Source organism: Pleurodeles waltl, chromosome 12 (genome assembly GCF_031143425.1).
Source record: "Pleurodeles waltl isolate 20211129_DDA chromosome 12, aPleWal1.hap1.20221129, whole genome shotgun sequence".
Taxonomy (NCBI): domain Eukaryota; kingdom Metazoa; phylum Chordata; class Amphibia; order Caudata; family Salamandridae; genus Pleurodeles; species Pleurodeles waltl.
The window spans coordinates 689,091,818-689,235,996 of NC_090451.1; the positions used below are offsets into that span (position 1 = coordinate 689,091,818).

The following is a 144,179-nucleotide window of genomic DNA, read 5'->3' on the forward strand; positions in this document are numbered from 1 at the left end:
GTAATAGTGACTGAAACAGAAATGTTTCTGTGACTGCCTGTCAGTCATGCGTGGCGAAATCAAGAATCCACATTGGATGGCAGGAGAAACAGCTCTCTAGTTCAATGGTGTGCTTTTATTTTTTAACAGGATTTGCTAATCCTCCATTGATTTACGAATCCACAAATTCACAGTCCAGTCTAAAATTTAAACTCTTTATGCTCAGACCACAACACTTTAAATGCTGATTTCTCAAAAAGTATGGAATGGATTTACATCAAATCAAGCAAATACGCTTCCCTGAAAACAGTTCTAACTACATGCCAAGTTCGGTGTCATTCTGTCACGTTGTTTTTTCTGTATTGGGGAGCGATGAATCAGCGAGAAAATGCGAAATGTTACTTTTTAGGCTCCGGCTTAACGAACCTTCACGAAACCTGCCATGAAGCACCCATAGAGGATCTACTTTTTACTTTAACATTTCGTGCATATTCTACTAACAGCAAAGTAACTAGGAAAACAAAAAATGCATTTTTTTAATAAAAACTCTGACCTAACCATACCTACAACTCCCCAGCTATGGTCTGTAATGCACAGAGCGCGTAGTATAACTTAGGCTACCTCCCATGTCTTGCTCTTGGTAGTCAACTTTTTCCTGTGACATTGGCAGAGCGGTATATGGATCATGGTGGGTGGCATGGGTTATGACATCATTTCAGTGCATTCAAACCCTAACAGGCGAACTTCAGGGTTTTTTGGGTCTGAATTTGCTGAACCCAGTGCTTAATTTGAACTGGTGGTTGCCGGTGGGGGCCACCGGCACTTATTTTTGGGGGCCAGTACTTATGTTCTTGCATCAAGCATTTACTGTGAGCAAAATGCTGTAATGGGATCTAAGGAAGAAGAGAAAGACGGAAAGGTGTCACAAAGGGAAAAAGCAGAAAGCTGCAAGAGTGAGCTGAAGGAGCAGGGAGTGGCTGTAAATAGATTAAAGAGGCCCGAGGTGGTTTTAGGGTTACGCTGCCTTAGTGTTCTGTGCTCGCACATTTAATTGCATCAGTCGTGAGCTCCATAGGAAAGCTTTGAGCACCAGCACGATTTTATCTACAAATGAACCACTGACTGAACCATAAATAACCTTTAACTGTGTTCTTTCAGTTTTCTCTGTTTTTTATAATGCACTTCATTTATCTACGCTATATATATCAATTCAGGGCTGTAGACGGCCTGTAATAGCTTCAGGGCCTGGCCTTAGTCCAGGTCTTGCATCCAATCAACTGCTGGTGATGGCTGAAGAGCCTGACCTTCGGCCGCAGCACAAGCAACTGCTAGTGCATTCTCCTAGGGTACTTTCATAAATATGGCAGTTTTTTGCAGCTGTCACAATTTCCATGAGAATTTTTTTTTTTTTACAAAATGATGTCCATTTTCCCAAATACATCCTGCAGGCACATGGCCACAGTTTTCATGAAAATTAAAATGTAACATTAGCAGTCTTGATATGTTCTCCCATTTATTGTCCTCATGATCCAGGAGTCCTCAAACACTGCTCTCCTTTGCAGAGGACTTTTTTCCACAACACAAGAAATTCGATTTTCAAAAAATCTTAATTTTTCAAGATAATGGAAAAAATATGTACCCTGAATCAGCAAATCACATTTGTCAAAAAATGTGATTGACAGGATTCATGATTTTCCATTGAAGTTATCCAAAGGGCAGCAGACCACCACTAAGTAAAACTTCATTTTGCCACTGAGGATAATGGCTTTCTGGTGGAGATGCTGTCCCTGACTGAGAGGTATGTTCAGTACCTGCAGATGCTCAAACGCATGACCAAGAATTTCAAAGACCTGGTCAAGTTGCGAACGTCACCCTGAGGATTGAAAAGAAATATAAGCCTTCCCCAGATAACTCCTTATGCACCAGGGCCCATAGCCCATCAGAGTCCTTGGTTGTGCACACAGCCAGGAAAAGAGCTTGTGCTCGGGCAACTGTGGATGCTGTCCTGCAGTGTAGGAGAGCAAAAGGTCAAGCAGTTACCAGCACCACCTGACTTATGAGATCTGCAGTGTTTTATTGCCACAATGAGATTTCAGCAGCTACGTTATGTATGGGTGTGTGTGTGTGTGTATGTATGTATATATATATATATATATATATATATATATATATATACACAATTGACAAGTCTTTGCAGTTACCCAGGGAAGCACTTATTTGGAATAACAATAGAAGAAACAAAAGTGACAGAATCCCTTTTGTGGTTGACTATCATCCATCAGCTCCCAACTACAGAAATATAATACAAACAACTTTTCCCTTACTATCTACTTGTGAAAAATTGCAAAAGCTTTTTCCAAAACCGCCAGTCATTGCTTACCGCAGAGCTCCCAATTTACGATCACTTATTGTGAGAGCTAAACTTAAGCAAGCTGTAACAAATGCAAGAGTTCATTGCTGTGATTCCAAAAGGTGCATCACACGTGAATACCTTTTACAAACATCATCAGTAACTAGCTCTGTTACAAAAAGGACCTATGGAATAAGACAGCATCTTACATGTCGCTCTACATGCAATATTTATGTGATTCAGTGCCAACATCAAAGCTGTAAAAAAACAATATGTAGGTCAAACTGTGAATGACCTCCTTACACGATTCAGGAACCACAAATCGGCAATAATTAACAAGAAACTTGACCAGCCTGTAGCCAACCATTTTAACCTTGTAGACCATTTACTATCAGATTTGAAGATCTTCCCTGTGGAACATGTTTTAAAGGAAGAACTACTGGACATCAGAGAGAATTTCTGGATGTACCGTTTAAAATCTCTGCATCCAGATGGACTGAACATCACTGACAGCACCACTTGATTTCTGCGTATCTGAAGAGTTCTCAGGACTGCATTGATTCCACATTCCAATTGGAATCTTCACTCATGGTGCTTTTTGAAAATCCAGCAGTGTTAACTGTGCAGCCACTGAGCAAACCATCTTGCACTACCTGAGGAAGGCGGAAGCTGAAACGTTGTAGTAGAAATATATTTTTGTTCTTTAGTGAGATCATCTGTTTGAGTCACTTCTTTCTTGGATATTACATTTTCTTGTGGCTCATTGTATCCTTTGGGATCCAGATTTTTGCCCTGGCTGGCTGTTGTTTTCTTGTGATCCTGCATCTTCTTTTATATATATATATATATATATATATATATATATATATATGCAAAAGAGTGGTTAGTGAGAGATAATGTGTTCTGGTGTGGAGAGAGAGATAGCACCAGTATATGTTACCCTAGTGGGGGTCAGGTGGTCACAGGATCCCTGCAGGAGCTCTGCATAATTTTGTGTTGCTCTCAGTAGAGTTCCAAACTCTGCTGCACCCCAGGGGTCCACCAAATACCTTACTTTTTTGACACAGATTACCACCATTCTCTTGACAAGGCCTTGACATGAGTAAACATTAGTTGGCAAAAGTCAGAAGGTACAGGCCTTATTCTTTTTACCTACACTCTGACCTTGTCAGGATGGACTACTGACGCTCCCTGCTAAAATGTGTCCAGTGTGTCATGACTGTGCCCCCTCCAGATTTCCACTTAGTGAAGATGTGCACCTTGGTACAAGAGGGGGTAGGGCACTCAAGTATGCCCTCATTTATGAATGTGATCCCAAGACAGTAGGATGATTTATATGGAGTGGGAAGTGAGAATGTTACCTGCCTTCTCATTCCACATGCTGCCCCCTCCTCTGTTTCCCCCTGTGCCCTTACTGGCCCCACCTAATGTTCTCAGGTGTCTCACCAAAAACAGCTTTTTCAAGCTTTGTGGTGCCATTTGACACTTCCTTTCACCAAGTACTGAAGTTAGGGTGCTTCTCCAGTGTCTTTTGTCTAACTACCATAAGTGTTAAACAGTGCTTGTAACACACTCTGGAAACAGGTATACAAATGATACCACTACATATCAATGTTCAGATCAAACAGCCACGCTGTAGTATCTAATTCCCGCTTTAGATCAAATTTATTATTTAAGAACAATATCAACTTCTGCAAGATTTTACTCAAAGAGCAGCATGTCGGAAACATATATATATATAATCATCATAGCCCGATTTACACCCAGGGCACAAATAACAGTTTACTCTGGCTACTTTGTGAAGTTTAAAAGGAGTAATATTGGAAAGGTGAATTGTCAGGAAAAACTACTTTCTGTATCTAACTGCAGAAAAGATGAAAAGGTGTATTCCGTTAGTTTCCTCTTCATACAGCATTGGGCACTTCTATGTTCTCTTCACCCGACCTGGGTTTCTGATCTTTTATCTTGTCCAGGCCCCCAGTGAACTTTGCTACCTGAATTTTTCCATACTACTCAAATATTACATTTTCAGATGTTCAGATGCATAAATTGCTGACATAAATAAATGTTGTAGTTTCTGTAGTTCTACATGGATTTATAGTGTCCTGATCACCACTCCTTATTTTGTTGTAGAGCAGAAACATCGTCTGTGACCCCATTATAGATACCTAACCATGAAAGTATCTTAGCCTTCCTTTACTGGAAGCAAATCTTCTATAATGGTAATGTGCTTCCAGATTATGAAGGCAGACCACAAATGTGGCAAAGGAAGCTCATGGTTAGGCCATACTTAAGTACAAGTATGGATTTGAGGATACTTTAAATATACCTGAATAGTGCACCATATGTGTACAATATCTCTAATTCAACTTACTCTTATTTAACATTTTAGTTGGACACATTTTTTAAGAACTGTTACCAGGAACAAATGAGAAATTATTGTAGACCAATATCGAAATTTAGAATTTAAGCCCAGTAGTAGAGTTGATACTAGGGCATGCTAAGCCTGCTTGCACCAGCCCATGGGATACTTTTTATGGGAATTGGGAGGGATTTTAATAGCCTGTGTCAACATATGTAATGTGGATTCCAGCTTATTGAATATGGAGCCTAGAATATAATTCAGAAGGAGCTGAAATAAGAAACTTAATTTGGGCAACATCCCCATTTTTATGACATTTTAAAAGATAGAGGTTGTCTAAGATCTAACATCTGTTTAACCCTGGAACATTAGAAGCACTAATGAGTTTTAAGCATGTTGTCTGGATCACCCATTATGTTTACCACCAGATATCTCACTTGGTGCTTTACAAAGTTGTTCCAATCTTGGGTTTGATCATCTATACACCAGGTCATAATCTTCATTATATTTGGTTTAAATTCTGTCAAGCCTATCATGATTTATTAATAGGCTGTTGCACTGTTCTTTAGAAATAGCAGATCATCTGGATAAAATTAAGCCTTTATTGGAAGATTAGTAAAAATATGGCATTTCAACAAAAGTAAAGGAGCTGTTTGCAAGAGGTTCAATAAAGGCTGCAGGAAAGTAAAGAAGATGTAAGACATCCTTGATGTGTGCCTCTCCGGAAAAGGAACTTCTTTCCATTAATGAAAATTTTACAGCAAGGATCTCTGTAGAAACCACATACAACATAAATACATTTTGGAAATAAGAACCTTCCTAGCACATGGCAGAGATATTTCTATTGCACCAAATCAAATCCTTTTCGGTGTCTACAGTTAGTGTTAACAGAGTGTGGGAGCGGGAGATGGATCTGGCTATGAGGAGATAAAAGCAGTAATATTTTGCTCCAGACGGTACCCCACCAGGAAGCCTAGCTGATCCAGATTTACTATTCCCCACAAAATGTCATGCATCCGATTGGCTATTACTCTTGCAAAGATCCAAATGTTGTCAGAAATATTGCCAATATGAGGAGCAACATATGAGATATTTCCAAGGTTTACACTTTAGTTGATATTTGTTTCTTGTCATGAAGATGTAGTATTTCAACTATTTGAGTTCTGTGCTTTCCATAACTCCAGTGCAAGACTATCATGTTTTGAGGCTTTCTATCCAGAGTTTTCTTAACTCTTTGTTCAAGTCAATCTTGCTCATCTGATGTGCACAAATGAATTTTTATTTCGGACCAAGAGTGCTGATGTACTGCTTCATCAAAACTCACTGCTGAGCTACAAACATTAGCATTCTATCCTACAGATTCATCATAAATAGAGCTACTGTCCTGTAGGTCCTGTCCAATATGTACGTATGTGTAATCCAGTTCCTATTTTCCCACCCTAGATTTGTTAAGGCAAAATCTAGTGACATTTGTCAGTAAATTTGTACAGTTAATTCTCAGATCACTAATTTCTTAACCCGTTTGGTGTTCACCATTCCATATATTTGTCTTTCTGACTTATGGCATCTATGAGCACAGTTTACTAAGTCTCACCTAACTTTTAAGTACATCATTTTCAGGGGGTGCGTTTTGGCACTGATCAAAGATGGCCACCTTCCAACGGAGCTCCACTGCGGTGGAGAAGGGATGCTGGCCATGGATGGGGCTTTCCACTCCTATCTGCTTCCTAGTGGGGGAGCACACTTTCCTACTCCCACTAGTGTGTCTTTCATGTTACAATTTGATACCACTGATGATATTTTCAACATGGCGGCATGCGCGCTGATGAGGGACGTTGTGCCCACCACTTTAATTTCATTCTTTGTGGAGAAAGCTTGATATATTTTTACCATAATAAACCTAATTGCAGTTACACTACTTTATGCTGGGACTTTCTCCCAGGAAGCATGCACATTTTTTCAGAGATAAAGGAAAGTGCATTTCAACCATATCTTTACACTTGGCAATGGCTGTGTGTTGTCTGCCCATTTAACTTTTATTCATATTGCAAAAGATTTCTGACATTTCTTTTCAGAATTTCTATGCATATCCATTCAACATTTCTGTTGGTCTCATGTTACCGGACATAATTAGTGCAATTTCAGTTGCACCTGTCCTCTTATGGGAAAAATAGGAATTTCAAGCTAATTCCTACTCTTATAACTTTGCCCTAAGAAATCTTAATTTCTTGTCTCCAATTCTACCATCATGAAAAACACATTTCTTGTTCATCAAGACTCTTCCTTGTCAGCTCTTCAAGTCGCTGGTTCTTCCAAACTTGGTTCAAAAAATATATCAACATTTACTCTCCCAACAATTAAAAGACCTAAACAACATCACCTTCTTCAGTTAAGTGTTCTTCCTCCGTCTCCATGGAGCTTACTGTCAATGAAATAAGGTCTCTTAAAACATATATGCAGCAAACAATATATGGTCTCTGGTGGATAACAGAGTCACTGAGGAGGAACAACGGGCTGGGATTCTACAGAATGAGTTTCAGGAAATTAAACTTCTGCAATCTGATGTTGCAAAAAAGCATGCACGAGACAGTGAAAACTGTAATTATTGAAACAATCTTCACATCTTTGGACTTGCAAAAAGGTCTGGAAGGGTCTGATCCCTAAGGTCCTTGTAATGCCAGAATCTACTTCTTTGAACTGTCCCATGCATCTGCCTTGCAAAAGCCAAGGTGTATCATCATTGTCTTTTTAGAATTACTGATTTGCTTAAGGTTAGTAGAGCCACTAGAAGCAAAGGTCATATCTCCTGGTCTAGAAATAATTGATTCTTATCTGAGAATTTGGTTAAACCCTACTGCAGACAGAAGAAAACAAATCTTGGAAATATGTCTAGCTCTTTGTAATCTAAATGCCAAATTTGGACTATTGCAGCCTCGACTTTTTAAAGCGACCTATAAAGACAAGACCATGACATAGGAAGATCCAGGTCTTTTGCAGACATTTTTTAATAGTGTTAAAGAGGAGGAAATAGATAGGTCATTAATTTCTACTTCCTGATTGTCTCCCTAACTACTCTTCAGGGAGTCTTGTTCTATTTTGTGATCACAATGATGCATTGGGCGTTTCTTGTCTTCCATTGTTAAACAGATAATTCTGTTGTATTATTCCTAAATCTTCTTGTTTCCCTTTTGGTTTTCCCCTCTGCTTTGACGATGTGTACACACAGTTGTCAATGTGGTTTGGCCTCCTTTTGCGACTTATCCTGGACTCCAGTCGTGTAATCTTCCTCATGTGATTTCACCACCCTCAACTATTTGTTTCTTATTTAGATATGTCTTTTTTGTTCCTTATGTTGTTCAGTTTCTACCCTTTTTCTTCTATTTCTTTTCTACTCAGACCTTTATCCCTCATTCTTTTACTTTTGATGCATATTCTTTTTTTCTTTTCTTTCTAGTTATGTTTGAGCCTCAATCATTTATGTCACTATTTTTCTTATTTCTATAGATACTAGTACACGTAACAGTTACTTATATATGTCTTTACAAGTAATCTCTTGGAAAGTTAAGGGATGGGTTCACCTAATAAAAGGCAGAGAGTATTGTCTCACATTAATTAAGAGCTCATGTTGTGCTTTTGAAGAGACACACATTGTAGCTATTCATGTTAAAACACTTGCACAAAATCAGGTTGGTAATATTTTGTCTTCACCAGGATCAGGTAAAAGAAATGCTGTTATCATTCTTTGTAATATATCTATGGATACTAAATTAATTTCACAAGATTCTGATACCGAGGGGAAATGGATTCAAGTGATTTTAGAATACTGTTACCTGTTTTTAATATGTTTCCCCCACTAAATGAGGCCAACTCATTTTGTCTATTATTTCAAGCAAATTGATGTCCATTTCAGAAGACTATTTAGATTTGTGGGGGATATTGTAATCTCGTACTAGACCCCTTCATTGACCGAAACTCTAAAGTTACATTTGTCCCTTCTGTTGCGCATAAACAATTCACTTCTGCAATACAACAAAGCAACCAAGATTTTTTTATAGATACTCGGAGGCTCTGTATTCCTTCTTTGAGAGGATATGCCCATTTCTCCCCTATACATTATTCCCAATCCAGGACTGACCACTTGTTCATTTCTAAGTATTTATCGCAACATGTTTTAGGTGCAGATATTGGCACCTTATTGTTCACTGATCACGCTCCTGTTACTTTCGACTTCGATCTTCATCCTGTAACTAAAGGGAACAGGAGATGGCAGTTTAATAATTTTCTTTCATTGACTACAACTTTTAGACAAGGTTTTGAATCTATGCTAAATTATTCTTATCTAATAAATAATTCCCCAGATACTTCTCCCCACCCAGACTATTTGGAACACTTTCAGGGCCACTTCAGGGGTTTTATCATAACTTATGGTTCTATTCTAGTGTTGAATTATAGTGCTAGAAGCCACGAAGAATATTAAGAAACTAGAGCAGTTATATTTTGCTTTCATATCCAAGTCTTGCTCAGATGATTTAGTCAAATGTAAATTTAAATTCAGTAAACTCTCTACAGAGGATGGTGCCTATTACCTACTTAAACTTAGTCCTAAATATTATGGTGGTCAAAAATAAAGCAGGTAAACTTTTAGCCAAATGTATTAAGGTTAAAAAAGATGAAGTTACAATAGAATCCATTTTACATTCTACCCATTGTTAGGTTTTGCCTGCACACCCTTGTGTGCTGCTTACAAAATCTGTTGTTAATAAAAAATAAATAAATAAAAAAAACACTTAAAAGGGGCTCAGGCTCAGCCCCTTAGCTACCTGAACTTACCGTTGGCTTAATCCAATATCACACTGATTTACCTGCGTCTGATTGGCCAGCATGTCGTCGGCACGTATACAGCTTCAATTCCTGTTCTCTTCTTCTCCGTTCTTGCCGTCGGGTTACCTCCGGATCATGTACTCCTTCCGGTCACTTCCCATTGATCACTGCCAGCCTCCTTCTTCTCTGGCTATGACACGAAGGTATTTATTTTTTATTTATTTTGCTTTGCGCTCCGTAGCTGTATGTTGTTTGGTTATGTTGCTGTTTCTTGTCAGTTTCTTTGGTGTCTGGGTTAATCTCTCTCTACCTCTACCTCCAACTATCTCTACCTCCCTGTATCTACCTCTACCTCTACTTACCTCCACTGACCTCTACCTACAGCTACATCTACCTCCACCTACCTACACCTACCTCTACTTGCACCTATCTCTACCCACACCTACATCCACCTACCTACACTGACATCTACTTCCACCAACCTCTACTTCCAACTACCTCTACATACACCTATCTCTACCTACATCTACCTCCGCTTACCTCTACCTACCTTCTACAGACACCTACCTCAACCTCCACCTACCTCTACATAACTCTACCTCCCCCTACCTTCACCTACCTCTTTCTACCTACACCTATATCTACCTCCACTTACCTCTACATCTCCCTATACCTACCTCTAGCTCCACCTACCTCTAGTTCCACCTACCTCTAGTTCCACCTACGTCTATCTCCACCTATGTCTACCTCCACCTACCTCTACTTTCACGTACCTCTACCTCCACGTTCTTCTACCTACACCTACCTTTACCACCTACCTCTACCTCCAATTACCACTACCTCACCTACCTCTACTTCCCTCTACCACCACCTCCCTCGACTTCCACCTCCTTCTACCTCCACCTACCTCTACCTACATCTGCCTACCTCTGACTCTGCCTCCCTCTATCTACACCTCCCTCTACTTCCCTCTATCAACCTACAACTCCCTCTACCTATGTCTACCTGCAACTCACTTTACCTAAAACTACCTCTAGCTACACGTACCTCTAGCTACACCTCCCTCTACCTACACGTACCCTCTACCTACAACTACCTACACGTACCCTCTACCTACACCTACCTACACCTACACGTACCCTCTGCCTACACCTACCTCTACCTACACCTACCTACACCTACCTCCACCTACACGTACCTCTACCTACACCTACCTCCACCTACACGTACCCTCTGCCTACACCTACCTCTACCTACACCTACACGTACCCTCTGCCTACACCTACCTCTGCCTACACCTACACCTACCTCTGCCTACACCTACCCCCACCCCCACCCCACCTTGAAACCTAAAACCTACCAGCAGAGTTTCTCATAACTCTGTGCTCTAAGTGGAGCACGGAGTGGGAAAAACTACGCAAGTGGAGCCGAGTTCACCACCCACCCCTAGTTCTAAGGTAGTAGGATCCAGAGTTTAGAAAACAATAGGTGTGGAGGAAGGAGCACATGTAAGCTGCCCCTGAATAGCCCATCCCATGAGTTCACTGGTCAGGAAATACAGCTGTGAAATATGTGGCACATTTTGCCTCGGTTTTAAGTCATTGTGTTTGATTTCATTTTGTTCTCATCTAGTCTTTCTCCTTTTCATTTTTCTTTATCGTGCTCCTGTTTATAATTTCCCAACGGAGCGATACTATTCATTGTGTTGTTGTTTTTTTTTTGTTTATAGGAAAATAGGTGTATTATGTCCTGCTTCACTGCAGTGCCTATGTGCCCAGTCAGGGGTTACACATGTATTTGAAAAAAACTCAAAGCAGCATATATTTCGGCACCATTCAACTCTGGTTAACTGGCTTGATTCTTGGCAGGGCTCAATTGCCTTTCATTCTTCTAAAACAAGCACCATTGCCTTCAGTAACACTTGTTGAGTTTCTAGTGGGAGCTAACTTACTGGTGATGGTACCCACGTGATACGTCCCCAAAGAACCACGTTGTCACATAATGCATTTCATCACTTGACCTTTTTAGGAGAAAAATGCAATATGTAGATGTAGTTAGTCAACTACTGAAAAGATGGGTTGGCTAATTACATTTCCATTTCTTTATTGCACACATTCACCATCCATGACAGCGAGTCTGGTTGTCGTAAATGCATCAACAAATTCATCTGCCAATACAAATATACATATTTTTGAAGTTCAAAAATGTTCTTTACAAATAACTTAACAAAAAGTTCTTATATAATAATTATAAGACAGGGAGAAGCAGGCAATCAGCAAGCATGTCTGGGAGTGGAGTGCCGGTACAAAGTTCCTGACGTAGGGTTTCAGGCGAGGAGATTTTGTACTTCTCTGCCCCCACCCCCGGATATCACTCCTACAGGTAAGAAACCTTCAGGTACAGCTGGTGGGGTTGTCAGGCCTCCCTTCCATCACTCACCCACATACAGGGGTGCCGGCGAGAAGCTTTGGCTATATGGGCAGGGTTCCCTGTATACCTTTCCAACACATATAGCGGCGAATGTGAGGAGCCTTGGGCCTCTCCACTGGTGACCCCCTATATTACCCTCTCTGATACCCCGGTATAGGAAGCGTGCTATAGTCCTCTATGCGTGTAACCCCCATTCCCACTACATACGAGTTTTCGAGGTATGGGTCCTTGTCCATCTCGTCTGGTGACCACTACTACGTCTCTCCGCCAGACACGATACTCTGGTGCATGTGTCTAGAAAAAGATTTCAGGAGCCATTCATCAGACTTATTTCCTGATTTAGATATTGGCGGATGGGTTACTCTGTCATAACGGTGACTGATATCCCATCTGCCGAAATCTAAATCCCATAGGAAACAATAGGATTTCCACAGATGCGATATCCATCACATTTGTGACTGAGTAACCCGTTCGAGTAACCCGTTCGAGTAACCTGTTCGCCAAACTCTAAATCAGGCCCTTACTCTCTACCTGTCCAGTGACACCCACAGACACCTGGGGCATGTGTGAATCCTGTGGTGCATCCGTGTATGTAAGAAGCACTACTGTCATTGTGCAGGTGAGATTCGAAGCGCCACACATCTACAGCACATCTCTGAGCGCACCTGTGCCGGTGAGAAGAGTCCTAGCAGAGGCGAGACAGAGCAAGGTACCCATCACTGAAGAATCAGTACTTTTTGCCCTTAGATGGCCCCTCCCTCACCCTCTACCCTATGGCAAGGACCACCCCCCGTGTGGTGAGTGAGCCAGAGCATGCTTCGGCCTCCCCTTAGCTGCACACTCTTTCTTTCCTCCTCATCTCTTTTTCCCTTCCAGTAAGGCATGCAGCACAGTTTTAGGTTATATTATCAAGGACAGATGTTCCGAACTGTACAAATATCGCCTCCACAATATCGAATACCCCGGTATCAGCAAGCGAAGCATATATAGGAGGTAAAACTTTCCTGCTGAAACTCAGCATCTGCTTACCTTGATGATATACAGCAGGGCGATAGCTGTGCAGGCCATTATTAAGAATAATGTGGAACCCTCTCTACCCACTGAACACGATAAACAAGCAGAGCCAAAGGGGACTAAAGTTCCTTCAGTAAGTTACAGGATCTTCACCTTGCATCCCCAACCTCCTCTTTTATAAACCAAGACCACAGTGTCACCTGAAGTGCCTGGGGATCTAAAAATCTCTCCAGGATTGATAGCTTCACAGGGATCAAACTGGTCCCTGTATCCTTCTGTTCGACCAGTCATACCCTGTCCGGAGCCTGGGTGCTGGCGTACGCAGCGCCATGCCTTGTACGTGCAACGTCATTGTCATTGCATGTAGAGAGCATCTGAGGTCATTTAAGATTCACCAGGACCAACATGGAAGCCAACACTCTGCTACGGATACTGTGCAGGCTTAGAAATGTATGTGAGCAGAGCAGACGTGGTGCATCTAGTCATTCCAGGCGAAGGTATGGGACCGAGGTGTGGGGACGTGTGTTGAAAAGGGAGAGTGCCACAGGGTCACAGCTTCTCCCTGAGACCCCATGCATGCGTGGCTATTTTTTCTTACATTTGTGCAGATAACGGTTTCACCTGTACAGGCAAGAATGTTCCTGGGACAGCTGTGCAACTGCGAAGCTCTAAATAACACTTGGGCGAGTTCTCTTCAAGGTACGCCTGTGAAGGTAAGGTGGTTTCTGCTGAACCCAGTCAGGTGAGAATCCCTCACCACGAATGAGTAAGAATACACCAGTATCAATCGTGCTGGTGAGAATCCACAGCACACCTATGCCAGTAAAGCAGGTAAGAATCCTCCAGTACAAACTGTCAAGGTGAGAATGCACGCGCATCTGTGCAGGTAAGAATCCCTCAATATACATCAGCAGGTAAGAATCCCCCGGTATAAACTGTGCAGGTGAGAATGCACAGAACACCTGCACAGGTAAGAATCCCTCAATGTGCATGACTAAGTAAGAATCCTACCATTTAAACTGTGCAGGTGAGAATGCCCAGCCCACCTGCACAGGTAAGAACCCTTCAATGCATGAGGAAGTAAGAATCCTACCATTTAAACTGTGCAGGCGAGAATGCACAGCACACCTGCACAGGTAAGAATCCCTCAATACACACGTACAAATAAGAATTTACCGGTTCAGACTGCGTAGATGAGTATGCACAGCAGTCATTTGCAGGTAAGAACCCCTAGTTTACCTCTGCAGTTGAGAATCCTTTATTACATCTGTACAGGTAAGAATCTGTGAGTACACCTCTGCAGGAAGGAAACTGATTCACCATTAAGAATCCATCCGAGTACATCCTGTCAGATGAGAAGCGCCCAGTACATACATGGATGTAAGAATCCACCCCCCCCCCCCCCACCCCAAACTCCATGGGTGGAGGTCAGAATCACCCAGTACCTGTACACTTTATACAGGAACCACACTCTCAGTGTAACCTAAGCAGGCAAGGATGATCCATGGTGCTCTCTACAAAGGTAAGACCCCTCATTTCTAATGTGCATGTAAACAAAATACAGCAACAGACCTTATGCAGGTAAGAATTCCACAGTTAACTTGTGCAGGTAAGAATCACCCTCCCAAATAGCCTACGCTGGTAAGAATGCCCTGTAGTGCACTCTATGCAGGAAAGGATTTATTCAGATAAGCCCTTCCCCTTTGTACACTCCCCACAAGAGTAATCAGTTCACCTGTGCAGGTCAGAATCCCCTATGCTGATAAGAGTCCCCCACAGTACCCTCTATGCAGGTAAGAATTCCCCAGTACAACTTAAGCAAGTAAGACATGAATCTCCCTAGCACACCCCTGCAGGTAGGAATCACCGCCACTACATAGGAATCTTCTGCACTATAAGCAATTGTAAATCACCAGTATACCTCTACAGGTAAGAATCCAGGGTATACCTGTGCAGGTAAGAATTACTGCAGTTAGGAACCCCGCACTGTACACTATATGCAGGTAAGAATCCTGAGTGTGCTTGTGCATGTAATACCCCAGAGCACACCACCTGCAGTTAGGAACCCCGCACTGAACACAATATGCAGGTAAGAATCCTGAACTCACCTGTGCAAGTAGGAATACCCCAGAGTACACTCTATGCAGGTAAGAACCCCTAGTACATCAATACAGGTAGGATTCCACGGTTCACCTTTGCAGTTACAACCTTCCTGCATACCATGTGCTGGTGAGAATCCACAGTACACCTTTGCAGTTACAACCTTCCTGCATACCATGTGCTGGTTAGAATCCACAGATGTACACCTTACGCAGGTAAGATTCTTCTGAACACGCAAGATATGCAAGAATACCAAATACATAAAGTGCAAAGAGGAATCCTTCCCAGGACACCATATACAGGTAAGAACCTCTGTGGATGTAATAACAGTATTACTGCACCTTTAAAGGTGAGCAACCCTACAATATGTTCTGGTACGCCTATAGTACATCACTGCAGGTACAAGCACTGTTGTAGATACTTGCAGGTATATACCATAGGATTGAGGTTAAGATCTTCTTTTTCGCACATTTACGCAGACAAAGGTAATTTTGGTACACCATACAACAATACTTACAACAATAAGATGGACTATGGACACAAACTCACACATTTGTGCATGCCCAATAAAGAAATAATTCCTTCCAACATACCGGTTCAGGAAATATTCTGTTTAGTATTCCAAACCTTTTAATATACATGGACAGCTAAGAATCCCTCTGGCGCAGCTGTACAAGTATCGAAGCCCTCTTGCGGATACACACAGGTAATAGCCCAGTGGTGTACATGTGGTCAGAGCAATCAGGCTGCATACTGTATACAGCCATTACAGTTCTGGAGACATGGAGAGGTAAGTAGCCCTCTGTAACAACTGTGCGTGGGTGTGCAGTTACATAGGCTAATGGTACACCTGTGCAGGTAAGACTACCTCTCGTGCACTTCCATAAGTAAAATACCTCCTGATCCACCTCTGCAGACACCTCTGCGTGCCTTCTGATTGAATTGTGCACCTAGGATACAGTAATAGACACCTATGCAGGTCATAAGCCTTCGAGTACACCTGTACAGGTGCTTAGCATTTTGAAACATCTGTGTAGGTCAGAAGCCGTCTGCCAAACCTCCGCAGTACACCTGTGTGGGATGAAAGTCCTCTGGTACCCTTGCGTACGCTAATAAGGCTGCTCATAAAGCTATTTAGGTAAGATGTCATCTGACACACCTGTGCAAGTACGAAGCCGTTTAATACACCTGTGATGTTATGAAGTGCTCTTGTTGTACTAGTAAGAGGTCCTCTGACACACCGCTGCAGTTAAGAAGCCCTCTGCCACACCTGTGCAGGCAAGATGGCCTCTGGCACACTTGTGCAGGTAGGAAGCCTTTTCATACACCTGTGCAGTAAGACAAACTCTGGCACACCTATACAGGTAGAAAGCCCTCAGGTACACTTATGCTGATAAGAAGCCTTCTGTTACAGCTCTGCACGCACGACATCCGCTGGTACACCTGAAGTACAGGTGTATTGCCTCTAGCACACCTTTGCAGGTGCCTGACTGTTGTGCTTTGCAGGTTAGACAAAGCCACCCAAAGGCCTTTGATCTACTACCTAAAGTGGTTGGCAACATATGGAATTGAGCCTTGCCAAGCCTCCGATAAATACAAAAATATCTTAATAAAAAACATAGCTGATATCAATGCTCATAGAAGGAAACAAGGATGTGGGGCTTAGGTGAGCTACAGAACTTGAGGGAAAGTGGATGGAGCTTAGAGATAAACTTCTGGATCTTCAGATTCTGCACTATTGGTCCAAACTCCACTCACTAATTGTCAATAAAGAGTGACTACCTGCCACTCCTCTTCAACACGGATCCCGCTCACGGGCCATGAGTTCCCAAGAAACCTCATCAAGCATCTCCAGGATCGCTCCATTTGTGTCCTTAGATGTGCTGAGGACCCCAAGGAGCAGCACAGGATGGGTCTCCTGCGGATGCGTTGCCCCTGCTCAGGGTGTGCAAGTCATTCTTGCTTCCCCTCTTTACAGGGTTGAGAGTTTGAGGTCATAGCTCCGGCGGTTCAACTTCTCTGGATTATCTGAAGCCATCATGGAGAAGTCTCTGAAGATATCAAGGTAGGTCTCATCTCCTAAGAGGAGGGAAAAAAACGGAGAAACATAATGAAGGGATGTATCGCTGCACTAAAATCCTACCCTGAAGCATCTCATACTATTCCAGTACTGGGACATACACACTGATCTACCTAAGCATACTCCACAATCCTGGACTGCTGTACCCTATTTTATTTGGGTCTGCAGTGACGCACATACACCATGGCCTATATCACTGGGTTGCAAGTCTGAGTTGACTCACAACCAAAGTCCTGCTTCTCAGGGCATGGGGAAAGATTAAAGTCTGATGACTGTGGACAGAGGCAGAGAAAGGATGTGGGCGTGGGGCATGGTTGGGTTATCTAAGCCCTTGATTCTGTTGCCTCATCTTCACTTCCTGTCCTTCTCGAACACCAGGCCTTGTTTGTTTTACCATTTATCCTAGGTAAGATTTACACAGTTGATTATTACATTTAGTAGGCAAAGGTGGGAAGTTGCTTCTTGTGCACTGCTCAGTGAGCCACAGTTTAATGAATAACATTAGTCTAATGTGTATTTCTTGCTCCTGTTGTTTGAAGCTTCACAGCTGATTGGATTTTCTTGCATTCTGACTCCTAACTTCTTGTTGTGCGTTATCAACATGGAGGTGTCCATGGAAGGCATGTCCTTTCAGCTGACAGCTCAAGCAATCACAACTTTCATTAGAAGCAGAACTGCTGTGTAAGCCAAGTCTGTGGGTGGGCAACAGGTAAATTTGGCTTAGGTTGCCCACTGATGATGAATGTGGTTGGGTTTTGGCCACGATTGGTGACAGAGGCCAAGTCCCTGCATGTTAAACTTTGAGAAAGTCACTTTGTGTGACAGCATGTATGGTGTGAGGATAGTAACACCTCATCCATACTGGAGAATCTAGCCAGCATCGGGCTCAACTAGTCACTTCCCCAACTCACTCAGCAGGACACGTGCTTGACCCCATCTTCTCCGCCAGTGGCAACCTCTCAGTCAGCCATTCCTCCAAACTCCTATGGACCGACCACTTCTTCACCAAACCCAGCCACTACCACCATGCCCTCCACCACCCGCACAGAAGCTGGAACAAGGTCACCGAAATCCACCTCGCCAACACCCTCTGCAACACACCAATACAGACCTCCACGGACGCCACCACATCTGCACACCTTCTCCACCGATGGATCTCAGACTGCGCTAACACTCTGGTCCCCGTCAGGAAACCCTCTGGCAAACAGACCATTGAGAAAGCCAGCTGGTTCTCCCCCACCCTCCAAGAGTCCAGACGCACCTGTAGACGACTCAAGAGAAGATGGAGGCGCAGTGAAACCCTGTCAGACCATGCAGCCCTCAAAACCGCCATCACATCACACCATTGACTCATCAGGGCCACGAAGAAAACTGTCATAAAAGAACAAATCAATGCCAACACACACAACAGGAAAGAACTCTCCACCCTGATCAAATAATTCACCAAACCCAGCACTGACACCACAGCCTCACCCCATCCCAAAACCTCTGTTACAACCTTGCAATCTTCCACAACAAGATCTCCAACATCTATGACAGCTTCACAATTCAGGACCCAACAGCTCCACCCGCAACCACCGCACCCAAAGGTTCTGGATCCCAGCTGACCCTGACCAACTGGACCACCCTCACCACCGACGACACCCTACGGATCATGAAGACCATCCACTCCGGAGCCCCCTCAGATCCCTCTCCCACCACATCTTCAGCCGAGTCAGCGACACCATCACCCCGATTTCTGCTGCACCATCAACTCTTTCACCGAGACCACCGCCTTCCCTGAAAACTGTAAACATGCAGAGATCAACCCCCTGCTAAAGAAACACTCCGTAGACCCGGCGGACCTCCACAACTACAGACCCATCTCTCTGCTCCACTTCCCGGCCAAAGTCATTGAGAAAGCCATCAACGCCCAACTCACTAAATTTATCGAGACCAACCACATCCTCCCAATCTGGCTTCAGAAGCAACCACAACACTGAGACTGCTCTCCTTGCTGCAATAGACAACATCCACAATCTCCTGGACCAAGGTGAAACCGCAGTCCTCACCCTCCTGGACCTCTAAGCCACCTTCAACATCGTCTCCCTCCACAACCTCTGCACAAAACTCCATGATGCCGGCATCCGCAGCAAAGCCCTGGAATAGATCCTCTACTTTCTCACCGGCCGAACCCAGAGAGTCAGGCTCCCACCATTCACATCTGAACCTACAGACATCAGCTGTCCTCCCTGAGCCACATCCTCTTCAATATCTACATGGGCTCGCAAGCAGACATCATCAAAAACCAGGGACTCAACATCATCTCCTACGCTGATGACACTCAGCTGATCCTCTCCCTCACCGACAAACCTGCAGTCGCGAAAACCAACTTCCACAACGGGATGAAGGAAGTCACCACTTGGATGAAAGACAGATGCCTCAAGCTTAACTCCGACAAGACATAAGTCCTCATTTTGGGCACTCCCCCCTCCACCTGGGATGACTCTTGGTGGCCTGCAGCGCTCGGAGCCCCGCCCCCTCCCCGACCGACCACGCATGTAACCTCAGCATCATCCTCGACTCCTTGCTCTCCATTAACCACCTAGTCAATGCTGTTTCATCGTCCTTCTTCCACATACTCTGCCTGCTCCAAAAGATCTTCAATGGATCCCAGTGGAATTCAGATGAACAGTCACCCAGGCACTCGTCAGCAGCAAGCTAGACTACAGCAACGCACTCTACTCAGGCACCACCTAGAAGCTCCAAAATAAGATGCAAAGAATCCAGAACGCCACCGCTAGACTTATCCTGGACATCCATCACGCGCATCAACATCTCCGGGCACCTGAGAGGCCTCCACTGGCTGCTGATCAACAAAAGAATCACCTTCAAGCTCCTCACCAATGCCTACAAGGCCCTCCACAACTTCGGACATGCATACCTCAACTACTGCCTCGCCTTCCACACGCCCACCAGACAACTCCATTCCACTCTCCTGGCCCTAGCCACCATCCCACAGATCTGCAAGACCACAGCCGGAGGAAGATCCTTCTCCTACCTTGCCGCTAAGACCTGGAACTCTCTTCCTCTTCATCATCTCAGGCAATCTGCCTCAATTCAGGAAGGACCTCAAGACCTGGCTCTTCGACTGAACCAGCCACCCAGTGCTTTGACTGAGCTGCAAATTCCCCCCTCTCTCACCACCAACCCAGCGCCTTGAGACCAGAGTGGGTGATTAGCGGCGCTCTATAAGAACCCTGATTGAGTAATGTTCTTACAAAATCAAAGTACAGAACTGGAAGTGTGTAATTTAATATATTTATTACTGTTTGTTACCTACAAATTAAATGAGGCCAAGGCCTTCTTAGGCCACATCAGTTTGTGCCTTAGGGCTTTACTGGACATCAGTTCTTCACAGATTATGCTCTACAGGTGCATCACCATTCACTTTAATGTATCTCACACCCCAGTACCTGTAACACATACATGGAATCAGAACACCAACCTGATTGGCCAAGCTCAACATCTGCTTCCCTCATCTTCGCCAGCCGTAGCCTGTGGGAAGGAACAGAGTTCAACGCCAACAACATAGATATGAATTCTAAATTTTTGTTAAAGCATCAAAATAGGAATTCTCCAGTCCTTCCCAGCCTAAATCACTGACCGGTAAATTCTGCTACCATGATCATCTCAAATTCCCCTGCAAAAAGCACTTATCTCCAGCGTCCCCAAAGCCAAACATAGCAGTTGTTTTTTTAATGTTTCCCAAATCTATGGCTTAGCGTTTCCCACGCCACCCCAACTTTGGCAGATTGGTAACTTATCTTGAATCCACGCTTCCTTCTTCCACAATCAAATATCAAGAAGGACTTCCATACTCAGGCCGAGCAAAGTACATTAACTTAAAGTTTTCCCAATTGTAAATAAGTTGGCATACGCACAGGTACTGTGAGCTGCTGTGCTACTTGAGTCACTTGTGCAGTGCCTGACCGTGGACGTTTTTTTAACATTCCTTGTGGTTGTTTACCATTGTGTCATGCAAATCACTAATGTAATCCTTGTGGATGTTTCCCCACTACATTGTTTTCTTATTTAGATTGAATAAATGTACAAAATTGTCCATTTGGACATCACTCCAATAGTTCAGTTTATCTCTGTGTTAATGTATCACACTGAAGGTACCCATCTCTCAAAACCGCACCATCTCCAATTTCATGTACCCTTCGAGGACTGCGACCAAAATCACAACATCTTCCATTTTATAACACCTTCAAGGGCTGCAACCAAACCCATAACATCCCCCATTGCATACTCTCTACATTGATTGTTCCCCAATCCGCAGCATCTCCAATTTCATACCCACTTTGAGGACTGCTTCCCAAACCATAACATCTCCCATTCCGTATCCCTTTACCTCTGCGTTTTTACAAGTCAGACATTATGGACCTGATTTTTCCAATAGGATGCCACATTTTATGCACCCGATTACTTTGCCACCCTCAGTATGCTCTCAAATTCCCACCAGCGTCATCCAAACTCACAGCGTCACAATGTCAGCATTGGCGTTCTCAATGGCGATCGACAGTGGGTCCTTCCCATCAACGTCCCTGGAGTTTATGTTAGCACCTCGTTTCAGGAAGAGGCACGCCAGCCTGCGGAGAGAAATTAAGAGGCAATGTAAACACAGGACTACACTGGGTTGCAGCGCCTCCTGGACCACATGCCTGTTCATGCAACAAGATGTTCTCTCCACGAGCTGCCTCTCCTTCCAAAGTCTCCCCTTCCACAAGGACAACAGAACACAAAACAAAATCATTTTGGAAGTTTGAAGGTATATTGAACCATCTAATACACAATTATATTTAGAGCTGAGAGCTCATTGGCATTCTCTTTAACATATGGATGATACAATCCACTGAAACAGCAAAATCCACCAACAGAGGAATTTCATGCGTGGAACAGAGCCACTGTGCATTTTCAAAATCTGTTCCACATCACGAAATTCAGCAGAATTCGTGGATTGGCTGTTTTAGAGAAGTTCCCCTGAACATTTGTGATTTTTTAAATTTAATAAACATTCCAAAAATTTTGTGTTTCACATCTTATTTTGAGCACCTCTTCGCTGTGTTTTGGACAGCTCAGATGTTACACTCCGAGAACTGCAGCTTCTTCGCTACCATATTCATTAAACACAAAACTTTAAAAAACTTTTTTAAAATCTTGAGTTAAGAGGCACAAGCTGGATGCTCTCTCTGAGCTTTGGCGGGGTGAAAGGTGGGTCCTGCTGGCAGGAATTGAGATTAGATTCTTTGGGGGACACAGAATTCCATTGGGTGTTTTCAGTTTTTGGATAGGGGTTCCATGCCACGACTATAGTGGCATGTTACTACATATTACCAAATAGCTGCAAGCCAGTGACAGGCCACTTTATCTTATCTACAGAACCTGAGGGCAGCTGAACGCCTCCATACCCTAGACACGCTGCCCAGGATAGTACCATGCTAAGGAAAGCAGTTTTTTTCTTATTCCCTAATCTACCCAGGGTGCCTAAAGACAGTGGTGTGTCTGTTTATCTAACCTATAGCACCCCAAGATAGAAGTACACCACTAGAGCACCCCAGGGTAGTTGTATGCCTCTAGATTGCCCCGGGGTAGAAGCATGCCTTTATATTTACCACTGGTGCCACTAAAACCTGGTGGATCCTGAATCCATACACCACCCAATAAGATCAAGGTAGTTACACGCAGGCGTCTCTTACCCAAAGCACCTACCCACTTTACCACAATGCGGAGGGCTGGGGCATGCATTATTATCTTACCCTGTGTGTCCAAGAATGGTGGCATGGTGAAGAGGGCCTCGCCCGCCACTGTCCGCCTGGTTCACGCTGGCTGTGTTTTGCAGAAGGAATTCACATGCCACCAGGGAGTTCTGCAAAGAGACAGGCATCAGGAGAGAGTGTTAATATTGAAGAATGAAAATATTTTTTTAATGTTTTAAATTGCCTTATGTAATTGGGGCTTCTTACTGTCTCCGAGTTGAAATTGAAATATTCAAAAACAAAAAGAACAGGCGAGTCTGGAGCAATAGAGGCGCGTGCTTCCGAAGCTACGAGAGTAGGACAACATGAGTATGCCATAGCGAAGAGGGAATCAGAGTTACTTAGAGCTCTCTGGTCCTGGATACACCACACCTTGTCTCTGATGGTAACTGCCACCATCAGCCACCTTTGCCGTTACCTGAAGGCGTTTCATTTACTGGCTTTAATGTTCCTTGGCTGACACTAGGCCTCTTGGTCTCCATTAGTGACTAGAAAGCCAAAGCCACTTCAGAAGATGGGCAACTCAAAGCTCTGGGGGTTACTTCTTCAAGGATGACTATGGTTAGCTAGTTGCATTGACAGACTGTGATCTTCAACTCTTCTCTCTTGACCTAGCATCAAACCTCTGCTTCTTTCGCTTTGGGCTCTTCTGATTGGAGTTTAGATGGGAGGTGCATCTCCTCCTCCTCACAGTGCATCGCATCCCACACAAGTTGTGAAACACACTGTTTATCCTCACTAGGGTTTAATCTCTGGACTCAGAATGGTTTTGCAGGATGGTTGGAGGATGTGTACATGACTACTCAAGAAAGGAACCGTGTTCTTCAGAGGTTTTTGGATGTGTCACTAGTATAGTTGTCCTCCCCCTAGAAAATCGCCAACTTCTCGTTTGCCCTGTGTTCAGTGATGCTTCCGATGAAACTAATTACTTAAAGAAAACAACAGCTATGCAGCTTGAGCTGTTCTAGATCTAGTAGTTTATTTTATGTTTTAGTCCTTTTGGTCTTACGCTGAAGTTCTCTTGATACTCCGTAGCACCAATGTTCTGATTTTGATCAAAAATAAATCCTCAGTGCCCATTACTTCCGATCCACGTGGCAGAAAGCAGAATATGAAGATGCTGGTGACAGACTCTGGCACAGCAGAAGTACAGTCGATGCAATCAGTCATACTGATGCCGCCTATGGTTGACACACATAAGTAACATTTTATTTTTTTACTCAGAATATATTTCTGTCCTCATCATGGACGGAAGAACAGTGCACCGCATGTGATACGAGAATACGTTTACGCCGCAACTTAACTATATCGATTTATTGCAGCTGAGTAGAGACTTTGTTGCACGCATGCTCTGGTCAAGTAATTTCTTTTCAGTGAGTATTTTTGAATCAAGTGTTTTCTTGGACTATTCAAGGGTCTGCTCATAGCAGTCTCTGACGTTGCTCACCCTCTCTTTTACGACCTTCTCGTTCTCCATCTGGAGAAGGCTACATCGATCTGACTTCTCACTTCACAAAGGCGAGAAGAGGGTGGTTTGCTGTAAGCAGCATCCTAATTGATCTTCTGTCCCCAGGGTCAGTGAGTCCCTGCAGGCTAAGGAAGACTGCTGATGTTCTTTCTTCATGTGGACACCTGCTGCAATAGCTCCCCATCTACCATACTGGTACCCGGGGGACATGCAGAACATGCCGTGGTTCAAGAGAAAAAAATAAAAGCTCTTGTTCTGAGATAGCACGCTGGTGGGTTACGCTCTCCTGTGCTCCACGTGCGAGGTGTTGTTTCCGTACTCTCCGTGCCTGTCCTTGAGGTACTTCTCACCCTGGAGGGCTTTACTATCCCTCCGCGCTCTCTATTGAACTTCTCAGAGTAATCCTCTCTCACACCTCTAAAGAACTGTGAAAAAATGAAGGTGTGACAAGCTGTGTGAAGTTCTTCAGGAGTCCCAGGGCACCCAGGAGCTGTGATTGGTTCAATCCAGGTCTTTCATCACTGGCGTGCTGGGGCTGAACTACGTGACCTAAAACTAAGCACCAAGTGCACCTCTTTAGCAAAGTTTGGCAGTCCAAGGCTTACTTAGGGAGGTGGGGTGGGGTGGGGCTAAAGGGTCAGAACTCAAACATTTGTGATAATAGCCACTGAACCATTATGCAGTCAACTACTTTGCGTTCTTCTCTTTTTTTTCTAAAAAAAATTACTGTACATAACCAGTAGAAGAGTTGTCTACTACTAATGGGAAACAGCACCTGTTGTAATCTGCGGAACAGTCTTTGGCTGTAATATGCATTTTTAGCTTAGAATGACAAGCAGAGAGAACATGTTTATTTACTGCACTCCTTAGATAGAGAAAAGCTCGAATTTTACTGCATGTTTCTACAAATTCTACTCGACTGAAAGACCGTGCACATGGTGTCACCCAAAACCCCAGGGCCAAAGAGCCTTGCACTGGGTCTCAATCCGTGTTACAAAACGCCCCTCTAGCACATACGTGTGATTGTTATGTATGCAGCTTTCAATGAGAAACATGAGACGGGGCAAGCATGCTCTGCAGATCAATGCAGAAGACATTTAGGGCCAGATTTAGGTAGGTCCGAGATTGCGACTCGGAAGTAGCGAGTCTGTCCGACTCGCAATTTCCGAGTCGCAATCTCGGATGCAGAACGGTGTCTCAGACACCGTCTGCGACTCGCTATGAGGTCGCAAAGACCCCCCTCATCAATAGTAATGAGGTGGGTCGCATTTTGCGACCCCATAGAGAGTCCCTGCACTCACAGGGATGGGGGCCTGCTGAAGTCAGCAGACCTCCATGTCTGTGACTGCTTTTTAAATAAAGCAGTTTTTTTTTCATTTTGCAGCCCGTTTTCCTTAAAGGAAAACGAGTTGCAAAATGAAAAAAATACCGAAACCATTTGGTTTCGTTTTTTCAGAGTAGGCAGTGGTCCATAGGACCACTGCCTGCTCTGAAAAAATATTTTTGTCGACATTCACAAAGGGGAAGGGGTGCCATGGGGACCCCTTCCCTTTTGCGAATGAGTTACCACCAGTGTGACACTGGTGGTAACTGCGAGTTGCTTTGTGACCGCATTCGCGGTCACAAAGCAAGTCTGAATTGCAATGCGAGTCGCAAATAGGAAGGGAACACCCCTTTCTATTTGCGTGTCGCATTCCCAAATTGCGAGTCGGTACCGACTTGCAATTTGGGAATGAGCATCGCGTTAGGCTGTTTGTATGACTCAAACTGCGATTTTCGCAGTTTGCACCATGCAAACGGCTACCTACATCTGGCCCTTACTGTCCTCACACAAGCACCCATGTCTTCATGATTTTTTTCCCGATTGTCCATGCTTCTTTGACTCCTCATGTGGGTCCTGTGTTGCCAGTGGATGACATTTTCCAGGGTAAAAACTGGGATCTCAAGAAGGCGTGGTGCCATCTCTGTAAACAGAATAGACACTGAACTGGGGACTCTTCCTACCCGAAAAAGGCTCCCATGAGTCAAGCACTTTCAGGGGTTTTTAGTCTCTGGATGGGATCCTTGGTGTGCCCTGACCAAGTCGGAGAGCATACTGAAGCTACGTTAATCTCTGAGGATGAGGTGGATATAGTTACCCTGGTGGTCTAGCCTAGTAACCTGGAGAAATACAGACAAAAGCCACACATCAATGTGGTTAAAGCAGAACCACTGAGGGATACAGGTGCAAGTGTTACCATGGTGACTGAAAAACAGAAATCCCCTTTCACTCACGCTGCTCAAACCCCTGTCAGACTTCACTCTGGCACACACCTACCCCTGCAGCGCTGTTTCTAATAATGAGCATCTCTTCTCTGACCAGCGGCAACAGCAGGCAACTCTCACGCCAGCGCTATCCTCCTCCCACTCAGGTATCTCCACTCTACGGCTTCCTTCACTGTGCCTGGTGCAACAAACAGCATGCTCTTCTGTCACCCCCAAACATACCGCGTTGACGGCCTGGATCAGTGGCGTCCGGTTCTCTTCGGCACTGTTCATCCAGTTCACATCCGCTCCATGTGCCACGGCGTCGGCCATGGTGGGAAGGCACTGCAGCGACACTGCGTGGTAGAGGAGCGCACCTGGGTGGAGGTTCCTCAGGTCTTCCACCTCGCGTTCCTCGTCCGGGGTTTCTAGAAAATGCAGACAGTGAGGTATGAAGGAGAGGTAAATGCACCGCAGCTCCCAAAATAAGCCACATCCTGCCCAATTTCCTCTGTTCTACCAATACTCTTAATTCTCTTTATTTCCATGTGCCCTAATTCCTTGGGTGCAGACTCTGGGATCACTTCAAAAGAGGTAACCACCTTTAATACCTACTACGTAAGAATGAATAGTGTAATTTACACGAATAGTCGATATGCTTTAAGTAGCATTAAAGACGCACCTCGTGCAGAACCAGTGGACGAGAGGCTGCTGTTACTGCCAGTGACACTGCTTCCAGGACCTGAGAGAAAGAGACAGAGTGAGACTGGGAGGAGGGAGTGAAGACAAAAAAGCAAGACAGAGGCACAGAAGGTGGTTGGGAGCCAAGGACATCAGAAATGTCAGTGCGCATGAGTATCCGAAGGACTGACAGAACAAAGGCTGCTTTCTTTGAAGGGATTCTGAAAAGTGGGTCATTAGGAAGTGGCAGGGAACGAGAGGAAGAAGAAGATGAAATGAAAAATAAACAAGAAAAAGACTGAACATAGATGGCAGCAGCTGAGAAAACCCAAAGCAGGTGCAATGTTTTATAGAGTGGTATGTCGGGAAGCCGAGGAGTTAACAGGAACGCGTGATGTAGTAAGCGGGAAGGCAAAGGCTAAATTCCATGATGCTTGAAAGAAATAGCTGTGATATGTTCTGCAAAAATATGAATATATTTAAGGACTGGATCATTCCAGAAAGTATATTCAAGAACCCTTTCAGAAAAGATTGGTGTTAGTGGGGGGCAGCCAATGAGGAAGAATTGCTGGGCCTCATCCATACCACACTCCCATGGGAGGCAGGAAAGAGAGAGGATCTCTCTTCTGGAGAGAAGCGGAGCCTGGTTAGTTCCTAATAGATTCAAGGGTAGACTTAAGCTTGGACTGAGCACCAATCTGAGCCAAGGACGGCTCTGGGAACTATCCGTGTTAGTCTTCTTCAACAGTAACGAGGCAGAGAGGATGAAGGAGGGATGTCAGGAGCTGAGCCTGCCAATATGTGTGAAATAAGTAATTGAGAAAAATGTTGTGAGCCACCATTACTGAGCTGCCAGTCTAGGTGAGCAACCCCAGGGTACTGGTTAGGTCCTATTTCTATCCTCAAGGAGTGCAAACTGATTACAACACAGGCCTGACACAAGATGGATGTTTTCAAGTAAGGAATTTAAGTCATAACCCAAGTTTTTTGTGTACCAGAAGGGACTTACAAGGGACTGACCTTCACATGCCCGCATGTGCTTGTTGCTGCCTCACATCATTGTGATACCGCCCCGGAGTACATGTAGGACTGCTCTGGGTGTTTATCTTCAAGGAGAACATTGAGTGTGCGACTGTGGGCCTGGTTTAGTTTGCGGTTATGCCCACAGGGACACAGACTATTTTGAGGCAAAGAAAACTGAAAGTGCGCCGATGTTGGTTATTCCACCAGTGAGACGGAGTAGTTTGAGTAACCACACTCCAGATTTAGAGATATCCATTGCCCCAGTGGATGTTAGCACTGCAAGAACCGCCATCACAGTGGTTCCTGTCAAGGCATTAAAAGTGTCCCATACTGCTCCAGCAACATGACTGAGGCATATGGCACACTTGATTTATTTTTTCATTTTGAAAAAGAATATACCAAAGCAGGAGTTTCTTTTTAAAAATAAAGTAATGTCACCCCCAGCCATAGGATTTTTCTCCTGTGCTGTGGAGGTCATGGAAATGACTTACCGTCACATTTTGGTTGGTGGTAAGTGAAAGTAAAAGCTTGCAATTTGTTTGACCACTAGAAATAAGGCAGGCAGACAAATGGCAAAACCTCAGATGACCCTTACTTCGTCAGTCTGAGGTGTAAGGACAGTGGCGGAGAAGGAGTAGCCTCCACAGCTGACACACTGAAGGGCCACTCAACTCTAAGTGAGGTTGTCAGGCCTTCTGTACAACGGAAAGGGTACTCCGTACCCAAGAGCAGTAGCCCTAGTGTAGTTATATCCTGTTGCGACAGTGACACATTTAAATACACTTCTCCAATACGCCCCCAGCCATCTTAAGAGTTGCATAAATGTTTTCCTGGATCCCATTGTCCAGTACGGAGCCACTAAGAATATCTAATACATAACTTAACATGCATATTTGTGAAGTGCACATTTACCCAGGTTTGGGTTTCTTGGCACTGAAATGACAGATGTCTATTGCTACCCAACTGAATGGTACACATTTTATCAACCTCCGACGGATGAAAGGTTGAGTGGACCCACCGGGATTTAAACCTGTTACCATGAAGTCAAACACAGATCATTGGAATGGATGCCAAAGTCCACTTAACATAACCCACCGGCGTATGGCAATGAGGGAGAAGCGAGAGGTGGGCGTGTGACAGCTGATGGAGGCAGAGAGGAAGGGAGAAAACTGGGAAGAAAGAAATGAGAATGAGAATGAAAGCAGAGGCGAGAGAAAGGTACGAAGGGTGAGAACACAAGAAAGGAAAGAAACAAGAAGGAAACTGAGGGGGAAGAGGAACTGAAGGAGAAAGAAGAGAGGGGAAGGGATCAGACAGGTACTAAAAGGGAGCACAGAAGACACGGCAATCGCTTACATATATAATCAAGACACATGTCCCATTTTTCCTAGGAGGTGCACTCGCTTACGAATCAGCCTCCTGCTTCCACGTCTCAGCATTTCCTGGGAGAAGATACATCGACATACATATCACCCACCCAAGCTTCCTTATAATCATCTGCCCTCATATTCTGTGGGTGATACATTCACTGAAACAATACTCCCTCTTGCCTCTTCTGCTGTTCTGTTCATGTACTGTAGAACAACATGCACCAAGCAATATATTTTATGCTCATCCCAAAGGGCATGCATCCTCCAGTGCAGAGCCTGTAAAACCCCTCCTTGATCTGGACCCTCTCCCAATGTTTTCCTGGGAGAATAGACACACACCTGAAATTCTGGACAAAGATCCTGGTTTGGGTTTCAGAGGTGGCTTTGGTGGTCGATCAGTTGGGCGGGCAATGGGTCTATCCACTGCATTTCCCCGGCTCCTTCTTCGCAGATTTCTCGTTGGCCGTGTCCCTGCCTCTGGAAGCTTGTTAATAAACTGTTTCTGGACATACTTGGCCCGAATCCACAACTCCTTCTCACTCCTGGAGATTGATGGAAAGAAACAGAAGTTTACCGGGGGAGAAAGAGCTAGAAGTTTAAATCTGTTAGTGGATAAGGGAGTTAATTTCCAGGCAAAGTAGGTGACCCTTCAGATCAACATACTCCAACCTCTTTGACTATGCAATCACCACACAATAAATATTGATGGGAAAATGTTAAGAACTGTGAATTTATATTTCAAAATGAAGAAATCTTCAAAATAATTCTTGAAGGCTCCCTCCAGAGAGTCAGTTTGTGTTGAGCAGAACTGCTACAGCCCAGTTGTATCTAACACATTATTTGCTTACTGTAAGTTACGGTTGCCTACTCACGGCTAAAGGCTAGTGTCCTCAGTGAAACTTACAGAACCTGACTGAGCTCTTTCCTTTTAATAGTGTGTTCTTGATATGATTGTATAATCCATAATGTACAAGTTTTTTTTTTTTTAATTAAAATTGCTAAGGCCTTGACTAAATAAGTATTATAATAATGGAAAAAAATAGTTCTTTGACTATACTTGTGAAGTTATGCTGCCAGATTCTAGAGGAAAAAAGTTCAAGCACAAGCTTCTGTGCTCTTAGCGACAAGCATAAGTGTACCAACTAGTTCATGATACTAGTTATGCACTTTTGTACAGCCAGGATAGTGATTACGATAGAAAGCGAGAAGAAAGCTCACCTTGTGGAACTCGGATTGGGCTTCTTGATGGTCATTTCGTCGATTCGAGCCTCATAAATGCGATTGATGGTACTGTTTCCCAGTTCACACATTAACTGTGGCAGGAAAAGAGAAAAGAAAGATAAGCGAGGCAACAAAGGTTAAGGGACAAGAAAAGGGTAGAAAGCAACAAGGAGGCAAAACGAGGGGAAGAGAGGATGTGTTGGCGCATACGTGACAGATGTTTAGCTCTAATCCAAATGGCAGTGTCTGCTGAAACCCTGGTTGTATTCAACATTTTCTGTAAACGACAGATAACTAACATTTTCTGTATACTACAGATTACTGGTTAAGACCTGGGCACCCAACTGCACACAGTAAAACTAATTCTAGATAAGAATCCGTACAAATTCTTCACACCATGTTGCTCTAAACCAAATTTTATTAGAAATGTGTGCATTTCTTTATTGTTTGTCATCTCCTGTCTACTGTACGATTCTGTGCAGAAGGCTCATGCGGTGGTGACCTGTGGGTAGAGACCACAGTAGGTGACTCACAGACTCAACTAAAGACATGAGTAATGGGCACTCTATATGAACCTCAGACTAACTTCCTCTGTTCTGGCATGTGAAAAAGTGCTGTGTTTATTTGCTGTGAGACTGTTTCAATTTTACCCAAACTTTCTTCTCAGAGGAGTCTTTTTCCCTACTACAAAATCTTTGTTGAGGTAACCTGGCAGCTCCCATCCTGTATACATGCATATTACTTACATGTGTTCTTTAGCCTGGTTGTAACCTGCCGTGGCATCAGAGGGTTTTAAGATGTCACTCAGTGCCATATACAAAGACGTGAAATATGCACCCTCTGTTGTTCAATAAACTATGACAACTAGTGGCACCTGTTCATCAAGTGAGGTCATTTATTCATGCAGCAACTTCCCTTTTTTTAGTTGTGACTTATTATTTAAAACAACACTCCAACATGAACTTTAAGCCACCATGCGTAAGAATGTGATGCTGAACATTACCGTACCCGTCTCATTAGTACCTCTCATTACGCATATCTGTGCAGGTATGCAGCTATAATATGCTCAAGCTTGTATGTGTCAATAAAAATGGTTTAGAAAAATCATGCAGCAGCTATGCTCTGCCCTGGTTAGCTAACTCCTTCATCCAATGAGGTTCTCTATCCAAGGGCTAATCCGGCTTGCTGCCAACTGACTTCGATAACCAAGTCTTTCATTCAAGCATTGACCTTAACAGATTTTTCTTAGCTGACCACGGCTGTCATGGAAATCATCCATCGATGCGCTGTTTGTGTAAGTCCCTGCTGAGCTAACCAGATTATCCTATGCTCTGTTCCATCCCACCACTGGCTGTGTACCTCCCTGGATACCCTGGTTATCCTGCAATGATGCTTTCCAAACGTGAGCACAACATCAGGTGCGTAGCTCTGGGGGAGGTTGGGGTGTTACACCACCCTAAAAAATGTAGTCTGTGGCATATAGTGGGGTACGCATGCTTTCAGTCGGTTAATGTGTTGTGTCTGCCAGATGTCACCTGAGATTTTATACATGCCCACACAGGAAAACACACACTATCTCTCTCCTCTATGTTTTGAAGGCCTTCAAAATGTTGATTAGTTTGAAACATGTTGTGTTTTAAGTAACCCTAACAACCCACGCTTCTCTCTCTTTCCACTGCCCTTTAAGCCACCCTCATGACCCGTTTCTTATAAAATGTGTTTTAACAAGATGTCCCGGCGTGATTGTTGAGAAATCTGAAGTTCACACTCCACGAATCATACGGACCAAGCTACCCTGCATATCTGATCTAGTTATTGCTCTGCGGTCGACCATACATGCACCAATGATAGTGGCCCACTTAGTCAAATATCATGTCACCTCACAAAAAGAAAAGCCACACATGCGGGCCATGATAACAAATAGAAAAACCAAGAATGAAACTTTGTGGGATGCGACCACTCCTGTAGGGTCCCCTGTGTGTCCCTACACAAGAGGTAAAACATAAAAGCATGGATCAATCCCAAAATAAAAGAACAACCAGCAATATCAAATCAAATTGGACAATGCCATGTCTTAATTGTGAACACTGCAATATCATCATTCAGGGATCCTTGGCATACATGCAAAGCCCTGTAATGAAAATAAATCTCAGTGTCAATGCTGTATGTGACACAACAGTTTGTGCCAGTTTACTGACAGGACATAAAAACAGCCTTCACTCTAGCTGTCCATAAAATCATGCAACTAGGATTTCAAGTTTTAGAAATGATTCTCCCAGTGAACCTCGAAAGAGTCCAAGCGAAACCCTTCTCTCCACGGGGAATCTTTTGGATCAATCATTTAGATACTATGCAGCCGCAAGGGATCAATGACCAGCAGGAACTAAATGGTTTTCTTTAATTTATACTGCATTCAGCCAATTAATTTGCATGGCTATTAGCAAGTTTAGCACAAAGAAGACAATTCCTGAGCATGAGCTTTACTACACGCGGTCACCGGGTGGGAGAACATTTGATTGTTGATGAACGGATATAATTCTGCCTTGCAAACGTTAATAATAGATTGCCTCGCACCTCTATCTCAACCGGATAAATTCTCCAACTCCTTTTCGCCCACCATCCCCTCCCTGGAGTCCACCTTGCTCCCTCACCCCCTCACCTTACCTTTATCAGCTCTGGCTCCCAAGAATCCAGGGTCAGAGACCGGACTTTAGAAAAGTGCACCCCCAAACTCCTGCAACAGAAAGAGATGAGTATAAGAGGGATGGAGAGTGGGGCAGTGAACACCATGTTCTGGGTCGAGAAAGAGGTCTAATATGCAGCCTAAACGATGGATGCTGACGATGTAGTCACGTTTGCACTAATTGTCATGACCGACTCACAGAAATCTGGTCTTTGATTAAGGTGACAGTGCTTAGTTAAAGACCAAGAGGAGTTTTGACTCGCATAAGAGAAATTATAGTTATTATTACATATATCAATAGTTTTGTAACTTATAGAGTCTCATTTAGGCATATAGTAGTGGAGGCAGAATAACCTCTTGTTTAGATCCACAAAGGGGTGTCTTGCATATTTAGAAGGTGTTGTCAGCCACCATTCCTCAGCCAGCTGTGGATTTTCATAAATAAGTTCACTGACTAGGAATAGTAAAAAATGAAAAATAAAACAGGGTCCTTGGGGACTAACAATTAAAAATACATTTAAAAAAGAAAAGGGTATAACTCATTATAAAAGCAGAAAGGATAAAAGTTGCAAAAAGTAAAGCAGTGAAGTATAAGGGGAAGGATGTAAAGGGCTACTCCACTTTTCATTACTTAAAATAAAATTAAAAACCTAGAATGCTTCCCTGTGCACCAAAAAAATGCCCAGAGGTTAATAAAAACAGATATAAAGAAGCGTTTGCAATGCAATGGGTCTTGCGTTTGCTTGAGTTAAAGCTATAAGCATTGTAAACTCCCAACCTGACTTTTCTTGCCACAAACTGAAAAGTAAAACAATTTCACATAAGTGAGCAGACGGCCGCCATGAGCACAAAGCAAACACACAAAAGGAAACAGAAGTTCGCTTGCAGTGAAAATTATCGGCAAAAGTGCAATTATCCATGTAACCGGCAAAAGTGCAATTATCCATATAACCGGCAAAAGTGCAAATATCCATGTAACAGGGTAGATGTCATGCAAAGCGCTCTACTACTGCCCAGTGAGATCGTGCTGCCTACGAAATAAGGAGAAAAAGTACTGCAGAAACCATACAGAAAAAATTGAGCCTCGTATGTTTTCAGTAGTTGGCTGATGCACTTGAGGCAAGCGCACGGACCAACCAAACTGATGGGTGTGACATGGGTGTGGTTAAAAGCCCACAGAGAGATTACACCAGGGAGAGAGAGCTTTGCGCTCGACCCTAAAAAGGGCTCCAAATAAATTAGTACAAGATTAATTAAAGGAGATTAATGTCAAAGTGCCTACTAACTCTAATAGGTTAACTAACGAAACCCCCAAAATAAGTTCATTATCGATTCAGGCAAGGAGTCGCTGTAAAAAATGGTTCTAGATGTACACAGACTTATTTATCCAGCTCTCCTGGTTTGTTTGCAGCAGTAGTAGCCTAAAGCATTGTGCTTGTGCTGGATTTCTCTAACTCAAGATGGGTCAAAAATGCATTTGCAGTACAATTTTGAAGGTTAAATTCTCGAAAATAAACATGTATGTTCTTTGCCACAAAGTAAGCTCTCCTGCGCTGTTAAGCCTCTCACGAAAACAGAGCACATGTTGGATAAACTGCCCACTTTACAGACGGGCTACCATCGGTCAAGTCAAAGCAAACAGTGAGATGTCAATCAAAAGTACTCTGGGCCATTTCAGCAGAAATAATGCAGCCTGTTTGAAGTGCCACAGTGAGTCGATGAAGCAATAGGAAATGGGTTTGATTTATGTACTGGGAACGCGACTAGTCAAAAGGTAATCCAGCTGGTGATGTAGCACTATAGAGGAATCACAAGGAAAGGCGTTGTCACACAATTTCATAAGACATGTAGGAGATACACTGCTTTTACCAGCAGAAGTCAAGAAGAAATGCCAAGGTGGGATCTAACAATGGTCCCAACCATCAGCAGATTCCGCAGTTCATCAACCAAATATACTGTGGAAATCAATGTCCGAACACGCACAAACAGAGCCGACACCTGGGAGCTAAGTCAAACAGCTGGCCAGACTTCCATATTGTTCTTCTGCCTTTTGCACAGTCAGGGCTAAGGGCATTATTTCCTCTACTCTATGTGCAATCTCACAGTGTGTGATCACAAGTCCTCTTTTGGCCGCAGTCTAGTTTTGGAGATTTTTTAGCCAGCCAATTATCCATGCAAGAAATGGACATGAATGAAGAGGACTGATCTGCCTCCAGATTACGAGATGGGCAGGGGGCATCAGTCTAGCCAAGATTGATGATAATGCTCAGAAGGATGGCTTCTATACAGGAGTTCTGGGTGTTGCTGGGGCAGAAAATGTAAAGCCATTTAAAATTGGACTCAGTCCACCATCTTCTACTCCAAACTGGTTGAACTCCGTCGGGGTTTGCCGATGAAAGCTTAATTCCTTTTAGCAGTGCCCAAAGGTAGCACCAGCGAATAAAGGGTCATTTTGGTCCAGCAAAGTAGATAACTTTGTTACCTTTCAGTGAGAGGGTGATCTCGCCTGAACGAAGAGAGCAATGTTGAGGAGAAGACCAAAAAAATTAAAAATAAGAGACCTCGATGTGTCTAGAGTAATTTTAGAGTCATCTCTGTCAAACAATTTTGTAGGGCAGAGGGTGGGAAAGAAGGAAACCACACTTAATTGGATGAAGGTTGGAGGGGGAGGAATTAAGAGATGCAATCAATTTAGAGCCAGCTTTGACAAAACCGTTTATGATGCTGAAAAATTAAAGAGCAAGAGGAGGACCAAAGTCAAAAGAACCAGGGTCAAAATGGAAATATTTAAGCGATGCACCCATAGGTTTATGATCTAATGTGTAAGAATCTCTTGCTGAGTTGGGGAGCGATATGAAAGGAAGGGAACCAAGTAGAAATTAGGTGCTTTCCAATTGCTTGTGTGAAAGCCTTGCTGGGGACGGATGACCTGGACTAAGGGACTCCAGGTAAAGTGGGAAGGTAATAGGAGCTGCACTTGGCAGGTCCATGGAGCAACTTGACTTGGGAGAGGGGTGTAAGGTGAGAGCTTGTGGTTGGGGTAACAATTAAATAGATTAATGGGTGAGGGAAGCAGATAAGACAGATGCATGCTAGCTCCGATTGGTCTGAGGGGCAAGAGGTAACTGAACTCTGAAATTTGGATAAACAGCACAATGTTCCCTTATCCTCAGAGACATTCATGGAGCATGCCTGTATATCTGATGTACAGTGTGATGCCCAAAGTTGATGTTGACCTTACCTTCGGCCACGCTCTGTGCAGTGGGGATACCATGTATGATGTAGTTCTCGCCTGTTGAACCCTGGACACTGGATGCACAGAATGGTGCCTAATTTGATGCTGTCCTCACCTGTTGATCCCTAAATGCCCTCAACTGTGGAACCCTGAGCACCCACTGCAGAGGACGATGCTCGCAGCACCTGTTGATCCCTGAATGGACAATATTAAGACTAGTGCTGGCCTCACCTGTGGACTCTGAGCACTCTATGCAGAGGGTGATGTTGGCCTCACCTGTGGATCCCCGTGCTAGATGCAGAGGATGAAGCTGGCATCACCTCTGGGTCCCTGAGCGCTCAATGCAGAGGGTGATGCTGGCCTCACCTGTGGACTCTGAGCACTCAATGCAGAGGGTGATGCTGGCCTCACCTGCGGATCCCTGTGCTAGATGCAGAAGATGAAGCTGGCATCACCTGTGGACCCTGAGCACTCAATGCAAATGGTGATGCTGGCCCCACCTGTGGATCCCTGTGCTAGATGCAGGAGATGAAACTGGCCTCACCTGTGGACCCTGAGCACTTAGTGCAGATGGTGATGCTGGCCTCACCTGTGGATTCCTGAACACTCAATGCAGAGGGTGATGCCCAAGTTGATGCTGGCCCATTCTGGCGCTGGCTCCTTGCAGTCGCAGCACTGGGCATTCCCATGGATTCGCTGGATCTGGTCAAGGGCCCTCTTGTCCATACTTTCCCTCGGTGATCCAGAGTCCATGGTTGCTGCTGACATAAATGAAGGTCTCTCTAACCTCTGAAAGACAGCAGCACATTGTTCAACAATGATCCAGCATGTGCCGTGCCCTTGAATTCTATAATTCTTCAGCTCCCTTTATCTCCATGAACCCTAATCATGGCTGACAGCATCTCAATGTCTCACAGCTGGGACTCACCAGTACTGTTACCAGGTCATTGCCATAAAACTCCCTATCACCAGTGTTCCAATTCCACTTCTGCTATTATGAGAGCACTCACATTGAACTCTGAGCTACTTCCACTAGGTAAAACCCAACCATACCATTAGAGGTGCATGTCCATCAGCTCCTGCACGAACTTGCTAGCCCAATGCCACACACACCATTAGAGGCCCACCCCCTTTTAACCCTGCATCACAGCCCTACTAGAACAACCCCATTCATACCATTACCAGATCACCTCCGTCTGAAGCTGGACCATCCCCTACGAGTACAACCAGACTCACTCTATTATCAAAGCACCTCCTTCGAAACCTGGATCTCTCTTTACTTGATGAATCCCAAGGAGTTGCAGGTGTACTGCCACTAAAACATTCACCTCCCTGCTTCCCTAAGTTACTTAAGACATTACCAGCTCAGCTCCATCATACCTTGCACTACCACCTCTCACTTCCAACACTGGACATACACATGGCACTTCCAAAACACCTCAACCCATACACGAAGCACCAGGCGGTATCCAAGTGCTGAGTTCATCTTGCAGCATCCTCTGGTGCACTGAGCTTTAGTCAACTCAGGTATGTGCCCCGCCACTGAACCCTGATCCGCGGATACGCCCATTTCAAGAACAAACACCCACACTTGGCAATATACCGCAATTCTGGCCTGCAGCAACCTTTGATTTTCCATCAGGAATCAGAAAAAGAGCTACACGAGGATTGCATACTTCGCCTGGTGCAATGCCTGCTTTTCCAGCACTAGGACTGGGCCTATCCCCAACAGGCTGTGCCCTTGAACCTCAATGAAGTCATGCAGTGCACCCTGCTGGTCTGTACATAGATTCCCCCACAAAGCTCTCTTGAAACACCAACAATCAAATCGTAGAGCTCACCATGCTAGTGTTGTCCTCCCGGCTCTCGGAGAATGCAGTGGCGATGCTGTTCTGAACGGCGGAGATCCAAGCCTGGTGATACTTCTCAGAATCAGCCTGGAGCAGGCAACTCCTGTCAGGAAAAGGGCCAAGGGTCCGTAAAATGTCAATTAAAGGAATGACTTCAACAACCAAACATGATGTAGCCCAACACAATGAAATGAACCAAAACACAACTCAAGACATCACAAGGTACACCTAGTGGAGCTCAAACCCACCCAGTTACATAAAAGTCTCTGTAACCCAACTGAGTCTAATCTGCACGTCCTAAAACAAATGGCTAAAAATCACAGAATGAACACCAGCACAAATCCACATTAAATTAACCACAGACACATTGCAAATCAATAAACAATGCTGCTAAAACTCAAAAGCCTGATAGGCCTTTGGACACGGAAACATTCTCACATTTTTAGGAACAATATATTCAGGATAATCACATCTAATGCACTATTCACCTGAGCACAGTTCAGTGCTTTACAAACCAATATAACAGAGCCCAACACAATAAAACACAAGTATCTACATGGTCATCACCCACGGATTACACAACTCACACATTCACAACCAGTAATAAATGGACTGCAGAAATCAAAACTACACAACTTACCATAAGGTACCACAAACCTAAGGCATCCAGTCAACAACAGTATACAAATCAAACTTCCACATACCTACCATACAAAACGATCAGATGTTAGCATCCACAATACAGCCACAGAAAGATATAGAAGTCTAAATTATAAAGCAAAACTCAACATGCAACAGTGGAGCAGGCCTCCACTGCCCGTCTCAATATAAGTTTATGGAACACAATCTTTGACACAGGAATACAAAACAGCACACATAATACAACGTAGACTGCCACAATCTAATTCAACACATACAATGTACCACTTGCTTCATTTGGTCTGAAATACAACCCACCCCCACATTCATAGTTTCACTCAACAGAACTGAACACCTGAAATAAAGAGGGGACAATCCACATGTCCTGCCATATGTGCTGCAGGCACCGTGCAGCGACCACCCTCTGCATTTCACCCAGAGATGCTGCAGATTTATGAAATATGATGAACTACTGGGAACTCACTTTGATGGAGAGACAACTTCGAAACAGAATCGACGTTCACAGTCGTGGCAAGGTTTGACAGTGCAAAGCCGGAGGTCCTCCACCACCACAGTCAGGCTATCCTGCGGAGGAACAGAGGCAGCTGTGTCAAAAGTTAGGCAACTCCCCCAGAATAATCAAGAGCGGGGTGATTTGTGTGGAGTTGCGGATACCAGTAGTGACAAAACAAGCCAGTCAATATGGAAGCAAACAATTTACTTTTTGAGCCAAACCCAATGACTATGTGAATCTACAACAGATTCACATGGTAAAAATAACATTTTGGGAACAGCAATACTCTGGCACTTTGAATGCAGTCAGTTACCTACTGCACTCGTTGAGTGTGTTTATCGGGGCACAACCAATACCAACACGCTAAGTACAATAATTTGTAGAGTCATGTCTCTAACTCAACCATCAGAAAGACGGCACAAAAGAAGACCTCAGAAGCAGAGAGTAGGACAGCAATCTGCTCCACCACAGCTGGGCCCAGCAGCCATGTCAATACTTTTTACTCACCTTAAGCTTCTTCTGGTAAACCAACTGATTGTTCTGGATGGAAAACCACCGCCTGTAAAAGACAACATCACTCCATTATCATCATGGAAGAGGGGGCAGTCCCTCATTTATTCATTTAGTGATAGATTTTACTGAATAAAGAGATAAAGGCTTGCAAAACCAAGGAAATTGTTGTAAATCGGTCCTTCGTCAAACAGCAGGAGAAAAGTGGAACAGTGCCAGCAAACATTGAGCAGGGCAGTGGAGAAAAGGCAGAGAGAAGGGTAACGGGGGGACAAACGTTTGACAGAGAAGTTGATGTCCAAAAGAGGGACAGGCAGCAGAGATTTATGAAACAAAGGAGAAACTAACTAGTGAGAGAGGAGGAAGATGGCACAACGACCCTGGCCAGGACAAGAGTACACAGATGAGACAGAGGGAAGACATGCAAACAACACGCAAACATCTACTCGGAAGAATGTTTGCAGAGACAAGAATACGGTGGCGAAGACTGGGACAGACTTGAAGAAGAGGAACAAAATAAAATAAACATATGGCATTCCGTTAACATGCTAAACAATATACTCAAAATGAAACAACTGTCTTTTAATGTCTTCATTTTTTATTGTTTTTTTTATTTGAAAAACAAGTTATCAATAGGAGGGAAAAGGTAAAGTAATTATCCTAAGATACTGCTCTGAGTAAATAAATAGGGAAAGAAAGGAGTGCCAATGCAATACACAGGAACCATCTGTGATTTTGTGCAATAATCCTGAAATGACTGGAAACAGAGGGGCTGGGGCTGAAGTGGCTTAAATGGGACCTCCCCCGATTAAAAAAAGGTAATACAGGAGGACCGACCCACAAAAAACATAAGAAGGTTCAATACCAAAATTGCAAAAAATCTATGTTTACCATTCAGTGTGTTGCAACTGCTATACCTGCTATACTGGCTACTTAAAAAAAAGCCTAAAGAATCAAAAGAGAGGCAGATAAGAACAAAGAGGCAAACTATAAACATATGTCGTCATTTTTTAAAGGGCATATTGCTCATGGTGTTCACGTCTTTTCACCTGCTCCATGTTTTGAAGGCGTTGCTGGCTCTTTTGAAGAGGTACCCTTCCATAACAATGCCATTGGGTGCGTCTGCTCTGAACTCAATCATGGCATCATCGTGGGACAGGTCCTGGATAAGGCAAAGGACAATACATAAGCACAGGTCTGTAAATGCCCAGCATGGGCACATGGTCGTTCTTTAATAATACTGTGGCAGGGTGACAATATAAACTCCTTTCCAATAGCTCCATGTAGAAGGCATAGCATGTCCCTCACTCACTGATTATGGCTTTTCACATTCACAAAATAGACTTTTGATTGGCTGACAATCGCAGATCAGCTCAAAAAATGCACTACCAATTCCCTGTCTGCCACACATCAACCACATTAAAAAGAAGGGTTTTGTAGGCCGCACTACACTGGTGCACTATTTCCAAACATCGTAGCCATTTGAAGAAGGGTACCCATGAAGCCAGTTGCAGCATGATCATTGGTCATGTAACCAATCAATGCATCTGGGTAATAATTGATATCTGTAAGGCTGTATGTACAAATGTGTTAGTTGTATAGTGCAAACCTGCCCAAAAGGCAGTGGAGAGCTTTTTTAGTGTTAAAGATACAGTTAACCAGTGAACGGAAACGTAGCTGAACAAGCCCAGTTTTCTCATTTCTACTTTCTTGCACTTCTTTCCTTACAGTTCGAAGATCCTGGCTGACTGTGCTGAGAGCAACTAAAGATGGTTAGCCAGATATGCAGAGGTGCTGGTCGTGAGGGCTAGTAAATGATGGAGCTCCATTTGAGGGTGGTGTTTTCAGGCCCAGGAGAGCTACTGGGGTTCCATCAGAACAGTAGGGATGTGGTCCTATTTCTACAGTGCCTTGATGAGACATACTGCGGCATGGAGAATGTCCTAAAAGGGAGCCCATGTGGAGTCTGTCATGCCACTGAAAACATGTTGCCAAAATCCAAATTTAACAATACAAGGGTTTGGGCAGCAGTTCTGAAGTTGCTTTCTGGGACTAATAGTTTCACTTTCCTTATTGGAGAGAGCCGGCAGCAGGCACTTTGTTTTCTGGGGCAATTTATTCATTGAGGGTGGATAGGTGTCTGTGGTGAATGCAACTGATTTGGCATTGTGTGAAAGTTGGGGTATGAATCCATCCAAATTTCCCACGTTTAGACTAGCTGTTGCTTGTTGCCTTTAGCAGATGAAAGAAATTCTGGCTTGGTGGGGTTGATCTCCAGATGTGAGCTGGCCATTCAGGTCTGGATGAGGGTAGGCAATGTCTGAGATAGAGGACGTCGGAAGCAGAGAAAGCTTTCTCCTGTAGTTGTGTATCATCAGCACAAATGTGAATTTTGGTGCTGTAGTTGACACTTAGAAAACTCTGTATAGAGGTTGAAGATGACGGGAGACAAGAGGGAACACTGGTGGACTCCTCAGGTGACAGGGATCCTTCTGGGACCTGGAGATGCCCATGTGAATGAACTAATGGCAGCTGTTTAGGTAGAAGGAGAATAAGTTAAAGATATTGCTCATGAATCCCATTAGAGATTTCACAGTGTAGTTGACTGAATTAAGGTCCATCAGTGTCAGGAGGCAGCATCTAGATGTTGTAAGGTGGCTGTCTCCACATTGCAACACAATCTAAAACGAGACAGGTAGCCGTGAAGGAGATGGTTGGGGTTGATGAGATCTTCATTTGAGGAAGCTGTGTATGTCAGTGAGATCTTTGAAGGATGAACACTTTGAGGAGTAATGGGTGTCAGGGGGGAACAGGGTTGGTCCTATTCATTTGTTTTCAGGTCTTCTGTATTTATCCACTAAATAAATGGTTAATGGCCTTGATCTAGTCCAGGGTTCGGCAAAGTCAGTCCTGGAGAACCGGGTCCATGCCAGATTTTTAGCATATCCACATTTAGAAAAATGTAGATTTCTGAAACATCTTTTTTCTAAATCTGGATATGCTAAAAACCTGACCTGGACCCGGCTCTCCAGGACCGACTTTGCAGAACCCTGATCTAGTCTGTCAAGAGTGGGACATGAGCAGTCCGTACGCTGGATGCCATACTCTGTGGTTATAAGAATGTCTAGAATGCAGGAGGATAACCGTTTGAACCATGTCTTTGGGAAAAGAATGCATTAAGCTTGCAGTAGTTGGTTGATGATGTCTACAGCCTGGAGTTATGGTGAATGTGCATTGATTAATCTAACTTGGATCTTTGGTAGTTTGAGGGAGCGTAGTATATGTGCATCAGGTTCAGTCAATGTGTTGTGAGGATGTGCTGTGTTTCTGTTGTGTAAATCTGAGTGGGATTGTTAGGGAGGGCCATGTGGGGTATTGTGCTAGGGAAACATCAGTATGATCACACCAGTCTTAGGAGTGAACACTCACACACAATACTTCAGCACGTCAGAAACACTAAATTGTTCGTTGTGTGACGTAGCGGCTGAGCTAACCCATTATAAATACCTCAGTCATCCTCCACAAATTACAAGTTAGAGTCCCTATTCTACAGTCTATGTACAATCACCAGGAGCATGTATTTTAGGTACGCACTAGTTTATCTTAATTCTATATTATTTTTTTCTCCTTCCCTGTAAATGATTCTAAGCTCAGACTCTTTCCCATTTGTGGAGCTTGTCTAAGGCTCCTTGCAACTTTTTTTATTCTACCTGTATTATTCTAAGTGTATTCTGAAAGTGATCACAATAACCAGGCATGGTAGAGTCATTGAAGGTGGGCCGGACACTCCATAATGGTATACCCATGCAACTAGTACCACAGGAGTTCCAAGGACGGCGAGAATAGGCGATGCTCTAACCGGAGCTTAGATACCAGAGCAGATTGTCGAGCTGTAGGAGGTGATTTTTGAGAACCAGTTAATGTATTCTATGCTGTGAGCCCTCCCAATGTCAAGGAGTATGGTATTCCAGGAAACCTGAACAAAGGGAGTATGTTACCCATTGTGAAGTATGGCACAGGGCATCAAGTTGTAAGGAACAATGTCATGTTAGTGTGTGGATGTGGCTGTGGGAACAAATATTTGTTTTTTGGTACAGCCGTATATGCTTTATTCCAGTGAGCTTGACAATCAAGTAACCACAAAGGATATGTCGCTTGCGTTTTAATTCTTTGTCCCAAATTGAGAGCTTCTCTTGCATTAGGGGAGCACCCAAAACGTAAAACCATTCTGGCTAGCGCCCTCTCAAACCAGGTAATGTGGCGACTGGCATTGGTGGCCGTGTGAGGCTGGTCATGGACAGAGGCCTTTTTACCTGTACCCCTGTGTGGAGACAGCCTGATTGCTCTCTCAAATGGCAGTCATTTCACGGTCTATAACTGGGGTACGTTGCCTTTAATATCAGGAGCTTAGCTTAGTCAGTAAGATTGGGGTGGGTGAGCTTCAGATTTTTCAACACTCATGCTGGCATGTAATGTTAAAATACATTATAAGGCAAGGAGGGCTCAAGGGGCAGTAGAAAGGTAGAGGAATGCAGATTGGTAGGGGTACAAAATGGGAGAACACACATTAGTTTGTGGAATAACCAACATTTTTGAGTCTTTCCAAACAGAGAAAGGAGAAAGTATGTGTCTGTTTTGACTCACTTCCTGTGTATAAATTCCTGCTGGAACATAAGAGACACATCACTTTCCCAGGCCGGAAGCACCTGTACCCAACTGTTTCCCAAAAAATACAATTATTCTGGAGTGTAACACCCCAAACTACCCCCATTATACTACACTCCTGTTTATTATATCCGAAACTTGCATGAAAGATCCCAGCCATGTATGTGGGATGTGTGGTTCACGAGTGGTTGGGTGAATGCTAGGGCCATAGGACCTCATGCATGTGTGCTACACAAGATAATGGTTCCCTTGTGTGAAGCTGGAGATGTAAATCTCGGGCAACCACCCTAGCCTGCATGTTCAATCTCATTGCGTCCCTCCTGAAACATGCTGTGCCTGAAGGATTGGCATGGAATCCAGTCTCAATGTAGGTTTCCTCTGCCTAGTTGAAACTCGCCTATTACCGGTTTCCTGTTCAGTGCCCCGGTGTCTTGACAAAAAGGGAAAAGTTAGCCGGACCTGACTGCACATCACACCTAAACCAGTTAGAACTGATCTGACTAAGGCCTCTGGGGAGGGAAGCCTTAAATATCTATCCATCAACATCAGGATGCTGATTCAGGAACGATATTTAAAATGACAATGCTGTCACGGAGTAACCCGGCCACCAAAATCCAAATCAGGCCCTAACCCTGATATCAACATGTGTGACCTATCATCACACTCTTCTGCATCACAGATATGCTGAAGTGAAGCACAAGTCTGCAGAGACATGACTGGAGCATCTCTCTGGACCTCACAAAACTCAATGCTTCCTATATACGTCACAATGTGAACAGACACCCTCCCAGCCATTCACATCTGGTTGGGATGCCACATGGCCAAGAGGGACCAACAGCGCTTAGGGCCATGACACTGGTATGAACAAGCGCAATAAACAATGCAATACAATACACCAAGTCAGCCGCTACTTCAGCCCTAAATTTTGCGGGTGTCGCAAAGAGCCCAGCTCGCTCACCTTCTGCTTGATCACAATGTGCCTCTGTTCCATGTCCCGCTTCTCACGTGCAGTCTCCAAAACCAACTGATGGAGCTGAAGTAAAACATATAAGATAGAAATAACATGGGTTTAAATGACAGCAGGACTCAGCGACAGAGGTGTTGGAGGTCAAAGTTTTATGTTGGGCACACTAAGAAGGAAAATCGTGCCATCTTGCCACAGAAAGAGGTCCACAGGAGTTATATGGGAAAGCAGGACCACATTATGTGGTACAGTTGACAGAAGCATGTGTCAAGAAAATCAGATTACGTGGCATAGTATCCAATTAAAGAAAATTATGTGATATGTTCTGTGGCATTAATATCTAGTTAATGTCAAATTTTAGCACACATGGGTATTGATAAAACAAATATCTCAACATTTTAAAAATATGAGATTTCTCACGAAAGAAATTCCACACATTAAACAAATGCTATTAAAATATTTTACTCATTAGGTCGTGCTTGAAAGCCAAGAACGAGAAAAACATTTTAACAGTGACCTTTCTACCGCCCAGAGAAATATAGTTTGAATAAAATACATACACCATGCATTCAGTAGAACACAAACCTACATGTGCATGCTTCGCCAACGTGTTTCGGCACCATTCTGAAATCTGTCTTCTGGTGCCCAGTGTTGGGTTTATTCTGTGTTCACATTGTGGGGCATATAGGAGTGCACTTCCTAACTAGCAAAGGCACTGCAGGGAAATACTGTACTTACACACTTATTAAGTGTCTCCCTATGATGCAATTCCACTTTCAAAACACTAGCCCCTAAAAATAATGCAAAATGTTGGGGACACATGTAAATTCTGAGTACTTTCTTGAATTACAGCTACTTTGGAAATATTCCAAAGAGAACATGAATTGGTATTAACTTTGAAACAAAAGATTTCTATGATTAAAACAGGAATCAACTCCTCCACTGCGTTTGCAAAACACTTCAAGCATGCAGGGTTCTTGGTCGCACGACGGCTTCCCGCAGGCCATCTATCAGGGCTAATAACAGCGGGCTGAATTTCTCAACCTGCTTAGTACATGAACAGAGCAACCAGCTGGTGAAGTGTAATGAGTTAACTTTTCCTAAGTGTCAAGACTGCAATGCATTCACTGTGTAGACTAACAATTGTGATTAGCTTGAGCTAGAAACAAACTTATTTGTTGAATTCTGTAAATCATACAGAAGATGGTAGACTGTTTGACAAATGTTCCCAGACCATGATTGTGCAGTAAACACAGTGGCTCTTTTAGTCGTGGTGGCCCTGGCTGCAGTGACACTAGCTGTGGTGGGCAGAGGTGGTGGCAGTCATTCATTAATACAAAGCTTTGTGAGTACACACACAGATGAAACATCACATCCTCTGCATCAGTCCAACCTCTCCAGGCTCGGAGACCAACTCTGGGAACTTGATCAGGAGTCCCAGGGCAATCAGGGGTTTCTGGGCACAGAATGTGAAATCGAAGCTTCCTACCAATGGCATCCGGGGGTTTAACCTTACCAGAGAGGCCGCAAATGAGCACCAAGCGCACAGCTTTAGCACTTGCGCCTCAGGACAGCAAGGTTGAGCAGTCCAAGGCTTCCTCAGAGAGGCTGTGTGAAGTTAGAGACTCAGAACTCAATAAATCATCTAACAGAGTTTAACAAATCAATGTCAAGCCCCTCTGTGTACGTTACTATTCTGACAAAACACAATACTGTACAAAACCATCAAAGTCGGCTAGTCATAACTCTGGATTTAAGCAATGTGTTGCAGCAATTATCTGGACTGTGTCTGTGATGCTCTGATCAATGTAGGTTGACAGAAGTCAGACTCTGCAGCTCTCATCGAAGCTCTTGTGGCAAGGTGAAGCCGTCTGTGTGGTTTTGGGGCACCTAAGGTCTGTGGAAAACCCAACCCAGCCTATTCAGATGCTGGCGATTGATCCCTTCCATGCAGAATGAGTTGCAGCCCTTTCGTTTCTTATCCACTTTGTACAGTACCTTTTGGCAGCTTTAATATTTTTAGTGATGCAATACCTGCACGCTCCTTTGGTCAGTAGTGTCTACGCATGCCTGGATGGGATGGTGCCAACATGGCCCACTGAGCGGTGATGGCAGCATCCTTATCCCCGGCCAAGTCGATATGGTCACAGTCTTTGACAAGTGTCTATGTGCATCCTGAATCAAGTATAGCACAACAGTACTGTTGGTACCGTGGTTGTGGTACTCACAGTCCAGTGGACTTTGCAGCTTGGGTTCTTCTTCAGGCCAATCACCCAAATCCATCACCCAAAGAAGCTACTTGCCAACCCCGTAATATGGCGATGAGTACTCCTGAGAGGTCAAAGTCCTCTCCCTCGGTGTGTCACTTCCTCTGGCTCTGTTTCTTGGTGCTCAGTCAATTCGGAAGTACTTGCCCATTGCTGAGTACCATAGTACCCATTAATTCCGGGTCCATACAGGAGAACAGATCTGGGCCCATAGGCCTCTGCTTTGGCAGAACATTCCAGCTCATTACCTATGTTGCATGGGCAGCTTCAGTTCATCCCACTTCTCCTCTTGTATAGCCCTTCTTCTGAGCAGTGTCTTTGTCATGCAAGAACCCCCACAAGGCCCCTCTGGGGCAGCCGGGCAACTCTTTACAGCAAAACAGAGTCAAGGCAGCCTCTCCTCCTAAGCTTGTAGCACTCTCAAGTTCTCCTGCCCGGTACCTGGTTGGAAAGTTAGCGATAGTTACCCCAACCCTGGAGCTCAAAGAGTTTTTCAGTGTCTACTGGTGCAGAGACCCTGGATTCTGACAGAGAAATCTTGGCTCACTGGCTGATAATTTCTGATCCTATCTGAATACCAGAGTTGCAGAGGGTAGTTTGTATTCCAAAAGTCAGCTATGAGATGTGTCCTAGGCAGCTCCTGCCTTTTGCTTATTCCACTCAGACTGTTCCCTCAATACGTTTAGTTGTCAGGTGCTTTCAGGAAGGTGGGGTGGAACTGGGAGTCTCTGGTTAAAGGAAAGACAACACAAGGACACAAAATACAGGGAGGCTGTCCTTTAGCTACCTGCTAACTTTTGGGAGTCACTCCATCCAGAGAACAATGGCAAAGGAAAGGATAAGGGAACTCCGTAAGCTTCAAAGGACCATCTTTATTCTCTTGCGCACACCCAGATGACTGACCCGCTACAAAGGATTTCTGGGAGATCCTGGAGACAGACTGCACTTTACTACCAAGGATTTCTGGAATATCCTGGAGACGGTCTGCACTTTACCACCAAGGATTTCTGGAATATCCTGGAGAAGGTCTGCACTTTACTACCAATGATTTGTGGAATATCCTGGACAAGGTCTGCACTTTACATTGCTGTCTTGAAAAGCAAAATGGATTCCAGTAAGGCTGCATGTGTCACACACACTCCTTGCACATCCTCTATACACGTGCCATTCATAACCCACTTACAGCGGGGAAGTACCCAGATACAGAGGACCGCAGACTAATTTAAAAAGTGCAAGACTGGCCGGTAAGTGACTCGTCCTAGCGTAGAATGGTAGCTAGGTCTGACTTGCCACCACTGACAAACCTCTTCAGCCTGGGGAGCAGGCGTAGGTGATGCTGGGTAAGGAAAGTACACCTAGTGTGGCCTTCCAGACTGCAAAACCTGGCTCTGGGCTTTAAATACGTGTCACAAAAAGCCTCCAGGCAAACATGCATGACTGTCTTGTGCATGGAGGCTGGCCTAAAAAATCTACATATCTTACTACAAGGAACTTAAGGTGAGGGCATGTGGTCTCCAGAGCCATGCAGGGGACCTTCCTCCATCCTAAAATCAACAAAGCCTTGGGGGCGGCCTGTAGCCATGGAATGAAAGCTCTTCTCCATCCTCCCGTTGAGGACCCGCACTGGTCACCACCACAAAGGGCATCTGCAAAGACCCACCTTTGGAGGACTCATTGCTCTGCTATGCATGCACAACTTTTTGTAGCCAATCAATGATTCATAAATACTAAAGAAAGTAATATCTACGTGATGAAGCAATGCCTCATGCGGTTTAACAGGCTGATTCCTCCACAGTACAGTTTATTAGTGACCTCTGATACCATGATGAGGGTGTAAGGACACAGGATAGAACACAAAAAAGTATAAACTGCTAACTGGGGAAGCCTGGATAAGCGAATCATGGACTAATACATTTTGTTGTCACGGTCATTGACTGGTAGGATTCAAGGGACCATTCACTGGCCAATGACAGTGGAGTGATCAATAGGGACTGTGACCAATCATGGGCTGGCATTTTTTTTTTATGACCAATCATTGGGTGGTAAAGCTTTCAGAAACAGTCACTGGTTGGTTGAGATTTTCACTGGCCAATCATCAGGTGGTGTGATCGACAGAGGTCAATCACCAATGGACTGTATCTACAAAGGCAAATCATTGACTATTGGGCAAGTCGCTTTGTGTGTGGACCTCAAATAACCAGTCAGTGTGAGCAGTCCATAAGTAGCACTGTCAGCTACCATCGCTGATTGGTCTAGACTACGGAATACCATCCATTACCAAATCATCACCATCAGAGTTTGCAGTATCCTTCACTGGAGTCCTTTGCTGGGACTTATTTGTGAGCACATATTTTTATTTATTTATTTATTTTTGCAATTTTATATAGCACAGACATGGCCCAAAGGTGTCAGAGTGCTTTACAACACAGAATACTGAGTTACAGAAATTACCACAGGGGACAGTTACAACAATAGGTCAGAGAACATGAACAGCTAAACGAAGCAGATCAGAATGCATTGGTCGAGGGTGAATTAACCAAGATGTCTATCAAATAGGAGGGGCTTGAAGTCCTTTTCGAAGGTTGCTAGGCAGGTGGTTAAACGGAGTGAGGGAGGCAAAGAGTTCCAGATTCTAGATGGCGCTGCCAGAGAAGGTCTGACTCATGTATCAGACTCGCCTGAAGGTGGGGGAGTCAGGGATTGGGATTTCTGGAACCCCTGTTTGTTCCAGAGATTTTCAGTTTTTAGACAGCCGAGTGCAGAGGAGTGCAGCGCTCTGTGGGTGATGCAACCAATTTTGAACTGGGCCCGAGCTTCACTGGGAGCCATTAGAGGGTTATCATGGCAGGGGGAAATGTGTTCAAATTTCTTAAGACCTACAACGAAGAATGCTGCAGCATGTAGGGTTCATCTCAGAAGGCCTAGGTGAACTCTGGGAATGCCTGAGAAAGGGACAATTCCATAGTCTGGTCTAGAGACACCAAGAGACTGAACTACTGTTTTGAGGTCCTGTACCGGACTCATTTTTCTGATGCCCCAAAGCTGTCTAAATTGATGTCATGTTCATTTGGCCATAGATGCTATGTCGCAGTGGAAATTAAGACGATAGTCCAGGGTGATTCCGGTTATCTGGTACTCGTGCCAACTGCAGGGTGGCCAATGAAGGCAGCGAGGTTGGCCATCCATTCTTGTACATGTTTTTTTGCTTTCTCAGGTGAGATCAAAAGAAATTCTGTTTTAGTTGGCTTGAGTGATAAATGGTGGTTAGACATTCAATTATGAATAATTGAGAGTCTGGGGATTAGATGTTCATGCATGTTTAGGAATCGTCGGCATAGAGGTGGAGAATAATCCCTGAATTTCTAAACATCAAACATAGTGGTTCTAGGTAGAGGCTGAAGAGAGTTGGAGAGAGGATCGAACCGTGGAGGACACTTTGGTGAACGCTGTCTAGTCTGGAGAAAGAGTCACCTATTTTCACAATTTGGGAACAGTTGGATAGGTAAGAGGAAAACCAGTTGAGGACCGTTCCTCCACATCCCATGCATAGTTCAAGAATACGAAGGAGGTCATGATGAGTGACAGTGTCGAATACGGCAAATAAATCCAGGAGGACCAGGAGACAGGAGTTGCTGGAGGCGAGGATTCTAAGGGAGTCATTGACTATTTGGAGGATTGCAGTTTCTGTACTGTGACTCTAGCGGAAACCTGACTCAAGAGTGTCTAGGAGGTTGTTTGTTGGGATATGTGAAGCAGTTGGGACACAACGCAGCTTTCTATGATTTTGCCTAAAAATTGGAATGTAGAGAGACAGAGCGGTAGTTGTTCAAGTTCTGTAGATCAAGAGTTTTTTTTTTTTTTAAAGCAGATTGATTTGACCCATGTTTAGTTGTTTGTCTAGTTGAGCTGCTAACTTGGGAAGTGAAGAAATCAACGCATTCCTCAATGAAGGTGTTGTTTGACCCGGTGGATGGTAAATTACATTCAGTATGAGTATGGGAGAAGTGGATGTGGACAGTTCCACCAACAAGCTTTCGAAGGCTACAAGAGTCGTTGAGAGGGTTCGGCATTTCAGGGAGTTTCGGTGAATAAGTGCGAAACATCCACTGTGTCTAACTTCCCGGTTGCGCTGCAAAATGGAGTAGTTTGGAGGTAGAAGGCCAAGAGCATGGTTAGATGAGGCATTCAGCCATGTTTTCGTGAGGATCAGGATGTCAAGGTTATGGGTCAGAATCGAGTCTGAAAGCGTAAGAATGTTTGACCGCAGAATGACAATTGTGTAGCATGCAGCTCAGGGCGAAGCTGTTGTCTTTCTGATCTGGCTGATCCGGGAGGGTAGTTGGGATTTGTATCGAGCCATGAGGGGAAGAGAGTGGGCTGAAGTGGCCTGTGTGAGTTTTAATGCGGTCAGATTTGTGAGAACAGATTCCTGGTGGAGTCCACGTTTTGCACCCTAAACAGGCCAGCCCGGTAAACCACCTCCAGGGCCCCCAGCCACCTCTCCACCTGAACAGGACTCTGCGACAACTGGGCACGGGGCGCCTGGTGAGTCAGCGGACACCAGAGGCGGAAATTCAGAGAAAAACAGGAAGCAGACGAGTGTGTGTTCAGCAGAAAAGCCTCAGTGCGCCAACTTACACTTTCCAAGGCAGCGGCTACCTGACACTAGCCAAGCTCGCTGCTGTGCGCGCTGGAAAAAGAGGAATGCTGGTTATCTCTGGTTTACACGGGGTGACCAGATGACCCCTCGTCACAAAGACAGCTCGTTTCCCCGCGGTGGCTTTCCTTTTACAGCCCTCTGCAGTCTATGCGATGCTCCGAAGGGTTCACTCGAATTAATCCAAGACTACAAGCAGGGCCGCTGGAATTATACGACTCCACGGCCATTGTGGTTTTTTTTTGCATAATAATGGTTTGCCGCATATGCCACACAAGTCATAATTTGCTACATAATCTGCAGATTTTAACGAAAAAAATGTTTCTAGCTCAAGTGGATCAAAAGCTACTAAAAATGTAGCGACATATATTTGCATGCAGCGGAAGGGCCTTAGCCAATGTAAACTGGTCATCTTTCAGTTGCCTATTTCTGTATTTTGTTGGTAAACTGATACTGATGAGGTGAAATCTCTGCCCAGACAGTATTACCACGTGTAAAAAAGTCAAGACCATGAAGTTATGCTATAAAAAAAATGCGCCGCCTTATGCTGCATAATTTGCCTTTTATTGCCGCATAATCTAGTCAACCCTGCCGCATAATCTAGTGCTCCCCGCCGCTTAATCAGAGTTGCCCTGACTACACGTCCTTAGAAGGCGCTCAGAGGGTATCTGAGGGCTGGACACAGGTGGCCTCGAGCCACGCACTGGCGCGGTTTTCCAGAACATGCCACCACTCACACATTAGACCGCACCTTCCACATCACAGCACAAATGTGCCACAGCGGCGGTTGTGACGTGGCTCTCAGTAGCGCCCATTAATAGGAAACACAGCACACAAATATTACACTGAATAACTCCTGTGACGGGTCCACCACTGCACACATACGCCACACATTTGACTCTCGAGTATCACAAGAGTATTAACGCATAAAAATACTAGACACCAACATACCAGCAGAAGGCACTGACCGAGCGTCTCGCACACCTAACACAGCACCGATACACGTCATCACAAGCTGAATCCGACTGGCGGACCGCGGTGGAAACCCCGGAACCCTGGCAGACCAATGGCAGTGACGTAACGTCTAAGAAGCGCCGGTACTCTCCCAACCCACTCAAAGCGCTATCTCGGTCCCATAGAAGGCACTGGTCCCCGACTCAGAAGTGACGGACCTCCAAAATCAAAATACAGCCCCCCACCTGGCAAGCATCGCTGATGCCATACTGTCCCTTTCAGGGAAGAGGAGCCCTGTGTACGCGCACTGCCCAGTTCAAAGCACAGCAGGACTGATGCCTGCTAATGCAGAGTATGGGAGCCCTGCTGAGAAGAACCGGCACTGTCCCATTCCAAGCTCTGCTGAGAAGAACCGGCACTGTCCCATTCAAACCTCTGGTGAGAACAACCGGCACTGTCCCATTCAAAGCTCTGCCCCATTCAGAGCATGGGAGCCCTGGTGAGAAGAAACAGTACTGTCCTATTCAAAGTCCCGCTGAGAAGAACCGACACTGTCTCATTCAGAGCATAGAGCCCTACCGGTACTGTCCCATTCAAAGCATGGGAGCCCTGCTGAGAAGAACCAGTACTGTCCCAATCAAATTTCTGCTGAAAATATCCGATACTTTCCTTTTGAAAGCCCTGCTGAGAAGAAGCCATACTGTCCTATTCAAAGCATAAATCCTGCTGAGAAGAACCGGTACTGTCCTATTCAAATCTATACTGAGAAGAACCGGCACTGTCCTATTCAAAGCCCTGCTGAGAAGAACCATTACAGTCCCATTCAAATCTCTGCTGAAAATATCAGATACTGTCCTTTTCAAAGCCCTGCTGAGAAGAAGCCATACAGTCCCATTCAAAGCATAAATCCTGCTGAGAAGAACCAGTACTGTCCTATTCAAATCTATGCTGAGAAGAACCGGTACTGTCCTATTCAAAGCATGAGAGCCCTGCCTGTACTGTCCCATTCAGAGTATGGGAGTCCTGCTGAGACGAACCGGTACTGTCCTATTCAAAGCCCTGCTGAGAAGAACCAGTACTGTCCTATTCAAAGCCCTGCTGAGAAGAAGCCATACTGTCCTATTCAAAACATAAGTCCTGCTGAGAAGTGGTACTGTCCTATCCAAGGCACAAATACCCTGTTGAGAAGAAGTGGTACTGTCCTATTCAAAGTATAGCAGCGCCTACTGAGAACTATTGACACTTTCTCTTGTTAAGCACAGCAGTACTGTTACCTCAATGGACAGAGAATAATAGCCCTGCTGAGAAGTAACAATAATGGCCTTTCAAATCTGAACAGTACTGGTACCGTTACATAATCAGTCCATGCACTTGAGCCCTGCCGAGAAGGACTGGTACTGTCCCTTTCAAACATCAACAGTACTGGTACTGCCACATTCAAAGCATAGCACTTCTGCTTATGTGTAGAAGTACCGGTACTCTCCCATTCAAGGGACTGAAGCTGTACCTCTGAGGATACGGTCTCACTCTCCCCTCATCACCGTCTCCCTTGAGTACCTCTCCGCCTCCCCACTGTCCTCAGGGTCCTAACCAGCTTCCCAGATACTCCTCTCTACCCCCAAGTGTTACCTTTCCCTCCCCTCTCCGGCGCCCATCCCGTTTTTTTTCATTTTTGTGTCTTCCTCACAAGTTATCCGTCTGTTCCCGAAGTTATCCCCAGACAGCCGCTGCCCCCCTCCCCACGTCTCCCCTAAACCCGCGGCGCCCCGAACCCTCCACCACGCACCTGGAGCGTCCCCTCGCCCCGGCCCGTCCGCCCTCGGCCCCTCCGGACATCTCTGTCCCGCTCCGGCCTCCGCTCTGCCACGTCCGGCCCCTGGTCCTGAGCTCCGGCCGGGAAGGAAGCGCTCGCCCCGCCTCCTCCGGCGCAGAGTCCCGGGCCTCGGAGGGCAGCCGGGACCCCCCTGAACACGGGGGAGTCTCCCCGGGCGCCCCCATCGCTTGTCCCCATCGCCCCCATCACTCCGGTGCGCTGTGAAACACCCGGCGTCCCAGGAAATAGCTTTTTATATGCTATAATGCTAAAACCTGTTCCTCAAACAGGTCACACTAAATCCCTCTGAAATGTATACAATTCCATATCTCCCTGAATTATTCCAGAATTACCATGTCTTCAATGAGTTTCCAAAGTACAGAATGCCATCACAGCCCTCGTCAAATTAATAGAATCCCATAGCGCCCTCTCAAATGTACCCCAGAGGATGCCTCAAAAGTGATGCTAGAACGAGGGGTGCTGCAGCACCCCACAACATGTAAGTTTAGAGGGAGGATGAACAGTAAAGTGTCCCTTCAAATGTTTTCCTTCTGTTTGCAAAAGCAGACTGTTGCACGCCCCCTACCTATGCCTGTGGTGCTTCCCAAACTTTTTAAAAATCATGAGACAAGTTTTAGAACAGAAAACTTCCACTATTCACCTAACTCCAATGACGCGAGGAGGGCCATTTTTTGATGTAACTAAAGCACTATGCTACTTACAGACAGCACATTTTCCTTTGAAATGGCGGCTACTAGATTTGCACATACAGTTTTACTGGTAAAACTATTTTGCACACAAATCATAATGCGTGGAAATCGGGTTTCAGTGACAATCATTTGTGCAACACTAAAGTGTCTCGAAGCGTCCTGATCTTTTTTTAATCTATTAAAATCTTTGTTTCCGTCACACTTCAGAATTAGAAAAAAAAAGTGCTTTATTTTTGCTGTCACAACCAGTAAATGTGTTAAGTTAATTAACAGGTGTGTACATTTTGTTGTGTGTTAAAAAATGATATTCTGCAGCCGTTCCTTTCACACTCCCTGTACCCCAGAAAGCTTGTCACATAATTCACTTCACTTTTCTTTCTCTGACTGCAAATTTTTGAGAATTGTTGTGACTATCATTACAGTACGGTACAGCATATGAGATCCTCCTCATTTTGATGTGAAGGTTTTGGAGTCTTTTGTGAACAAAGAAATGCATGTCGAGGATTTCTTTCCTGACAATGATTTAGGAGTTGTATTTTTAGGGGGGATGGGGCACTGTAATTTAATATGACGAAGGTTTGCTGGTTAGCCACAAAGTATTACTGAAGTACAACTTCGGCGAATAAACCTGGATGTCTCGGAGTGCTGCAGTTCATCTTTGTGTGGGGTTTGCAAGGATATGATAAGTGGGGGCAGGGGTGGCTCCCCCGCAATGGCGGAAGAGCGTCGCCCCCTGGCCAAGAGCTAGGAGATGAAAAATAAAGCGATAGTTCAATTATCGTATTATTTTTTATCTGCTGGCTCAGTCAGAAGAACGGGGAGGAGCACGGCTGGGCTACGGGAGGTGGCGGGGAAGAGTGCACCTAAGTGCGCCTGTGTGTTTGGACGGCCATCTCACACTGCGCAATGCAAAGGGCAAGCTCTGACGTAAGTGTTAGAACATGGCGAAGTGAATGCAGGTTTAAAATGTTGAGTTTGCGGTTACATGTAGACGAATGAAGAGGGGTGTGCTCCGTGTGTGGCGTATTTAGTGGCGGGTATCCAGGTTGGGGAGGATGCTACAATTGGGTGTTACTGTAGGGGGAGGAGACCTGTCACAGAGGGAGTGGCCCGTCCATCTTCAGACACCTTCAGAGTGTGTTACCAAGGGGAGCAGACACAGTGTTTCTCTGGTGGTAGAAAGCCAGAGGCAGGGGCCTTTCTGTGTTCTCGGACACCATCACATCCACCTACCTGGGCAGCCAGGTCCTGCCGATACTTCTCCAGCTCCTGCAGGGCCAGATATCCTTGCTGGAAGTAGCAAAACTGGGCCTCCATGAAGCTGAGCATCTGGCAGAGATGGAGAAAAGAAGTGACATCAGAGAGGAGGGAGGGACTAACTACATCTGAGGGCAAAAAGGGACTAAAGGGTGAGCATGGAGAGGAAGATGGGGACAAGGGATGAAGGGCACCAGGGAGCAAGGAGGGACCGAAAGCGGAAGAACATCTGAAGCAGATAAGCACCAAAGAGGAACATCATTTAAGGAACAAAGAAAAAGTACATAAGGGAGCAGGGAGGTCAAATGGGGAGAGCCGTAGATGGAAGAATATAAAAAAGCAGGTGAAGGGAGAGAGCAAACGTATACCAAAGGTTTAGACTACATTCACTACAGTGAGGAGTCAAAAGGGGGGACATATAAGAGAGCAGTGACATCCCAAAGAAGGCCAGAAAGGAAGAAAGAGCTGGGGGCACCAATGTAGACAACATCAGACAGTGAAGAGGGTTCAAATGGGGATTCTGGGTAGAGAGGGATCAATGGAGATATTCCCCTCAGAAACCGGCAGCAGGTCAAAAAGAAAACAGCAGAGAACAAGGATGGAACAAAAGGGGGAAGAACATCAACGAGAAGGGAGGAGTTTGAAGCAGAAAACAATGCAACTGCAAACAACAACAAAAGGAGAAAAGTCAAGAATAATGAGAAAGGAGGACAATGGACGAAAGGGCAAGAGATGAGGGAGGCACAAGAGACCAAGGGAGAGCGGTCAAACAGAAGCAAGTTATAAGGGGGGACTGGCAGAGACTCCCACCACAGCCCTCTGGGGTCTTCGACCCCGCCCGCAAGCACTGGGTTCTGGAAAGAGCCTTGCGACACCTCTGGCGCAGAATGGAGCTTTGGTGTTCCTTAACCACAGACACAGAGATATGATATCCTAATCTCTCAATATCCCTCTAGCCTCTCAGATCTCCCCTCAGTTTAAATGAACATGTCCCACCCAACCCTCCCCACCTGGTCTGAAAAAGACAGAGGCAAACTCACAAACTGCAGGATTTCGAACTTCTTCTTAGACTGGATGGAGTTGATCTGAAAATCAAAAGAAGGTAGAGGTTGAGTTTTTCCTGTTTAAATAAATCAACGAAACTGCCTTTTGGAAAGTTACTTACCTGTAAGATTGGTCTTCAGCGCAGGAACTTTGGTGGGTAAAAAGCTGTGTGCACTTTCATCTACTGCATCAGGCTGTGGACGGGGAAGCGTGCAATTACATCTAAGAGCCCATGTTTAAGAGCAACTCACGAACTGGCAGCGACTGGCAAATATACCCACTGAAGCAAAGGCAGAGGGAACCAAGCAAGACGACAATAAGGGCTGTACCAGGACAGTGAAAGGCGATTCCTTGGGTGATGTGTGCTACAATGCAGGACATTCTCCGAGATGATACGCCTATTGGGAGGTGCGAGGTGGGCATATCTTCAAGAAATGGAAGGAAATCAGTGGTGCTCAAGTTCTGGAGTAGGTGAAGGCACACAGGAGGAAGGGCAGTGAATGAGAGGCTTATCAGAGGTGACACCAAAGTTGAGGGGGGAGTGTTGGGGAAAGGGGGAGGTCCAGGAAGCCAGCCGGGCAGAAGCATGGAGTCGAGCCAACCCTAAAGGAATGAAAGAGGTGCCAGAGGTTGCCAAGCGGGAGCAGAGATGGGGAAGGCACACGGCTGGAGGATGGTGTGTGGCAAAGGGTCAGGATACCAGTCTGGAGCGAGAGGAGATGGGTGGGAAGGTGGGAAGTAGACGGGGAAGGGAGGAACACAGACGTGTGCCAGTGGTACCCCAGCAGAGGGAAGGGGAGCCGTGGCAGGGTACCAATAAAGGAAAGGAGAGGAAAGCGGATACCAGGGAAAGGTGGTAGTAAAACTTGTGTGGATGGAAGTGCAGAGGGTGTAGTTATATCAATAACAAGGATGGAGGGCTGGCAGGGATAACATCTAGGAGAAAGGGGTCTGAGGAGGCGCAGTGACCATCATCTAGAAGGAAGGAAGACGGTCGCTGGGATACCACCCAGGAGGAATAGGTGGGAAAGAGCCAGGATAACCATAAAGGAATAAAAGCAGAGGCCGGAATACCCATAAAGAAGAAAAGGGAAGAGTGCGAGGAGGGCAGCCAGGAGAAAGGGGATGGTGGAGATGTGGAGGCCACGATCTCAAAGAAAGGGAGATGGGGAGCAGATATTCCTGTGCTAGAATAAGGGACAGAGTGGCAGGAATGTTTATACATAAGGAAGGGGCGTAGGTGGCAGAGATATAAACAGAGAAGAAGAAGAGTGGCTGGGATACCAATGAAACGCGGAGATGGCATTGGGGATACCCTCGTGGAAAATAAACCAACAAGCCAGTAGCACGCAACTCTGCCTCAAAGCCTTCTCTACTCCAGATATCCAGCACCTCAAACACTGCCTGCACCTCACCCAGTCCTGGATGTCCAGCACCCATTGTTAGCTTAACCCCATGAAAACAGAATTCCTGATATTCCCTAGGAACAACATCTAACAACTAGTTCACATGTGGCTCAGCACATGAACTCGGAAGGTCTCAATGCCACCTTTCACCCTATTTCAAGTCACTCAATTCATTCTGGACACCGACCTCATCCCCAAGCAACACATCGCCAAGACAACTAAGACGGTCGGACCAGCTCGCTCTACTAAAAAAGTAAAACCACTCCTACCAAAGAGTGACTCCAGAACTGTGTTTAAGTCCTCCTACGGTTGCACCTACGTGGTGGAAACATTTTGCTCCCAAACACCACAATGTCCCCCAACCCTTGTGAAGTTATGGACATTTTACCTCATTAAGAAATATGACATCACTCCCACTTTGATGAAACTCTATTGACACACTCTTGACAAACCACACCTTCTTCATAACCGACTGCATCGTCTACAAAGCCATCATGACTCGCACCTGTGCGTATGTGGCTGAGAACTCACTATGGGCCATATTTATGAACATATTTTCCCATAGAGACAGAATGGGTAAAACTCTTTGATACATCTGGCCCTTAGTTACTTTAAGCACATCTGCATCCAGGTCCCCAGCAGACGGGAGAGGAAATAAGTGCAGTACAGAAATAAGATGGGCAGCAGGTCTTCTCGGTTTATCCATCCAGGATCTGGAACAATAAAACTATTTAACAGGACCACTCCAACCTTGCTCTAATTCAAGAAAGGGCTGAAAACACACTTCTTTAAAGAACACTACATCACGATGCAGGAAGTCCCTCGTAGACATTGCCTTTGACTCTATGAAGCACGCTGCTGCATTTCAGCTATACAAATATCACGCACATACCTACAAACATGGAAGGGAGAGTTTGGTAGGGACACCCAAATATACGAGGAAAATTGGCAGGTATACCCAAAAAAGTGAACGGGGATAGCCATGGAGAAAAATACAGGTGACAAGCAAACACTTCCGTAGTGGGGTATCAGTGTTGACAGTGATGCTCTCACCTCCAGCACATAGTCCAAGGCCTTGTCACGAAATGCTTTGCGTGCAGTCTGTAGAGCTCCACTGGCTTCGTCCACTTCATGCTGCTTCTTCCGTGGCACCTCTGCGTTATGCTGTAGCGCAGCCTCCAGCGACTCGCTGCTCTTGTCAAAGTCTTTCCTCGTGTCTTTGAACTTCTTGATGTCCCTAAAAAGTGGGTCGGGGGTTCATGAATTGGAAAACTAAATGAAGACAAGTGAACCAGCCAGGGTGTTCACTACAGAGGCTTCACAACATGAGATTGGAAGAGGTAGGTGCATGTGCAGAAGGCAAGGATACATCCTGTGAGTACTTTAGTGATTTCATACGATCCAGCAAATTCCCAGCTCGATCAAACTCCTATCTTCCCCTGCGTTGGCTTGCTTTCCTCTCTTGACTGTGTCTTCCACTTGGATCAACGTAGGAAATAAATCAACACAGTATCTTGCCTTATCTACAGAAAACAAGCTCATGACATCAAAGGCCACAAGGACCACTTAGACGAGGCTCAGGAACTAAACATTTCATGATCCACCTGGGGAGAAGTAATACCATTGTCTCATTCACAGAGTCTCCTGAGCTTTTAAAAATGGCTGGCAGCTCATAGCCAACTTGAGGAAGGAAATCAAAAACCAGCCAAAGCTGCTTCCCATTGGCCTGTCTTGAACATACACTTTTGGAGACTTTGGATTTATTATAACTGGATTTGGAGTACAGGCCAAAACTTTGTGCGCTGAGCATGGGAATGTGGTCAAAGAACCATCTCGTTGGGATCTAGAGTGCACTTGGAGGATCATCCTCACTGTACTTTTGCAGTATTTCAACCAAGTCCTGTGATTGTTCCATAGCACACGATGCGACACCTGATCTGAATTGGTTATGCTGTTTGCCACTTATTAGTTACTTGGGCACCATAAGAGGCACAAGCAAAGGCTATGATGCCCAAGATGCAGAAGAGATAGATTGTCTATGGGAGAAGTAAAACTACAAGATGCTCCTAAAACATCTGGATAGTCGAACCATGTGGGCAAGGAGTTACGGCACAAGCTAGTGCATCCTGGGCCCTACTACAAAGTTTTATCCTCAAGAACTGTGTTTGGAGAGGTCTTCGATAGCCCACCACTTCCAACCAAAATTTAAAGACCCAGATACAAATTGACTGCCAACCTGCCTCTGAAGAACCCACCAAAAACGTATTAAGTCAATTTCAAAAGTCTTCTCTCTGCCAATGGATGCATTAGCATCAGCCCACAGCCCACTGCTGCACTGCCAGGCATGCCTTCTTTCCTAATACAAGATGACTGCTGGCCACCAATACTTACTCCTTGATTAGGGTTTGCAGGTGCAACCTGCAAGAGTCTTGTGTGGTTTCCAACAGATCCTGAAATGCAGAGAACATAGATGGTCAGTTCTTGCTTACATATTGATAGAAACAATATTCTATTTCCATTTGCACACCCTTCCACCTTCTCTTTCTCGAAAACCCAGATCATGCAGCAGTGCCCAGCCTTGTCCCACCCATCTATTTATGCATCCATCTCTCAGAAACTACTTTAGACCGCAAATCTCAATGAAACTGCCCATCCACAATGACCCATCTACGTCCACATCCGTCCACAAACCCCGTTACCTCCAGTACCTCTCTTTTACTTAGTAGTCTACCTCTCCATCTGCACATTATCATTTGCTCCCAAACCCGTTCTGAGCATCTCACCATGTGTCCACATGTAAGCCAACCGCCTCCTTGGATTCCCTTCTGCAAATGACTCTCCAGTCCTCCTCCACTTCACACCTCGTCTCCTGCACTCTGCCTCAACGTTTTCATGCTCATTCATACAGTCAAGTCACAGCACACCAGTTCCTTACCTCTACATATTCTTCACTCAGATAAACCAGACCAAAGGTCTCCTTACACACCCCAATCTGTTACTGAGGCGTTATCCCTGTCCGCGTTTGAAATGAAGGACCTATCCCTCTCTGCCCACCCAGTCTCTTCCACGCCTCACCTCGGTTTGTCCTCCAGTGGTCCAGTCAGCTTGCTTACCTTGTGGCTATCAGTCATCTTATTCAGTCCACTGGAGAACCTCTCCAAGCTCTCCTTCAGGGGGTGAGAGAGAAGACAGACATCAGGAAACACTGAGGCACCTGGGCGCCCCCAGCCAACCCGAAACCTCAGCTGGAAAGGAGATCAGTCTCCACATCATACTTACGTTCAGCATGGTGTCATCGCCGGAGGTTTGGGAGAGTTCACGGATTCCATTGACAAATAACTTGCTGTTTGTGCAATACTGCCGGCCCGTCTCCACCATCCCTGAGCACAGCTTCACAAGCTGCAAGAAAGTTCAAACAGGCATCACTAGAAGGGGTGTTCCCTTCCTAATTGCGAGTCGCAGTCCTGTGTATGATTGTTTTGTCACTGCAAAATAATTGCAGTTAGCACCAGTTTCAAACTGGTGCTAACCCATTTGCAAACGCGAAGGGGTTCCCATGGGACCCGTTCCCCTTTGTGAATGGCAGCGAAAACATTTTTTCAGAGCAGGAAGTGGCTCTGAAAAAATTAAAAGAAAACTTTCCATTTTTTGTTTTTGAAATGCATCTTGTTTTCCTTTAAGGAAAACGGGCTGCATTTAAAAAAAAAAAAAACTGTTTTATTTAAAACCAGTCACAGACATGGTGGTCTGCTGTCTCCAGCATGCCACCATCCCTGTGAGGGCAGCCATTCCCAGTGGGGTCACAAATTGTGACCTACCTCATTAATATTCAAGAGGTAGGTCATTTGTGACCCCCTTGCGAATCGCAAACAGTGTCATTGACACTGTTGTACATATGATTTTGCGACTCACAAATTGCGAGTCGCTCTGACTCGCAAGTTGCGAGATGCAAAACCTGTATTTCGTACATGTGGCCCCTAATTCCTAACACAAGTCACTGTTTGAGAGGGAGACTGTCCTGCATGGCTATAGTGTTTTATAGATTTTTCAACAACTTCTTAATTTGTGGGATATGACAGAGGGAGAAATGCAGCATAAAGGAATTAAAGAGAGCTTATGAAAAAAGACCCAATGAGCTTTAAAAACACAATACAACACATAAGGCCGCCAAGTATTCCTTCGGGTGGATAAACCCCCATTCCCGGGCTAGGTGTAACGGTTTCTTTAAATCCAATTCATGTCAAGCTCTGCCTGTTCTTTCAACCGCAATGCGTGTTAAATGGACAGTGTCAAAACCATCCCGCAGAGCGTTGAAATGTCCCAGGTCCATGTGTGCGTATCTCATCCACTCCAGGTTTTCTTCTTTGAATGTTGGTGCAGAATTTGCAATGTAATAAACAGGTCTCCAGGTATGGCATCTAAAAGTGAGGAAAAACCTGGACTGGATAAGCCACTGCAATGAGGTTCAATGAAACGTGCAAGAGATGACCCTTTGAGGAGGCCAGAAGCAGTAAGTAAAGTTGTGTCTTTGGGTTCTTCTCTTCACTCCTGACCAAAGTTACTGGCACCGTGTGGTTTAGGAACAATAATGTCCCACATTGTTTAGAAAGTATTGCTTGGGAGATATAGCTGAAAGTCCATGCTGTAAGTGCTCTTTAAGGAATATTAGTTACCACTGAATTTCTTGACCAAATGTGCATTAAAGTTCACCATTTCTCACAATACTTCCCTTACAAATCCTAGTGAAGTCATCTGCAAGCTACATCTGTTCTGTCACCCTGAGTGGCTAGAGAAATTGAGAATGCAACATCAGACCTGCAGACTTAAAAACACAAACATTTTCTCCTTGTGTGGGAGGAGGCGGAGCCTCAGAGGAGAAGCTGGGGGTGTGGCTGTCACCGTCAGAGCTGCCTGTGGAGTGACACTGGAGGGGGCGATGAGCCCTAGAGAGCGGATGGCCACTCCTGCCCTAAAGCACAAAAGACTTCAGAAGCCGCCTTTGGGTTGTGCCAAGGGGAGGTTCTAAAATATGTAATGGACTACCTGGAAACCCACTCTCAGTGGGAGTTTTCAGTTCACCTGGCGCTCACTGTGTGATATCAACTCTTCACCGCGTGACCATGTGAAGACGCTGATGTCATGTGGCACGCTGTGCAACATTTACCATAATTTACAAAACTCCTTGGTGGAGACCATCCTTCGGTCCCTACTGCCCTCATCTCTAAAGACAAACAGATTACCTCCCTCATTTTGGTCTTGGCAGCGGATAGGTATATATATACTCTTCCACGCTGTTCTCCGACCCTTGAGATACGAATGTGGTATCTCAAGTCCTCGTTGTCTGTTCCGTTTCCCATCACAGGTGTCTCTATAACTGAGCCCAGTGCATGTTGCAGCAACTCCCAGCTCTGTCTTTCTTGGTGGGCATGGGTCATTGGGACCCCAGAGCTGTCTCCCTACCACCCCTGCGCAGTTCCCCCTCTTCCTCCTTCCATGGCAACCTTACCTTGTCCAGGCGTGTCTCGAGTTCTGACACATCGCACTCCACCCCCTCGATGGCCGACCTACAGGGAGAAGGACAGAAGGTTCAAATTCAGGAGCGAGGCGGACGCTGGAAGACATCTTTCCTTTCAAGCAGGTATTAGTTTATCTTTTAGTTGCATTGCATCTACAGAAAGGGAGCTCAGACTTCAAGCATCATGAACCAGACCTCTGGCATCATCCAGGTGTTAGACATCAAGCATCAAGGATCAGACCTCATACTTCACACAATTATCAGACATCAAACATCAAACATCGGGGTGGCAATCTTAAGCATCCTTCAGGTATCAGACATGAAGCATCAGCATTATTAAGGTATCAGACATCACGGATCAAGGTTCAGCCCTCAATCATCAGTCAGGTATCAGCATCAAAAGTCAAGGATTAGACCTCAATTATCTTTCAGGCCTCAAACATCCAGCTTCAGGCATCAAGTATTATTCATCGATCAGACATCCAGAAGCAGATTAATAGAGGGCAGACATCTTCAGCAGCCATAGAAATACTTTATATATATGGGCTCCTATAGGTATCATTACTGAAAGTTAAAATGCTGAGTGGTGGCTTCATAAACCAACATGTGATTGTCAGAGCGCGAGGGGACTTAATCGTGTAGCTCCCCAACAGTGATGTCACCAAAGAAGAGGACCGGGGTCCTGTGCTGCAGGTAGATCCCACTTTGACCCCCACCTCTGCAAATGACTGCCAAGTCTAGCTGTTAGTACATTCCCTCTCTGCATGCCATTGCACAGAGTAGGGTGGAACGTCCCTGGTGTTGTCGCTATGCGACATCCAGTTCTACATTTCATCATTCTGGTCAACCCCGCATGTTCTCTGGTGCAGGGGGGCTCATATCAACAGTTCCCTCATAGGTGCTACAAGTTCTGTATGTTGTTTGCAAACATAGGCCTCACATTGCACACAGGAAGTCTCTAATGTCGCAGCACCTAGCATTTTGCCTCTCGAAGCATGAAATACGTGAATAGCTTGCTCCGCCTAAAACGGTTCACACTTTTTTTTACAAGTGAAAGTTGTGAGAGTGGTAGAAACTCGTTGTCATCATCTCAGCTTGGCACCTGCTCATATATGCTTGGGGAATTGTGTCATGTGACTTTTACTATAAACTTGTGTATGTTAGGGCGCAGGTGCGAGCCTTGCCTGTACTTGCCCAGCCTGTCCCTCCGCCCCTCGGTTTCAGTAGGATCCCTGGCCATTTGAGTTTGTTTCTCTGACAGAACCATTCCAAGGGTCAAACCACCAAACAGCTTGTGGCAGCTGGTCTGGGGTACAGGTCTTTGTAGATGCCTCCCTAAGCGGGGATACTGTCTGATGGCGCTCCCTGATAAGAGCTGAGCAACTTGACAAAGTAAGGCCTGATAATTCTCGCATGTGAATGAGTGTGTGTGGGGAGTGATTATATAGGAGGTCAGGCACTTGGATTTGAGAATCCCCCTGAATACTGTGTCAGAAGTTTGAAGGGTGCTTCACAGAGTGAGTGGTAGGGGAACAGGGTCCCTTTCCCCCTCCGCGGCCTCTCCCCCTGTGCCGCCTCCTCTCCCTCCACGCCCCCTCTCTTCCCTACATGTAACACTGTCTCCAAGTGTTGTGTTTCTGGTTTGAAACCAAACCACATCCTCTTCAATGCAGCAGGAAGGAGTCCTTGGGTTATTTTTTCCCAGGATGAAGCCAGTTCGAAAAGCTCAGCCAGTGGCCCATGGGAGAGGTCCCCTGGACATGGATCTGAGTCGAATAGAAGGGGCACTGCTTATGACCTTCACAAGGGTCTTCATTCATCTGCCACCATCATTTTCTGTACCCAACTATGCCCAAGGAGCAGATGCCCATTAACAGCCACCCTTTGCCTGGAGACTGGGTCTGATACTCATGTGCACTGGACATTATAAGATGCCGGACATCCCCAACGAAACAAGAGGCACTCTGCACGTCTTAGATAACTCAGTTCGCTAGAGTTGACCAACTGCTTCAGTAAAATGCACTTCATGATGACCAATTCCTTTCCAAGGTTTGGGGACAGTTTTAAATTTGAGCATCCACTTGGTTGGTGCCCAACCTTTCACTCTTTTGGAATATAGCCTTGAACTGCGGACCAGCTAATCTAGTTCACCTTTCTACTGCGGGAGGCTCTTTGTAGAGGAAATGGCTGAGCGAGAAGCAGAAAGCTGGGCTCTGTCCCCTGAAGTAGGGAATATATTCCAAGAATGAGGAAAAGGGCCTGTTGATCTCTGAACCGAGTGGTGTGCATACTAAATATCGAAGTCAGAATATGGATGGTACTAAATATTGAGAACAAAATATTAAATATATATATATATTGACAGACAGGTCTAGATTTTCTAAGCCTAAATCCACATATATGCAGGCCCACTGGAATTATGCAACTGTGCAGCTACTGCGATATTCACATAATTGTAGATTTGCCGAATTTGCCACATAAACCATCATCTACCGAATAATCTGTAAATTTTAAGGAAAAAAAATTTTTCTAGCTCAAGCGGATAAAAAGTTACTAAAGATGCAGCGACACATGTTACCACACCATGGAAGGTCCTTTACAAATGCTGAAAAGTTACATTTCTGTTGCCTATTGCTATATTTGGGTGTTAAAGTAGTACTAATGAGGGGAAACCAATGCCCAGAGAGTGTGTAAGCAACTTAGAATCTGACAAAATGATAAAGTAATACTATGACAAAATGTGCAGCATATCTGCATTTTCTTGTTGCATAATTTACTCAACCCTGCTGCATAATTTGGTACTCACCTGCTGCACAATTCCAGTGGCCTTGTATATATGTACCTACACACTACATATATCCTCAATGTAAGTAGATGTGGAGTGAATAATAGTAAAGCTATACTTCCCTCTCGATATTTTGCCCCTCTATATTCTGTCCTCGATATTATTGGACCATGATATTCATGACGCTATTCAGCAGCACAATCGAAGCAAATAAGGTGACAGACTGCATGATGCACTGATGACTACACACAACTGCATGCCACACTCTTACCCAGTTGTCAAGACCAGAGATCTTCCACTGATGTCCAACCTGGCCCTAAAATCATGAATCGTGAGAGGAGAGCCCTTCATGACTTTTCCCATCAAGCAACATCCTTCCAGACTGCCGTGTGAGCGACGGAAGATTACAATTCACTTCTGCGGTAAGCCACTGCTGTAATGTGGCCTTCACGAGGCATCCCTTCCCCAATCCACCTCCCTGCACCTTACACTTCCTGCTTTTCTGTGGCAAGGCTGTAGCGCTCCTTACACCTTCAATATGTCCCTTTGTTGTGCTGAGACCTGCACCCTTACACTCTTCGAACATGGTCCATCACATCATACTGTGTTCCTGGGGAGGCACGGATATCTGTGTTCTGGATTGGCCCAATGCAAGCAATTCTACAGAATCCAAGAACATAGATCCTGGAATGCACCAAGTGATGTCCCACATGGCTTGCATGTCTGACTGCCCCATGCCTGCAGCTGGCAATTCCGTGGCATCGAAGAACAGAGATCCTGAAATGCACCAAGTAAGGTCCTACATGGCTTGCATGGCTGGACTGCCCCATGCCTGCAGCCTGCAATTCTACAGCATCCAAGAACATGGATCCTGGAATGCACCAAGTGAGGTCCTACATGGCTTGCATGCCTGACTGCCCAATGCCTGCAGCTGGCAATTCCGTGGCATCGAAGAACAGAGATCCTGAAATGCACCAAGTAAGGTCCTACATGGCTTGCATGGCTGGACTGCCCCATGTCTGCAGCCTGCAATTCTGTGGCATCCAAGAACATGGCTCCTGGAATGCACCAAGTAGGGTCCTACAAGGCTTGCATGCCTGACTGCTCCATGCCTGCAGCTGGCAATTCCATGGCATCCAAGAACATGGAACCTGAAATGCAATAAGTAAGGTCCTACGTGGCTTGCATGCATACGTCTATGGTCCAGGCCTTATTGCTGCACACAAAAACCACCACATGGGGCTGCTGGGACGCTCCTCTGCAACCACAGCTGCCTCCGGCTGTACATACTAAGACCACCAACCTGTAGTTGCACTGAAACACACCACCACAGTGGTTAGTGCACCAAACTGAGTTAGTCTGTGAAGGCACTGCATTGAACACTGCCTTCTTCACATAGACCAGACACCCTGTGAGCATTAGCAAGGTTGTCTAGCTTAATTTACTCAGTTGTAATAGTGCATAAATGCTCTACGCTTGAAAGGATCTTTCCACTTGTAGTTAGCAGGACTACAACTCTGGCATATAGACACTTACACCTCACAACCTGCAGAAAGCAAACCAAGCCAACCGAGGAGGTGTTTGGCATTTCAGTGAGCTTCTAGTAGGAACTGGTTATAGGGCTCCAGGGACAATGGCAGTCCCTGTCAAGAAGAAGGGGGCTGCTGTGCCTAGCCAGCAGTTTGAGGGAAGGGAGCAGGAGACAGGGTCATAGTAGGACAGAAAATAGGTTCGGTCCAAGATGCGACTGGCTTGTATTTACAATGGAGAGGTACGGGGTGTACAGTAATAATACCAAAAAAACTGCACATGCCTTGCGGGGTCGTCCTCTCCTCTTGTCATCTCTGTTTCTCTCCTGGAAGCTCCAACGCAGGTCCCAGGAAACTGCACTAACCAATCTTGGAGCTGCTTTCATGCTGGTAACCAGCATGAACTCAGCATCAGGATTGGTGGGAGCGGCCTCTCTCAACGTTCATAAGAGCACTGGAAGCCTGTGCTTCACTAACGTCGCAAGACGACCGGCCAAAGGGACATGCGCACTTTAAACAAGTGCACAGCTCCCTGCTGCTGGCACTCAGCAGCAACTGTCCCACCCCGTCCTGACACGGTTCGGGACAGGGTGCTGAAAAAATATAAAAAAGTTAAGTTTATTACCAATTTATTTTCAGTTCTGGGGGCATTTTTTCAGGAAGGGGAGACACTCTTCCACTCTCGTGGAGGGGGAGACACTGCCGGGCCCGAAATAAAAAACCCCCATTAGCGAATGAGCTAGCTGAAAAATCAGCAGCCCGTATTTTCAAATTGGGACAGTTAAAGTCACGCGGTGTATATATTTTCCAAGCTATGAGAGGCTTCATGCATCTGTGCATGCTGCCAGGAAACTTTTCTGGTAATATCAGGGAACTGAACAAAAAAACAGCCCACCGGACCATAAGAGAGGCCAATTAACAGCCCAAAAAGTCCCCCACACTGTGTGTCCAGACAACCCTTCTGGCACCGACAGTCTGCCCCACAGCATATAGGTCACTGCACTCTGTGTGTGTGGGGGGAGCCGGGGTGCTCATGTGTTCAACAGAAAGGGGGAGTTCTGGGACTGGGGGGGCGGGGGGTCCTCTCGTAACAAAACTTTAGGCGCGTGTTTCAGTCACTTTACATCCCCAATCTTTGAGGTCCGAGGTGACCATCCGAGCAGGTGAGAGACGGTGACTTCGTCATTGTGGTGCTTCCGGAGCACCCCGCGGGTGGACTTCCCGCTCAAACCTTTCCCAGCAGGCCAGGCGTCTCTAAAGGAAGCTCTCAGACCACACAAGCGCGTAAAACGGTCTCGTTTTTAATGGAAACAGTTGTGAGGCCTTTCAGTTCTCTCACTGCATGGTCGCCACACCCCCCCGTGTGATCCCTGAACTTGTACTGAAACGAGTAGGGCTGGCCTGCAGTTTACCGTAAATGATTTAAAATGTGTTGAGGTGTTCAGCAGGATGCACCCAGTGATCAATTGGTGCTTGTTATTTCCGGTACGGGGCACTCACTTAGTTTTAAAGGCCGGCGCTTATTTTTCTGCCTCAAGCATTTACTGCGCGCAAAAGTCATATCTGGGAAAGACGGAGGAAAAGAAAAACGAAAAAGCGTCACAAGAGGAAAAAGCTGCAAAAGTGAGCTGAAGGGCAGGAAGTGGCTGTAAATGGACTTAAGAGGCCCGAGATGGCTTCAGGATTAAGCCGCCTCAGTGTTCCGTGGTACTGTTTTTGGATAAACTTAGGTTTGTGTTTATGTCTTGTGGCATACACGGATGGAATAGATAACTGAGCTGTCAGCAACAAGTTGTCCATGGACCCATTTGAATAAACAGAGCTTTTCCCTTCAACAGTGCACAATAATCCCAATCAACACTCCCCCCAGCACCCACCAACGTGATGGTACATCCTGCAGGCTGCGTGTAACCTGGCCACAGGTGTTTGTTCACCTTCACGTGAAGCATTGGCTCACACAGTTGTGATTAGGCGGGTGAGGTTAGGCCGCTGGATGGATGCAGAGATGAAAGACAGACTGAAGGTGAAAGTACATGCTCGCTTTGAGTTACATAACAAATTATTGGATATTTTTTTTTTAAACAGGCATGGGAAGTGCAGGATTGGTGTGCATTTTCAGATAAAGCAATGTGATCTTATATGACACTGGCAAATGCCCCTCAACCAATTATCCAACCTCTGTTTCCCGAGGGCAGAGCTATGTCAATCAGTCGATCAATCAGTGATTTATAAAGCGCAGTAATCACCCATAGGGTCTCAAGGCGCTGTTTGTGGGCCTGCTGCTCAGTCAAAGAGCCCGGTCTTGAGATCCTTCCTGAACTGCTTCAGTGATGCGGTCTGCCTGAGCTTGAGTTGTAGCATGTTCCATGTCCGGGCTACCAGGTAGGTGAAGAATCTTCCTCCTGCTGTGTTTTTCCGGAACTTGGGGATAGCTGCAAGGGTGAGCTGTCCTCGAGTTTGCACCAGTAAAGCAGCCAAGGAAGCAAGTTATTACTTCAGTCTGTGTATGATTGTGCAAGGCATGTGTGGTGAAACCTTTTATTTAACCAAAATAACATGTCATAGGAAAAACCAACAACAAGGATGTCCTGGGGGGAGCAACCTTCTAGCGCAGTGAGATACGCATGTTGTCCCCTAGGGCGCTACATGTGTCGTGCGCTGCATCCTCATGCACTTGAAGCAGCTTCGGCTCATGTCACCTCGCATCTGTGAGGCAATTGGCTGCTTTACCAGGCCAGACAAGAGTCCTGTACACCCTGCAACCTTCTTGAGTGGAAGGAAGTCTTCAACCTGACTTTCAACCTGAGAATGCACCTCACTCTCAGGGAGATGGACGAGTAAGCAGACAGGAGAAGTGGGAAAAAAGGTTTGCCAAATGTAGAGCTGCGGCATGAGAATGGCGGCTGAAGCTGGAGCACACGAAGACATAATAAGTGGAAACATTCTGAGAAGGCCTTGGGTGTAAAAAGATGATCATGGGGTGCCGAGGGATACCTACAAACAGAGGCAGTACACCTTATCTCACCCCTCTGCTTATCAATGGCAAGGGCTCATTTTAAGTATTCAATCCAGTCCTGGAATATCCCCAGGACCACTGTGCCCAGTTCTGGAGCCTACTTCTGAAATAAAGTAGCCGGGACTGGAGGCCTCGTCCGGGGTATTGTGTCCAGTTCAGGAGGCCACATCTGAAGCTTTCTTCCCAGTTCTTGAAGCTTCAAATAGGCCATGGTGTCCAGTTTACAAGCCCTCATCACAGGCATGAGCTTGTTCTGAAGGGCACATCTGAAGTACTGTGTCCAGTTGTGCAGGGCACATTAGAGTATTGTGTCCAGTTGTGCAGGGCACATCTGGAGTATTGTGTCCAGTCCTGAAGATCATATCTGAAGTTTAGTGACCAGTTCAACAGATGTTATATGGTGCACTGCGCCCAGGTCTGGTGGCCACACCTGGAGTACTGTGTCCCGTCCGGAAGCCTCATTTGTGGTATGCGAGGTCACTTTTGGTGTATTTTGTCCAGTTCTAGAGATCTTATCTGAAGTACGGAATACAGATCAGGGAACCTCAGTATGGTGCCTTATGTTTAGTTCTGTATGCCATATCTGGGGTTTTGTGGCCAGGTTATGAGGCCTCACCTTTTGTATTTGGAGGCCTCTTCTGAAGTGCTGTGCACAGTTCTGGAAGTCACACTTGGAGTTTTGTGTCCTGTTCTTGCAGACACATCTGATATCCTGTGCCCAGTTAAGTAGGCTTCATATGGGCCATTGTGGCCATTTCTGGAGGCCACATCTGGGTTACAGGGTCAGGTTAGAGATGTTTCTTCTCAAGTAATGTGCCCAGTTCTGGGTACTTGCGTGGAGCATTATGCAAATTTCTAGAGCCCTCACATCTCTGTACCCAATTCTGGAGGTCGCACCTGGAGTATCGTGTGCAGTTCAGGAGTTTAAGTATTAGTTGATATATGCATGTGCTTGGAGCATTATATACAGTTGACGAGGCCAATTTGGGTGCCCACTTAAGGAGGCTACACCGGGAGTACTGTGGCTAGTTTTGAAGGCTCATAAGCTGGCGACGGTCTGCAGACATCCGGAGATGGGACACCACCATTAAAAACATATTTATTTCTGAAGATATTTAATTATGTTTTTATATAAACATTTTTAAAAATGTAATTTTTATAATTGATTTTATATTTTTAAATATAAAAAATATACATTAGATTGTGATTATGCTTAAAAGATTTTTTATTTATTTAATTAAAGTCGAATTAGATTTTTTTTTTTTTAAATTTGTTAAATATATTTTAAAAAATGATTACCATGCATTAAATATTTAAATTCTTAAGAGTGGTAGTTTAAACCCAGGTGTGCTAAGAGGTAAGAGTTCAAGTATCTGCACGTGTAGAGGGGAGTAAAGTGTAAAACATGGGGTACGGAGAGACATTCATAGAGCTCCTGAAGAGAGGAACAGTCCGCATTGTGAAGTGTAAAATGAGTGCAGTTCCTAATGCAGGCCCGGTGCAGTGCACGTGCATACTGCCAGGCACAGGAAGCACCGAAGAATACAAAAAATTGATGGATGGAATGCTTGGATTAATCTCAGCCACTGGTAACTACGCAGGACACATCTATCCCAGCCCATCCTTATTTTACCCATCATGCCACCTGAGTATGTATCCAGCCATATGCAAATCAGCCCTGATCCCTCTCCAATGGGAACATTCCAGCCCGAACTGCTAGGTCAGGTCCCCCCTGAACTGGAACATAAGCAACCCAGGACCAGTTACATCCTTCTTAGCTCTCATCAGGCAGGTACATCTCGTTTCCATTCACACAGTGAGTACAGAACCCAGCTCTGTGCACACCCGCCACCTCTTAGGGCATGGCACTTAAGTGTACAAAACGGTACAGCTTGGCTCCAGCGGCAACAGCAGAAGCAACAAAGTCAGGAGACTTTCTTTTTGGCCTGGCAGCCTTAGAGGCACATAGTTCATTCTAACGTGGTTTGTATAGTTTCCCGACCGCCATCCGCTAGGGGGCAGTGTTGCATAACAGTGCGATCGCATGAAACTTCCTGGTTGGCTGGCGAGCCACACAAGGCCTGCTCGTAGGTAATTTTAGCTTACCTTGAACAGTTACTTCTGCTGGGTGTAACGAAATACTTTTAGCTTAATTTTTTTTTTATATGAAGCCTTGCGGTATGGGTGATGGAGTTTCAGACTGCACTCAAAGTTACAGTTAATCACCCAGTTGACCTGTCAATCACCCCTCCTATAAGTCCTCAGGAGCACTTTGCTGTTTCAAATCATCGCTTCAGATGTCAGTCCAGTAGGCTCAAAGGAAGCGAATCCATACTACAAATCCCAGAATGCATTAGGCTGCCAAGTGAAAGTTCAGAACTAGAAACATACAGTGCCTTAAACTGAAATACACTTGTAATGGGGGACGAGGGTTACTGTCAGTCCATTTAAAGCACCGGATGTACCCACAGAAGAGACTAAATAGTTACTGCTTCACAGAATGCTTCAGCTGTTCTAATTATCACACCCGGGATCCGCAATTTATATCTGTGCAACATGTTTGAAATTGTGGCCGCAAAGATTGCTGCGTTTCCTTTTCTGATTTATTAAAATGAGAAAAAATGTAAGAAAAAAAGGTAAAACGTGTATAAACATGGGGCCGCATCCCCTATCTGAAGCCACCGAAAATGACCGAGAAAGATAGTATGGTAACTCGTCAGTGGTGTAAACAGAAGCGGAACAGAACTGGCAAGAACGGAGTAGCTTGGCAGCGGACTGGTGGAAGCATGGTTCTGGTGCCGAACCAGTGCTTAATTTGTAAATAAAAACGTGCTGGTGCCCTAAGCCTTCCTCTTAAACACGCAGCTACACGGGCGCAATCCTGAAGCCTTCTCGGGCCTCTTCAATCCATTTACAGCCACTTCCTGCCCCTTCAGCTCACTCTTGCAGCTTTCTTCTCTTGTGACGCTTTTTCGTTTTTCTATTCCTACGTCTTTCCCAGATGTGTCTTTTGCTCGCAGTAAATGCTTGAGGCCGAAAAATAAGTGCCGGCCCTCAAAAATAAGTGCCGGTGCTCCGCACCAGAAACAACAAGCACAAATTAAGCACTGTGCCGAGCCACCTCGATCAGTCACTGAGAGCACAAGGGTGGTTGTCACGCTGCATGCTTTCTGTGCCAGATTCCAGCATGGCCCAACCATCACACCGTCCTCAAGTAATGAAACAGCACAGCAAAGACTGAAAAGCAAGCACATGAGGAGAATGTGCCATGCCATGTAGGAGACGTGACGTCAGGAAGAGAGAGAGGGACTGGGGACCTGGAGGACTCGGGCACTTATGCTGTGTAGGTCTGTATAGCGCACTATCACCCAGGAAGGCATCCTGGCGCTGAGCAGGTGTGAGTCTAGCCTGATCTAGGGAGGCTCGACAGCCAGTTCTCATATGTGCAAGCAGAAGTCCGCACATGTCTGGAAGGTCGTGAAAGCAGAAGCAGTATCCCAGGCCAGAGTTATAAAGTGCCCTGAAAGTGTGGGTGAGGAGTCTGCGTTGTGCACGTTTGGGTACAGGGAGCCAGTGGGGCTCCTTTGGGTGTGATGTAATGAGAGTGCAGTGTGGGAAGTTGAGTGTTTCTGGCGACAGAGTTCTGAATGGTCTGAAGCCATCTGGTGAGTTTTTTGTTGATCCCGGTATAGAGGGTGTTCCCGTAGTCCATCTTGCTTGTGACCGGGGCATGCATGACACTTTTAAGGCTGCTTATTGTGCAGAGAATGCTCAAAACTCTACCTCAGGAGAGGAGCTGGATAGGATAACACTGAGATAGTACTGAGTGATTCAAAACCAGGGAGGAAGGGACAGGGTCATAGTGCATAGTGAGTTAGGGCAAAGCTGGAGACTGTGTCAAAGAGCAATTGACGTTTACAATCAAAACCAGGATTTCCCTGCAGGTGCAAGTGAAGAGGAGGGCCAAGAAAGGCGAAGAGGGAGGGAAAGGGATGGGCTAGAAGGACTTGGGTGTGACAGAGGGGCGTAGAGCGGGTGACTCTTGGCACCGCCCTCACTGAAACACAGCAGCTCATATCTGTCTTTTTTGTGGTCCTGGTGACTTCCTGTCACTCCTACTCGGTGCATCAGACCTGCAACCGCATCCTTCCACCCCGGTAACGGTTGCCTAGCAACGCAGTCAGTGATCACCTCTAAGAGGATAAGGAAGTTTCTGGGGTACGCGCCTAACTCCCCCTGCAGCACCCTAGCAGCCAGATCAAGACTGGCACTGCCAAGCACATAAGATGGCACATGCACTGCCAGCGGGCTAGAGCAAACATCTATACCTGGTAATAAGGGACACAATGTTGCAAAGTCAATATGATACAGCAAACAGTGTGCCACAATCAGCCGTGGTGCGCTTGCCATAAATAGGGCAAATGTCCAGCAACAAGGCGAAGCCAACACTGGGTAGTAGGCAGCAATGGTGCAGACACCAAAGGATAACAAGGTGGCACTATCAATGAGACAGAGCTAACAATGGAGCACACGACTGAGTGGAGCATACGCCTAACAATGGGGCAGAGCCAACAGTGGTGCACACGTCGGAGCGATACATACACCTAATAATGGGGTAGAGCCAATAGGGTAGCAAACAGTGAGCAATGCACAAACTAACAATGTGGCAGAGCCGACAGTGAAGCACATGACTGAGCGATGCACACTCCTAACAACGGGGCAGAGCCAACAGTGAAGCACATGACTGAGCGATGCAGCTAATAATGGGGATAGAGACATTAGGGGTGCACACGACTGAATGGTGCACACCCCTAACAAAGGGTAGAGTCAACAGTGGTGCACAAAAGTGAGCGAAGTAGAAACTAACAGTGGGGCAGAGCCAACAGTGGTGGACACGACTGAATGCTGTACACGCCTAAAAATGGGGCAGAGCCACCAGTGGTGCACACGACTGAGTGCTGCTTATGCCTAACAATGGGGCAGAATCAAGTGATGCACATGACTGGGCGCTGCACACGCCTAACAATGGGGCAGAACCAACAGTGGTGCACATGAAAGAGTGCTGCACACGGCTAACAATGCGGCAGAGCTAACAGTGGTGCACACGCCCACCAATGATACCCAAGCATAAATGCCACACAAAACGATGTGGCAAAGTCAAGAGTGAGAAAGCCCAACAAGTTCAGCAATGGGGCAGGTTAGCAAGTGAGCTGTAACTTCCACAAAGGAGACAGTTTTGTTTTTCACCCACACATGCTAAGTTATCCAGAGAAGAGAAGGCACAAGTCCTGGTGAAAGCCTGAAGGCCTCATTAGACAGGGCTCTCAGTAGGCTGAAACAAGTTGCCCTATCTCTTGAGTTGAATTAATCCGTTTCACCACTGGGGACAGAAATGGAGGCATGTAGTCTACCAGGAAGTAGTTTTAACAGCACTCGCCCCTCTGCAACTCCTTCAACTTTCAACTGAAAACCTAACCTTATAGATAGTGGTAGCTAACCAGCTTCAACAGTAGAACTGTACCCCGTTAGAGACCCCTGTAAGGATGGGCTTACAATGAAGCATGCCACCTAAGGGTGGGTGAGACAAGCCATCCTTGAGGACATCAGGTCTCCAACATCATAATTTAGATCCACGTTCGTGCAAACATTTTTGACTAGGAATACTCTGTTTTTATATTAAGCCATTAAAGTCTCAAAACAGTTTGTAAATAACCAAAGCTGATAATATTAGAACGTCATGTTGCCATAAAGCAGTGTTGCCTCCCTCTCTCTCCACAGGCCACTCTGTATCTCCCCTTCTAGGATACACTGTAGCATTTACCTGCAATAACATGACTGGGTTGTTTTTTTGTTAACTGCTTCCACTGTAAACAGCAACCCATGCACAGCCACAATGTAACTCAGCCAGAAGTATTAGACCTGTGAACCTAGCGGTCAGCGCCTGCTCAGGTGGTCTATGCGCCTAGAAATTCTTGCATAGAGGTCTAACCAGGTCACACCAATGCGGGCTCAGGTGGTCTACGCGCCTAGAAATTAATATATAGAGATCTGACCAGGACACACAGCGCCCGCTCAGGAGATCTATGCAACTCGAAATTTACGAGGGTTAAAGAAGCCAGGAGGCCAGAGGAGCTTCACCGTGAAGGGATCCAGAGAAGACGTTCAACCTGCCCAGCGTTGCATTCTGGACCTTGCAATGTTTTCCACATCGCAAATAAAAGCCCACAGCGAGCCAGCACGGCAGCTGCTTTTGGGCAAACACTTGGGACAGGCAGAATATCTCTTGCATAGCTTGGGGCCACGTGGCAGGTGTGTGACCCCCCGAGCACCTGGCGCGACCCTGTGTCTATCCCTGTGTTTGCCCCCCTGGTCCTCACCCTTTCTTCTTTCTATCCGTTCATGTGACCTCTAGGCCTCATTAAGCCCTCACACCGAAGGAGGCGCGTAGCATCTGTGCCCTGTGATTGGTGCGTGCTGGAGTGGTGACGTCGGCATGGAATGTTGTGAGGGTCAGTAAGGGCTTGAAGCTGTGCAGGTAACTCCCTGGGCCCTCCCACCTACAGCTTGCATACTGCTTTCACCTGCCTCCAGTGCTATAAACAGAAATGCAGAAGTGCAGGTATTCACTCTTTAGAGTACCTGTGTGCTCCTGAGAAGTACAGGTACTCTCCCTTGAAATGCACTGCAGCAGTGCTGAGAAGTGCAGGTACTCTCCCATGAAATGCATTGCAGCAGTGCTGAGAAGTGCAGGTACTCTCCCATGAAATGTACTGCAGCAGTTCTGAGAAGTACTGGTACTCTCCCTTGAAATGCATTGCAGCAGTGCTGAGAAGTACGGGTATTCTTCCGTTAAATATATTGCAGCAATGCAGAGAAGTACAGGTACTCTCCCATGAAATGTACTGCAGCAGTGCTGAGAAGTGCTGGTACTCTTTCGTTAAATATACTGCAGCAATGCAGAGAAGTACAGGTACTCTCCCTTTAAATGTATTGCAGCAGTGCTGAGAAGTGAAGATACCCCCTTTAAACATATTGCATTAGTGCTGAGAAGTGCTGGTACTCTCCCATAAAATACATTGCAGCAATGCTGAGAAGTGCAGGTGCTCTCCCATTAAAATGTTTTGCAGCAGAGCTCAGAAGTGCAGATACCCCTCCATTAAATGTATTGCAGCAGTGCTGAGAAGTGCAGGTACTGTCCCTTTCAAATTAGGGAAATGCAGGTACTCAGTACCGGACAGTACCTGCCCATTAAAAGCACTGCCTGGTTCCATTGGTGCAACAGGTGCAGTGGCACCGGTTCCCATTCGACCCTGATCATTGCTATCTTTTACAACAAAAGAGCAGTCAGAGGGTCCCCCGCCTTCCTTGCACCGGGACCTGTGACGTAGTGTTTGCGCTACTTCCTGGTGCATATCTGGAAGTTGTCATTAGAAAGTTCTGTACTTGAACTGAAGTACTGCACGTGAACTCGCGAGTCCTGTGACATCACCACAAAGGAGCATGGATCACTACACGTCCCTCCCTTACTGCTGTGCCCTCCGTGGGTGACTGGGTCAGTTGCTCCAAGTCCCCCCACCCTGATACTCAGTCTGTCCTTCTTCCCTAAGTTGTTCCTCCTTCCCCTGTCCCTCCCTCCTGGCTTTTCATAATCATCCCCAGGTCCCTCCTTCATCCCTCAGTCCTGTCTCTAGTCTCCGCCCTTCTTCCCGTGCCCTTCCCTCCAGTGGTCTCCACCCCTTGTCCCTCCCTCCTACCTCTGACCCCACCTCTCCTCCCTCTCCACCCTGTGTCAGCTTTGCACCCACACAGCTGCAAGACTCCCGGCCTGGTCTTTCAGGTTTTCCCAGACGGCTCTTTCTTGATGTGTGTATTAGTGTGATAACTTTGTCAGGTGCTGTCGGTTCCCCCGGGGCACTCTCACAGGCGAAGAACCGGGCTAGGGGTGGGCGCGCCCCTTCCCACAACGGGCAAAGCGCACAGAAACACTGAATGAATAAACTTCGAACTTCAAATCCAAGTGTGACGGCCTACAGTCGTCACGCACTCAGACGTGACGTAAACATACCAAACTGGGGACAAACATACTCCATGCACAGCTTACAGTAGCACTGCTCACGAACACAACTATGTACCTCTCTTTTTTTTGCACAACAAATATGCATAATGTGTCATGTGACGTCACAAATATCCGCAATCGGAGGTTCCAACCAATATCAAGTCATGTTTAGTTCTGGCCTGACATCTCACTTCTCACCACGGAGAGAAGGCCTTAAGCTATGCTAGGCATACGCTGATCTTTCTACAAGCTTTTCATTGGGCAGGAGGTGTGTGCTTCCACTGAAAAAGAGTGGCTGTTTTGCCTTTTGTGAGACAAGCTATTGATAAAAGCCACTGGCCTGATTGGTTCATTGTGGAAGGTAGTACAGATGCAATGGGTCAGGGCAGGGGACAACAACGTAGGCCTGACATTAGGGTGACCAGAATTTTAAGGCCAAAAACCTGGACATTTCACAAAAAAATAGAAGAGGATCACCCCCCGCCAGCAGCAACCGCTGCAAATCCTTTTACATGGGAATGATAATAAACTCTGTTTATTATTCTTTCCAGGTGAAAGGGGCGGGGCATTGGGGGTGATGAGCTGAGAGGAGTGCACTGTGCACTCCCCTGAGAGCACATGTATGTTTGGGCGGCTGTCTTGGGCCGGCCAAACACACATGCGCACAGGACTCTCTCCAGCCCAGCAACACGGTTGCTGAGCTTGAGAGAGCCTGCACAGACTCCTAGTCTGCCTGGGAGCGCCCTGGACGGGTGCTCCCAGCCAATCCTGACGCTGCTCTGAGCAGATTGGGTGCAGGGCAGGCTGGGAACCTGTGCCTGCAGCCGCGACAGGAGAGGAGCGGTGCGGGAGCAAAGCAGGTAAGTGATTTTTTTTTAATACATTTTTTTCGTTAATCTTCTTCCGCGCCCCTTCGCGCCCCCCCCCCCCGCACCCCCCTGCGAGCCGCTCCTGAATTTTACTTCAAACAAATGCACAGAATGACAGCGCTCGGCACAAGGGAATTACAGACGAGGTCCTAAGAGCATAAATAAAGGCATTTTAAAGCCAGTATAATGCCCGTTAATTAAATTGCTTTCTGGTAATACCTGCTAACCATCTCTTCTTTTGAAAACAAAAAAAATCACCTCCCACAGTTTTCAGGCGACCCTCTCTGAAAACCGGGACATGAGCTAAATTTCCCGAAATCTGCCGGGACAGCTGGTGAAAAACCAGGACAGCCCGGGCAAATCCAAAATGCCTGGGCACCCTACCTGACACATATTGTGAAAAGCATACATTAAAGATAACAGGCCTTCGAGGGTGGACTGTCATTACACTGTTAAAGCTTGTGGACAAGTATTTTGTTATATGAAATTACAGATCATTAGATGTGGTAATCGTTTTCGTGTTGATTAGCCCCCTGTGTTGAGAAACCATGCGCATAGATTTTGATAACTCCAAATATGAAGAGTTGAATACAGCTTTCCCGGCTGTAATTTTGTAAATATTTGTAACTGCATGACTGTTCCTGTTGGGTGCCTTGTGGGAAAGTGGATTTTCTATACAGTAGCCCCGAGTTACAAGTTCATGATAAAGGCTGTAGGCCTGACTACTTCATTTGCGAAAATTATGTCACATGCCTTAGGTCAGGCCTGCTTTTTTTATGAAAAGGTATAACAAAGGCAGTTGGCCTGAATTATTTATTGTGAAAAGCATAAGCTAAAACTAAGAGACCTTTAGGAGGTGATTGTTATTACATTATTCAAAAGACTGTAGACGGGTATTTTATTCTATTGAAGCTTATAGTGTACCTTAGAATGCAAAGGCCTGGTTGTTCAGTACCTTCTCTGGCAAACTCTGGGGGCAGCTTCAGCATCCAGCAACGGGGAGACCACTTCAGCCACTGGCGCTATTGCATAGTGGGTGATGACATTTTGCCTGATCTCATGTGCACAGCTGTCTGAAAATGAGTGCACTAAATCCACTAGTTTCCTATTTTCTCATGTTGTGGGTCACTTTCACTTTTTTCCTTCCCCTTTATTTAGTCATATGTTTATTTGTGTAGAGTGCCTGGCGACTTTCCAGACAGTTGTACAGAGCTGTTTACTTATTTCTCATTTTATCTGCAAAGTGCAACATCCATGTCGCTTTTACAAACAACAAGTTAGTCATCTTAGCTAGTTACAACAATAACACATTTTGCACAATACATTTCCAAAATACGCAGCCAGAGTGGCATTTCCAGAGCAGCCATCTTGTAATGGTGTTGTGGAAAGCATATCAACATTTTATGTTCCAAGATGGCTACGACATTGCCTCTAAATGTGGCATCCAAGTTGGAATTTGAAAACAAGTGTATGCTATGCACTATACCTTTAAAAGAAGGCATGTCTACAGCTGGGATTAATTGTTTTTAACTTTTTTTTCTACTGCAGCAAATACCCGCCATATTTAGGCATCATTTCTTCTTTTTTCTATTTTACTTTTCTCTTAAATATGCTTGTTAAGTTTGTGTTTTATTGAGGATTGGTGTGCGGGTGAATGCAAGAATGAGTCAGTGGGTGGATGAACTGACCTACGAGAAGAAGGATGAGCGATAACGTGCATTTATTATGAGCTACTGCGCCCCTAAACCCACCAGTGACTGCAGGAGACATCTTCAGCTTTTAGCTACATCAATTGATATTGCAAGTGAGTGGTATGTTCTAATTATCTGACGGTTCCATTTCCATATATCCTGCTACTACAGATGTGCACAGACTGGGGTGCTTTCTTTGCACTGATGCAAACTGCAGATATAAATATATATTCATTGCGTGACTTACTGTTGGGCATAGGTCTATATCACCCTTCACAAGTTGTGCAAGTTGCCTAGACTCACACTGAACATTTCCAGTGAAGTGCACTATGGCCCTTAAGGGTTTAACAGTGCTGCACCAAAAACTTTTAATTATCTTGGATATTAAAAAATGATCTAAGGTTTGTCTATTCTGGGGACAGTGAACAAATCTCGAGGATTCTGTTCCAGTGGATCAGCTTCTGTTTCTCTTCTTGCAGTGTTTCTGAATGGGTCCCATGCCTGTCTGTCTGCTGGATTACATGCCTGTAGTATGGGGCAGCCATTTATCTGTGGGACTGTGAGGGACAACTTCCTGGAACACCAACTCAAGAATTTTAAGCCATACATTGTACACACACATTGTCTGAAGATCTGATCAACTTTAATGTGTATTGCGTGCCCACGTGCTTATGAAATACTTTTCATTTGCAGTATCCCATATAATAAGGAACCAGCCATTGTTTGAGAGTCCACTGAAGACTTACCTTAATTAGGATCAGTGGTGCTTTCGTTCAAAAAAACTAAACAATAATAAAAAATAAAAAATAAACTGTTGCCTCTGAATTATCCTGCGGCCCTGCTTCCTTTTTTAGGTTGAGCATAGCAGCGCGCAAGTGCTGCTTTTCCGATGTGTTGGTATGTATCTGGGCTTTACCACGCTCTTCACTATCACTCGTGCATGGGCTTGCCTTTCAAAAATCCTTTGTTTCCATTGGCAACTGCTTTATGTTTGTCCCTCGTTAGGTTGGTTTTGTTACCGCCTTGGCCATCGACCCTGTTACATGGATAATTGCACTTTTGCCGATAACTTTGACTGAGAGCAGACTTCTTTTTCCTTTTTGTCTCTCCTCTGCATTCATAACGGCACTTTGAATCTGCATGCTTGTCTGCTTGCAGAGCTGTGCAACTGCCTCCTTGAAGGACTGGGCACCTACTTTCAAGATTGGCATCCCCAAGTGCAGGCCTGAGCCCCTGGCTGCCTGCACGACAGCAAACTTGCCGCCTACATCACTCTGCGCCAGAGTGTGCACCAGGCTCCCCCAAATTGAGGGAGTCCCATATATTACGGGTTACTCCGGGCCGGGTGCCTGGGTGGCAGTGATTGGTGTTGTGGCAGCATGACGCGGGAAGCTCTTCCAGTGCTTCCGGTAACGCAAATGTTTCATGCACATCGGACCCACCCTTAAAAGGGACGGCGAGCGGGTCTTTGGCTCCAACTCGCCGACTACAGACACTGCTGCCACCGACACATTCCACGCAATTTGTGTCCTGCTCACCTCCCCAATGGCAGTGGGTTATAATGGTGCTCATATTATCTGGGGTGAGTTGTCTGTGGCTTTTTGTCAATTCTTTTGCTTACCACATTTGTTCCTGGCAGGTTTGATGCCACAGTTGTGGAAGTATGTTTGTGTTTTGTAACTGTCTTACTAACCTGTTGTCTTTTGGGGATAAATCATATTGTATTTTATTAGGTATGGTATGGAGGGGTGAGATCATGATTGGTGGGGCAACTCATCTTACCTTTCCTTACTTTAGCATGACAGCGATGTCACAGGACCCTCGAATGGGTGCTGGCAGGGAATTGAAGCCAACATCCAGGAGTGCAGGGGGATTGCTAGTGATCGTTGGCATCTGGTCCTTAGGGCCAACCACCTGTGCATGCGCAGCGGAGGTGAAGCTGGCACTGGCCCTTGAGAGGAGGACTTATGGGTGGAGGGGATGCCGAGGTAGGTATCCTGACTAGCAGGCAAACTCCTCCTGCACAAAATGTGCCCCGGAAAAGGTAGTGGAGGGTTTACAACCCGAACCCAAAGATGTGTACATTATTAACTATTGAGATAATGGAGGTGTGTGGGAGGCTGACTGTGGGATGGGAAGGGATACCTCGTGATACTGGGTAATATGACACTGCAGCAACACAGAGTGGGGTTTAACTAAAAGGTTGAGGTGACATAACCTTTGGAATAATTTTCAGGTCTCGCATGCTCTCTCGCTTGCGAAAGATATTGTATACAACAGTGGTTCCCAACCTTTTGATTTCTGTGGACACCCACTTTAACATTAATGGAACCCAGGGACCCCCACTGAATCATCATGGGAATCCGGGGACCCCGCCTGAGTCATTACTGGAAGCTGGGGACCTAATTTGTCAATATTTGTTAATATTTTTTAATTTTCTAGGCTCTCGCGGACCCCCTGAGAAGGCTTCACGGACCCCCTGGGGTCCCCGGACCACAGGTTGGGAACCACTGGTATACAACAAGGGCCTTGCAGCCAGCCCATTGCTTAACATTTGCTGGCCTCATTATCACTCCTATCTGCTAGCGTCTAATTGGCCAGCGAGGGCTGGCTTCACCTTTCCTTTATTTGGCTGGAGCATGGACCAAGAACCGATTGCTTCACCTTGGTTGCTGCCCTTCGCCTGATCGCAATGTCATTGAGGTACTACTTTTTTTCTCTGTATTACTTGTTGATCTTCTTTCCATGTGTAGTTATGTTTTACTGTGCCACACACACTTCAAGGAAGCCCTTTTCTCCTTAGCAATGATGTTTATTGTGACAACAAATGTTATCCGCTTTCATTGTGACAGCAGATGTTATCTGCTTCCAAATGTATTTTCACTAAGATATCGACAGAAGCACAACTGCTTTCTTTATCTGATACCATTTTTTGCCAAATGTATTTTTTTTCATGCATGAAAAGATTTACCGATTGGGTTAAAAGAACGGGGGTTTTGTGTCTAGGCCTAAGCACGCATTGGCAAAGCCAATAGGCCTCGCCTTTTCAGGCTACTCTCTCTCTACCATTGCCTTTTGTTCAAGGTGTACAGCCTCCGCATTTCCGATTTTGGCAATGATTTGTAGCCATGCTGTATAGCTGCTGTGAAGCATGGCTAAAAATAATAAAAATACCAAACGACTATGATGCATTGAGTGCTAAAGCACTTTAAAAAAAAGTGCTTTAGCCCTGGCTGCATCATACCACTCTTTACTTTTTTTTTACCGACACTGCAAAGCATCTGCTCTACAAGATGGCTATAAAACATTGCCGAAGCCAAAAGCTGTTACAGGTGAGAACTACTAGCTTTGCCTCTGCTAGTTATTTATTCTTGCTTGAAAGAGCAGCTGTCAGCAGGACCTATTTGAAATTATACATACAATGGTATTTGGCTCCCCAGCCAAGCATTTAAAGTTATCTCGTGCTATACATGCTATTGGCTGGTGTATTGCTCTGCCTTCTATGAAGTGCTTGCACTGGAATACATGAGGGTCTATTTTACATCTCAAAAGAACTCAGACTCATCACATGGTAAATTCTCGACCTCATTCATGCATTGTATACTTAAAACAATCACTTTGTTTTTCACTTCAGAGGGCTATTTTACTGTCAAGTCTCAAACTGCAAGCCAGACCGATAAGCTTGGCTAATGTTTGTTGAGGAAGCGCATTTAGAAAAGAGCGATGGACGGAGAGAAGGGGATTGGGAATAAAAAAACAGGCAGAGGTAGTTACGTGAAAGAAGTGAGTCAGATTACAGCAAGGTGAGGATGGGAGGAAACCAAGTAAACTTTGGGACAAAATTACTGGAGTTTTAAAAAGGGGTATCACAAGGATTGCAAAACAGCTATGAAGCTGAAGTCCTCTAGTCACAGCCTCTTCTCATCGGGAGAGTAGAGCCAATGGCCCACTTTTCACAAACATGACGGATTTCCTGTCCGCCATATTACGATTTGCATGGGATATAATGGAATCATAATACGGCGGACGGGATATCCATCATGATTGTGACCGAGTAACCGCCATCCGTCAAACTCTAAATCAGGCCCTTAGTCTTAACACTGCCATTTCCCAGTTTGCAGGAAATCATTGCCAGCTCAACATGACCACTTCCCTTGCTTGTGTGGCATTTCCAATGCACAGATTGCTCTTTACTGCAAGTTTCCTCTAAACTTAGGATTGCACGATTCCTGCATGCTCAGCTTTTGCATGCCCCTACTAGCTTAGCACTGCCGCTCCCCAGTTAACTCAGCGTTGCCATTTAAATATATAAATATTTTATCCAGTTTACCTTTTAGTTTTGCAGAAAACTATTCAGTCCACAAAGCTCTCTCTTTGCACCCCATATTCCGTCCAAATGTTTCCTGTGACCAGGCCCCCATTATCATTTCATATCTACCCCCAAACTTCTTTGCTTTGAATTATCCTTACAGTGGCCTACAGCTCTTTCAAAATAATCAACTTAATATTGTGTTGTTTATATCTGTGAGATACAGGAACCACTTTCTGCAGAGGGATGGGTCATTACTCTGTGCCAGATCACTGACTGAAAACCACTCCGGGTCCTTCGAGGCCAACTGATGCGAGTCAGTCAACCGCTCCCCCACCGACAGAAGCCTTTTACCTAGAGGTGCGGAGTGTCTCCCCCAAAAAACACCCATTGAGGAGCATTTAGGGCTGGAACAACCTTTGAGTTTGCCTCCAAAATTCACTTTGCTGTGTTAACTCCTCAGAACTGCGCTAGTCACTACCCCCCCCCCCAACACTCGCCTCGTACACTATCATGGACCCCCCCTGCAGAACGTGGGTAGGAGGCCCCCAACTCTCCCAGATCCCCAATGTAGGATTTAAAGACGCATCTCTTTAAAGAACACTACATCACAATGCATCAGCAGTCCACACATCGAGTTGCCACCGGCCGGTTTTATGCCAGCAAGACCAGTATTTTAATTTAACTCTGTGCAAAAATTTGGAAAACCACTTAAAGCCCACATTTTTCTCTCTCTGTCGGTACATACTTTAAGCAGTAAATAAAGAAGAAAAACATTTTTCAAATGTACTCTATAGCTGCCCTAATGGGTCCTTGACTGATAAAGCACACAGAGGCTGAGGGGCCATGCTAACAAAGGCATGCAGACAGTTTCATATCAATTTCTACTGGAGTATTGTACATGAACCTTAAAAGGTGAGGAGGAGGCTGTATTTTTTTCTGGGGAATTGTGGTAGGCGTGTGCACCAATCAGCGACGGGCTGCCTGGGATGTGTGACGAGGCGCTATTGTGAGGGGCTGGAAGGATCCTGTCTTGCTTTGGTCTGCACTTTTAGGCCTCACAGTGCCCTGATTTTCGAATCTTTGCCTTGTCCGGATTCCTCTTGCTGTCACCCGTTCCTTCCCCAACCCCAATTGCTTCTGCTTCCTTATTACCTCCCCTATTCTCTGCCCCCTGCTCCACTGCCCTTCTGTCCCCTCTTTGTCCCGTTCACTGTCCCCCTCAGCTTGTCTGATTAAAGTCTAACCGAAGGGAGAGATCAGAAGAACAAGGGCGAGAAAATGAAGAGAAACAAGCACTGGCACTGCCAATAAGTCTGGCTTATGAAAGAAAGTGCCTTTTGTGTCACTGATGGGTTTAGGCAGTCAATAAATCATGGTAGATGTACTCTGTCACTCATCTTTACGAGTTCATGCATTCCGACATTCATCCACTGACAGTCTTACATTCACCCTCACACAAAGAATAACACACACAAACTTAAAAACATATGTAAGATAAATTAAAAGAACAATGGTAGAAGAAACATGCTGCTGTCTGAACACAAAGTATGCAATATTACAGTTGGCAAAACAAAAGAACATCTCTCCTAATGGTCTATCAAATCATGTAGGGTGGAGGTACCCAACACCAAAACCCTTGCCAACTATGGTAATCTGTGAGATTCCCTGTAACACAATAGTTGTATTCATGCTTTAAAACAGCCTAATACCAGCCCACACTTACATGCTTAATGAGTTATACTTTTCATAATCAATGTCAAACCTACTGCCTTTATCATAACATTTCATACTAAACAATCAGGCCTGTAACCTTTATCACAGGCTTGCCACAATAACCAACTCAGGCCTACAGTGCTGGTCATAAGCCATACGACAAGGCAACCATCAGGTGCACTGTGATAACAGTGCAAATGCACAAAATTATAGTTGCCAAACCAGTGCAAATTCATACTAATAGAGTCTGAAAAAGGACTACCATAGTCCAAATCTTCTATCCTCCATAGTTCGTTCAAGTGGGCCACCAACACCAAAGCCTTGCCTACTACAGCAGGCTGCAAGATTCCATTTAGCAAAATACCTGCCTACAGGCTTTAGCACTTTGTGATAACAATCCACCGTTAAAAGCCTATGGCCTTTAGCACATGCTTTTCACAATAAATAAGTCAAGTCTACTTTCTTTTTCATCACCTTTAAATAAAAACAGATCACAACCAAGGTATCTGATATAACTTTTCCTAGTGATACGGCCCATAGCCTTCACCAGTGGCTTGACACTATAAACAACACAGGCCTGTGCTTAAGGTAGTAATCCTCACGCATGTATTTATAACATGGCAAATATTATAACATACAGATAGAAAAAGAACATACAACCCTCTCAATAGGCTGAACTTGCAGTGAAGTTCGAATCCCAGGGTTTGTCAGAGTGGGTGACTTACACCAAAACCTTGCCTATATGTAACAAATTACCTGTCTGCAGCCTGTAGCACAGTGTGATAACAAACTACAGTTAGAAGCCTACTGGCTTTCACAGATGCGTTTTCACAATAAATAAGCCAGGTCTATTGCCTTTGTCATAACCTTTCACAATATGCAGACTAGATCTATGGTATCTTATATTGAGTATAACCCTTCTCAAAGCCACAAAGTGCAATGAAAGCACTATTTGCAGTGGAAGCACACAACTTCAGCTCAATCAAATCTTGTACTCAGGGTCCCAACAGGTGGGTGGAGCTTAAGACCTTCTCTCAGTAGTACTCTGAAAGTTCTTTTGTTGTTGATTATGTAAGATCTGACAACAGTTACACTTTTGTATCCCCAAAGGAACATTAAAATAAAGAAAGGAGTCCTGTTAAGAAACATTAAAATAATAAGAGGTGAAACATTAAAATAATTAAAGAGGTGAAGAAATGAAATGGAGAAAATTGGAAACTGAAGGATTGGCCATCTAGGTCTTTCCAACCAGCCCCCACACTGAAGCTCACTCATTTTCAGATGGGTGAACACATGCGATCAGAAAATGCTGTCATTCACGGTGCAATAGAGCCAAGGAATGATATACTCTGAACCATTACCCCATGCAGTACGCTATCATAGATGGAAGCAGAGTGTAAATTATACTCAGACATGCCAATGGCAGAACAGAGCTACCCCAAAGGCCCTTTATGCATTTATATGGATCTATATCTATATACAGATGTTTTTATTGATTAATGATTTTTTTTATTCCAAGACCCTAGCAGACAGCTAAGAAAAGTTTCTAGCAAAATCATTACTGTGCAAACCTTCTGCCCCTAGGGTTTGTCAGAAGTGGAAACCAACGCCAAAATCCATCCCTACAAAAGTAATGTGTGACATTCCATGTAACAAAATACCTAGGAGAAGACTCTAGTAAGGGGAATACCAACCCACCCGTAAATGCCTACTGACTCTAAAATATGCTCTTCACAATCAATATGTCAGGTCTACTTTGTTTACCTTAACTTTTCATAATAAACTGATGAGACCTATGGCATCGGAAATAGGTTTTTTTCTTAATGCACATATCAGGCCTTTAGCTATTATCATTGGCTTGTTACCATAACCAACTGTTGACTCCTGTACTGAACTTAATATTTCCCACGAGGCAGCCATCAGTCAAACAATCATAAAATTACATAGTATACAATATTACAGATGTCAAAGTAAAATACTATCTCCTCAGGGAGGATCTAACAAAAATTCTGACAACGCCACTATTCTGTAGTGAGAGTTTGTCAGAGGAGGTACCAGCACCAAAACCCTTGCCTAATACAATAACCTATGAGAATCCATGTAAAAAAATACCTATCTGTAGGCTTTAACACGCAGTAATAACAATCTACCTTCAATTGCCTATAAATGTTATCATATGGTTTTCACATGAATTTGTCAGGCCTCCGGCCTTAATCGTAACTTTTCATTATGAATAATCAAGCCTATAACTTTTTTCTTTGGTTTGTCACCATAAGCATCTCACACCAAAAATGTTGGTCATTGCCATCCCACAAGACAATCGAAAGTACCTCGCAATAGTACAGGGAGTGCAGAATTATTAGGCAAGTTGTATTTTTGAGGATTAATTTTATTATTGAACAACAACCATGTTCTCAATGAACCCAAAAAACTCATTAATATCAAAGCTGAATATTTTTGGAAGTAGTTTTTAGTTTGTTTTTAGTTTTAGCTATGTTAGGGGGATATCTGTGTGTGCAGGTGACTATTACTGTGCATAATTATTAGGCAACTTAACAAAAAAAATATATATACCCATTTCAATTATTTATTATTACCAGTGAAACCAATATAACATCTCAACATTCACAAATATACATTTCTGACATTCAAAAACAAAACAAAAACAAATCAGTGACCAATATAGCCACCTTTCTTTGCAAGGACACTCAAAAGCCTGCCATCCATGGATTCTGTCAGTGTTTTGATCTGTTCACCATCAACATTGCGTGCAGCAGCAACCACAGCCTCCCAGACACTGTTCAGAGAGGTGTACTGTTTTCCCTCCTTGTAAATCTCACATTTGATGATGGACCACAGGTTCTCAATGGGGTTCAGATCAGGTGAACAAGGAGGCCATGTCATTAGATTTCCTTCTTTTATACCCTTTCTTGCCAGCCACGCTGTGGAGTACTTGGACGCGTGTGATGGAGCATTGTCCTGCATGAAAACAATGTTTTTCTTGAAGGATGCAGACTTCTTCCTGTACCACTGCTTGAAGAAGGTGTCTTCCAGGAACTGGCAATAGGACTGGGAGTTGAGCTTGACTCCATCCTCAACCCGAAAAGGCCCCACAAGCTCATCTTTGATGATACCAGCCCAAACCAGTACTCCACCTCCACCTTGCTGGCGTCTGAGTCGGACTGGAGCTCTCTGCCCTTTACCAATCCAGCCACGGGCCCATCCATCTGGCCCATCAAGACTCACTCTCATTTCATCAGTCCATAAAACCTTAGAAAAATCAGTCTTGAGATATTTCTTGGCCCAGTCTTGACGTTTCAGCTTGTGTGTCTTGTTCAGTGGTGGTCGTCTTTCAGCCTTTCTTACCTTGGCCATGTCTCTGAGTATTGCACACCTTGTGCTTTTGGGCACTCCAGTGATGTTGCAGCTCTGAAATATGGCCAAACTGGTGGCAAGTGGCATCGTGGCAGCTGCACGCTTGACTTTTCTCAGTTCATGGGCAGTTATTTTGCGCCTTGGTTTTTCCACACGCTTCTTGCGACCCTGTTGACTATTTTGAATGAAACGCTTGATTGTTCGATGATCACGCTTCAGAAGCTTTGCAATTTTAAGAGTGCTGCATCCCTCTGCAAGATATCTCACTATTTTTGACTTTTCTGAGCCTGTCAAGTCCTTCTTTTGACCCATTTTGCCAAAGGAAAGGAAGTTGCCTAATAATTATGCACACCTGATATAGGGTGTTGATGTCATTAGACCACACCCCTTCTCATTACAGAGATGCACATCACCTAATATGCTTAATTGGTAGTAGGCTTTCGAGCCTATACAGCTTGGAGTAAGACAACATGCATAAAGAGGATGATGTGGTCAAAATACTCATTTGCCTAATAATTCTGCACTCCCTGTATTAAAGGTATTTACAAATTATAGTTGTCAAAACAATCAAAAAAATCCCTACTAATGGAGCCTAATAAATGTTATCATAGTTTAAAATGTCTATCCCCACAGCTTTTTGGGGTGGGTCACCAACACCAAAACCCCTGCTTACTACAGTAATCTGCGAGATTCCATGTTCTGAAACACCTGCCTACAAGCTTTAGTAAAGTGTAATATTAATCCATGCAAAGCATATTAAGTAATTAAGGCCTACTTGCTTTGTCATAACTTTTCATTATAAAACAGGTCACAACTAAGGAATATGACCCAACTTTTCCCATTTGTGAAGTTGCATGACTACAACCTGTAACACTATGAGTTAACAACCACAGTAAAGGGTGTACAGCTTCAACAAATGCTTTTCATAGTTAATAAACTCAACCAACTTGCTTTGCCATAACGCTTCATAATAAAGCAGTCGAGAGCTGTGGCATCAGACAAAAGATTTCTCAAGGCACCAATCAGGCCTCTAGCTTGTCATCATAACCAGCTCAGGCCTACAGTTTTGAACATCGGCTTTTCCACAATGCACCCATCAGACACACAGTCATAAAATTAAAACGACATACAAAATTACAGCTGGTTAATCAAAATCGTACCTCTCCTAATCAGGCTTAACAAGGATTATCAGCAACTAAATTTTCTATATCCACAGTTTGTCAGACGAGGTAACCAACACCAAAACCATTGCCTACTACAGTAAGCTGTGAGCTCCCACGTAACAAAATACCCATGTGTGCGCCTTAAAATAAAGTAGTAACAATACACAGTTAAATGCAGTGACTTCAACATAAATTTTTCACAGTTTCATAATAAACAGATCAGGCCGTTAGCCATAATTATTGGACTGCTACCATAACCAACTCAATACTGCTGTATTGAAGATATCCTTCGCCAGGAGCCGAAAAGTGCAATGCAAGCAGCCGTATGAGAAAAACACACAAATTCAACCCCATCAAACCCAGTACAGAGGGGAATCAACAAGTGAGTGGACCTCAAGCTCCTCCCTCAGTATTCTGAAAGCTATTATTGTTAGTAACATTAGGTATGAGAACAACTGGCTGTCAGGCCAGACCTAAAAACCGATGTAGATTAGTTTAGCCCTGAAGATTCAATTCTGCTCTCAAGCAAAAATACTGCTCTCTGCAGTCTAAAGTTAGTGATGGAGGGTGGGGGGGTTCTGGGACTGTAGTGCAGTCTTCTTGATTCCCCCCTCCCACCTGTGCTCCTGCCACAGAAAACTTGACAAATTATCTAGTTGTCTAAGACAACTTAACAGCATTACAGTGTTATGTGCAGTGCTTAATTTGAGCCGGTGGGGGGCACCTGCACTTATTTATGAGGACGGCACTTATGATTTCCTTATCAGATATTTACCAAGTGTAAGAGAGGTAAACACACACAAATCAGAAAGACTGAGGAAAAAAAGATTTATAACTGTTCCTGCAGACAGCTTCTGAGCAGAGCTTCGGGCACCGGCACTCTTTGTTTCACAAATTAAGCACTGGTTATATATGTACTCCCAAAAGCTCAAGTGTTTGTTTAGTCCTTTGCAGAAAATAAAAGGATGTTTAGAGGTTAAATTTGGGATAAAGGGGTCAACCTTATTGCCTCCCTCCTCAGGTGGTGTCCAACTTCATAGTCACCGAGGACGCCTTCAGCCTCCCTGCGCAAGTATCTCCACCCTGGTTAGTCACTGAGAAGGCCTCAGATATCCCTCACCAGGCAACAGACACCACTGTGGTCAGGAAGCCGACCTGAGGCGTCAGGGAGGGTGTGTCAGGTTCTGAGAGTTCAGACCTGCAGAACATTCCTGATGTCTTCACATACCTGCACGGGGTAGCGGTTAAATTGATACGCCTGTCTGTGGAATCTGAGGAAATACAGTTAGGGTAGAAGCAACCCAGGACTGTGTTTGCCCTCCAGGTGGTTTTGTTTCAGGTGTTGCCATCTGGGCGCTTCTACCAAAGAACCTTGGAGACTTGAAGGAGCTGGGGAACCAGCTGTAGTTAAGGAAACGTGCAGGAGTTGTAAGCACATTGATATAAGTAGGGCAACAACCACCGGCAGACAAAGAATGGCTTACTCACCGTATTGATGGAATGCGGTGTAATGAGCCATCAGGCCAGGTTACAAGGCGGTAACCTCAGGACACCAGCAGACACTTAGATGACCTGCTGAGAAGCATTACATAAAGGAGGAGCACACACGGAGGCAAGACAACAGTGCAAGAGGACCAGAGAAGGATCCAAAAGGGAAACTCCAGCCATGAGGGAACCGCAGAGGGAGAAAACACTTAAGGTGCAAGGGCAGGTGACGAGTGCAAAATCTAGCGAAGCTGAAACCTTAGCAACTATACACCAAGTTGCCAGGCATCTGCTCCTTACAGAAAGGGCCCTAAATCCTGGCTGGACCACCAAGACCACAAAGTGACTCAGGTTACTGAGGAAGAGAGGATGTGAAAAGACACCATGTTGCATGGTCTAATGTTTACGTGAAAACAGTTTCCGAAGCCCTATTCTGCAGGCTGACCAGGATTTCCCAACCCTAACGTGACTTCATATAAGAGGGCAATTGAAATCCCAACAGGATGGGTTAGGGATCCTGTTTGAGACAGAGCATCAACCTCCTCGTGTGGCAAACCTCGTCTTTTTTTATTTGAGGTTTTATATAGTGTGAACCACATTATTTTCAATGTCCAAGGGCCTCGCACACTGCAAGAACAATAGCAACACATTATTATGAGCAGATATAAACTATGAGACATGGGATGGTGCAAAAAATACACCATGGATATCTAATTATCAGTTGGAGAACTTAGTTTCTTCATAGGTCTTGCTTCTGAGTGACCCGTAATGCATGAGGTATTTAGCAAAAACTGTAAATGGGCCTCATATTCCAAGTTTTCCTATGAAAATTGAGGGATTATATTTGGAATTGGTGCTTTTCACACTAAATTCCACACGTATCAGAAATTACTGCACTTCACCCCTCTCCCAGCCCATCCATGCCCCACCGCCCCAGTACTCTACAGCACTTCTGACTTCCTGAAATCTAGCAGGAGAAAATTACCATGATCTAGTGTTTAAACCTCTGCCTGTCAGGGATCAGAAATTGCGCCCCTATCATAGTCAGAACCAGAGATTTTAGCATCATGATTATTATGGGAATTTGAGAAGACATTTTTTTAACAGTCTTAAAAGATAAAAATTAAGTTATTGTTGGAATTCTGTTTCTGAGGCGTGGCGGGAACCAGGGATGGACTGACAAAGCGTTTGTATTACGTTTCAGGGACTTCTACAGAAAGCAATTATTTATTTCTTGAGTTTGTTCTGTGCCTAGCACTTTAAATATCTGCTTTAGGTCTAGAATGCACAGCTCTGTTGGTGATTAAGGCAGTTGTTAGAATACTTGTCCCGACTACACAAACAGGTACGTGCAGTTGTGAAAGGTACATAGGTGCCACGGAGCGGTGTGCGTTTTTTTGCTGACGTGCCTCTGAAGCGAGTTAAGTGTCCGGTACAAATCCCAGACATTTTGTTAGCTTGCAAAGCCCTCCCTGCCGTCGTCCGGCACCGAGAAGGCCCGAGGCCCGGCTTCCTGCTACAGCTCTCTGTGGCCGGAAGCAGGCGTGGTTGTGGCGGGAAGTGTAGGCCGCGTGTTTGTGAGCTCATTTGCAGCTTCCGGAGCGCTACTGAGAGTGGTATCTTCGCCCACCTCTCCCCAGAGACGCCCTGGTTCTCACCCTCCAGAGATACCTCAGAGATCTGCCCCAAACGAGGCTGGGAGTGAGGGCTCGCGTCCACGTCACGCGCATCCCGGCCCCACGCTTGTCCTCATGCGTGATCTTTGCAGGTCAACTCAGGCAAATGCCTGGCTGTTGACACCACTTCTTGCATCGCCTTCATCTCCAGCAAGGGCAAGGGGGGGGGGGGGGGGGCGCTTTAGAAGCCAAGCTTTCTTAGAGAGAACATAATGCCCCTCCCAAACTACGCCAAAGGTTTATTCACTGGCGGTTTCTCACAATCGCTGTACATGGGTTGTGCGAGGCACTTTCGTGGTTTGTCTTGTTAAACAAAAAACACCAGCAGGAAACTTACAGTGTGGAAAGTGTGACTCATTGTTTTACAATAGAAAACATGTATTTGTTGATATTCATACTTTACGAAGCTATTCTTTCCATAGAACGTTTCTGTAGTGATCAGTCTTACAGTGGAACTTATTTCATCGACCTTAGAAGGGTGAAAGTCTGAGATGGCCACAGCAGGGTTTGAACTATGCCCAGTTCCTCGACACTGTGCACTTGAGCACTGCTTTTCTCCTGGCACCGAGACATTCAAGGCCCTTTGTTGCAGTCTGGTACCCTGTTGGGGCCATCTGTGACCACCACGAGGCGCCAGGATGGCTGCAGTATGTAGCACGGGTCCTACCGAGGCATTCTTACCCAACCCCTAGGGTCATGCATTCAAGAATGGGGCACAGGTCTCCTTTGTAAGGACCCCACCCCCAGCAGGTGCGCGAGGGAATCATTTCAGGGCCGTCCTGCACACTTTAGTTTCCAGATTCTCCTGGCCTGGTGTGTACACTGTGAGGTTTGTCAAAGGCCGTGATGCCAAGAATAACTCAGTTGTTCGTTTCTTTAAATACTCCAGCCTGATACTTTGTGGACTATTTCTCATTTCTCTTTCGACACAAAGGCCTGTGTGTATGTCCCTGTGCTACTCACAACAACAGCGGCCTCGCGTTTTTCTTCATCCTAAGAAATGTGTTTACCGATGAAGATAAAACAACAATAGCCTTATACTAACATCGAACTGTAACTCCACTGCCATAGTACCTTCTGTAGGGCACGCTGCTGCAATAAGGCAAAGTTCAGCCTATTTCTGTATGTATATGTATATATATATATATATATTTTTTTTACATAGAGACAATAAACAAACTTTGCTGCACAAGAAGTGTGACTTACTCTTGTAGGAGTAAGCCAGGTGTATCCCTGGCGTACTCACAGAAGTCACAAGCACTGCTAGAGTAAGTCACAGCAAAATCTTTGTCAATCAGGCCCTCAGTGAACACGCGCGCCAACAAACCAGTGGCCCTCTTTAGGTGGTCCCAACAATTCTAATAGTCATCTTGGTGAGATCTAAATCACGTCCACAAACCCCAGTGCCCACGTGATTAAAGGCACGTGTTCCACAAGCGCACTCTCTGGTGCACAGGCACGCGCAAAGGTGTGCACAAAAAGTCACATGTTTAAATGGAACACAGGTGTCCAAACTCCTACTCAAACTGAACCTATAACACACATACTAACAGTTTACATAGAGCACAACACATGCTCCCAAGAAATCAGCTTTGTTCAAACCCATCTCCTATTGTTTAGTCACAACCGGGGGCCCCAATGGCTGCACCACTGACAGACAGGCTACTGGCAGGGCACCCCACCTTTTTCTAAGCGCTATAAAGCCTACAGTCAGCTGACCAGCAAGAGGAGCTACAATGGGCTCTCCATCTGGAGCGGCTCACCGACCATACAGTCGGCTTACTAACAGGGTGGCGCATTCACTGCCCGCAACCACAATCACCTCTCCAAAAGGGTTGTCACCAGCAGGAAACCTACAGTTTGTTCACCAATAGAGGTCCCTGCACACTGCATACACCAGAGAACACCAGAGTCAGCGCACCACCAGGAAGACATACCATTTGCTCACAGCCTGCAGGGACCTCCCAGGGCACTACAGAATGCACATGGCTGAGGTCCCTACAGCCTGCTCATCACCAAGAGGCCTACAGACTGCTCACACCTGGGGCCCTATAGCCTGCTCATCACCAAGAAACCTACAGACTGCTCACACCTGGGGCCCTCTAGCCTGCTCATCACCAAGAAGCTTACAGATCTCTCACCACCTGGGGTGGCTCACAGAGAGTACAGTTGGCTCATCACCATAACTCCTATAGTTTGGTCACCACAAGGAATCCCTATAGACTACTCATCACCAGGGGCATCTCAGTGACTTTTCTTTGAGGGTACAGCTCATGTCTGCCAATGCGGCGAGTCCAGCGAAGAGGCCCTACTCCCAGCATCTACAATGATCTACCTCAGGCCTCTCTTATCCACTTCCAGACACGCCCTGCCCCTTTATATCACTGCTGCAGGTGGAGGGTTTTCCGTCTTTCTCCCGCTCCTTTCCTGTTTGTATGTTTTTCCCCCTCTTGCTCTCGATGAGGAAACCACCGGCTCAAATCAAGCGCCCATCAGATACTCTTTGACTGCTACTTTCATACCATTCAGGATCAGCCATTACTCTGGTATCAGGCATGTTCACTTTCAGAGTAGCAGCTCCTCAGACACACACAACAAAAGTAAGTAAATTAAAACACTCTGATTTGTTTCTTCCTTTGCTTGATTGATTACTTGTAAACCATAAAACTACATCAGAGAATATCAGCTTCTAGGTACACAGCAAGTAAAATAAAATAAAACTAAATATAGTAAAATAATACACAGACAGTATATGTATTGGATAAAATACTCCTTACCATACATTTTATAGATATTTCTAGTCACCGCGGAGTTTCCTGACATTTTATAGAATCAAGGCCAAAGGAACTCCGAAGTTACTTGTAATACCCTTATCATATATTACAGGGGGTATGGTATTCCTTATAATACATGGTTACGCCATCACCTTTCCCGCTTAAATTAATGGTGCATGGGTATTTCATTTGAAAGAGTAATCATGTTTGCAAACATGAAGAATAGAAATAGGATCTTTAGTGCACAACTAAATGCATCAAAAAGGTTGTTAGTTATTTGTTGAACAAAGATGTTAGAATCAGTTGAATACAAGTCAGTTTTTTAAATGAAACACACAGTAGCTTGGAATGTGTGAAAACATGCAGAAAGATTCACATTTTTCGTTAATTAGCTAAGGACTGCAAAAAATAAACATGTTGGCATAAATATCACCTTTCTGCTTGTCAGTGTAAAGCTTGAAAGCAGTGCAGAAGAAATCGCAGCCATGTTTTGTGTTTTAAGGAGCTGCTTTCATTATGCTAATTACCCAGACTTGCATTTTCCCTCGGCTGCAGGCTCTGGCAGCAGACATTGTGATGTCAGAACTCAACAGTAATAAGTTATTACAATTGAGCGCCTAAGTCATTTCTATATAATAGGTGACTGGGTGCACCACAAGCTGCCTATTATTCATGAACATGTCACCTATTATGTATGGGTCAAATGTGCAACCTGCCATAAAAACCAAGCACATTAAACGCACCACCAGGAAAACAATAACAATGTTAGAAATTACATTAGGAGAACAGCACAGATCACCACAGCAGTTGCTTGTAAGCAAGATGAGACTTCTGAAGTATGTATGTGTGTATATATATATATATATATATATATACACACACACACACACACACACCTTAATCGTCCCTTCAAAAACAATCATATTGGGAGGTGAACACACATCAGAAAGCAGCAAATTCCACATTTCAGCTCATGCTAAACTCAGGGCCCTTCCTATGGCCTTCACACAGCTCTATCCCAGAATTGTCGATTTGGGGTCCCAATATAATTATGATGTCGTTAGCAGCAAATTTATTTGTGTTATAAAAATAAGTAGGGTGCAGTCTGTTTTCAGCGTTGTATTAAAAAAAAAAAAACTTTAATTTGTACCTTTTGGTCAACCATCAAACAATCCATTGAAACAAGACAGTCTGAGGTATCTTCTGATCCACAATCAAGATCCACAGCTGTCCACCACCAAAACATTATGCATATGGCTGTGGCTATTACACCTGGACCTCCCCCCTTCATCCCCCCAGGCTAGACTGGGTGATGGCTACCTCTTCAGATACTTGCGGGGCAGATTCTGGCACCAACCAATCAATCAATCAGGCACTTTAAAGTGCGGCTGATCACCCATGGGGACTCCAGAGGCTGTCGTGGGTGTGCTAATCACTCGAAAAGCCAGGTGTTGAGCTCCTTCCTGAACGGATTCAGCGAGGCATCCTGTCTAAGGTTGAGTGGGAGTGTGTTCCGTGTCCAGGCCTCGAGGTAAGAGAAAGATCTGCACCAACAGCAGTGGAAGCTTTGGCAAAGTCACAACAACCTAAATTTGACAGCTCTGTATGGCTCTGGCCAGGGCTGTCCTTGGTGTACGGTGCGATATAGGACAGGACATCCTCCGTGACATCATAAGTGCACCTAATGGAGGACAGTCTAACATCTTGGATGGTAGCCTATACTTATGTGGTATCTGGGAGCTCAGATATCGCACGGAAGCAATGGAGCGATGGAGAGTAACTCAGTAGGAACTAACTTTTACTAAAGTGCACCCTCTAAAAGAAACCGAAGATCCGTTCTCCACCTGTTGCAGAATCTTCCCTGTGAAAACATGAGGTAAAAAAGCTCCTTTTTAACTGCTGCTGGCAACAAAAACATGGCATGGAAAGCAACCATTTTTGATGTATATTTGATGCTCTTGTGCACAGAAATATTAAATTTTCTGGGCTCTGTAGTATAGTCCTGTGGGAGGTCTACATGATGTCCATACACAAGTTTACTCCATCATGATGGTTCTCAAGTCTCCCACTCCCACTCGTAAGTAAATTAAATAGTCCAGGATTGTTTTCTGCGTGGCCTTGGATTTATAGTCTTGTTCATCCCATGACAAAAACAGCAATTCTGCTCCCGGAAAGCAAAAGGAAAATACTGTGCGGATGAGGTAATCCCGCATGGACATGGGAAGAGGGAGAGCTCGGCCTCAAGCCAAATTGGACGTCATCTCAGTGCGACAGCCTGCTGGTCTGAGAGCTTAGGGCCAGATGTAGCAAAGGGTTTTACCCATTTAGTGTCTATGGGAAAATGTGTTCGTACATATGGCCCTTAGGTCCGTAGCTGCACTCAAAACTACACGCATAGTTAACAAGCGACCTGTGCCTTGCGTAGAGGCACCTTCAGCCCCGCCAATCTTTTAGGTTTTAGAAAGGGTTGCTACCTTTTTAAGAGAAAAATACCAGCCAGTTCCCGTTTTGCGATTCTGCACAGGCCTGAACTTTATTCTTAAGTAGAACTTTATAGGAAATAGTCTGTTTTTAATTTTAACATGGCGTTTCTGCCTTTGTTTACATCATTAGCCAGTGGTAATTTAGGCAGCTGTAGACCCATATTAAAAAGTTATTTTTCCCCCTAATTTTTGCACTGGCAAGGACATTAAAATATCGGTCATGTGGGTATAAAAGCAGCCAGGTGACAACCCAGTGTCAGCACATTGCATTCTGGAACTTTTTAATTTCCTTCAAACCTGCAAAATATTGACTCAAACATCCTAGCTTGCACAGGTTGCTGCATAAAAAGCCAGGGCTGGCTGAAAGCCTTGCATAACGTGTGTCCACTTGGCAGCTATGTACAAACAACCTTTCACAACACGCCCCGCCCCCTCCCACGTGCATGATCTCATTGCTCAATGCCGGTCGGTGCTGAAACCTCACGCGCTGGGCCGTTTCCGGCTGAGGCGCCAGGCAGCGCGTGCCTTCCTGTGCACGCTTGGGCTGCTTTTCTCCGCGAGTTATGAGGGTGTCCAGAAAGTTTCCGTAGTCTCAGTCGAGGGTACCTGGAGAATAAAGGCTCCCTCACCCATAAGAGGTTAATAAACAGCAGCACTGAGATGAGTGACATTACCAAAGATTAGCACTCTTGGAATGCTGGAATTGGCTGAGCCAATCAGAATGCTGGAAATAATTAATGTTGTTTGTCTGCATTCTACAGTCATTAGAAATCAGAACCTTATATGACACAGCTCCCCTGTGTGCAAAGTACTTTATGTCCCTCGGAGTGTGGCATAGGGATATTTTAGCCAATACCAGATCAATCAAAATTATGGGCAAAGGGAGCCACCCTATATTTGCTACCAGTTTAGGAAAGTTGTGGTGGGATAGGAGTATAAAGAACACTCCTGCAACCACCCTCCCCCCCACCACCCACGCCGTGCCAGCACCCCAATTGTTAATCTCAGTCTGACAACTGCCTTTTGTTGAGGCACAAAAACTGAAGCTCACTAGCAAAGCATGGTAAGTAGGAAAAATAGTTTATTGTTTGATCAATTAAACTTTTACCATACCACCCTTACTGCAATCTAACATATTTTGGAAATGTACAACATTTAAACAGAAATAATTTCATGCATCAACTTTGCAGACGTCAACCAGAACCTTCAAAGGTTCATTACTAATTTTATATAAAGTGCTTAGCTGACGTTAAAGGCACTTTGTGCGTTAAAATACATAAAAGCAGCTCTATCTAATTACAAGATAATTATGGGATCCTTGCATTATTATCTATTTAGGTTAGAGAAGCAATGAAGCTAATTTACCCAACATTCGCTTACATATTTGAGCTGAAGGAGCATAAAGAAGGGAAAAGAAATTAACAGTTTTTAATAATAACTGTATGCAGGCAATAATCATTGGTGGGCAACACGTGCTGCACCTGTTCAAAGCAGCGAGCTTGGACAGATGCGGACGCTGGTGCATCCCCGCCATACCTCTACCCCCCCAGGGTAGAATCTGGAGTAGCGTATACGTCCACTAGATGCAGAGCCCAAGCACTGTCAGTGTAAATTATAATAGATAGGAAAGTAACAGGATGAACGACACCTCCCGGTGCTGCAAGGTCTGAGCATCTCACGGACTGTGCATCGCACATGTGTACTCTGGATAATGCTGCAACGTTGAATTGTTGCATTTTATTCTCTTCGGGCCCGATTTAGAGTTTAGCGGAGGGGTTACTCCATCACAAACATGACAGATATTATATCCCATAGGATAGAATGGGTTCGTAATACGCCAGACGGGATATCCGCCATGTTTGTGACAAAGTAACCCCATCCGGCAAACTCTAGATTAGGCCCTTTGTCTTTTCATGTAAAATGACAATAACCACAGTTACAAACAAAAAAACTGCTAAGACTGCACTTAGCGGCCTACCCTGGAGGTAGGGGAGTAGGGGTGCTGCAGCACCCCCAAAGAAACCATGCTGGAGTTCATGAGGAAAACGAACAATACAGCGTTCTATAGATTTTGTTTCTTATCTTGTCAGAGAGGTCAAATGTCAGGGTCATCTTCTGCCAAATCGCTGCTTATTCTTTAACATGGAGATTGGTGTTTACTTTTGTTTCCCGACTATAGAGTGAGAGGATTTTGTAAAGTGAACTATCTGACTATGAGATAATATTACTAGGGTACCAGAAGAGTGAAAGGAAAGGCTATAGGATGTCAATTTTTTCTTAGGCAAAAAGACTTAAATACCTGTAAATGAAGTATAAAACCAATAAAAAATATATATATCAGCAGTTAGGAAAGAACAAATGAAACACATTCTTTTGTAGTTCTGAAGTGTGACGGAAACAGAAATTTTCATAGGGTCAAAACACATGAAGAAACTTTACTTGGTGATGTGCAAATGATAAATATTTGCTGAAACCTGATTTCCAAACATTATTGTTGTGTGGTGTTTAGTTTTATCAGTAAAACTGCAGGTTTATGCAGATCTCGTGTCCATTTCAGTAGAAAATGAGCTGACTGTAAATGTGCTTTACCACAGCATTCTTTAGTAATATATTGTGACACTGTGCTCTAAAATGCACTCCTGGACGCAAAGTACATGCATACCATTCTCCTGCCGGATAGGCATGGCTCATTTGCTAAACTCATTCCTTCTGTGATGTTTGGATTTTTCACAATTCCTGTGACTTCAGTGATGTTGCGTGGATGACAGCACCTCCACTCTGAAAACTGTTCTAGCACCATTGCTAGAGAGGAGCATTCAGTGTTTCTTGGCACCTGACCTGCCAGGAGAGTAATATCTAGGAAATAGACGGACAACCCCGTCCCACTGGTAGCATACAACAGAACCTGGAAAATGGCAATGATTGAATGGAAAAGATGCTACCATAATATGCTGGGCCTAAATTGAGAAGTAGAAAAGGATTTCAGGCTCACTCTTGCATGAAATAGCTGTTGAGTGAGCATCCGGACTTATTGCGAAGACTATTAGATGCACAGGCCACTCCGAATTCGAACACAGGGGCATAGCTACCAATGGTGCAGTAGGTGCAGTGACACTGGCGCCTTGTGGCCATTTAGGGCCAGATGTAGCAAAGGGTTTTACCCATTTTGTGTCTATGGGAAAATGTGTTCGTACATATGGCCCTTAGACCCACTGAACCTGACTCTAGTTGTATTTATAAGCTGTCCAGCAGAAGGGTGGACAGTTGCCATGTCTTCACCCAGGCCCTTAGCATCTTTGATTCATCACTGTGCGAACATAAACATTTTGCGCACATTCTATGAAAACAGTTGTTTACCTCAGTATACGATTTTAAAATGTGGCACGTGATCTCTAATTAATTATTAAAATATAACCTGAAGATTACTAGATAGCAAAGGGAACTTTGAACGAGTCTTCCAACATAATCGGTTTATCCAGATAGCATGTACATAATATCATTATATGCCTGAAATCTGGCACTAGAATGGAACATGGAAGGGGAAGTAATTTATGGAAATATTATTACAGCTTTCCAAAACCCTCTCAGAGCCTTCTTTCGAGCAGGCCTGTGCGCAACGTGTTTGTATAGGTGCACGGTTAAATGTGACTAAGATTCTATTTAGCACTGAACTGTAATATTTATTTACCTTTGAGTATATATGAATGTATTTGCAGATCTTGCATGAAAAAATCCAAAAAAAGTGTGTGTGTGTGACAGAGGGAGAGGGAAAGGGAGAGGGAGAGAGAGAGAGAGGGAGAGAGAGAGAGGGGGGGGGGAGAGAGAGAACGAACACAGGTTTAATTCCTTGAGTGTCTCTATTCAACATTCATAGAAAACTGTTAAGGTTTCCCTTATATTCATGGGAAAGTGTCAGATCTGGACACAATTGTATAAATGCAACCTTCGGATCTGGACACAGTGTTTCACGAGCAGTTACCAGCACTGCATGCAGTGCTCCAGGTGTGGACTCCAGAACTGAACACAATGTTTCAGGATCGGTATCCATCACTGCATGCAGTGCTCCAGGTGTGGACTCCAGAACTGAACACAATGTTTCAGGATCGGTATCCATCACTGCATGCAGTGCTCCAGGTGTGGACTCCAGGATTGGACACAATGTTCTACATGAACCTTCGGAGATGGACACAGTGTTTCATGAGCAGTTTCCACCAATGCATGCAGTGCTCCAGGTGTGGACTCCAACCCCACATTCCCCGGTCTGGGAACCTCATTAAAAGTGGACTGAAAGGATTTCTTGTAAAACAAATTAAAGTAGGGTGTTGCACAGTTTTTTAATTCAAGCACACTGGTGGATTGGGGTGAGTCTGAGTCTGTTACGAAAATGATGGTCTCTCAATGAGCACTCCTCGCAGGTGGTTTATGCTTGCCTAGAAGGGGAGTTTCCATCAGTGGTCAGCGTAGTTCTCTTCTTCAATATTGTAAATACTCTACTGATTTTTGTAGATGCTGGACAGCTGCACCCCTAAGGCGGTCTGTCAATCATTTATCAAGCTAAGAGCGAGACTCAGAACCAGGGAGACTAACTCCGTCGAGGTCATTACAAACGCCGTTTTCATACCTTGACTTTTGTGTGATATCCTAATGCATTGTGGGTGTTGTAGTCTTGCTTTGCTTCTATGGAACTAAATAGATCAAGACCCCAGAAATGAATGAGTTGTAGGAGAAAGGTTCAGGACTGGAGACAGTGGTAGTGATGGCCGGGAGTGAGGTGGTCACTTGAGTCAGAACTGTCTGTGATCACTGGTGTCTAGCAGAGCCATGTTACACCATGGACTGTGCCAGGTCACCACCCTGATGGGTGAGCCAATAGCAGGCACAGCTCATTCCCACCACCATCATCAGCGAGGCACTGGACAGAGGCTGTAGACCTGAGCCGGTCTCTCCTGCAGGCTTTGCATTTTACCTCAGCCAAATGTGTGGACATTTCACCCTCAAACCTGTGTGTGTTCTAGTTTGCAGCCCTGCCCACGCCCTACATTGCATCCACATCTGTAGCAGTGGTAGGAACCTGTGTTTAATGTTCTGCACATTTAGCTTCTGCAGCAAACACTGCATGAAAATGTGGCTCAAATCAAGAAAATATGCAGGTTATTGACTGCCCTCCTCCCATCTGTGCTGCTGCCAGAGAAAAACAAGAAATGATCTGTCCAGTGTCATGTGTGCGCCCCTTAAAGTTCAAGCGTTGGCAGCTGGATAAAAAAAAGGATCACGGCGCTGGAGAACAATCCCTTTTTTCGTGGAAGCATACAACTTCTGTCCAATCAAAACTTGTACTCTTGTTTCGCATTTGTGGGCGGAGCCAAAGCCCCTCTGGTGCTGCTCAACTAATTGTCTGGCGATAGCTGCGCTGCGAGGCCAGATCACAACGAGAAATGAACCAACCAGTTTCTTCCAGGCCGCAATGCCACGTTTCACGGGACAGTGCGTTCTCCCCAGGGCCACCACACGCCTCTGTGCTGTGAAGATACACCCACACCTAACATGGGTCGTGGCCTGTATATGAGAGTGGATTAACATATATTTTTAGTGACAGCTCACAACCCTTTTCTAAGTTTGCACCCACAATGTTGGTCCAGATCCTTAATTGTGAACTCTTTTCACTTCGGACAACAATGTGCCGTGAGGGGACAGAGCCCATCACTTTACACCTAGAGGTTAACCTTGACCTCCGAAGTAGCCCAGAGTAAAACTGGAAAGAGGGTGCCTTCCTAAAAGACTCTGAAGCCACTTGGGAATATCAAGGTGTTGGGTAAGGGGGTCCCCGGGTGATCAGACAAACTTTAGAGCCATTTCCGTGTGCCAGGGTGGTACACGAAGAAGTATCCCAGAAGCTGGTCACAAAATGTGACACTCCTCCAAATCTAGGGGACAGAACATGCCCATAGGAAGACCATAAAGGCACAAGCACTTTGAACTGCTGTAGGGGCTGTCCAGCCGCCTTGTCAAGAGCTCACGTGCAGAACAGGACTGTCACCTTCCTCTCTTGATAACCTGTCACGGTGTGATCCTCGGGATCGTCTCGTTTGGAGCCCTGGGACTTCGTGTGGTAAAACCAAGCACCCAGAAGCCCGTGCAGCACTAGAAGGTCGCCGTGGAGCCCCAGGGTCATCCTCTTCCGCCCTGCCCACCTGCTCCTCTCCATCCCAGGCCCGACCCCAGGCGCTACTTCGGCCATTCCGTGGCTCGGGCCCGGCTCAGCCTGGCATGATCCGGCTTATCCCCCGATCCGCTTAAGGGATTGTTCCAAATTGGTTCTTAGGCCGCAGGGGTCGGCCACCGCGGGTGGGCACCGGGGATCCGCCTGTGTAGAGAGAGGTGAGGGCTCGCAGCCACACTGGAGCCGGCGAGCAGGGCTCGAATCCCGGCCTCGGCAAACGGCTGGCAGCCTTGTGATTCAAGGCAAACAAATGAACACCATGTAAGTAAAAAAGATGTCAATGTGCGTAATGCAACTGGAAACTGACTTATAATTGTCTATTTACAAAAAAGAAATGTATAATAAACACCAATACACGCTTTTAAACCCGAACAGGCAGTCCCCTCTGTCCATAGTCCCTCCCAAAGGATTGACCCCTGAGATCCGGTAAACAATGCCTTCTCCCGGCTACAGAAACACCCAGAACGTGCCCTTAAATAGCCCCGTACCAATTACCACCCAGGCATCAGGGGCAGTACCATCTTTTACGCCCCAATGCCAGCTTGAACTCTGCCCTCAAGGTCAAGGCAGAATCGTCGCGTTCACTCACACTGGATCTGCGTTTCCCTTAACTCTGTGACTTTGGGTCCACTCGGGTTTATTCCTTCCTGACCCCTTACCGACCACCAGCCCACCCTACACACTCCCGGGCCCGCTGTATCAATGGCCAAATACCCCTGCAAGACCCTGGTGCCAGCCACTGAAATGCCCTCCACGCTCCCTCTCCCCGGACCCTGCCAGTGTTCAGTGACACCGTAGGCACCAACAGAGGCTGGCACACAGCACAAGCTGTGCGGCATCAGTGCGGGCCCACCCCAGTGCTTAATTTGTGCATGTTGTTTACGGTGCTGTGCACCGGCACTTATTTTTTAGGGCCGGGCTTATTCTTATGCCTCAAGCATTTGCTGCGAGGAAAAGACACATTTGTGAAAGACTTAAGAAGGAAAAACTAAAAAGCGTCATATAGGGAGAAAGCAGAAAGTTGCAGGATGAGCTGAAGGGGCAGGGGTGGCCGTAAATGTATTTAAGAGGCCCGAGATGGTTTCAGGATTACGCTGCCTCAGTATTCAGTGCTGGCAGATTTAATTACAGCAGCCTCGTGTTTAAGAGAAGGGCTTTCAGCACCGGCACCTCTGAATTTACAAATTAAGCACTGGCCCCACCCTATAACCGGCACTCTCCTTGCATCGCCGCCTGGGCACCAGAATTGGTGCAAAGTATTCACCAGCAGGCACCGTGCATCATCATGTGAGCACCCTTGGCTTTACCCTACAATTTCACATTCCTTTGTCTCCAGCTCAGTCTATAGTGTTGCACTACAAAATATCCATCCTAAGCCTCCTGGTCTGTCCTCGGCCTTAACTACAATCCATCCCTCTTTAGTCCTCAGCTCTCTCCTTGGCATGCACTACAGCCATCCCCGTGTCTACCCCATGCCCTGCTGGGTCTGGTTACAGACTGCTTTATCTGGCTGGAGTACTAATTTCATCAAAAAAAGGCAATATGCAGAATTAACTGAGTATAAGCTTGGGTCAGACCCATTCAGCTACTAGATTTTAGGCGTTTCGTGGTTTGCCACTGCTTGAAATAGTTGTGCACCCGCCACGGTATTTCATGGATGGCCCCACTGTCCCCTTTGCTTCTCATTGGATTCTGATCTGGCTTCCAGAAGTCCTTTTGTTCCACTTGAGCCACTGTGTGGCCTTTGCTCTAAGTACTTTGCTGACTCAACAGTGTTTTAAATACTGAGGTACAGTGTTTTAATTCCAGAAATGCTTGCTGCTTGGATACCACAATCTGTCATAAAGACACCACGCTATTTACCAATCATCTTTGTGCGTTTATTTGTTTTAATTTACTGGTGTGATAGTATGTGCCTGTTTTTATGGCTTTTTGTTCACAAATAAAGGCTTGAGTGCGCACAGCGCAAAAGTTAGCCCTGCCGGATTGTGGCAGAAGAGGTCCGGGGGTCACTCAGTGGCTGAGTAGCCCTTGCGCCCCTCCAGAGCGAGGCAGCGGTGCCACATCTGCCCGCTTGCCAGTCCCCGTGCATGCCCCCTTGCGGCTGCCAAGTGGGTACTTATCTGTCTGGTACCTTCTAGCGACTCCACTAGTCACGCCAAGCGCTTTTGGTCCTTGCATTGTTAAAAAATAGACTACAAGTACCAGAATGCAAAACGCGGGTGACTAAAGCCAGGAGCTGCTGAAGGTGTCAGATGGGGCCACCTGGCATCTGTGCCACCCCGGCCTGCTCACTGCAGGAGAGGCGGTGTGTACAGAAGGCAGCAGTGTGGCAAGCATGCCCCACAGTGTTAAACAGCCACAAGGAAGTTGTGCAGCGTGAAAGGTACGTGTTGATGCAACCGCGAATGTTGTGTAATTAAAATTACCCTGTCTGCTCGGCCCCTCCAAACACACCCAAGAGAAATAATTCGTTGCCTGCTGGAAGCGCGGGGAGGCGCGTCCTTTCCCAGTTACATCCGGGTTTACTGCAGAGACGGACGTCTGGACAGCGGCCCGGCTCGGACCTTCAGGCCGGTGTGGCTGAACACAAGGTTACACTCTGCCCAAATCGCAGTAGTAGTGTCACCCCTCAGACACACGGCAGAGCCCAGTTCCCTCCGAAGCGGCCAGATACGCTCAAAAGTTTTGGAAGTAACGTGCCCCGGTGCACTCTGGTACCTGTAGTCATTAAATAACTATTTGCACCGTCATCAGAGCCATTGTGGACAATATGGAGCCAGCAGGTGCCCAGCTCTGGGAATCCTGGGCTCTAACCGGTGTGAGCGGGGCAGGAGGGGTGGTTGAGGAAGCAGGGGGGTTGGTATCGAGCAGCATCAACCTGCTATTGGCAACAGGGTGACGTCCCCCGGCAGCAGGGACAGGTCCTGGCTTAACTGGATGAAGTCTGGGGCTAGCAAGGGAAGGCGCTATGGGTGCCGGGAAGTTTCGGGGGGGTGGTGTCAGTTCGGGGGCAGCAGGGCTAGACTCGGGGGCACCTGTACCCAGGTGGGATGCAGCAGGGTCCCTAGCGTAGCAAGGGTTCCATGGCCTAGGTGCAAGGTGCAAGGAACATGCCACCCTTTGACTGCTAATGTCAAGGCTATGCCTCGGGGCTCGGTGCCACTGCACCTGCCGCACCGATGGTAGCTGCGCTCGAGCAGGGCAGGCGGGCGCAGGTGGGTGGTTCTTACCTGAACCTGGGCGAGTCCTTCAGACACTCCTCGAAGTCCAACTTGATCGTCATGCTGACACCGGGCCCGGTAGAGATCCAGAAGGTGGGGGGCGAGGGAGAGGAGCTCTACGGGAGCGAGACCCCAGGAGCCAGAACAGGGCCAGGAGGTCCAGGGCAGGGCGCACGGAGGCAGATCCGGTGGGTCCAGAAGAGGGAAGCAGAGCCGGGCCAGGGAGACCCGGACCAGGCGAGCAGGTGCTCCTGAGCCGGGAGACAGCCCGATCCAAGATCAGAACGACGAGCCAGAGCCGGGCCAGCCACGGAGCAGGACGGGCAGAACTAGAGCCGGGCTCACCTGCCCAGGAGGAGAGGCACGCGGCATCCTGCGGAGGGGAGGACCGGAGGAGGGAGGAACCGGGGGAGGTGGGAGGGGCCGGGGGGGGGGAACCTGGGGAGGGACCGGAGGAGGTGAGAGGGACTTGAGAGGGACCCGAGAGGAGGGAAGAGGGAGGAACCGAAAAGGAGGGAGGGACCCAGAGAGGGCATGAGGATGAGGGAGGGACTGATGAGGGGGGGAAGTGCCAGGGAGGGGAGACAGACTTAAGGAGGGACCGAATGTGGGTGTGGAGAGGGAGGAGTCGCTGAGAAGAGGGCGGGGCTGACGAGGTAGGGGTGGGAGGCACCGCGGAACCTGACAGGAGGGAGGGCTCGAGGGAGAGCCTAGAGAGGCGAGAGGTATGGGGAGGAGGAGAGGGACTGAGGGCGGGGCCAAGGTAAGGAACCGAGAAGGGAGTGATTAGATGGAGGGAAGGTTGGAGGAGCTAGGAGGGAGAAGGGGGTTAACTGACTGGGGGCCCTCTGGAAGGGACTGACTGAGGAGGAGGGAGAATGAGGCGAGAGGAACTGCAGGAGGTGAGGGACAGCAGAAGATGAAAGGGGCAGGAGAGGGGATAGTAGGGGGCTGGGGAACTAGCCGGAGGCAGTCAGTGGACTGAAGCAGGGACTGGAGATGGGGGATGCACGGGGGGAGGGGCACTGAGAGAGGGCGTTGGTGGAGGGAGGGACTGGCGATGGAGGGACAACCCAGAAGAAATTAGATGTTACCCCAGAGAGCTGGACTGGAGAGAGAGTCAGTGAGAAAAAGAGGCCCCAAAAAGGTGAGTGCCCGCCTGCAAAACCGGGGCAGGGCAATAATTGACTTATCACCCCAGGACACAACCACACGGCCTCTACTCTGATAGAGCTGGTGACATCTGTTGCCAGTGTTCAGTATCACATGGACACACGCTTTGTAGTTGGTGCAACGTGGAGCAACCTAGGATGGCACCTGAGGGTCAGCTGGAAGGGGCACGGGCATTAGGATGGACGCACAGCCGGTATGGAGGGCAGGCCGCATTCAGAGATTACATGTTTTATAACTCTTTATTTCCAGCGTTGTGTACTACGAAACTCTGCACAGGTTTGAAACAGTTCCAGCTCTGCATGCCACAGAACCCTGAAGGATGCTGAAACAGTTGCAGCTCTGCATACCACAGCCCCGTGCAGGATGTTGAAACAGTTCCAGCTCTGCATACCACAGAACCTTGCAGGATGTTGAAACAGTTCCAACTCTTCATACCACAGAACCCTACAGGATGCTGAAACAGTTCCAACTCTGCATACCACAGCCCCCTGCGGGAGGTTGAAACAGTTCCAGCTCTGCATACCACAGAACCCTCAAGGATGTTGAAACAGTTCCAGCTCTGCATACCACAGAACCCTGCATGATGTTGAAACAGTTCCAGTTCTGCATACCACAGAACCCTACAGGATGCTGAAACAGTTCCAGTTCTGCATACCACAGAACCCTGCAGTATGTTGAAACAGTTCCAGTTCTGCATACCACAGACCCCTGCAGGATGTTGAAACAGTTCCAGCACTGCAAACCACAGACCCCTGCAGGAAGTTGAAACAGTTCCAACTCTGCATACCACAGACCCCTGCAGGATGTTTTAAACAGTTCCAGCTCTGCATACCACAGGCCCGTGCAGGATGTTGAAACCGTTTCAGCTCTGCATACCACAGACCCCTACAGGATGCTGAAACAGTTCCAGCTCTGCATACCGCAAACCCCTGCAGGATGTTTTAAACAGTTCCAGCTCTGCATACCACAGACCCATGCAGGATGTTGAAACAGTTCCAGCTCTGCATGCCACAGAACCCTACAGGATGCTGAAACAGTTCCAGCTCTGCATACCACAAACCCCTGCAGGATGTTGAAACAGTTCCAGGTCCGCATACTACAAACCCCTGCAGGATGTTTTAAACAGTTCCAGCTCTGCATACCACAGACCCCTGCAGGATGTTGAAACAGTTCCAGCTCTGCATGCCACAGAACCCTACAGGATGCTGAAACAGTTCTAGCTCTGCATACCACAGCCCCGTGCAGGATGTTGAAACAGTTCCAGCTCTACATACCACAGAACCTTGCAGGATGTTGAAACAGTTCCAACTCTTCATACCACAGAACCCTACAGGATGCTGAAACAGTTCCAACTCTGCTTACCACAGCCCCCTGCTGGATGTTGAAACAGTTCCAGCTCTGCATACCACAGACCCCTGCAGGATGTTGAAAAAGTTCCTGCTCTGCATGCCACAGAACCCTACAGGATGCTGAAACAGTTCTAGTTCTGCATACCACAGAACCCTGCAGGATGTTGAAACAGTTCCAGCTCTGCATACCTCAGACCCCTACAGGATGTTGAAACAGTTCCAGGACTGCATACCACAGACCCCTGCAGGATGCTGAAACAGTTCCAGCTCTGCATACCGCAAACCCCTGCGGGATGTTTTAAACAGTCCCAGCTCTGCATACCACAGACCCCTGCAGGATGTTGAAACAGTTCCAGCTCTGCATGCCACAGAACCCTACAAGATGTTGAAACAGTTCCAGCTCTGCATACCACAGCCCTGTGCAGGATGTTGAAACAGTTCCAGCTCTGCATGCCACAGAACCCTACAGGATGCTGAAACAGTTCCAGCTCTGCATACCACAGAACCCTTCAGGATGTTGAAACAGTTCAAGCTCTGCATACCACAGCCCCCTGCAGGATGTTGAAAAAGTTCCAGCTCTGCATGCCACAGAACCCTACAGGATGTTGAAACAGTTCCAGCTCTGCATACCACAGAACCCTGCAGGATGCTGAAACAGTCCCTACTCTGCATACCACAGCCCCCTGCAGGATGTTGAAACAGTTCCAGCTCTGCAAACCACAGCCCCCTGCAGGATGTTGAAACAGTTCCAGCTCTGCATACCACAGAACCCTACAGGATGCTGAAACAGTTCCAGCTCTGCATACCGCAGCCCCCTGCAGGATGTTGAAACAGTTCCAGCTCTGCATACCACAGACCCCTGCAGGATGTTGAAACAGTTCCAGCTTTGCATACCACAGAACCGTGCAGGATGTTTAAACAGTTCCAGCACTGCATACCACAGACCCCTTCAGGACAATGAAACAGTTCCAACTCTGCATACCTGTCTTAGCTGAGGCTAGATGGACATTAGAAGAGCTCTACAACATAGCTGCCAAATTTTCAGACTGTTTAAGCGTGACATTGTTATTGTGTCAGCGTGCATGAGTGACATTCTACTTCCAAATGTGACACTTTGAGACACACCGTCTTGCTAGAAAATCAAAACAATAACCAGAATATGCTTAGCTCTCGGTTAGTTACTAGGTCTGTGGAAGGAGTCCTACTGATCTTTGGAGTGTCTCAAATACTCACGTTCTCCCCTTTACAGAACATTCCTCTGCAGTCTCTCACTCTTAGCCACTTACACCCTTTCTATCCCCACATCTTTCCGATATCTTTAGTAGTCACATCTCCAAAACCATCTCCTTCCTATTTCCACTGTCCTTCTGTATGTACTTTCTCATGTTGCCTCCCTCACCACACACCCATCCACTCCCTACTTCCTGACCTGGGAATTCACCATTTCCTTTTTACTTGGCACTCTCACTATTGTGAGAGCTGTTCACCTCCTTCATATAAAATGATAATTGAAATTGGCGCATATGTGACCCTTGCTCTGTGTTCTCTGCAGAGGGGCCAGGGATTGAATGAGCATGTAGTCTGAACAGCTGTATCACCTCCCTCACGACGGATCTGTGAGGAACTCTCATTGCCTTCAGCCTCCACCCAAAGCTCTCAATCTTGCCCAGGCTTGCACACTCACTTATACACAGGTACCTGAAGGTGAAAGACCAACAAATGTTAGAGAATATTGTGTTCTTTTTAGCCACAATTGACCTCCCCGCCCACACACTCACTGTCCCCGCCCCTTTTGCACCCAGATTTACGGATCCCGTTGTTTCTTTTCCAGAAGCTGCCCAGTGACTGTTCTCAGCCATCCTCGAGGGACCTGCCAGGACTGACCCCATCACACCGTGCACACAATGACCCTGGTGGACCAAAGGCACATGGGACTTATTGTTGTCGATTCAACTTGAGTCAAAAACATCCTGTGTGTATGGGGATGCACAGAAAGATCCTGTGGTTAATGGCCACTGACTGTGAGGAGGAACTGAACGTGAACCTCTGCCATGCCTGCTACCCACCACTAGCGACCGCCACAGTGGAATCAGTCTAGCAAGCTCCAGTTTAGGCGCAAAGTGGGAGTATTAGCAAAAACATGCATGAGAAGCGGCTAGCCAGCAGGTTTGCAACAGAAAAGGCCCCGGATCCACAGGAGGCGGGCCCTGGAGCCTGCGTTTTGTGTTTTCAAAGAGTGATGTTCCTGATCGAGTGGCCTGGAGGCCGCAGCTTAATTTGTTTGTTACAAAGTATCAGCAGTAAGATCTAGACTAGCGAGGCCCAGGCCATCACCCAGAAACTAGTCTAACACCTTTCCAGGATGTGGGCCGGCTAATATTCACACTGCCTGAGGCAGCACTAGCAGCGCACAGCAAGCGTTGGCTGCTTAGTACCAGTCATTGCTCTGCTATGAGCTGGTTTGCGTAACTAATGCATTTTAGAAACAGTGATGCGGGCAGCAGCACTAAAATGCGTTAGTGTAACCCCTAATGCGTGGTACTTGGCAGGGTTGCTACAAATATCTCAATTCTAGGACATCAGTACACGTGCAAGACATGCAATATTCTTATTGTACATGCATCATTCGCTGCTACTGCGAAATAGATGTTCTCGGTACAGTGAGAGACTACGGTGTTGCAATTGGGCAAAAGTGCATTGGTTCATTTTTACAACTGCCTCCAAAACACAGGGGCCCTCATTTTGACCCTGTTTTTTTTTTTTGACCGCCAGGGTTAATGTGGCAGTATCACCGCGAACAGGCTGGCAGTGTATACTGTCACATTATGAGTGTGGCGGGTTGGCCTTTGCCAACCTGCCACATCTCCACTCACACCGCCATTGAGGTATGAAGTGCCGGGCTGAAGATGTGCATCTCTGACGTGGCGGTCCACAGAAGACCGCCAGCGGTAAAAGGAACCGGCCTACCGCCATCGTTTCTGAGGCAGTAGCACTGCCACGAAAACCATGGCGGTAGGGCTACCGGTGATGGGGAATTCCTTCTCTGTCACCGGTAGGTGGCTCCCCCACCGCCCCCCAGCAATCACCTGCCTCTCACCCCCACCTCCCGCCCCCTTTAAAGTCACAGCATCCCCCACACTCCACCCCCGCATACATGCACAAACACACACCCATACGCACCATGAATACACTGATTCACCTCCACTTCCATACACTCATCCACTCAAACTCATCCATACACGCATATACTCACACACATTCAGGCATGCATCCAACATACGCACTGACATGCAGATACGCACTGCACTCACGGTAACATTCATACAAGCATTCACTCACATGTATACAACCACACATACACCACAACACCCACAGACGCATTTACACACTCGCACACCCAGTCATACACACACGCAGACACCACACACAACAACCCCCCCATCCAAAGTGTGGCAGAAATCCGGCAGTATCCATAATATGGCTGATGGGAGACCACCAGCACTGCCGGTCTCCTGGGGCCCGTGGCTTTGGCGGTCTCGCTTTGAGACCGCCAAAGTCGTAATGAGGGCCAAGGTCTTTCAGTCAATGCACTTGACAAGCTGCACTGTAAAATGTTGCTAACATTTTCTTGGGATGGGGGCATCCCAAATCCTCCCAGAAATAATTGTACTTACTTGCTCAGTGCCATGTGGGGTACATTAACTATTGTGTATAAAAATGTGTGCTCTGCATCCAGGATATCCATATTCTGGTAGTTTACTTTTTCAGAGAAATGGCAAAATATTAATGCTAAAAATAGTTCAGTGGGCATTAGGACTTGCTATCTCTCTCAAGCGGGATTCTGTAGGAGGGACTGGCTTAAAGAGGAGAAGCGATAAAGGGAAAGGGTTCATGACAATGGTTATCTGTTGCCATGGAGACAAGGGCATCCTCCGTGCCATGTGCAATGCTGCACACAGGGCTGGCCGCAGAGTGTGAAGTCACGCAGGCAGCACTTCTTTTTATTTTATTTTATTATTGTCAGATAGTGATAGCCTAGGATTTGTAGTCTCGTCTCTTTTCTCAGGGTCTTTTCCCCTTTTTTTGGTGCTTTGGCACAGTGGACACACCTGGCTGTTGCTGCTGCTGTGGCAGTGGATGCCGTAGTGGCTGGGGCGGTGGTAGTGACAACGGCTGCGGTAGTGGGGGTGAATGTGGTAGTGGGTGCGACGGTGGCTGCGGCAGTGGCTGAGGCTGCGGCATATTCTGTGCCTCACCTGCGGAAAAAGAAAATAAAGTTTCTCTATTTCAGAACAAGTGATTTCAAAGTAACCACCTTCTCAAAACCTGTTTATTCAAAAATAAATACATTGTTTCCAAATAAACTTATAAACCTCTATATTCAGTCAAATGGAACCAAGGGTGTTTAAAAGAAACAGTGAAAACCTGATATTTTTAAAATTTACTAAAATATAAAAAGGCATATATATTGTAGACAAACAAATACAATTGCCAGATGAGCACAATAAGACTAGCGGGCAAAGCCAGGATGCAAAGCTCACAAGTGCAACTAAAATGTGCCCTGGATGGTACCAGGTTTTTGAGCTTGATTTTGCATTTGACTCTTGAAATAGGGAACAAAGGCCACAATTGCTCTTAGAACCTGATTAGGAGTTGGGCAGATAGGATTACTCCTTCACAAACAGAGATCCCGTCTGCCGTAATATGGCGGACGGGATATCCGTCACATTTCTGATGGAGTAACCCGCCAACCAATCTCTAAATCAGGCCCTCAATGTCATTTGCATATTTTCAGCATCTACCACTCACTATAACACAACGCTAGTGGTAAAACTAAACAGATAACATGCACAGGCACATTTAATGGGCAACTCATAAACCACACTTTACTAACAAAGGAAGCAACAACAATAGGTACGGGTATAACACTTCTCTGACTCCAAACCTGCCTGTGAGGCTTTTGCGCCAACAGGAGCACATTTTAAGTGGTTCCTGGGAACACACTGGGCAACATCTAAATATCAAAAGCACAAGATTTGTTATTGGTATTTACAGGTTGCGCTGTCTGCACCATAAACCAATTCACGCACCTCAAAATCCGGAAAAACACATTGGTGGTCCATGTTATTCCCACTTATAGAGTGTACAAACTAAGGATGTGTGTTGTCTGTCCACACGATTTGTGACGGTTGTACCTGATGAAAATTGTGCTGGCAAAACTCCTTGTTTGCGCAACTAGGTTAATATCCAGTGATAGGGAGCTTAGTCTTCTCGACGGCTGGTGGAAGTTCAGGCCATGTTTAATGTAGGCGGGTCCCTGGTTGTGTAGGGCTCTGTGTGCTTGGGTCAGAAGCTTGAATTTGGTATCTCTTCTGTATTGGGGAGCCAGTGGAGTTGCCTGAGGTGGGGGTCTGATGTGAGTTCATCTGTGGAGGTTGAGGACAAGTCTGGCTGGCGTTCTCTATGGCTTGAAGTCTATGTAGGAGGTGTGTGGCGATTCCTACATAGAGAACGTTGCTGTTGTCCAGTCGGCTGCTGATGAGGGCCTGTGTCACGTTGCCTCTCGTGTGTAGGGTTAGCCACCTGAATATCTTACATAGCATGCGCAAGGTGAGGAAACAGGCGAAGCAGACGGCACTGATCTGTGATTTCATGGCAAGCATGTTGCCAATGATGATTCCAAGTTTCCTGGGATGTTTGGAGGGTGAGAGTGCGGGTCGATGTCAGATGACCACCCAAAGTCATTCTGAGGGTCACCGTTGTTGCCGAAGATCAGTACTTCTGCTTCCATCTTGTCTGTGTTCAGCTGCAGACAGTTGTTTTTCATCCAGTCGGCGACACTTGTCATGCATCTGTGGAAATTGGTCCTGATGGTAGTTGGGTTGTCTGTGAGTAAGAGGATGATTTGGGTGTTATCTGTGTTGAAAATTATGTTGAGACCGTGCAATCTGATGATGCTGGCAAGCGAGGTCATGTATGCGTTTAAGAGTGTGGGGCTGAGGGATGAGCCCTGGGGGACCCCGCAGGATATATCCTTGGGTTCGGAGGTGAAAGGTGGGTGGTGGATCTTCTGTGTTCTTCTGGTTAGGAATAAGGTGATCCATCTTAGTGCATCCCTTTGGATGCTGATGTGGTGGGATACGGTGTCGAAAGCTGGCAAGAGGTGAGAAGGATCAAAGCTGCTGTTTCTCCTCGGTTGAGGAGGGTTTGGATGTTTCCAGTTGCTGTGAACATGAACAGGGGTCTTGGTGCTGAGATTGTTGCCGTTCTGAGTTCTTGCGTGTATCAGCTCGCCCTTTTGGAGGATTTTCTCTGGTTGTTGATCTCGATGGGGACTATGCTGTTGGTGCATTTGATGATCCAGGCGTTTAAGTTCTGAATTCCCTGTTTGAGTTTGGTAGCAGTGGAGGGATTGGAGGTGTTGAGGGCTTCCCTCCAGCTGGTTTCTGACATTTTGGTCCAGCTGTGTGTGTGGGGAGTAGGGGGACGCTGGTCATCTTGGAGGTGGTGGTGAGGGGACTGAAGATGAAATGGACGATGGAATGATCGGTCCATGTAAGTTCTGTGACATGGCTGTATTTGACACAGATGCTGGAGGTGAAGATGGGGGGTGTCTAGCGTGTGTCCTTTGGTCTTCATGGGGTCATGGACAATACAGGTCAATGTGACCAGGCGACAAGAAGACAGCTGTAGCTTCTGACTTAGCTCACAGCAGTCATGGTGTCACCAGGCAGTCTGATAAGGCAGCTCTATGTGCCTTCCATTAAATGATAAAAAAGGAAAAAGACATTGGCAGCTTTCAGATACAAGACCCTCAGATTACGGTCCCTGGAGCAAATATTCCTTCTTCCTTTAACAGCATTCTAATGCTGGTTACATACACTTTGCTGCTTACATACACTTTGTTGAATATTATTGAAATAATCAACAAAAAAGCTACTATGCAGTTTTGCCTGCTTATGTTCTTGTGAAACCTTGTTTACTCTTTAGAAAAAAATAGCTGAAAAATCAATATATCAGATTTTACTGAAACAAACATTAAACAATATACACGAGCAAGATGATTATCACACTTAAATGAAACAATCATTAAAGAATTGTATTGTACATTTATAATAAAAAGGACATGCATTTGCGGAGTACCTAAATAGGAAATATATGAAGATTATATCATTGGTGTGAGAGGCTGCTAGCTCATCGTGGATATGGTGTCACTGGTTGGAAATCTGAGGTCACAGAAAATGTTTTAGACTAGCTTAGGTTCCCAAGAGCCAAGGGAGGGAGCCATATTGGAAAAAGATGACATCTTCAGATGGAAACTTCATGAAAATGCCTGAAGTTACGCTAAGGCTTAAGGAAAAGTTTGCATATTTTGTGTGGTCTTCCTTTCAATGAGTTTAGAGTTTGTGTCGTGAAGTTCTAGCAGGCACTCCCAATTCTGTTTCCATTTCTGCTAACATCTGGGCTAGTAGTGCCATGTGGAGAGGTTCCAGATTCACAAACTGCCTCTGGTCACTGCGATCTCAAATCTACCTGGGATCTCTTTGATTAATGGTAATAAATCCTCTGCAACCAGCTGTTTTGCACCAACAAGGTGCAATTGTTCCTCTGCAAATGTTCTAGGGAATTCTCCTGGAGTCTTGAAGGGTACTGGGTCAATTCTTTGGGTTCAAATCCATTAATTGCTGGTCCTAGACTGCATCATGAAGGCTTCCACAGCAGTGAAAAGAAATGGGATCCAGTGGACACCTGGACACAGCTCAACAACCTGGACTTTGCAGATGACCTGGGGCTGTATAACAGATTACGGCCCGCTCTTCTTGTTTGTTCTTTTAAAGGGTGCCCCCCAGGGCAAACAAGGAGAGTGTGCCATAATGTATTGAATGCGCTGCCCCCAGGAGAGCGCATTCAAGTAAAAAATGGAGCAGCTGCTTTAAAGCTGCTCTGTGTTTCACTGTGTAGGCAGCAAACTGCCTGCACTTTTAAGGGGGATTTTTCCCACCCAGAGGGCTGCCTTTCAGTGTGCCTTCTAAAGGCATGTTGGCTTCTGCACTCACGTCGGTAATAGGGCGCAAGTGCAGAGACAAAGTGATTCTATTGCATGGGCCATGCCCCTATGCAAATGAGGGCATGCTCTCTGAGGATAGCGCTGGCATTATATGTGCCCCAGCACTAACCATATTACAGAATGAGCCTCACAAGAATCCACAGACCCTTCTTTAATATCAGAGTGCCTCGAATGCGCGCAAAGCGGGTGCAAACGCCAGTTGCGCCCCTGGGGCACTTTATATAATATGGCCCCTGGCCCTACTCTCCTATACACATCAGCAGATGCAAGAGAAGACTGACAGAGTGGCAGCCACATCAGCACAACTCGGCTGGAACATCCACAGGGGTAAAAACTAAGATCTCAAAGGATAACACAGCCAGCACTCTTGCAGGCAAAGCATTGGAAGGGGTTGAGGCCTTTATCTACCATAGACGACTGGTAGAATAACAAAAAGAGCAAAGACCAGAACATTGCAAACTAAAAAAGTAGGGTGCAAAAACAATGACTATACCAAAGAAGTGAAAACAATAAAAATAAAAGTAGTGAAACAATGCATGGGTTATGGGTAGGGTGATGGAGCAGTTCAGGGTTTGGTTGACTGCATTTAGGGATCAAGGTTAGAGTAAGGCCTTGCGTGAAGGGTGATGTAAGTTAATGTATATGGGTTGGGGTTATGGTAGGAATAAGAGTTAGGTTTAAGTACAGTATGGGGCGAGGGATGGCATAAGGTAAGGTGCAATGGTTAGGGTAAAGGTAGAGGTAAGGTTAGAGTAAGGGACAGTGTTAGGATTAGATTAAGGGTTAGATAAGGTTCGGCTAACAAACACACATCTGTTTTAGTTGTCCAAGACCTATTGTCTATTATACACTACATACAGGTGGGCTTTGGGTTAGCCCCTTGCTTATGACTGAATGGCTTCCTTGACTATCTGACTATGCCTAATTCATTCCTGTGTTTGTCACCTACCTCATTTCTTACTGGGCTACTTGTATCCTTTCACTGCTGTCTTAAGGGGACTATTTCCCACTGGGTTACTTGTATCCTTCCACTGCTGTGTTAAGGGGACTATGTTTTTTCTTTGAGTTCTTCAAGGGAGCTCACTGCACTCCTTACTCTCGCCAACCGTCTCCACCTCCTAGTTGCTTTCTTCCTGCCCTCCCCAACTGCTTGCCCAACTATCTCCTGCCCTCCGCTTTAATTTTTATTTAGTTTTTACTTGTGTTTAAAAGGTGCCAGCAGCTGCACACTGCTACCTGTCTGGTTGGTTCTGGGCATGCTCTGCACCGTGTTCCTGCCCCACCCTTCCCATTGCTGGCCCGATGATGATGATGATATCCCGGTCCACGATTCGCAACCTGAACTTCCTGCTTGCATTTCTTTATGAGGCCTTGATACCTGGCTGCTGCTTGTGTTTATTTTGCACACCGTGGCGTGCAAGCTTTGTTTTTTAATTTACCATTCTGAAATGCTGTTACCTATCTGGGATTTGTAAATTGAAGTAAAAATGGCGTCTATCTTGCAATATTTTTTATCATGAACTAAAAGAAACAGAATTCCATGGTTGCCCAAGCACCAGCAGCCACCATTGATTTTATTGTATTTTTTTAATATACCTTCCATAATGCAAACTAGCATTGGAAAAGCCAATAACTCTGTGCCGTGTTATGAAAGGTGAGTTCAATTAGCTTATACCAATACTTTTTAACCTATACATTTTTGCACTCTACTTTTTTTGGTCTTTGTTACTTACAATTGATTGGTTTACATGGGGCCCAAAGCAATTTTACATGGTTATGTACATTTAAACGCTGGTGCTGCTGTCAATTGGGAACGAAAAGACACCTGATTCTGGCTACAAGTGGTATTTCCTCTAGGGTGGTTTTCCTACTAATTTGACCTACAGGCGTCTGGATGACTCAGGGCCTAAATTTAAAACTGGCAGACACCACTCCTTCCATCAGGGTGACAGGGGACATCACCTGCACCAGCCTGATGAGCTACTGTCCATCAAATTTACAGACGACACTGGCCCAATGGGCGTCTCTGTACCTTGAAGGGAACTGACATCACAGCACCGCAGTTTTCTGCAAGGAACAAAAAAAACTCCATTGGTTTTCGTGGTCAGCCGCCCGACTTCTAACACTTTTATGGTTTTCAAAGTGGTGTCTTTTTCGTGGGAAAAAATAATGACCCACCACACACTGATCATTTTCTCACAGGGTCTGGTGGATCGTTATTGTTTTTTCTGTCCCTCGACACCAGATATTTTTTGGTGGGGAGGGACAGAAAAAAGGTCCGTGTAATGCCCTTTCTCTGATGGGCCCTGCTCCGCCAGGCTGTCAGAGGAACCGTTCTATCCACAGATCCAAAGGGGGCTCCGTTGAAGGAGACCTTACGGTCTGCCCGACTCTAAATTAGGCTGATGGACCAAGAGCCTATTTGCATTTGCAATGGAGTACCCTGTTAGCCAAAATCTAAATCATGGTAACTGTGAGAAACGGGGGGGATTTTCACCAAGAGGTTCTGAGTGACATCAAATGGACAGTGAGAGCAAAGTTCAAGTAACATAGAGATGATAAATGCTCCCTTTATTCAGTTACTCCATATACAATGTTAGGGTATACATGCCCCCATATGTACTTCTCCTAGTCATAAGAGCAGCGGAGGCACGTAGATCTAACAAGAGAGCCATACCTAACCCAACTACTCGTGGCATTAGGTTCCGCTCCATTTTTACTTAGAAAAAAATCTATCTGGCATCCAGCCACTCTCCCACGCCAACCTCCGAGAATCTTTTCCCTCATCCTTAACCCTTTCATAAATAATCCCCTAACTGATGGCCTGTCATCTCCCCATTCACCTTATGCAATACCCTTCCTCCCCAGTACAAGAAATATCCCTATCTGCCATCTTGTCTCCCTTTCACCACACCCTCCGGGCTTTCTCTCCCATCATCCATTAAAGAAATAACATCCTACCTTACTTCTGGCCACCCTCTGCACCTGCCCTCTACAAAAACTTCACACATTCCCTGATACAAAAACAAGCTGTTCTGGTTGTCCTGCCATTCTCCCTCGCCAAGATCTACAACTTCCCTTCCACTCCTTGACAAAATCCACACTGTCCAGTCTTATGTTACGAGAGGAGAGCTGCATCATACAGACATCCATTCTGTAAAAGCCGCAGGTGAAGGCCTTATGTTTTTTCCTGTTACGGTGGTCAGGAGCGAGTGGCGCATGACTGGATTGGGAAAGTTGGTTGAGGCAGCAGTCACTTACATTTTCCCACCTCTCTCAGGTTGGTGTAGGCCTGAAAGAGGCAGAAGAAATTGGGTGAGACCACCAACCACCATTTTGCCACTTTGTCTGTGTCTCTTGACATACAACAATTTGACATTCCGAGTTACATGATAACGTCAATACAAACCAGTAGTTATTCCCAACCAAATTCTTCAGGTTTTACCAGAAGAACTTTGCATGGGAAAACTAGCTACTCTCCCTCCAATCTGAGTTTTGCAGAATGAATGGGAAAACATGCAGTAAAACCGAATCGGTATTTTCTCGCCCATTTCGACAAGCAATGCTCCGAATGGGAAGTTAAGCTCTCCTGGAAAAACTGCAAAGTATAGTAAATGTTTTTTTTACCAGGGTGGTTTGTACTAGGTGTAGTTCCAAAGAAGATAGCTGGAGGGCCTGCACCTGTTCCAGACCAAGAAATGGCACAAAGATATACCACTTGATCCCTCTTCCTCCTCAAGATGTTGGCATTCTTAGCTAATGGTGCCAAGGACAGGGATGATCTTTGAGTGATTACAGAGCACAGGTTAAGTGGTGCACCTGCACCTATGAACTTGAGGAATCCTTTGTGGTGAGTGGTGTGGAGGTAGGTGAACTCTCAGCAGCGGAGGATCCCAGGGTGAGAAGAGAAAAGATCACAAAGAGACTGCTTGACATCCCCATAAGAGCCTCTGCATGGGTTAGTTCTGCTGCCTTTCAAGACAGCTGAGAATACACTGCTGGGAACGGAGCTGGAATACAATGTTCTCAGGTCTCACAATAAGATGGTAGAAGCCAAATTAGGTAAGGCGTTGGCCCCACTGGAGGCAACAAACAAGAACAAGACCATGCCAGGCCGCACTGGCGCAGACCAAAATGCGAGAAGCAAACAATATGTGACTAACCCGCTCTAAGAGTAGTTTAGAGGCTTAAAAACACATACAGCATTGGCATAGTGTAAACTGGAAATTAGATTATAGGTGGCAAAAACAGGCAGAATACTTGACTTTAAAAGAATGAAAACAATCTGTAGGTAACTAACCATAAGGTAGGACATATTTTGAGACAAAGGGTATAAACTTAGGATTGGTTATCTATATTACTTTGACCTTTGCAAACCTAAGGAAAGGTTCCTGATGGTGAATGCTTGAATTTCTCCCACTCTCCTTGCATATGTCAAAGCCAGAGAAGCGCTGTTTTCCATGGGACAATTTTTAAATGTGCCTTAAGTATAGGTTCGAAAGGGGGCAGCAGCAATCGACTGAGGACAGTATTAAGTTCCCATGGAACTGGTGGACTTTGAAGGAGTGGATAACCTCTAAATAGTCCTTTCATGAATTGTTTTATGATTCTTAAGGAGAAGAAAGAAGAGGCTGATAACTCATTTCTCATAAATCTCGAGATTGTAGTCAGATTCACCGTAACAGAAGAGTTTTTAACAACACTATTCGCTAGACTTATTAGGTATGGAAGGATTTGATTCTCACTGGATGATGACTGTTATTTCCACACCATACACAGAAACGCTTTGACTTTGCGTTGTAGGTCTCTGTGGTTGCTGGAGCTCGGGCCTGGGCAAAAAAGAAAATTGTACATTCTTTCAAGAGATCCAAACGGCCAAACTCTAGGTAGTCGGGTACCATGTTGTCAAGTTCAGTGACTTGGGATCGTGATGGAGAATCTCTTTGTGATATCTGGATAGAATCCCGGGAGGCACTTCCAGAGGAATGGCTGGACGTGTTGATAACTGGACCTCAACACTGTACCTTTACATTGTCGTAGCCACACCAGGGCAGTGGGGATCAGAGTGCAATGGTCTATCCTTACATTCCTCAACACCCTTGGTATCAGCGAAAAGGAGGAAAGGGGTAGGTAAATGACTGCCCATCGTTCCTGGATGCCGAACCTGCTTGCACAGGATGGGCATTTGCTGTTGCTCCAACAGATCGATCATGAGGCGGCCCAATTGACTGAAGATGTAGTGCACTTTCTTCTGATCCAGTTGCCACTCATGACACTCTGAAAGCTGTTAAATGACTGCATCCACCTGGTCATTCTGGCAACCTGGCAGACATGGCACTGGGATGTTTATCTTGTGAGAAATGGCCCAATTGCACAGCAGGTGAGCCTCTAACAATAGTGATCAGGACCATGTCTTTCCTTGTTCAATTATATAGAACATGGAGGTTGTATTGTCTGTTCTGACTAGGACCGATGGACCTGTTAGTCTGGGAAGGAATGCGTGCAGGCACAGACATATGGCACGGAGCTCCAACAGACAGATGTTAAGTTTCTTTTCAGCATCCAGTCATAGGCCTCTGGTTTAAAACTCTTACATCTGTCCATGGAAGCATCAGTTGTAAGTATCATCTTGTTTGCTACAGGTAGGAAAGTCCTAAATTAAAATTTATTGGAAGCATCCACCATATCTGTGCCTGCTTCAGCCTCCTTATGAATTGTAATGTATCTTCCCAGGTCCCTTTGATTTCTTTACATTGCAAATCCAGATCCTCGTGACCAGCCCAAAGGCGAAGTGTGCAAAAGAGAATAAGGACTACACATGAAGACATTAGATCCAACAGGGATTTGTATTTTCTCACTGTTACTGAATGTTTTGTAGACATGCTTCATGCCACAGTCTGTAACTTTGTCGCCCTTTCCTGAGATGGAAAAGCTTTTCCCCGATTAGTGTAGATTAATACAGTGAAGAACTGGATCATTGTTTGGGGTTCCAATGATGATTTCTCCCTGTTCACCATGAAGCCTAGGTTTCCGAGGAGGTTGATGCAGACCATTGTAGAACTTCTCCTAACTTTTGATGATGCTTTAATATGCCAGTCGTTGAAGTTTGGGAACACTGGATGACCTTCTTGTCTGAGGAAAGCAGCTACTGGAGCAACTCAATTTTGTAAATATTCGAGGTGCTGATTTTAGTCCAAAAAGGAGAGGTAGTGTTGCCCCACTACCCAAAATCTGAGGTATTTTCTGTGTTTTTGATTAACAGGTATGCAGAAATATGCACCCCGACGATCCAAAGCAAGAAGGTCATAAACTCTCCTTCTTGCATCACCGGGAGGACCTCTTGCAGAGTAACCATGCAGAGAGACTGCTTCTTCAAGAGTTTGGTTAGCTGCCTGAGATCCAGGACCTGTCTACTTCTTGATCAGGAAACACCTGGAGTAAAAACCTTGGTTTCTCTGTGACCTAGGAACAACATCTATAACCCCCTGAGTAAGAGCAGAAGAACTTCTCTTTGAAGCTCCTGTAAAAGGAGATGATGTCATTTCTTGGGTGGGCTTACAGGGGTTCTCTGAATAAACCCCAATGCATGGCCTGAAGGCCCAATTAACCTGAACCATTTATCTGAAGTAATACTCTCCCAAGCAGGAGCAAACTGAGAAATACCCCCCACAAGCTCCCCCATAAAAGTAAAGTTGGAGTTGGAAGAGAGGACTTGGGGGTAAAAGTAGAGTTTCAAGCTATCTTTTGGTTATCAGTGGCATGTGATTGAGAGCCACCTCTCTTTCTTCTCAAAGATCTTTAATTGGACTGTCTCTAATTATGCTTTTAGAAAGAGTAAGGCCATCAAATGGCATATCTAAAATCTTAGCTGTACCTGAGGACAAAGGCTGTCGACTTCAGCCAACCTTTTCTTCTTAAGATGGTGCCTCTGTCAATTTGTAGAAAACCTGTACTTGAGAAATTCACTGCAACATCAATATTAATAGAAGTGAATTCTCCCTGTACTTGAGAAATTCACTGCAACATCAATATTAATAGAAGTGACTTCTCCTTCCTTAAAGATGGCCCTTGATGCCTTCTTTTGATATTTAGGAATACGTTTGATTAATTGTGCATGATCATGCCACATCTGAATACCATATTGCCCAAGAATCGCTAAAGCATTGGCAGACTTGCTGCCATCAATGAGATTCTTGTACCCAAATTATACTCTTACTATCTCTGTCTGGAGGACCTCAGGGTGGTGTGATTGTATTTTTAGTTCATCCTTGGGCCACTTAAGAGATAACTGAGTCTGGCTTAGTATGCATAGTGAGGCATGCCAGAGGGGTATCAGGAGATTTATACGTCTTCTCCAGACAAGGTATGATTGCTGGAACCATGGGCAAAGTTTTCACTAGCTTAAGGCCATTTTACCATACAAAGTCCAAATTTGGTATTGCCTTTAAAGACTTCCGTGGTTCTACCTTAAAGTTGTAAAGAAAACATTGTTGATCAATGAGTTTCATTGGAAAATCAAACTTCTTTGCCGCTCTTTCCATTAGAGAATGACATTTTGAAATATCATCTGTTGAGTCTTGCGGAACAGCAGTGTCATCCAGTGGGATAATCACATCCTCTGCAACATCGTTTGCCCTGCATCATCTTTCAGAAGTTCACCTTCCTCTTCTTTTACATCTAAGAATAGAATTATCAGTGTCATTATTATTCTAGTCCTCAGATGTAGGAGGAACCAGTGGTCCTTGACTGCTCTATAGGATGGCCTCTTCGGTCGGGGGAAAGCCAATGGTGATTGTTGTCTAGGTGGAGTAGTAGGCAAAGGATTATGTGATGAGAGGAGGTTAGTAACTGGTTGCTGCAGTAATATTTTTTGGAAAATTTCTATCGTCTGTTGAAACGTAGTTAAAAAGCCATATGTACTTGAACTATGTCTGGCTGCCTGTATTGTTTAGCTGATTTATAAGACCATGAAAGCTGAGGAATGTAATCCTGCTGATGGACCTATTCAGAATAACCTTCATGCTCCTTCATGTCGCCTTTAAAGTCTGGGACATTTTACATTTAATTGTGCTGGATTATACGCAGACAAGGCATAATCCTTATCCTCTTCCTCCTGCTAAGATTATAAGATCTGAGTTGGTAGCACTATGGCACCATTGATGGTGAAAATATGGCTGGATCTTCTAAAGCTGCTGTCGACGGATTTGCTGGCGGTGAGATCACTGGGAACGGCACCATCGATGGCACCAGCAAGACCGTCAATTGCACCATTAAGACTGTCAGTGGTAAACGTGTCAGTGGGATCGGCGTTGACAAGTCAGCTGAACAAGTTACTTACCTTCAGTAATGCCTTATCTGGTAAAGACTCTATCAGCAATGCTTTGCAACTGAATGCCCCAGAAGGCATGCAGTGTTGATGGACCGCAGTGCCAAGTTTGTGGAAGAAAACATCTTCACCAAGGTGTCCAGCGTCTTGGATTGCCTATCCAGGGGCAGGATGGGGGTGGTAGGAAATGATCTAGAATTTACTTGGAAGGTAGAGGCTTGCACCACAAGCTCTCTAAGATAGGTGTTGGGTGAGGAAACTGGGGGTCCCCTGGAGCGGGCCATGGCAGCAAGCAATTGTCCTGTTCAAAGGAGTCCCTCTGCTGGACTTGGACCCAGTCCTAAGAAAAACGTCCCTAAGGATTAATTAAAAGGAAGAAGCGGTTCAGAGGGGGTCACTCCGGGCTGAAGCACATATGTCAAGACGTTAGACTTGACTGCCTTCAAAGGCATTTGAAAGTCCTAGATCTCAGCCACCCTTCTCACCACAATAGCAAAGGACGCTCCCTCTGTAGCCTCAGTAGGGGAGAAATAGTGCTAATATCTGGGAAAGTGTCCAGTCTACAGGCCTCCACCAAATCCTCACACCAGTGCATGTTTGGGTGAAAGGGCTGGTATTCAACAGGGCCCAACGACCCTTCCCAAGTACTAGCCAGCCTGGAAGACAAGCCTCCAGTCAGCGTCAGATGATGCCCCGCCAGCTCCGTGTCAGAGTCGAATATCAGAATGGGGACGGTGTCGACAGGAGAGTCAGCATCGGGACCAGTGCCAGGGAAGGTTGAGGTGGTACGAATGCTGCCGGTCTGGATCCATCCAGAGCTACCGGAGGGGGAACAAGTAGGAGCCCCTCCCGAAACTTGCTAGGCTCAAAGGAACACCGGCGGTGATGAGACAATCAAATATGAGTTGCATGGCCTCAAAAAACTTTCTGAGTTGAGTGGAGGTCGCTCCGGCTCTTGGAAACTCAGGAAAACATGGAGCTGACCCAGGCGCTGGCTCAACAGTGCAGCCAGGCCTAAAATGATGATGCTTCCTCTTCTCGTTGGGAAGAGCGAATGTACAATACCTCTTTGACTTCTTGCTCTTCTTTTTTCTTGTGAGACTTACCTGAATGACTCGATGACTTCAAGTGCGATGATGATCTCGGACTCCGCATCCCTCCCAGGATCTTCCTTTTGACCAGGAACAAGATCGTCACACATCAAGCCACCAGAAGCTAGAGGGATCGCTCCCTCAAAGCCTTCAGGTGCATAGCGCAGCAACTGGCGCTTGGTTCATAGTCAAGCACTAGGCACCAGAGGAATCCAAGATGCGGGTCTATTACAAACATCTGTCGGTGACAGGCCCTCAGGGCTTAAAGCCGGCCTTACTAGAGGACATTGCTCTCACACCAGGAGAAGATCTCAAAAAGTCACCCCTATGATAGGCCCTGGGCAGCCCTAAGGGCAGGGTGCAGTGAATGTAAAACATTGGACATCTCAAAAAAGAACTTCGCCGAAAGCTGAAAAAAGAGTTAGTCAAAGAAAGACTAAGGGGTAGCTCTCTCTGAGTCTGCGCTGACTGGCATGGAAAGAAAAGAACAGACACCAGTGCGCTGAGGTGGCACCTTTATAAGCCCCAGGCACGTCACATCTGGTGCGAACAACACCACATGGAGCTGATCAACTGCACTTTCCGGCACGCATGGGTACTGCTTGAAAATTTTCCAGATCTAATCTGAAGCCTGGGGAAAATTCTAAGGTAAGGAATCCACAGCTGGAATTCGCTACCAGATGTTGAAGATGCTGTAGCTGTTGATGGTCTCGTAGTCAACTGAGTTCTTGTCGACAGTGTCCACGTTGACAGTCCTGTTGTCGAAGTTGTATTTGAAAATGGTATTTTTACAGATTTTTTCTTTTTTAAGCAGGTTCCTCCATAGACTTTGATTTAGAAAACGATTTTTTAGAGAAATGTATCCCATGTTTAGTGCTCGTAGAGGTGGCAGCAAGTGCTGATCCAAACAAGGCCAAATCAGGAGACACCTGAAAACCCACCTATTCAAAACCTACCTGTAACTCTCTAGCCACCTCTATCAGCACTTTAGTTCAACTATATCTCAATTGCTGTGACATCACTCATGTTAACCTACCCTTCTTTTCACTGCATCTCTGGTTATCTGTAAAGCTCTCTAGAGTCCATGGCAACAAATAAATCTACTGTAAATATGTTCTGGTACCTTGCTGTCTCTTGATGTACAGAGACAGGCAGTCTATAGATGGTAACCCCAAGCTTATTTTTGTACATTTGTACTGTTTTAGTTGCTTTGTCTCACAATTTATCTTAAACCTATTGACTAATTAGGATTCAGAAACATTGAAGAAAAACTTCAGATGATCACTTTGAAAAAAATAATATTTTCTGTACAATGTAATTTTGATATCTTACATATTCAATAATGGTATATTAGGTGTTGCTATTCGGCTGGTGACTTCTTTTATTAACTTGTTTCTTGTGGATTGTTCTAATATTGTTTGTTATCAAAGTGAATGAAACTCTTAATAACTAGATACATAGTTCTTCTGGAGGCAATGGGTATAAAATATGAATGTAAGATGAAGCAGACTGTTAAATGGAACTGTGTGCTACTTCTATTTACTCTGATTGGCAATTAACCAAATTGCTGAAGATGAGCATGTCACCTTGTATCTGCTTCTTCTGAGCCTCCACAGCCCAAAAAATGTTCCACCAGGCCTCTATTCCCCACACTGGGGCTTTCAGAAGAATATGCAGAAATGCTGGCCCCCAGCGTTGCTTTGCTCAGGAATTCGAGACCCTAAGGTCTTTATGTTGCATACCTTTTTCTTCTTCCTGGTGAACTTCTGTGAGCGGAGTTCTGCTGAGGAAAGTCTGTTTCCCTTGGAGCTGAAAAGATCCAATCCTGGTTCGAGCTAAACTTGAACGAACTGTTAGGATAGGAGCTGAAGTCAAGGAAAGAAAAGAAAAAGATGTTGAGACCTAGCTAGAGTTTTCCAAGAGCCTATCATCTGAGGGTACCCTTTGTTTTTCCCCCCTTGCCCTGCAAATTCCTACATAGGACTGTTGTTTTTTTTCTTTTACTAAGGATCTCTAAATGCAGCTGAGAACTGTGTATTGTCTGAAAGCCCTGGTTGAAATACTGACTGGGCTGATTTAAAATGTTCTCCTTCTGAGCTCAAGTAACACCTTAGTTGGGAAAAAGTATCAAGGATAAAGTGCTTAACAGTAGTCCTTGTTCTTTTCCAGGGGAATCCTCATCAAAGTCATAAGCACTTAATAGCTCCGCTCATGTGCGGGCCTTCCTTAAATACTACATATATGTATATATATATGTGTATATATATATATATATATATATATATATATATACATATATATATATATATACATATATTTACTTAAAAAACTACCGGTTACAGGGAACGTTATAGTTAGGATCTGAATTTACTCTCACAAAACCATATAAATTCAGCAGTTATAGTTATGGTTAGCACAAGTCACTATAACTCGTGCCCTAAGCTAACTATTACTCATGCCTCTGCCAATCACAGTTTATTCTCAATAATTTTACTGCAGATGTCACATTGATATTATCGATGAGGTTATCAAAGCTGTCATGAGTGATGTAATATGTGGGGTAATTAGCAGTGCATGATGAGGGCATGAGTTCTAGTTACCTTCGGGCATGAGTTATAGTTTCTTGAGCCAAACATTTATAACTGCTGAATTTCTATAGTTTTCTGCAAATAAATTTAGATCCCAAAATAACTTCCCTTTAACCTTTGGTTTTTAAAATTAATTTCTATGTTTTTTAAATTCTATTTTCTAACTATAACGATCCTGTAACCTTTGGCTTTTTCAGTGAATTCCTATGTTTTTTAACGTAAAGTAATTTGAATTATTATACGTTAATCCAACCACCGCCTCGCACGGCCATTGGCTGTGCACGGAGCAGGCTGCCCACCGGGCCTAGCCTGCGGGCAGGACCTGCGGCCAACCTCCTATAACCAACCTACTCTGCGCGGGGCACAACCATGGTCATGCGCAGTAACGGTTGTCTGCAGGGCCTGTCTCTGTAGGTGTGAGAATAGGTGTGAGAAGGTGTCTCTAGGTGTGAGAGTGGGTATGAGAGGGAGTCTCTGGGTGTGAGAGTGGGTGTCAATGTGTCTCTGTGAATGGGAGTGTGAGCGTCTGTGAGTGGGTGCGGATTGTCTGAATGGGTCTGTGAGTGGGAGCATAAGTGTCTAGGTGGGTCTGTGAGTGAGTGCGTGAGTCTCTGAATGGGTCTGTGAGTGGGTGCATGAGTCTCTGAGTGGGTGCATGAGTCTCTGAGTAGGTCTGTGAGTGTGTGTGTGAGTGTCTAAGTGGGTCTTTGAGTGGGTGCCTGAGTAGGTCTGTGAGTGGGTAGATGAGTCTCTGAGTGCGTCTGTGAGTGAGTGCATGAGTTTCTGAGTGGATCTGTGAGTGAGTGCATGAGTCTCTGAGTGGGTCTGTGAGTGAGTGTGTGAGCCTGAGTGGGTCTGTGAGTGGGTGCATGAAAGTCTGAGAGGGTCTGTGAGTAGATCAGTGAGTGTCTGAGTGGGTCTGTGAGTGAGTACATGATTCTCGGAGTGAGCCTGTGAGTGCGTGCATAAGTGTCTGAGTGCGCCTGTGAGTGGGTGTGCGAGTGTCTATGGGGGTGTGTCAGTAGCTGTGTGAGTGACTCGGGTCACAAAGGGATCTCACCAGCCCTTTTATCTAACAAGTGTCCACAAGTGTCCACAGCTTTGAACAAAATATCTACCCATGTGCAGTTCTTTCTGCCTAGTGTGTATTCCACACTACGGCTGTATAATGGACCACAAGGAAATGTCACCAGTGACCCTGTGTGCCTTTGGTAATGTGATTGTTCCTTGTGCGTAAATCTCCTCAAAACCAGGATTCTTCCAGTAATCAATATGATGTGTTTCTTTGTTTTTGTGGAGATGTCCTCATATTCCATGGCATCAAGAACATGGCACCCATATCGGCGAGAAACGCACTCGGGGGCCCTTCAGTAAGTTGTTGATCATCCTGGCAAAATGCCTGAAGACCTTTGCATACTACTAAGAGGGACAGTGCGGGGTCAAGTAGGCGCAGCTTCCCGGTGATTTACGTACTCGCAGCATTTCAAAGGGAGAACCATAGAGTCTGCTCTCACCCTGAGAACCCACTCCTGACAGCCACATACAGATTGGGCTTCAGTAGTTCAACGATGCATCCACCTCCACGAAGGATTTCAGATCGTTTTTCGATATGGAATTACCGAGTAAACACACTTGCTTTGCGTTCACCGGGCCCAGGAGTTAGAATCATTTGTCCTTTACAGAAGTAGAGCTTCAGAAAGGGCGTCTGCTATGTTTATATTTGTAAATGCTTCCTGGAGAGATTTAATTTTTGTGAAATGAGCCCCAGGGCCAGAACACCCCAGGGACCCCATCCCCCAGGCCTGACCACAACTTAATGCCTATTTTGGCCCAGGGATCCCGGGGCCCAGCCTTAACAAATATATTTTTTGGGAAGGGGCGCGCAGCCCACCTCCCCAGGCTGATTTCAGGCCTTGGGACCCCATTCCCACCCGGGGCCTGGCCTCAAAATATTTCTTTTTATGAGGAAGGGTTGTCGCGAGGCCCCCCACAAGCTGATTTCGGCGCAGGGATTCCATCCCCTGGGGCCCAGCACTGTAATATTTATTTCTTTGGGGGGGGGGCTGCATTGCCTCCCCCTGGGCCAATTTCGGCCCCAGGAACCCCATCCCCCGGGGCCCAGCCATGTCACCTGGGTGCCCTGGGTCACCACCGTTGGAAACCGCACAGGGCGCCTAAATGCCCCCATGGTCACAGCCGGCTCCCTGCCACCTGCGGGAGCCAGCATTGCTTTCACAGGCAGGGAGCTGCTAAACATGTCTCCCCTGTCTTAGAGAGCAATCGTTTCCTCTGTTTGCCTGCCCACATCTCTGCAGAAAGTGTAACAGAGAAAACCTCTGCTCCCACCAAGTGACAGCTGTTTGACATCTCTCGCTTGCTGGAAGTGGAGTTGTGTTTTCTCTGACTTGCCGGGAGCAAACTGCTGTGTCCTCGGGGTGGGCACCCCAGGACATAGCAGGAGCCGACCCTGGGGAGGTGGTGGTCCCAAGGGCCCCCTTCCAACATTTAAATAGCCCCAGGGAGGGTGGTCCAGGGGTCCGCAACGGACCCCCTTCATTATTTCAATTCAGCCCCGGGGGGATCGCAGTCCCCGGGGCTGTGGGTGTCCGCGTGGCCCCCTGTATTTTATCCAAAGAGCTCCGGGGAGGTGGCGGTCCCCAGGGCCTGGGGGGGGTCTACAGGACCCCCCCACTATAAGTAAGGCATTTTGTCCCAGGGAGGTGGTGGTCCCTGGGGCGTGGTGGCCATGTGCCCCCGCATACTACTGAGCTAAATCCCCGGGGAGGCGGCAGTCAGCAGAGCTTCGGGGGCTGGGTGGACCCTCCCATATAATCCAAACAGCCCCAGGGAGGTGGCGATCCCTGGGGCACAGGGGGCCTACCCACTATAAGTAAAGCATTTTGCCTGTGGGACATGGTGGTCCCATGGGGAGCGGGCGACTGCGAGACCCCCCGCATACTACTGAATTAAAGCCTCGAGGAGGTAGCGGTCCCCGGCAGTGCTGTGAGGCCCCCGCATATATTCCAAATAGAGCCAGGGAGGTGGTGGTACCCGAGGCACGCGGGTCTGCGAAACACAACCCCTACTATAAGTAAGGCATTTTGTCCCGGGGATTGTGGTGGTCCCCAGGGCGCGGTTGGCCACCTGGCCCCTGCATACTATTGAATTAAAGCCCCAAGGAGGTGGCAGTCCCCAGGGCTGAGCGGGCCGTGCGGACCCCCTTATATAATCCAAACTGCCATAGGGAGCGGGAGGGAGCATGGGTGGGTCCGCAGGACAGCCCCAATAGAAGTAAAGCATTTTGCCTCAGGGACACAGTGGTGCGCGGGGGCGGCGAGGCCCCCCGCATACTATCGAATTAAAACCCTGAGGAGGGAGCAGTCCCCGGGGCTGCAGTGGTATTGAGCGGCCCCCACACTTATACCAAACAGAGCCGGGGAGGTGGCGGTCCACGGGGCATGCAGGTCCGTGGACATCCCCCCTACTATAAGTAAGGCATTTTCCCCGGGGACGTGGTGGTCCACAGGGCTCAGAAGGCCACGTGGCCCCTGCATACTATTGAATTAAAGCCCCAAAGAGGTGGCGGTCCCCAGGGCTGCGGGGGGCCATGCAGACCCCCTGCATATAATCCAAACAGCCATGCGGAGCGGGGGTCCTGGAGCACGGGGCATTTGCAGGACCACCCCACTATAAGTAAAGCATTTTGCCTCGGGGACATGGGGATAGCGGGGCACGGGGGCTACAAGGCCCCCCGCATACTATTGAATTAAAGCCTCGAGGAGGTTCCGGTCCCCGGCGGTGCTGTGAGGCCCCTGCATATATTCCAAATAGAGCCGGGGAGGTGGTGGTACACGGGGCACGCGGGTCTGCAGAACACCCTCCCTACTATAAGTAAGGGATTTTGTCCCGAGTATGAGGTGGTCCCCAGGACACAGGTGACCACCTGGCCCACGCATACTATTGAATTAAAGCCCGAGGGAGGTGGCAGTCCCCAGGGCTGCCACGGGCCGCGCGGACCCACGTATATAATCCAAACTGCCATGGGGAGTGGGAGGGGGCATGGGTGGGTCCGCAGGACTACCCCAATAGAAGTAAAGCATTATGCCTCAGAGACATGATGGTGCGCAGGGGCTGCAAGGCCCCCCTGCATACTATTGAATTAAAGCCCAGAGGAAGGAGCGGTCCCCGGGGCTGCAGGGGTGTTGAGCGGCCCCCACATTCATACCAAACAGAGCCAGGGAGGTGGGACGGTCCACGGGGCATGGGGGTCTGCGGAACACCCCCGCTATAAGTAAGGCATTTTGCCCCGGGGACTTGGTGGTCCACAGGGTGCAGATGGCCACGTGGCCCCCCGCATACTATTCCATTAAAGCCCCAGAGAGGTGGTGGTCCCCAGGGCTGCAGGGGCCATGCAGACCCCCGCATATAATCCAAACAGCCACGTGGAGTGGGGGGCCCGGAGTATGGGGCGTTCACAAGACCACCCCACTATAAGCAAAGCATTATGCCTCAGAGACATGGTGGTTCGCGGGGGCTGCGAGGCCCCCCTGCATACTATTGAATTAAAGCCCCGAGGAGGTAGCGGTACCCAGGGCTGCGGGGGTGCTGTGAGGCCCCCGCATATATACCAAACAAAGCCGGGGAGGTGGTAGTCTGCAGGGCACGCGGGTCCGCAGAACACCCCTCCTACTATAAGTAAGGCATTTTGCCCCGGGGATGTGGTGGTCCCCAGGGCGCGGGTGGCCACATGGCTCCCCGCATACTACTGAATTAAAGCCTGGAGGAGGTAGTTGTCCCCGGGGCTTTGGAGGCTTCCATGCCACCCACCCACATATAATCCAAGCAGCCCTCTGGAAGTGATGGTCCTCGAGGATGGAGGTGAGCTCTTACCTGCTGTGGGTGTTGCTGCCAGTAAAGGGTTCATTCCCGTAAGGTGGAGCCAGGATGATCTCCTTGCACAGATGCCATGGGCATATCCGTGCGCAGCCAGATCCAAGGCATCTACAGCAACGCTGATGACTTAATTTGATTCCAGGCCACCCTTGTTAAGAATCTCCTAGAAATCCTGCCTACCTTCCTTAGGCAGCTTTTCAGTGAACCTGGCCAATGAATCCCAGAGGGATCTGTCATAACGTCTAAGCAGAGCTGATGAACTAGCTATCTTCATGAAAGATGCAGATATCTTCCACACATCTTTTTCCCCAGGACATCCATCTGCTTGCTCTCTTTGTCTGGTGGAACCAAAGAAGAGGAAGATGCTGCAGAATGTGATTTTTGTGCAGCCGCTACTATGACTATGAGTCTGAAGGGGGATTAGCTCTGAGAAATAGTGGATCCTGATGAGGAGCTTTGTAGTTTTTCAGCATCTGAGATGGTGTGGATCTTAAAGATGCTGGTGTTAAAAACAGCTGCATTGCAATTTCTCTAAGTCCAGGCACTAGAGGTAGTAGTGATCATGAGGACGTTCAGTGAAATAGGATTTCAAAAATAACAGAAGAGGACATTGTTGTTGTTGGTATATCTATATTTAGTTTTGATGCACCCCTGACTAATACATCATTGAATGATACAAGGTCATCTACCGGGGACACTCTTCCTGGAGGTGTATCAGAGTGTAGGCGAATAGTCCCTCACCGAAGATTGAGATATGGTGGACTAAGATGATCTCCTCCTGTGAGAGATCTGGACCTTCTAGACCTTGACCCTGCTCTAGAGGTTGTGCATGATATAGAATGGTGGTGATGAAGACTTCTTAATCTCTTAGGAGAGAGTTGTGGACTCCCACGTGTGTTCCTTGGAATGTTAGTGGCATACTAGGAGAGAAATTTGTATGAGGTTTTCGCTTTGGCCTGGAGAGAGAGGGTGCTTTTGAATACTCTGAGACCAAAGTCGTAGGTGCTGGTCTTTTTCTCAGGCTCTCCAACCACCTCAGAGAAAAATCGATAAGTCACTGCCATCTGGACCTAGAAGGTGATCTACGTCTTGTTAAGTCCACTGAAACAACTAATGTGTGGGGACATCAATGGAGGTGTCTCCACAACATTTTTCTCTGTTGACGTTGATATATATTTCTCCTTCAACGTCAAGCGAGGTTTTTCTATAGGCCTCTACATCGACTGTGTCTTCAACATCGATTAATTCTTTGTGGATAGCAATTGAGTTGCTGCATGTCTCAACATCGTATCCTTTGACGACAAATGAATTACTTTTAAATGTGAACCTTGATGGCGAAGGCTGGCTTGGGGTCGAGGAGTGTCTCAACGTCGACTGATGGTGCCTTCTTGCTGGCGATGTGACTCTTGAAGTCGAGCAACAGGAGTGTTCCAAATTAGAACGATGATTTGAACCCCTCTTCAGCTGTGTCTCTGACGTTGACAGCGAACATAATGGTATCTTCCTCAACGCCATACCTCTCGACATCGACCAGGATCTCGTTTTTTGCTGCTTTTGCTGCTATCTTCCCCTGTCGGGTTCTGTTTGGATGAGAAGAGGGCTCTTTGGAGGAAGACTAGTGCTCCCCAAGCCCTCTTGTGAAATATCCTCTCTCCTGGAGTCCATGGAGCCTGATCTTCTCCCTGCCCTTGTGGGTACACCTGGACAGTTTCTGGCAGTGAGGACAAGTGTCAGGACAGAAGGACTGTGGAAGACAGATGATGGAGACTGAATAAGAGGCAGTCTGAGCCGTTTTCTTCCCACAGGAAGGACACTTCATAAAATGAAAAGGCATATTTGACAGAAAAATAATATTTTCTGTCAGAAAAAACATTGTCAGTACAGCAGATACCAGCAACTACCAAGTGAAAGTATTTAAAAAAGATTTAGACAGATTTGTCTGACAATATCTGTCAAAAACAGGAGAGCTCAGGGCTCCAGGATCCCGACAGTAGGAGTGGAAAAATGTACTGACCTAACTGTCACCTGTGGGACTTGATGGGATACAGGCAGTAATGTGAGGTTCTTAAAGGCACAGTGCCAGTTTTATGTCTACTCTTTTTAATGACAGCCTATTGGTTAACAATGTCTCATATTCCTTTTCCTTTTTCTCTTAAATAAAGGTTTGTGGTTGGTTTTCTATGGGCAAGTTTTTCGTATTCTTAATATGAATTGTCTTGAATTATATATTTTAAAGAGAAAAGGTAATGGAATCTATCCATTTTAACCCTTTTTTGTAGGCAGGATATATATATATATATTTGATATTATACCAATGGTAGCAGCTTTGACGGAGTGGTGGCACGAAAGAATACGAAGTACATTTATAAACATGTGGTTTTTGTATTTAGATACTTGTCGCACTGTACATATGCATGTGAACAACAACAGGGAGTCCTTTTAACGCTATTCAGCAGGACTAGGATATGACTCTGCAACAAGATATGAGATCATGAGCAGTGCATTATGGGAAATGTATGCTGTGACATGAAAGTCATGTGACATGTGATTTAAAAGCACCTGATTCGAGAGCATTTTGAAACCACCTACCTATGATTAAGGCATATTGTCGAAACACGTCAGGATTTGGGTGGTGCTGCCGTTTTAAACTGAATAAAACCTCGGGAGTCAACTGGAACTGAGCCTCAGCTTCATGTTTTTCGTGTTTTTGTGGCAATATATATATATATATATATACAGACAATGTTGTTTTATGTATATATATATATATATATATATATATATATATATATATATATATATATATATATATATATATATATTTAAGAAGTGGTCCCGGGTGTCCGCACATGGATGGGACTATTCAGTGCTTATGACTATTGATGAGAATCCCCTCGAAGAGAGCTGTTATTTACAGAGCTACAAAATGGCAAACATCAGTGGTAATAAGCAATATCTATGTATGTTTTTTAGAAATACAGGTATAGGACCAACCCAGCTAGAAAACTATGGAGCACTGCACAATAAGTAGGAGCCCAGCAAAGGGCTGGCACTGATAAATATCTGACCACGTGCCTGGACACCACCCCGAATACAGAACATTCACCAAGTTAGACTGACAGTCCAACCTTTCCTATTACATTTTATGGGAATGGGTCAGCTTAGAACCCATCTGGTAACTCTGACTCCTTAAACAGGAAGTTCCGTCTTCCAACAAGGTAGCACCCATAAACATGTCAAGTACAGTAGACTGGTTGGAGGTTAAGTGAAGTTCAACCATCCAATGATGGGTCATTGATCAAGAGTATCCTATTATGGCAATCGTAGACTTTTACATATATTTTTTTTAGATAGAGAGTTGTCTGCGAAAATCAATGAGATTTAACAAATAGGAAATGCTGAAACAAGCACATGGCAATTACATCACTCTCCCAACAAAAAAATAAATCTCTATGTGGGGCCAGATAACACCAATGTGTTCACAAAGTATAGTTTGAAATTCTGAGATATGATTTTAGGCCAGCTAGCTCTCAGCACAGAGAGGTGCTGAAAGACGGTAACCCATTCAGAATCCTTCAGCTACAATTCATCAACTTAAAGCAAATTTAAATAGAATTTTCTGAATATGTTGATATAATCTCTGAAGCTCATCTTAAGAGACACTGTAGGTTTTCCTTTGTTTTGCATTTCGACTGCATCATTTGATCAGTGTTTTCTAAGAGGTCATTTCAAATGCAACTTGTTTTTTAACTCCTAAAAATCATTTGAATTTGGCACTTTAGGCTAAAAATGTGGCATGAATGCATGTTGGTGAGTAATCGAAGATAAATATGTGAAGAGGTTTTGTAAGCATTCGATTATACAGTAACATTGACTTTTACAAAGTTACTCTTAATTTGAAAGTTCTCCAGTCTTTATTTTCTCTACTGACCCGGTTTGTTTGACGGAACACTCTACCCTTGAAAGTAGAGCTGCAGGTGTCCACCAGTAGAATGAACTCAAATTCTGTTTCCTACTACTGTAATGGACCATGAGTCAAAGCATATCAAGACCTTTGGTACTTGAATGTTTTCCTCCACCAAACTTGCTCTGCACTCTGTCAATGCTAGGCCACCACTTCCATGCACTTTGGGATTCAGTTGCACAGGTTTTGCCTGCAGCACCTGAAGACCTCTGCCATGCTCTCACACAGGCCAGCCATGATGGCTGGGATGCAGCAAGGTTTGTGATATTCTCTGGGTTAGCCACTACTGACTGCCTAGGCCAGGCAATCGGCACAAGTGTAGTGGTCAGATGACAAGCCTGGATGAGGTCTACAGGCTTCTCTGGCATGTACAATCCTCCTTAATGGACATGCCCTTCAACAACTCTCACCTATTCGGCAGGCTCAGCACTTGAGCGTTTCAAAGACAGCAGGGCCACAGCATGCTTCTTAGGTATGTCTGCCCTGTTGGACAGATTCCCCAGCAGTTCAACCCCTCTGTGGCTATAGTAGGGGCGATCAGTAAAGTCAGCACCAGCGTACACAACCACCCTAGCAGGCTTCCCAGCCATTTTGTTGCTGAGGCCATGGATCCCACAGACAACAGGCAGCATTTAGCCTAGTCCCCCGCTCCACCAGTTGCAGCAATTACAAAACTGGTTTAGTGTGTCCTTGCAGACAAGCCCCCCTCTCAGAGGCAGAATCCGGCAT

General features: G+C 45.8%; 1 protein-coding gene across 2 annotated transcripts; it reads right to left on the bottom strand.

Annotated features, from left to right (window-relative positions):
- Nucleotides 1–11,598: 11,598 nt before the first annotated feature.
- Nucleotides 11,599–112,565, bottom strand: ACAP1 (ArfGAP with coiled-coil, ankyrin repeat and PH domains 1). Of its 2 annotated transcripts, XM_069215501.1 has the most exons (23): nucleotides 112,008–112,565; nucleotides 65,619–65,676; nucleotides 63,392–63,511; nucleotides 63,226–63,279; nucleotides 62,504–62,562; nucleotides 61,166–61,349; nucleotides 58,703–58,747; nucleotides 57,639–57,734; nucleotides 45,999–46,073; nucleotides 41,425–41,537; nucleotides 40,373–40,424; nucleotides 39,836–39,936; nucleotides 38,704–38,815; nucleotides 37,452–37,651; nucleotides 33,609–33,678; nucleotides 30,942–31,036; nucleotides 30,063–30,265; nucleotides 27,332–27,391; nucleotides 26,893–27,077; nucleotides 22,938–23,047; nucleotides 21,660–21,770; nucleotides 20,624–20,673; nucleotides 11,599–17,135 (listed from the first exon to the last, which is right to left on the bottom strand). In XM_069215501.1, the coding sequence occupies exons 1-23, from the start codon at nucleotides 112,058–112,060 to the stop codon at nucleotides 17,029–17,031; spliced, it is 2,313 nt and encodes a 770-aa protein (XP_069071602.1). In that variant the 5' UTR covers nucleotides 112,061–112,565; the 3' UTR covers nucleotides 11,599–17,028. The 2 variants fall into 2 exon arrangements, with proteins under 2 accessions (XP_069071602.1, XP_069071603.1); XM_069215502.1 differs by lacking the exon at nucleotides 27,332–27,391 and having other exon boundaries at nucleotides 16,899–17,135; nucleotides 112,008–112,195.
- Between the last annotated feature and the right edge of the window lie 31,614 nt (nucleotides 112,566–144,179).

Bases quoted from the DNA above. Each gene is read 5' to 3' on its own strand.
- ACAP1 (XM_069215501.1), bottom strand. From the start codon at position 112,060: ATGACGATCAAGTTGGACTTCGAGGAGTGTCTGAAGGACTCGCCCAGG. The intron at 65,677-112,007 runs GTAAGAACCACC...TTCTCCCTGTAG, and splicing joins AAGGACTCGCCCAGGTTCAG to GTCGGCCATCGAGGGGGTGG. The intron at 61,350-62,503 runs GTAAGTATTGGT...CCCACTTTTTAG, and splicing joins CTGCAAACCCTAATCAAGGA to GGACATCAAGAAGTTCAAAG.